The sequence below is a fragment of the Adiantum capillus-veneris genome, chromosome 26 (genome assembly GCF_014529385.1).
Source record: "Adiantum capillus-veneris isolate H3 chromosome 26, ASM1452938v2, whole genome shotgun sequence".
Classification (NCBI taxonomy): domain Eukaryota; kingdom Viridiplantae; phylum Streptophyta; class Polypodiopsida; order Polypodiales; family Pteridaceae; genus Adiantum; species Adiantum capillus-veneris.
In genome coordinates this window covers 34,872,936-34,996,855 of record NC_140956.1, presented here as the reverse complement: position 1 = coordinate 34,996,855, position 123,920 = coordinate 34,872,936, and the positions used below count along the sequence as shown (strand labels likewise).

Sequence of the window (123,920 nt, the reverse complement as noted above, 5' to 3'; positions counted from 1 at the left end):
ATTTTGATTTTATTAGCTCTAAATGACAGCAAATGTTCAATCTTATTATTATAATTGATGTGCTTCTCTACCCAAAACTTTTGTTATTGATTTTATTTGTGAGCCTTCTTTGGATCGCAAAGAGTAGATACTCCTTGATGCCTTTAATGGTGCTTTGAAATTTAGTAGTTGCAAAATCTCTTTGTTATGGAATTGATATTTTACTGCAGCTTACAAGTGGAAAAAGCTTGACCAATCTAGGCAAACAAATATATATATATTATACATTTTATTATTCAAGTGCTCTTTTATGAGCTTTGGCCATTTATGACCGGTCGGCCAGTTTGTACTCAATTTGACCATTCAAGAAATCTATAAATCAAATACGTGCAAGAGGGAAGTGGTCACTCTTGCACGGGGGGAGATTGTGCCCTGTGTTTGCGTTGTTCTTCTCTCCTCTCCTCTCTTCTCTCTCGTTGTGCCAGCGTAGCACTCTGCTCTAGGAGGTGCACCTGCACATGGTATTTCACTCTCTCACGCTCTCTATCTCTCTCTGTTTGTGTACGATTGGATGATATGCTCATAGGATTCGTCAGGTATGCATATTTGCGGTGTTTTATTGTTTCTATCAAGCTAGTTGAGGTTTTTGCAAGGATGCCATGCCAATACTCTCTCTCTACCTATCTGTCCTTCTCTCACCCCTGCTCTCTCCATCCGTGCTGTGGAAAACCGCCATTGCAAGAAGGGCTTGACGACCTCAGCAAGCCTCCCATTTTGATCCATCCCGCAGAGAAGCACGTGCAACTCTCATTGTTAGTAGAACTGATCATGAAGCAAAGTACAAGCCTGCAAATGCATGATCAACCGCGACATCTGCTTGCAGCACGCAGTTAGAAGAGAAAGCGTTGTTGTCATCTACGTCATCGTCATCACCAGCCTCATCAACAGCAGTTGTCTCAAAGATGGAGCTTTGCGCTGCTGAGAATTTGTGGGAGTGACAGTAAGGGGAATGATGATGACGATTTTAGTTCTCAGAGTTCTCGTTTTAGTTTTTTTTACTTTGCTTCATTTTATTTTGTACCCAAACATTGTATCACATCCAGCAAGATTATTTCATTTCGATCTCAGATGTAACTTTAGCCTTTTAAAGCTTTTAATATAACATTTCATTTCATTTATCCCTCTCTCTCTCTCCAGCTCACTGCTCTCGGCTTACTCTCTTCCAACCAGCCTATCGACGTACACATTGATGTTGATGCCTTGGCTACATCCATCAAAGCCTCTCTTGCAGGCGCTACATACAATAATGCGAGACATGTGTCTCTCGTTGCTACCGTGCTTGAGGCCTTGCAATGACGTCACCTGCTTCAAATTCCTAGGCTTGTTTTGATTTGCATTACATAGCCAAGAGTTGGTGAGAGAATGTGTGTGTGTGTGTGGGAGAGTATGCCCTCTCTCTCTCTCTCTCTCTCTCTCTCTCTCTCTCTCTCTCTCTCTCTCACTCATTATTTAACTATATCATTTGGACATGTGTCCTCTTTTTCCTCTTTGAGAGAAAGAACTTAATTATTTATTTTTATGCATCTAAATTCTCATTGGACCCCTTTAAAGCCTATCCAATAAGATTCAAGTACATCATGATGGCCACATGTGGAGGATTTTGACATATGTCTTTTATGCTTCTTAAGTCATTTGGTTTGAATTGAACACTTCAAGTACTTAGTCAATTAAGCATGGAAACCTTTTATGCCTCTTGAGAGTTTATCTTTGAATTGAAGACTTCAAGAACCTTAGTCATTTAAGCATGAGAATCCACCTCAAGCTTGGGCAAGGTTCCCACAAACACTTTAAGCCTTAAGTTAGCAAGCTGACAAGCACTTCATGCTTGGGTAGGATTCCCACCTCAAAGTTAACCCTAGATTTCCTACGGTCAAAGGAATTTTCAACACTAACTTTTGGAGGTCTTTGTTGAAGCTAACCCTAGGGTCTTTTAAACTCCATTGGATGCACGTTGCTCTTTATAAAACTATCTCCTTTTGGACCCTATTGAGATGTAACCATCTCTCCTCTTGGTCCCTTGCTGAGGTAAATTTAGAAGCACTTATTGCACATTGCTCTTTGGTGAATTGTCTTCTTTTGGACCCCTATTGAAATGCAACCATTTCTCCTTTTGGTCCCCTGTTGAGATAGGTCTAGAAGCACATATCTATATCCTAACTTTTGTTCCCCTTTTATCTTCCCATATTAAATAATCAGTTTAATATGAGAAAATCATTTGGTAAAGTTAAATATTATATTTTATGACATTACCTCTCTCTTGAAATCATAGTCGTCCTCGACTACGAGGTAGAGAAGATAAAGCCTAGTCATTAGTCCACGTTTCTTAGCGGGTAGAGGATCCCTTTTTATTGTGAATGGATGATTAATCCATTTGGTGCTCGGGAGACTTAGCTTCCGCAAGCATGTCTGCTCTTTAGTCCATATCATACTTCCAAAGTAGAGTGACAAGTTCTACTTGGTGTTTGGGAGACGTCGTCACCACAAACATGATCCTAAGCATGCAAACTTCTTAAATTTTGTGCACAATAAAAGAAAGAGAATGAGTCTTATAAGACAAAAACATTGTTCATTTAATATGCATTTTCATTTGCTTACTCTAGTGTAGCATTGTAAGCCTTGACGAGTGTTACCGTTCTCCGAGCGATTTTTTCCGAGCAATCCTAGTTTCCGAGCAGGTCTTTGTGGAAGAGTACTCCGTAGAAAACCACTCCTATTAGACAAGGTGGTCTTTTATGCAGCTATCCATGAAAACAATGTAACTATGCGCTTGAAAAGGACATAGAGAACTTTACCTACAAGAGGATACATGCTGCATTGATTAATACAAATGGAATGCCTAAATCAATTGTTTATTTATATACACCCTAATCTCATGTCTAGAGAGAGAGAGAGTGAGAGAGAGAATGCTAGACTACAACAATAACAATACACATTTAAATGGAAGACCGCTGGATACTAAATTTTTGTTATCAAAAAGACATAACAGATTATAGCTGAAAATAAGGATTTCATGTACGATCAATGAAACAAAATGTAACAATAATTTACAATGATTCACTCTGTCAAAACAAAAAGTAAAAACAATGATGGCAATATACTCCAAGCTTCATAGCAAAATGTATGCTCTTTGATTTTATATTGCTATAGTTTTCGATCCATTAGATAGTAGCAAAAGAGGCATCTCCGTATCGATGTAAAATATACACCAAAAAGTTTCTAGTTGTTGCTTGGTCGCGATTTGTATCTCAAAAAGACCAAAAAAATCAGTTGGCTTTAATGCTCACACACATGATTGTCAAATTGTGACATTGCAGCGTCTCCCACTAAGAGCCTGAAATAATTCGACTTTTGTGAGAGCTGCCTGGTGAATGAACTCGTGAGATGATGAATCCAATCCCTATATTTGCAAATACACGTAGTACAAGTGCTTACATGGCGTGTATGTCAAGCGCTTGCTTTCTCTTTTCAGAAATCCCTCACACGTGCAACGAGGAAACTCGCCCAGAGTCACTGAGTAGTTGACACCTAATGCTCGCGAGCCTTCAATACTTACGTAGAAAATATGAGACTCATTACATAAAACAATGGCCTCACGAACCAGTTGCGCAGACAAAGTTCTTCCTTTCTGAATGCTAACTTGGAACTCTTTGGTCAAATTTGCTCTCCACTTAACAAGCTTACCATCTCTAAATTTTGCCGAAAAGAACTAAGCGCTTGCAAAGAGCTCGATGTTGCATTTGTTGTAGTTGATTTCATTGAGCTTTTACCTGATTCAAGTGAAAATCCATTTTCCTCCAGGATTTGTTTCTCTTGTGGTTGCAACAAAGTTCCCTCATCCACTGGCCACACTCCTGGAGCAGGGCCAATCAAGCCAACAACATGGTCCTCATCAACCTCCCAAGAGTGTGTTGGGGATGAGTTACAGAACCAAATAAACCCCCCCACAAGACCTCCAGGATACTTCCTTCGACCCCAAAAGCAAGGTGCAGGTACTCCATCTTTGCTATTATCAATCCCTGCATTAATGTATGCTCCACATCTTCCACTTTGCCCTGGTAATCGTCCAAAACAAGTCATTTTCTTTCCTGGTTCGGTTCTTCTGATAGCCCACACTGTCTTTGGAATCCTCCTCTCCACATATTCTCCTTTTCTCTCACCTTCTGGTTTATTTTTGTGACTATGACCCTCAGTAACAGTTACAAATTCTGGCCTATGACTATCCTCTTCTAGGATCTCTCTTGGATCAACCTGCAGTGGTCGCTTTGCACGCACACTCCGTTTACACATTGCAGAATGTTGCATCTCCGTAGACTGAATCCCCATTTCACCATAGATGAATGAGTAAGATCTGCTAGTTTTCTATTCAATGTCCGGCTTGTATTTTGACTACTGAATCTCTCTGCCATATCTTGTATTCCAGGGCTTGTCCCAGCATGAATACCTTTCAAGAATGCATTACACTTTACACTTTGCAAAATAGCCATTGACATGTCAAATCCTGTGGCCTCATAAAGGGATATCTGGCTTTTAAAACCAACTCCAGCACGCATACTTGCATGTTTAGCCTCTGCTAGATTAGTGGTTGGCACAAAAATACCTGACTCATCTTGACTCACAAACCAAGATCCCCAATGGAATGCTCTCACATCCCACCAAGCAAGCCAAGTTTCCAATGATGGTATCTCACCATTGATTGCATGACCTGCATGCCAAAATTTTCTAATTTCATTCTTGCAGCTGTCTGCAGCCACGTCGGATGGTGCATTTCGCCACTTTCGACACAAGGATTTATGCTCCTCTTGAAATGAAGGACGGATACACTTACGTGTGTGGTGAACCATGCTCTGCTCCCAATGGAAAGTACAACTCCTCTCTTTTTCGGGTACCTTTTTTTTTGCCCCACCAAAGTAAACTGCACGCACTGCAAGCCAATTTGCATTTGCCTCATCTGCCATGAATCCACGAAACTCTGGTTTTTCAAAGCCATTTTCATGAACCACATAATTCAACTTTTTCCAAAACTCAGTCTGAGCAAAGCGATCCTCGACCTTGAACTCACATGTGGCAATAGTCAAAAGAGAATGCACATAAGGGTCATATACATGTGTAGACATTGTGGGCCAACCAGAAACTCTATGTATGTGATCAAAATGAACCCACATTTCTTGCAAGTTTCCACCAGGTCTCATTCTATTAATCAAATCAAGTCCACTACCAGGTCCCCTAATTGACATTTTAAAAACATGTGGCTGATGTCTATCACTCAACTGCCCTGGGAACAGCACACTGTGTATGAAAGGGTAGCGGCAACGATTCTTCAAGTCCAACATAGCTTCAAGGCCCGTTGCAGTGATATTCTTCTCTCTTTTGGCATACTCTAAACATCTTCCTATCCTCCTTTTATTTGAAAGAGGAGTGGCATACTCAAGAATGTGGGCAAGTTCATCCTCACCAATCTCTGAGTTCCCCTCTTGATTGTCTTTCATTAGCATGTCCATAATAAGATCTTGAGTAACGGCACCCTCGAGTTGTTTTGGAGTAGTGAAAGGATTTAGCTTTGCACGTGCTACAACCTTCTCCTCTATTTGTTTTTCGATGGCTTTGCTCACACCCTCTTCATAAGGGTGCTTATGATTACTCAGATGAATCGCACATCTTGTAGTGTTGAAATGATCTCTAGGCACACAGTAGTAAATTATTGCATGACACAAATCAACACACTCAGGCATTTGTGAGTAGTGCTTGCAAACTATATTACCATGTTGAAGCCCAACAAGACCAACAGGACAACTTTTTTTCATTCTTCCTTTCCAGTGTGTTTCATTTTGATAATGTAGTCTCGAGTAGTGAGGACAATCAATGTTGACGCACCGAAGGTGTCCAGGACAACGACTCAAGCGCACAACACCATCAAAACAATCTGAGCTGCATGTGACGTACTCCATCCAAGAGTGACTATCATACTTCTGCTCCATGCCATGCATTGTTGACTTCTCTTCACAAGGAGGGAGCTCAAATGCAATGTACCCATCGTAAACTTTGGGCAGTTCTTCAGCTTTAACAATCTCTTTAGCACTTTGCATAGCGACATGCAAGCTACTATTTAAGGGCAACTGTTTAATCATATCAATGACACTGTGAGTTTTTGGTGTTTCATTAGAAATGAACTCAACAGAAGTAGGAGTCTCATGTACAACAATATAAATAAAAATCTTATAGAATTGATGTATTTCTGCATCAAGAAGAAATCCTTCTTCACCAGTGGAGAGTAGAACAGGCTCAAACTTTAACTGTTCATGGCTGAGTGACGAAGGCTTAAGTGACAAAGGCACCCCTACTAAGTCAAAATACTCCTCAAGAAGATTTAGCTTGATTTCCACAAACCTGCTGTGAAAATTAACACTTAATTTCTGTCGTGGAGAAGGACCATATATGGTGATGAATCTACTCATGGATGATTGAAGAAAGGAGACGATTGTAGAAACAGGGCGTTAAAGCAAGGACTAATTGTAGAAACTCTGAGTTGAACCAACTGAAGGGAATTTCTATTAATTTCGGCAAAAAAAATATAGTGAAACTGTCATAAATGTACCTCTATTTCATGATCACATAATTTTAAAAATACAATGCGTTAAATTTTTGCCATCATAAAAATAACTAGATCTATCTGTCTCACACTCTCCTACTCTCTCTCTCTCTCGCTCGCTATATATATATAGTGTGCGTCTCTAGCTCTCTCTCTCTCTCTCTATCTCTCTCTCTACCCAAGTGTGGTAGATTGGTTATGCCATTTCCCTCTTGAATACCAGGTCTTGAGTTCAACTCCTCGTTGGCTAGTTTTCAGGTCTCTTGGGATAGTTTCCTATGAAGTTAAAACTCCACCGTCCGCGGATTTTGAGAGTTGTCAAGTCTCGACTCTCAAGTTGAGAGACAATCAATGTAATCTTCTTCTTCTTCTTCTCTCTCTCTCTCTCTCTCTCTCTCTCTCTCTCTCTCTCTCTCTCTCTCTCTCTCTCTCTCTCTCTCTCTCTCTCTCTCTATCTCTATCTCAAAAGTTCTCAAAATTTGGGGCTTTTCTGAGTCGAAGGTGAACAAATCGAAGGTGAATAGGCGAAAATGAACAAATCAAAGAAAAATATTCAGAGGTACATTCTCTTCTCCATGGTTGAAATAGCTGCGCTCTGCTTAAAAAAACTCATCAAACGCAGGCCGCGCCGGCGCGCCCTCCTTTTGTGGGGTTTTTTGGAAAAAAAATCCAAGCAGATTTGTGCCTGCGTTTTGTCAATATCAGCCTGCGCTTCTATTTTGATGCTCTTTTGTCAATTTCAGCCTTCTATTTTGATACGCTTTTACTGTAATGTACGTATGTTTGCTTTTGCTTCTATAAACTGATCAGGGCCAGGTTTTGTGCTGCTCTTTTGATCGTGTGCAAATCAAGGGCTTCTATTAAGATGCGGGCATGTTGGCATTACACATGGGCCAACAAAATCACTGAGATTTTCAGTCGAGGATTGTGGGGAAAAGGCATTATGCTTGGTCCATGTGTATGTCAGTGTGTATGCCATGTGAAGAGCCGTTAAAAAAATGTCAATAGTTGATGGATATGGCCAACCAGGTGTAGATGGAACTAGAGTCAGGGCAGAGTATAGGGACAATTTGGCCTTGGAGTATGCAAATCTCCCCACTGAGGGGAACTTAGTGGTGGATGTTGTTTCTGCTTTCAATGAGGGCTGGCAGAAGACCGGATATGATGTCGTGTTTCTTGGTTTGGCGTGTCCTCTGCCATCCATTTTTTGGCCCTTTTCTGGTTGTTCTCTCTGTTGTTGGATTGATGACAATGTCTCTTGCAAAAAAACACCCCAAAAGCAGGGCGCGCCGGCGGGGCCTGCTTTTGGGGTGTTTTTTTTCAAATTGTCTTCATTCTTTGTGTATGCATCTTTTGGGATAAACTGATCAGGGCCAGTACATGTGCTGCTCTTTTGATCGTATGCAAATCAAGGGCTTCTATTAAGATGCGGGCAACAAAAGGCATGTTGGCATTACACATGGGCCAGCAAAATCAATGAGATTTTCAGTCGAGGATTGTGGGGAAAAGACATCATGCTTGTTCCATGTGTATGTCAGTGTGTATGCCATGTGAAGAGCCATTAAAAAAATGTCAACAGTTGTTGGATATGCCCAACCAGGGATATGCCCAATCAGGGTAGAGTATAGGGAAGCTTTTCCATTTCAATACGGGCCTGGGGATAGTGTCTGCTTAAGGCATTGAGAGCTGAAGGTTCATTCATAGAGAGGGGCCAGGGCAGATGGCAAGGAATACACAATCTAGTGCCTGCCACTATCATTGACTCATACCCAGACATTAATGGCTTCAACATCCTGGAAAGACTAAAATCTATGAGCTTAGCATTGAAATTCTCATCTAACAGCACATTGCTGGGCTTGACATCTCTACGCAGAACAACTCCATCGCACTCCTCATGAAGATATAGCAAAGTAGAGTCTAGACCCAAACAGATATTGAAGCGCTTTGCCCAGTCGAGGGCTACACGCTCGATGATTATAGAGAAAGCTGTCCAAGCTCCCATGGGGCATATAGTCATAGACAAGAAATAGTCAGACCTTGCCCTCTCCCCATCCTCGGAGTCGGACCAAATTGCGGTGCCTCAAATTGCTGATAGAAGAAAGCTCTGCAATAAAGCCTCTGAAACCCCCTTTCGTTTGAATGGAGATGCACTTTACAGTCACTAGCTGATGCCTAAAACTAGAGGTGATGTTGGCAAAGGCATCTGATCTTATAAACCATCAATAAACCATTATCACCTGTAGGCTTAAAAAGATATCAATTTTCCTTTGCTCAAGGGTGAAACAGGTCTCTCTCTTGTCATTTTAGTCACTATATATGCTTTATTAGCATGATGATTGGCTTGACTATACTAGTTTGTCATGGCTTCAGACGGTAGGATCTGGTTTCCAACTTGATGAAATATGTAAATTGGTGTCATCTTCTGCTCTAAAACCCTCCTTCTGTTCGTGATGCCTCTAATTTTGGCCTTGCTTGGAGTAGCGACAATTGTCCAGCCCCTGAGCAAGAACCCTGTTCTCATGGCGAGCTTCTGCAGCATGATGATGATACCTTTGACGGGGATGTACGAATCTAGCACCTGCTTACAGGCATCTGAAGACGAGAGCTTGGGATCCCGCTGTCCTCTTCATCATCCGAGCTGGACGATAGCTCGTTTCATGAAGAGTGGGCTTCCCTTGCTAACGAGACAGGGTCCTCGACCTTCAACCTCAGTTGGCTCGATGGCTCCTTCCAGCAATTTGAGGAATCGAGGGACCTCTATGAACCTGTCATTCTCTTCGCTTTAGCAAGTGTGGATTCAGGACGTCTGTTTTGTCCTCCCCTCACCTCTCCTTTCCTGCTAACATTTTGAAGCAGAGTGGTGTACAAAATGACACTAGTGAAGTCTCCTAAAATGTTCAAAACATTGAAATTTGGAAGTCGGAAAAAACTGCCTTCGAAGCAGTGATGAATTTTTGTGAGCATGCAAATTTGGCAGCCTTTTGGCAGAAAGGAAAGCTATATGCATAAATATATGCAAGATTCTAGCGATTATGAAGCGTATGTAGGTGGGGGCGTTCACTCATGTTGAGTTTGATCACCTGGTTATGATTACGGCTATTTTAATGTCCATCGATCATGCAATTCTAGGCATCATTTATGCAGTTAAAAACTATGAACGCATGTTTACAAACTTGAAAGATATTTTGGCGGGGGATTATAAATTTTACAAATTTTCCTTTCATTTTGTTGGCAATCCGCGAAGTATACGGCCGGACTTCGTCCTTTTCATGTTTCTTTTGCATTGCTTTGAATCCAGCGGCAGGGATGGATTTTCAACTAAGTTGAGGAAAACTTCCCATCTCTCTGACACGAATGACCACAGCTAGCTCTTGACCATTCCTTTTAGAATCTATACACGACCTATTCTGTAAATCAATAATCCTTCCTTCTAATTTGATCTTATAGCAGAGGAATCTGATCTTAGCACAACATCATTTTTTAGTGTCTTGCAGAGTTCAATCAGAGTTTGCCCGCTCACAATCCCTTTGGCTTTTCCAATGCTATGCACAGTTCTCTCCTTCGAATCCTTCTACTGCCCGAATGTCTACAGCTTGCCAAATTTGTTGTTTTGTCTACAGCTCGCAAAATTTGCTGTTGAGTTGATTAAAGCTTTGTTGCTGCTGATAATGGTTTATTAATGAAATACTTATTAATGATGAGATGTAGCTTTGCAGGTCACGATCTTCTTTTAGCTTGCACAGTACTGTAATTAAATGCATGATCAAGTTATAATGGTAATTAGTGGTGAAAATTAGAAAAGGATTGCATTTGGACAATTTAAGTTGCGAGTATAAATGGCATGCAGATTGCAAAAAAACAACTCAAAAGTAGGCCGCGTTTTGGCGTGTTTTTTCCAATTTGTTTTTTTTTAATAAATTTGGGATGCTTTTGGGGTGTTTTTTTCAAAAAAAAAATTTTGTTAATTTGGGATACTTTTTTATTTGTTTCTCTTTGCAGTTCTTCAGATCGTAAGCGATTGAGGAAAACCAGAGGATTGTCTCAACTTAATGTAGACTCAATGCAACAAGAGAGTCAAGATGACATAAGCAGAGTGGTGGACACTTCATTGCTAGAGCAAAATGATGTTGAGGAAGAGGTTGAGAGCCAAAATCTGGATGCTTCAGGGGTTGCAAGTATGATGATTGTCCCTTATGTTGTTAGGCCAGAGGTACCATCTGTAGAGCCATCCAATGAAGAGAACAAGATTTACATGGACATGGGAGAGGACATTCTTCAGAAAACAAGGATGTTCAGCTGTCATCATTGTCCACCCATTCCTCTTTGTAGACTAATTCCTTATGCAAGGGTTAGCGATCTTCGTGATGATCTTTCGGGCTTGAAAATAGCATTTGCTAGAGAGGGTTATGTGGCAGAGAAAGGAGCATTTATTGTTTCCATTTGGACGAGGGACAAAGAAGTTTCAGTTGTGGATGAAGCAATACAGAGGGATTGGGATCCTATTTGGCATGAGGTTAACAAAGAGTTTGAAGCTGATCTCAAACTGAAACCTGAACTTCAGGAACTAATGGGTCACATGTTCTATGTTTGGGAAGGCAACCATCGTACCGTGGCATGGACATCTGCTATTAAAGAATGCTTCAAAGAAACAAAAGTGAAGCATTGTCGTGTGCTTTGTACTATGAGATTGCCCTTCTTACAAGTTTATAGAGGATGAACTAGTGAGTCTCCTTCCTTATCTTTTTGGTTATGATAGTTCTCAAGTTTTCTTATGTTTATGTGAATTTATCTTGCTTTTGAACATGTAGTTTGAATACACATGCTTTGGTGACCACAACATTGAGGGATGAATTAGTAAATTGTGCAAATATTTGTTCTGCTCATCATGGGGAGTACCTTAAAGACCTACCTGAGAGAGATAGAATGTTGATTGCACGTATCAAAAAGAAGAGTACCAAGGGTGTTGAGCCATGGTATCCTCTTACACGTAGATATCTCGGAAAGCTAGTTTTTAATGTAAGTTTTAAGTAGCATATATTTCTAGCATGAATTTAGTATTGCTATGCTTGTCACAATGGATTTGATTCCTTCCCTTGTTTTTCTAGGTGCAAATAAGTAAAGCACTAAACAAGAAGGTTGAAGAGGCAAGACTAAAAATGTCAGATGAAGAGCTTCGATTGTTTGAAGAGAAGGAGAATGAAGAGTTGGCTTCAAGATATGGTGATAGGATTGGAAAGGTGAGTCTTTCTCAATGAACAACTATGTGTTTGTATTTACTTTGCTTAGATAAATTATTGACTTCACTAAGTTAATTTTAGATCCTTAATATTGTCGATCCCAAGCATGGAGATACTTGGATGTCAAAAGTATGGTCTCTCAAGTGGGGCCCCGAAAGTTTTGCAACGCTTGAGAAATTGAATTTATTGGCTTTATGTGATGTTCAAATGGAGTCAAAAATCTTTTGGTTGACTTTGTTGGATGAAAACAAAGCAACAAAATCTATGTATGGCCTTGCACGAGGGGATCACCTTTATAGACAGTGAGTTCCTAACATTTTTGATGATTGTATACATTGCATGGTTTATAGGCTAACAAAAATACATGAATTTATGTTTTCTTCTTAAAGTTGGCTTAGAAGAGAAGCTATGCTTGAGAAGATATACCATAAAGCTAAGGAGGTGTTGGTCGATTTTATGGATGTGCTGGGAGGGGTAATTGTGCCTCTTGATGTCTCCCTATTTGACTTCTATGAAGAGGTGAAGATAGAGATGAGGACATATCTGTTTCCTCTTGAGGTTCGAGGAGAGCCAAAGGAGAAGAAGAGCAATGATAAACCTCTCAAGAAAGAGGATATGATATTGAAAGCTTCGATGAGGCTACTTTTTAGGTGAAGATGTGTGAATGAATTTACTTGATAGTTACTTTAATTTCAAAACGAAGATAAAATCATGTCTTTGATAGTTGTTTCATTGTCCATTGTAGGTACTTTGTTTGCTTGCAAGGAAAAGGTCATGTGCCAAGTATTCCAGTTAGGGCAAAGCAATGGCTTTTGACCCTGAATGAAGAGACTTGTATGTACCCACGTGCTATGCATCAATGTACACGATGGAAGCTTGACAATTGTCCATGGTGGATAGATCTTGAAGGAGGTCATGTTTTGAATAGAGAGAAGGAGCTCTATTCATAAATATCAACCATGGTTCCAAAAGAAGTGGACCAAAGAAAGAGTATGATAATTTGAAATTTTGTATAAGTGATGTTTTGAATCATGTATTATGTCTTGTAATTTGCCTTGTTTTTTTTTAATGTAAATATGATTTGTTGGTATTCAATAATGTTTTGTTCTTTATTCTAATGTTGTGTAGATAAACAAAAAGAGAAGCATGTTGAGAAACAAAGGATTGATGTTGAAAGTCAAAAGTCCTTTGATATTTCTCATCATATGGAGGACTTGGAAACAGAGGATTGCACTCAAGGTTTGAATTCCAAGATCCACATTTACTTTGATTCTTTAGTAAATATTTTAATAGTGTTTATATACACATGCACTCACACACATACATACCTACTTACTTGTGTACGTATACATACATATATAAATGTCTCTGTATCCATGTAAGTACCTATATATATATATATGTATATATATATATATATACATATCATGTTTCTACATACATTAGTCTATGTGTGTATGTCTCTCAAGTATCCACGTGATGTCTTTGCATTTATGTGTGCAAGTGTGTACACATACACAAAGACTCTCTCTCTCTCTCTCTCTATTTCTCTCTCTCTCTCTCTCTCTCTCTCTCTCTCTCTCTCTCTCTATTCTCTTATCCGTATGTGTTTTGAGAGGAAAACCTTATTGATATCATACTCTTGTGATCCTGAAGGGAATTCTCTTAAAGGTCAAAAGAGGCTTTCCAAAAGGACTACACAATTTATTTATCTTGCAGCGCATTCTTTGGGATACACGCCTCATGTTGAGAATCCCAAAAGCATTGTAGTGGTTGGTGATTACATCATCATTGGGAAGGATTTTGCGGGAGGAAGAAAAAATGATACCTTCTATAGTGTGCACGAGTTCATCAAGCAAAATAAGCCTTCAGGGGTTAATTATACAAAGAGGGGAAAAGCTGTGGATTGGGCAGCTGACTTCATTTTCCTTGACTTGCCATTTGGAGGCACTCAAGGTGGTGACGATCCTTGTCCCACCTGGGATTTTGTTTCTGAGGACCATGTGCGCTATGGGATTGCTTTGGCAGCATCTACTTTGGCAGACTTGGGATGGTTATTGGTGATGGCCTCTATGGCAGGTATTTGTTAAAGTTAATAGTTGTTAACATTTATGTTTATTTTGGCTTCTACTTATTGAAAATTTTCTAAAACGGTGCAATTATATTATAGGTGATTCCACAATTGGGTGGATTGAGCGCTATGTTCTCGTTTACGATTTGGAGATAGTGAGACGAGTGGTTGTCATTCACCATTCTACATATGGATACAAGGAGATTGGTGGTATTCGTACAAATGTGAGTATAGTGATGATTATATTACGTTCAAATGCTCAAAACTACATGTGTTTCTTAAATTAAGGTTTAATTGGATATTAACTTTTGTTGCTAGTGTTCTACGTCAATGCTTTTTATGGTTCGACGCCGAGCTACAGATCCTCCTATTTTCATTCCAGAGAGTACACCCCTCTTTGAGTCCTTCGGCATGCATCCTTTAGATACCCTCACCTATCATTATCTTTCGGATGATTTGCGTGCTTTGGACCCCGTCGGGCAGCAGTGGCGTGGGGGACTAGAGAGGAGTCATACATTTTTAGCATGCTTTGTATACCTGTACTGTCGTCGAGGTGGTGTGTGCATTGAGATGGGATGTGGTACTGCACCTATTCTTAAGACATGCATGCACACTAGTAGAGTATGTGCATCTATCGATGTGGATACATTCTTGATGACCACGTATGTAGAGCCTCTCCTTTTGGCTTACATGCAACAGAGCAACATGACGATGTTAGTAGGCCGCAGGCAGATGATGAGGTGGATCCACTTGCAGGTTTCAATCCATATGACTAGTGAGGCCCTTGTCTCTTGAGACTATTACTATTATGGACTTCTTCAAAGTGTGGTTTGTTTTTATGTGATGTTTGGTTTGTATTGCCATGTTAATTATGCTCTTGTTTTGTCGCAGAGTGACATTTATGTAAAACTCATTGGTTTTGGAACATAGTTGCTTCGGTTATGTTATGTTCTTGGATGTTATGTTGTTCATAAGTTAATCTTCTCCCTTTGTATGGATTTTTTGTTATAGAAATTTATTGCCAGCTCTAGGTAAATAGTAGTATTTCAATATATGCTTATGTGATGTTTGGCTTCTATTGCCATATTTGGATATGCTTTTGTTTTATCATGGTTGGTGACAATATATGGAATACTCACAATTTAGGAAACACATTTTACATTGGAAATGTTATGTAGTAGATGTTATATTTGAATATGTTAATTATTTTCCTTTGTATGGATTTCTTGATATGTATTAAGATCTCGTTTGTTCCTTCCATGCAAAGTCAATTGCCCGTGTATGCCGAAGCAATGGCAAAGAGCATGTGTAGAGACAAACGATTCGACATGGAACGGGAAGAGCGACGCTCCATTCGAAACCTTTACATTGATGATGAATGTGAATCATTGTAAATTACTCTTACATTTTGTTTCATTGATCGTACATGAAATCCTTATTTTCAACTATAATCTGTTATGTCTTTTTTATAACAAAAATTTAGTATCCAAAAGTCTTCCATTTAAATGTGTATTGTTATTGTTGCAATCTTGCATTCTCTCTCTCTCACTCTCTCTCTCTAGACATGAGATTAGGGTGTATATAAATAAACAATTGATTTAGGCATTCCGTTCGTATTGATCAATGCAGTATGTATCCTCTTGTAGGTAAAGTTCCTATGTCCTTTTCAAGTAACAAAATCCATTCTTGTCAATATGTATTCGAGAACGGAATAGGAGCATGTTTTGAAGTGACTCAGACCACCTTGTCTAATAGGAGTACCCTTCTAAGGAGTACCCTTCCGCCAAGACCTACTCGGAAACTAGGATCGCTCGGAAAACCTCGCTCGAAGAACGGTAACACTCGCATTGACAAGGTTCATATTATCATTAAGCTAGGTTCCTTGCATCCCTCTAGCATCTTTAAAAGGATAATCCTTAATAAGATATCGTCGGATAATCTTACCGTTTCTTAATACCTTGTCTTCGTGTGTCGAAGAATCGATTTGGGCTACAACATCTCTTCTTGATCTTTGATCTATAGTGGATCCTCGATTATTGGTTCTTTTTGTGGCTCTCCTTTGTAAGGCTTGAGTAGGCTCACATGGTTAGCATTGTGAACGAGCCAATGGTTGGGCAACTTCAACTAATAAGCCATCTCATTTATTGGCTTAAGAATTTTAAAAGAAAGGACCATACTATCTTTTTTGCTAGTTTACCATAATACTCTTGGTGGCTCATAGAATTCTTGCCCGTAGTATGCCTTAGACAAGCCTTGAGAAACTTTAGCAAGACCCAATCATTTTCCTTAAAGGCTAAGGCTCTTATGTGCTTATTAGCAGTAACCCTTTTTGCCTTTGCTTTGAGATGGATATAACCTCTTTAATCTTTGGAAAAGAATCCTTGTGAGTCTCGGCTATATTCATCAACAACGAATATCTTCCATGTACTTTAAGTAGTAAGGGACTTTTGGATCTTCCCTCTTTAACCTCAAAAGGTGCTTTCCCCATAGAAGCATGTACAGTGTCATTGTACACATACTCTATAAGAGGTAGGTACTTCTCTCATTGAGAACATTGATCTACTTCCATGACATAGGATTTTAGTAGATCCAAGGATTGTTAGATTAGTTATTTCACTTTGGTCATCCGTTTGTGGATGATAGGCCGAAAGAGAAATTTAATCTACTTCCTAGATTCTCAAAGAGACCCTTCTAGAAAATACTGGTCATTCTAGGATCTTTGTCTGACACTATGGATGTTGGCAAGCCATGAAACTTGAAATTTTGAGATCTAAAGAGGGTTGTTGTTTGATGTGCCTTAAAAGGATTTTTGACAGGCATAAAGTGTGTTTTCTTGCTAAGCCTGTTGACTGAAACAATCCAAGTTGCTTCCCTCGATCGAATTTCAATTCTTGGTATACCAAGCATTTTGAAACATACTCTTGTATGTTTACTTTTCATGGTAGACCAACAGAAGTACATTTCTACTCCTCGAAGAGTAGATTATGCCGTGCCATTCTTTAAGCAAAACTGCTCCAAGGCATTCACCACAAGCATCACATTGGACCTCAAATGACTTTGAGAGATTCGGAAGCATAAGGATTGGTTGAGAGGTAAGCTTCTCTTTGAGCTTGTCAAAAGCATTTTGTTATTTAGCAGTCCATGAGTACTTAACGTTCTTCTTTGTTAAGTCAAACAATGGTCCTGCTACTTGAGAGAATTTTGCTATGAAGCGTCTATAGTATGCACACATACCAATTAAGCTTCTTAGCTCATGTAGATTCCTTGGATTAGGCCATGCTTTTATTACCTCCAACTTTGATGGATCCATACGGATACCATCTTGAGAGATAATGTGATCTAAATATTGAATCTCTTGAAGGAAAAATTCGTTTTTCTTTTGGTTGAGAAAAAGCTTGTTCTCCCTCAATGCTTGAAAAATCACTTGGAGATGTTACTCGTGTTCCTCCAAGGACTTGGAGTAGATGAAGATATCATCAAAGAACACTCCAGTGAACTTGTGGTAGGGTCTAAATATTCTTTCCATCAAACGATTGAATGTGGATGGTGCATTGGTCAAGCCAAAAGGCATGACTAGATACTCATAAAGACCAAACGTTGTACGAAATGCGGTCTTTAGGATATCTTCATCCTCTATCCTTATTTGATGATAGACACTTTTAAGGTCAATCCTACTCAAGTAGGTAGAGCCTTAAAGCTTATCAAACAGATCTTCTACCCGAGGCACGATAAATCTGTTTTTGATAGTGATCCTATTTAGGGCTCTATAGATGACACACATGTGATATGTGCCATCTTTCTTTTGCACTAAAAGTACTGATGAACAAAATGAAGAGGATTTAGGCCTCACCATCACTTTTTCCACCAATTCATGCACTTGCCTCATGATCTCCTCTTGTTGAGCTTGTAACACTCAATAAGGAGGTTTATTAGGTGGTGAGCTTCCTAGTAGAAGCTCTATTGGATGGTCATCATCCCCTCATTTTGGAGTTAGCTCGCTAGGGATGTCATCAATGAAAACATCTTGGAATCCATTTAGGAAATTAGACAACTCTAATTCCTCTTGATTCCCTTTATTGCTACTTGTGAAAACATTAGAATTATTTACAGATTCTCTAAATAAAAATCATATACGCAAAAATAGAGCTTTTCATCGACTTATCAAAAGCAAGCGTATTTACCAAGGATATGGTGTTCCCCGACTCATTAGCATCTATGTACATGCTCTTTTCCTTGCAAGTGAAATAGATTCTCCTTTCAGGGAACTTCATGTTGGCAGCCATACCGTTGAACCATGGTGCCCCTAGGATAACATCCTCATGTTGGAGAGGAGAGATAAATAAGTCTTCTTTGTCAACGGGTAGCTTTGAACATGAAGCCTCAACTTCCCAATCAAGGGAGTAATGGAGGCTTGCTATCCCTTGAAAGCTGTGTCAGCAGTTACAGTATCTCCCATCTCAAAAGTTTGAATGCCCAACTTGGTGGCCAACTCTGTTGTTGATATAAAGTTGTGAGTAAAGCCAGGGTCAAACAAGATGAAGGCATCATGTTCCCTTACCTTTCCCCAAGCATAGGAGAGGAATGAGCCTGTGCAATGAGTATCCGGATTCTTTTGGAGCTTTAACCATGGAAACTCTAGGAGTGTCATTGCGTACATTTCTTTTGGGGCAAGAACGACAATCATATCCTTGCTCCCCATACTTAAAGCATTTATGGTCTTTACGAAAGGCCTCTAATTCTTTGGGAGAGAGCTTATTTTTACCTTTGTAAGCTCCTTTCTCCTTGGCCTTGTTGTTGTTGATGTTGGTGTTGCCATGGGAAGAGTTTTGAGCATTGCTCTTCCCTTTAGCTTCATTTTTATCCTTGTTTTCCATGGGCATGAAATTTCTTATTGCCCCTTGTTGGAAATTGATCTTTGAAGCAACCATAGTGTGGTGGATGACTTTGGTGATAGTGATAGGCCGTTGTGAGTTGACATACTCGACCATTTCTTCAGGTAATCCCGCGCAAAATTGTTGCTTTTGTTTGGTGAAGTCTATCCTTTGAAAGACTGTAGCTTTGAGATATAAATCCCAAAACTTGTCTACATATTTGTGGATAGACTCGTTAAAGAGTAGCTTCAAAATTTTCCATTCGGTGAGCACTTTGTCCTTGGCATCGCTTGCAAGGAATTGCTTCATTATGGAAGCTCATAGAGTTTTCCATGTCTTTGGAGCTTGGCCATTGCCACGAAGGCTAGCCCACCATTGACGAGCAGATTTTTGGAAGTGCATAGCTACATAGTGTAGCTTGGAGAACTCCGTGAAGTCCTCGTCTCCAGAGGCCACATCAAATTGCCGGATGAAGGTCAATACTTTGTCGATGGCACCAAAGGTGCCATCATAGGTGAGAAAAGAGATACTCTTTCCTCCCTCTTTGAACTTCTTGAGCTTTTGTGATCTTCGCCATGCAGGGTATGATTTGCGATGTCCTCCCCTCTTGTATTCTCTAGGAGAATAGCCATAGCTTTCGTGGAAGAGGAGGAAGGTGAAGAAGAAGGAGAAGAGGGTGACCTCTTTCTTGCCTTTTTCTTCCTTTGTTTCTTCTCTTCCCTTTCGGAGTGACGAGGAGAAGGACTATGGGTTGACCGTTTCCTCTTGGGAGGAGTTGGTGATAGTCTATACCGCTGTCTTCATGGAGCCACATCTTTAGAGGAACTTAGGGATTCACTTCTTTCTCGTTCTTTGGATTCATTCCTCCTCTCTTATGGGAGAGAGACTTCTTTTGGGAGTCTTATCAAGAGGTCTCCTAAACTCTCTCTCCTCTTGGAGAGGAAGGGAAATCCCATAAGCACGAAGTTGTTGAGTAACTTCGGCTTGCAAAGTAGGGTTGCCCATAGCTTGATGCAACCTAGTAACAAGATAATTGAAAATAATGGGGCCATCATCACTAGCACCTTCATGTGCAAAATCAAAGTTATCAATGTTCATTCTACTCGGTTATTATCAGCCATGATAATTATACTTATGTGTTTACTTAGTGTATTTTTTGGCAATTCAAAACCTTAGTTGCTACTCCTCTTAGCCTTTGAAAATAAGCACTTAAGTATCTACACCCACAGCTCGCATTGGTTAATTATAGAGAGTAGTGGAGTGGGTCTAACATAGCAGAATTGTCGAAGGATAGCTCCTTTCGGACTTCTTATGGCTCAATAATGGTAAAGCCGTAGGCAAGTCTAAAAAGATCCCATTATTAAGACCAAAGCTCCCGAGGTGTGCACCATATCCCACATAGTGGGCTCAACAAAACGAATAATAGATCCCAGTTCCACTTATCCTAATATAATTAAAAAAATGAACCATTAATAGGCTACTTAAGGACCTCTCTTCTTAAGCAAGAAAAGAGAAACCAAATGCTGTAATACCAATGTAATGGAAATGGCCTATGAACTTTGAGAATAGCGGAATTAAGAGAATTAGAGTGAGCATTTTTGTGAGATCCCTTTGAGAACATAGAGGGTGAACTTAATTGATAGTAGCAACATAAATATAGTACTTAATTAACTTGGCATGACCATTGCAAGAGAGAGAGTATTAGAGAACATGACAATAATTGAGGACCGGATTTACTTGGAGCCGATCCCCCTCCAAAAGGCGTTTGTATTATAGATTCTCCCATCAAGAGAGACTTGGTAAAATACAATCTTTGTGTTCCTTGTGACCTTGGTGATGCTATGAAGATGGAAAGCTTTATACATCATGAGCATAACATAAACTTTGCAAAAAGCATTAACTAAGCCTCACTCCCAAGGCCTCAAACACATTTGAAGGTGGAGAGGGCTAGTGGGGAATGAGGGTAGGGAAGAGGAAGAAGAATCATTCATAGGAGAAAGAAATAGTTCCTCACTTATCATCACTCTTCTTGCTTAGCATAGCATAATAGCATAGTAATGAAGATGACAAGCTTAAGCATTGAAGCATGGCTCTTGGTTGGATTTGCATTCCATAGCCAAGTGTGTTGGTGTAGGCTCTCCACTTATCAACAAGCTTGGAGAAGGAGATGGAGCTCTTGCACTTTGCACTTCACACAATGAGAGAATGTGTGTGTGTGTGGGAGAGTATATCCTCTCTCTCTCTCTCTCTCTCTCTCTCTCTCTCTCTCTCTCTCTCGTATTATTTAACTATATCATTTGGACATGTGTCCTCTTTTTTCTCTTTGAGAGAAAGAACTTAATTATTTATTTTTATGCATCTAAATTATCATTGGACCCCTTTAAAGCCTATCCAATAGGATTCAAGCACATCATGAGGGCCACATGTGGAGGATTTTGACATATGTCTTTTATGCTTCTTAAGTCATTTGGTTTGAATTGAACACTTCAAGCACTTAGTCAATTAAGCATGGAAATCGTTTATGCCTCTTGAGAGTTTATCTTTGAATTGAACACTTCGAGGACCTTAGTCATTTAAGCATGAGAATCACCTCAAGCTTGGGCAAGGTTCCCATAAACATTTTAAGCACTTAAGTTAGCAAGCCAACAAGCACCTCATGCTTGGGTAGGATCCCACCTCAAGGTCAGCCCTAGCTTGCCTAAGGTCAAAATGACTTTTTAACACTAACTTTTGGAGGTCTTTAATGAAGCTAATCCTAAGGTATTTTAAGCTCCACTAGATGCATGTTGCTCTTTGATAGACTATCTCCTTTTGGACCCTATTGAGATGTAACCATCTCTCCTCTTGGTCCCTTGCTGAGGTAAATCTAGAAGCACTTATTGCACATTGCTCTTTGGTAGACCGTCTCCTTTTGGACCCCTATTGAGATGCAACCATATCTCCTTTTGGTCCACTGTTGAGATAGGTCTAGAAGCACATATCTATATCCTAACTCTTGTTCCCTTTTATCTTCCCATATTAAATAATCAGTTTAATATGAGAAAATCATTTGGTAAAGTTACATATTACATTTTATGATAGATTTCTTTCAACTTAAGCTGGGCATTGCAATGTTAATTTGATTTGTGAAAATACCATTACTTGTCGAGTGTTGTGCTAGCAAACAGTCCGTACAGTACATCAATCTCACTCATGTTTCGTATTTGGTTTACCTATATTATCTTATGAAGTGTGGAATTCAACATCGCTTGTACTTACGCTAAATGGCATCCCTAATTTTTTTCAATGATCTATAAAACCATTTACATCAGCTAAGGTGCTTTGGAGTGATGACAATAATTTGTAAGTACTTTTGCACTCGAATGTACTCCAATATTGTATCAAATAGGTGGCAAATGTTTTCTTTTTATGCCTTGCTTGGTCCATTGGTCACAAGCACACAGATTCGCCGATTTAGCAGTGTATAAACATTCATCCTACATCGATTTGCCGATTTAGGCAACACACAACAGATTCAAAAGTTTACATAATATCAGTGCAGATTTGTCATTTAGGTAGCACGTCTTATTGGTGTAGATTCGCCGATTTAGGCAAGACCGATCACAAAATCATGCTGGTATTTGGATTTTTCATTTGAAATGGTTATATGTTGGCAAATATTTGGACTTGGATTTACGTGAGATATGGAATTGGATTTGAGATTGATGAGGATTGATTATGATGATGATGAGTGTGACCAATGATATTTTGATTCATCAAGAGATGACATATACTGCTTATTCTAGTGGTATGGGACACTAGAATAGGTAGTATGTGGATGATGGCAGGCATAAACAATGTTATTTAGTTTAATACTTTCTTCCTTTTATTATGACTTGTTCCTAACCAAGAATACTAATCATTGTTTTTGACAAGTATTGTTTGCAGATTCTTATCTTTGCAAACAACTGAGGACAATTGCTTTCTAACGGAGAGGTAAGTTATAGAATTGATATTTTACTGCAGCTTACAGGTGGAAAAGGCTTGACCAATCTAGGCGAACAAATATATATATATATATATATATATATATATATATATATATATATATATAAAATACATTTTATTATTCAAGTGCTCTTTTATGAGCGTTGGCCATTTATGACCGGCCGGCCATTTGTACTCAATTTGACCATTCAAGAAATCTATAAATCAAATACGTGCAAGAGGGAAATGGTCACTCTTGCACGGGGGGAGATTGCACCCAGTGTTTGCGTTCTTCTCTCCTCTCCTCTCTTCTCTCTCACCATGCCAACGTAGCACTCTACTCTAGGAGGTGCGCTTGCACGTGGTATCTCGCTCTCACGCTCTCTATCTCTCTATGTTTGTGTACGATTGGATGATATGCTTACAAGATCCATTAGGTATGCATATTTGCGGTGTTTTATTGTTTCTATCAAGCTATTTGAGGTTTTTGCAGGGACGCCACGCCTTCCGTTTGTAGCACTCTTCTTTTCTTTTCTCTCTCTCTCTCTCTCTCTCTCTCTCTCACACACACACACACACACACACACACACACACACAACCCCAAGACGAGCATTTTTGCTAGCAATAAGGGCTACCAAAATTGCCCTATGGGGCTTACTCAGTGTAAGTAATTGCAATTTAAGGTGTACAATTTTCTTTATGTACTATATTGATTTCCCTCCCAAGAGAATAAAGCCAATAGCTGATAGCATAATTATAACCACGCTTCAGACTCTCTCCATCATATGGTAAAACCCTACTCATCTTTTAAGACGATATGTAAGTCAAGTCATTGAGGTGTAGGAAGAAGGTTGTACTTGACAATGATGGAGGCATCTAGGAGAGAAAGTGAGATGGGGGATATGCTTACACATATAGGTGCTCGACCCATATCCTAAAATGTCAATTCCACCAATGCAATATAGAGAACCGCGAAATAGTGGGCAAGATGCAAATTGCCTACATGTTTTTTTGGACTCTTGTGGTGATTATCAATACAAAAAGCTTTGGGAAATGTCAATATGGGAACTTGAAGTTTCATGGGTGCTTCGAAGGAAGCCAATGTCCTTTATGACAACTTAGGTCCCCACATTGTAGTTCAGAAGCAAGGTACAGAAGGCAACAATATCAATAATCAGGGTCTTTCTTTTCTTTATTAGGCCATGAAAGCCCATGCATAGTCCAACTAGATGCCTACAATCTCTCTCTAACCACATCTATAGTAGACATGCGACGATGTATCAAACTCAAGGATAAATTATTGCATACTTCACACAATGAAACTGTTCCAAGCCCCAAAAAGAGTAAAATTAGCAATAAAGTCTTCAGTTTTCAAAATTTTGGTACCAAAAATATGAACACCCTGTTGGGATGGGTTAGTCACCTATATGATTATTCTCACATGATGAGGGCCTCTAAGCAAGATGAAGTTAAATGTGGATCAAAAATTCACCAATAGTGTTGCATTAGGGCAAAATGCAATCAAACAGCATGGTGAGTCCATGTACTTAGAGCTTGCATGGCAACTCCTTGTACATTATGTCTCATCATGATATAAGGTTAAGATTGTTTTCAATATCCAATGCTTTAATTGTAAGAACCAAGTGGAAGTTTTGTTGGTGGTTTGCACAAACATTTATGGTCTCACCTTTGCACAAACTTGATATGATTTTTTGATACTACTTTGACCCAAATTCAATACACCATTGACTATAAAACTCATTCACTCACTCTCACGCGAATAATAATAATAAAAACTGTACACCAAAAAAATCCGCTTGTCCCCCATGCGCAAGCTAAGAAAGCTATTTGAAAGTAGAAAAAATACCTTGTGCTTGTTATTGAAGTATCTGCCAAAGCACAATGTGTTGCCATGTATATGGTAGTGATGTGTGTAAACACACTTAGGACCACCGTAGCACTTTTCTCCCTCACTAGGAGGTTATTTCCCCGTGCTTTGTATATACGTCCATCACTCTAGGGCTATCTAATGTTGTATTTGCACACCAAGTAATACATTCTCCCATGTATGCCTTGAGTTTCTCCTTCATCTCCAAGCTGTGTGGATTCCTGCAGCCTTAACTCCAACAAATTGGTATTAGGGCAAGTTGTGTCCCGAGGCATAGTTGCCAGTACCCTCTACTCACTTTCTCTGATTTGGGTAAGCTTTGGCGAGTGTCAACTTGTTAGGCGAGCTCATGTAATGGAAACTGATAAATCTTTAATTATTGTCGTTGATAGGTGGAAAAAGCACAATGAATTATGGACTATGCAAAAGGATAGCAAGTTTATGGATATTTCATTATTAAGGTGCTCGTTATGAGCTATGATCACTTTAAGTCCCGGCATATAGTTTGTAATCATTCTGAGCATTCAAGAAATCTAAAGTAAATACATGCAAGAAGAAAATGCTCACTGTTGCATGGGGGGAGTTTGCCCCCAATGCCCTATGTTCTTCTTCTCAATTCTCACTCCTTCTCTTGCCTTGCCTGTGTAGGACGTGCACTTGCACGTGCTTTGGGGCTTTGTCTCCCTCTCTATCTCTCTCAGATCGTGTGTCTGTCTTGATTGTGTGTATGTATGACTTTCCACGTATGCAGATCTGTTGCTTTATTGCTTGTAGCATGTTGTTTTATGTATTTTGCAGGCATGTCGTGGTCTTGTTTGTAGCAGTGATATCAGAGCATAGATTTACATTCCTACGGATACAACTATAACTATGGAGAGCTCTCAGAGTTAGAGCTAAGTCATTGTCCTCTTTTTCCTTAATCTCTGTCCGTTTTTCTTATCTCATGACATAGAAATTCCTTGAAGGTGTACTTAGCAAAAGGTTACTAGTAACTTTTTTAATCTTTTATCTTACCACATTCCTGAGAGTGAATGATAGCTAGCAAATATTATGTAAAATTTGTTCATATTTTATAACACATGGTACTAAACTGTATCATACCATTATATTGCCTCGCAATCGTTATTGTAATGTTGAATTGGCATTTAATTTAAGCCCGCCCAAGTAGTATTTTGGTCATTGTCCTAAAATCTCCAATCTCGTAAGAGCTCTCAAGCTTAGCATGATCAACCATTGTTGAATGTAAGTTACAAGAGCTGCTCCAAAAGACCTAGTTGAGAAACTCCTTGCTATTAGTCTATGGATGTTGTAGTTATTACTAGTTTTTCTTCTTGTAAATTGTATTTGAAATTGATAAATCTAAATTTTCAACTAGCTTTAGGCTAAAAGGAGGCAAATATTCATTGTACATCGCTAATAGGTCAATTTTACATCTTTTTCCCTTTGTCTTTTACAAGTAAAAATGTGATCTGCCTTGCAGAGATAGACTTAATCAACCAAATATGTAAAATACCTAAATTTGAAGGGCAAGGGTGCCCATAAAAAATCAATCCTAGATTGATCTTTGAGGACTCTTGGAATAGTGGGTCTAGTATTTGAACTCCTTCTAATATATTACTTATAAAGCCAGGTGTTGTTGCCAAAAGTGGGTTGCAGTTTGCAACACTTAAGGTCTAGAATTAGAGGCCTACAAACCTTGAGCACCTATGTAGCAATTCTAGCAACATCTTCTCTATCCTTTTACATTGTTATTTTACTTAAGATTTGTGATTTTATTATGGCATGCTTCCTTTTTTTATGACTATGCAACTCACCATTCAAGAATCTTTTGCTCATCCTAGCAACCTTGTCAACACTATATTAAAATCTAGTTAACACTTTTAATTAGGACATGTAGAGAATGATATTTGATCATATCTCTAACTTTCCTACTATAAGCTTGTTTTCGTGACCACTTTTGCAATCCCTAATTGATGCTAAGCTACACCACATGAATTTTGACACACACCATCTTGCTCACTCATTCACACACTCCCATATTGTTGCTCACAAGCACACTCTTCTTGCACTTCCTCTTCCTCGAAAAGCCATTGCCATTGCAAGGAGGTGCAACCAACAAGCAAAGAACCAAGGTTGGTAGAGGAGGAGCATTGTGAAGGTAGAAGGGATGCCAAGGCCTTGGTCGTTGAAGGAAGCGAATAAGAAGAAGGGTAGAGGGAGAAGAAGGGAAGAGGGGAGGTGGCAGTTGTTGTAGCAACACTGCAACAACACCACCATACGTTGGTAGCTCCACCTGCCACCCGCACCTGCCACCCGTCACTGCCATGTGGGGTCCATCACGGCCACCCACTGCCCGTCACCACCACCTAGTGTTGCCTATTCCCACCTCTCCTTCTCGTTGGATTCCTACCCTATGGCCAGCTCCAAGTCCTCCCTCGTACCCATTGTAGCATGTCCCCACCTCCCTTTTGCATATCTTTAGTGAGTGGGTTGAAGATGATAGAGTCCATCTGTTGTCATGAAGGATTATTTGAATGTTTTCATATAATGAGACAATAGAAACATCAGTGTGGCATACATCCCCATAATGATATTCTTTGAGGGGGCTTTTGTCTCCATAATCTAGCTAATGTCATCCATGCCTTCTAAAAACACCTCCCATGGATGTTCTGCCATGTCGATGTCCTCTAAAGCTTCGATGCATGTGACGATCATCTTAGCAATTTTACAAGTCATTTGAGATGTAAATTCTGGTACATCTCGCATTAAAGTGATGAATACCTTGAGTGTGTGTACCATGTATGCCTCTGTAGGTTTATGGTTATGAATAGGCCTCGTGAGAATTGGATAGTTTAGCACAGATGGAATCCTACTCTTCCAGGTGTAGTAGGTCTCCCATGACCACCTTGTTGGTGTTAAGCAGTATGTTGGGTGGATTCATAAATATTGGGGAGTATTCATATATGTTCTCAAACCATTTCTTTCGCTAGAGCATTCGGTTCTCCAAGATGAGCAACACCTACTTTGCCATTACTGAACATCTTCATATTCTCCTTTTGCATTTGGTTCCAGAGCTATAGTAGCTTCTTTTTCTAGAGTACTACCTCTTGCTTCATCAATGGATAAGCCACCATTTCATGTTTAAAGTTCTCTATATGATTGTCTAGTTTGAGCATGAGAAGAGTTGCTAATTTTAACACTTTGAGCTCATACAACATGTATTCCTTGTGAGATCCTTCAAGCATGTCTTCTATCCACTTCATGAGCTCATCTTTAACATCAATTGACTCCTTGTCCTCTTCAAATTCTTGCATTCCTCCTCTTGATGATGTACTTGGTAAGTTGAATGGGGGCATATCTGTGCTTTCAAATTCTATATGATGGCTTTGTATGCGTGGTACAATTGCCTGTGGCTGGAGAGCACTCAATTCCAACACTTTTAGCTTCCATTTCTTTGCGTGTGTCTCCGCTTGGGCAATAAGGTTTGCCTTGGCCTTTTGCCAATGTTCTTGGATCTCTTTAAGTTGTTGTTCTCTTTGTGGATTTGTTGCAAGCATTCCGACCATTAGAAGTTGTCATTGCAACTTTTCTTGTTCTAATTCCATCTTCAAACCTTTGATCTCTTCAGCATTTGTAGTGGATGCTTGTGATGTAAAGAAAGGTGCATGTAGTGCTTGAATGGCCTGCAGGGTGGAGAGGGAGTACTTGACAACATTGTAGGATTCGCTCAGCTTGGCATAGTTTTTCTTCTCCCCCTCTAGATTCTCTTCCAGTCCTTGGTGGTGCACTTGGATCTCTGTATTTGCCTCAATTTGTTTTTCTAAATCTGAGTAGATGCTTGCAACATCTTTTTTTCTCTCTTTTTAGAGCGGGTTGGAGTTGCTCCTTATCCTCTTGCATGCTACTGACTTGATGCTTTGGTTGTTCTATCTCTTGATGTGCTTTTTGTGTGTCAGCTTTAGCATCCTCTGCATCTTATATCAGCAGCTGTGTAATCACCTTTTGGCATTCAAATTAGAGCCCAATCATCTCCAACAGATGTTCTTTAAGATCAAATTTTTCAAGGATTCTTTGACCCACAATCGCATCTTCTTGGGTTGGAGGTTGGATATCATTTTTTACTTGAGTCTCTCTTTTTGGAGAGGTTCTGGCAACTTGATTCATCTTTGGAGGAATTCCTTTGCTTTGCTCCTCGAGATGTCTTTGGTCTAATTGAGTGCGGTCTTGGTCTTTCTTTTCCACTTGAACTTTTGTTTCCTTTGCATCAGTAGGAGGTGGAGATGGTGGTTTCAGTGAGACTTGTTGCTCTATCTTGTCCACATATTTTGTTGTGGCTATATCTTTAGTAGATTTGAGGTAATTAGCTTGTTGTCTTCAAGGACAATCCATCAATGAATCTAGATTTGTTTTTTGTCGTATAGACTTTTCCTCCGCTCTCTCTTCATCATTTCTCTTGATGACTTCATGGATTTGTTGACGGGTGGGTCCTGCTAGAAGCTTCATCTCCGCTCGTACTTTTTGTCATCTTTCATCTTTAAGCTTGTCAAGCTTTGTGTCTAGCTCGACATCATCATCGTCATCTTGTTGAGTTTCTTCCATTTTCTTCTTCTCCTCCGCTACCTTTGCTTGGCGATCCTCTTTAAGCCACTATGCTTCCTCCATAGATCTTTGAACTTGAGATTTTGGGATCTGTTCAGGTTGTTGCGGTCTTTTTGGAATCAAAGTGATCTCCACTTCTTCTTCTTCTTCTTCTTCTGATTGATAGTGTGATGGAACATCATCCTTTGTCCGGATCTTTCCTTGGAGCTCAAAATTGGATCCAGTGGCTTCACTATCCATTGCTTGTGTTTTAGAACTCTAGCCACATGTTCTTCACTTTGTTGGTGTTGTAGATGCCCACCACCTTACGTGCATGCTTTGCTTTGTGGAGTAGGTCCAACTGAGATGGTAAATCCTCTATCATCCCTAGGGATCGGTATGCAATTGTGGTAAGCATTGGCCCTGCATTCATGTATGATTTATTCCTATCATTGCTTTTCAAGTTGGCTTCAACCATATTTTAAACCAAGATTTTTGAGATGTAGTTTCCTAGGTCGCTCTTGATCACTCTCCTTTCTGCTAGCCCAATGGCCATCACCACTGCCACATGTAGTAGGCCTTTGTAAGCATTCTTTTGTAAACGTTTTAAATCCAAAATCGGATGAATACAATACTGTGTAGACTCAATTGATAACTCACTTGAATATTTTGTATGAGTTACAATAACTAAGTGGTGACTAAATGAATGACCAGTCCATCACCTTCTACTCCTTATCAAGCGAGTATGGAAGTTGATTGTTTTTAAACATCATACTTAAACTAAGATGAAAATTTGGCAAGTTTTTTGGGAAAAGTGTGAATTTTGGTGTTCAAGATCGACATCAACAATTGATGATGAATTGACGGTTTCAATTTTTGGTAAGGCTAGTTGATTTCATTTGTGGTTGCTTATAGCCGATTACTCTTTGATTTTTCCATTTGACTTTTATCACAAGGTACTTAATAAAAAATTTCTCCTGCTAGCACAATGTGTTATGCCATGGATTTGGATATTAACATGTAGCATACATTTGATTTTGAGAACTCTGCCCCAGCTCTACCTTCTGCTACCCCATAGTTGGCCACTCTCATAGAGGGTGCCCATACGGTAACAAGGCTGGATTATAGCATCATTGCTTAGCATCCAAGAGTTTAGAGCCATACAAACATGTATGATTGTTTTAGAGTCTAATTTTGCACAATTGAATCCAAATGTCACTAAGATGTCTGACATGCTTGTACAATTCATGCAATAGTTGCCCAAGGGCCAAGATAATGAGCAGACTAGGGTTCTTGTGACATTCGTGCCTGGCACGTGCACCCTTGGTCTGCAAGAGCAAGGCTAAACAAGTCACCATTTTTTTCATGAGAGGGAAAGCAGTAAAACTGAGGTTTCCCCAAAACAATAACGTCCTTGGCGTCTATGTGTGTATTGGTTGTGTCCTATAAAGTAAATGGGATGGTATTTACGATCTTAGATGCACTCAGATACAGTCAAGGCACTTCAAACAAGGCCAACACTAGAGGGTAAGGCCTATAAATGGTGGATATTGCTCAAGGAGAAGGGCATCATACCATAAGCCTTCAAGGATGTGTTCAGACATTAATTTTTGCCCACTAATGAAGTGGACAAAAATTGGTATGCATGGGACAAGTGCTCTATGCTTCAACATAAGACACTGTTCGAGTAAACCTTGTACTATTGTGATGTGATTCTTAAGTTGGAGGGTCTAGACACCTTTCAACAAGTACGTGGGTTCATTCATGGGTTAACGCCAGAGCTTAAGAAGCATGTTAAAATTTAGAACCCCAAGACGCTTGAGGATGCTATAGTGCAAGTGCATAAACATGATGATCCTAATGAAAAAGCATTGCATAACAGTCACATGACTGACACTACACATGCAAATGCATGAACATTTCATGGAAATAATAAGAGAAAATTTATACTAGCTTGTTTGGCCGATGCAAGTGGCAATTGCCCTTCTAGTTGGCCACACCTTGTCCAAGCCCTATTTTCTATGTACTTTATCCTATTTTTTCTGAGAAGCCGTGTAATTGAGTCTATGTACTTTTGATATGAGAAGTTGTACACTTTGAGTTGTAGTATTTTATCACGAGTCCAAAGCCATGTGAGCCAGTCGTTGGCCACTTGAAAAGCCCTTGGTATAAAGGTCAAAAACCTTAGTTTGGACACACAATTGTAACGTTATCTTTTGAGTTTGAAGAGCTTTTGTTGTACGAATGTAAGCGGCTACACACCTATGACTTTTAGTCCATTTTTCTCTTGATGTGGTAATCCAAATTCAATTTCAAGAAATGCATTGTATTCCTTGTCTCTTGCTTTTTCTTTTTAGTTGCTTTTTATCATATTTTTACCTCTTATGAGGTGTAATAATGAGCCGTATGGATAGATTTTTAACAATCATGATGCTTGTAGTGAAATTATATATACATGAATGTGTGAAATACTTTTGGCTAATTTTTGGCCAAGTAATAATAATTTCCATGAATTTTAGTTAATAAGGATAAAAATTAATAAAAATAACCAAGAGAGCCGAAATCGACTTTTGAAAGCAAACGTCGGATCAACAAAGCAAGATCTTTAAGCATGTCAAATTTGAAAAGATTTGGCACAAAACAAATTTCGGGCCAACTTACAACAGATCAAATTTGCAAATCGAGGGCAATTAACAATCGAAGGCCCAAAGGATGAGCCATTTGAACTGTAGGTGATATGCCATGGGCCATCAAGGCAAGAAAGGTAAGTATGCACTTGGGGCTCTCGGTAAGTTGGGCACTTGTAGGCAAAAAATAGGGCAAATCAGGCCTCATTTGCACTTGTTGAGCTAGAGAGAGAGAGAGAGAGAGAGAGAGAGAGAGAGAGAGAGAGAGAGAGAGAGAGCTCTTGTTTTTGTGACCTAGAGCTGGATCACATTTTTGCTTGCTACGGACATTCAGAGACACCACGTGGCACAAGATTCGATAGGTATGTTAATCTAATATCCCTTGACCGATGTATGTGACCCACACAACACTAAAAACACCAGATAGCCATCATAATCAAATCAAAGATGAATTTTTGACAAATTGTCAGACGTTTGGTAATGGAGGCAAATCTACTCCAAATCAAGGTCATTGCACTGAAGCTCGCTCCAATCTTGAACAAAGTCATCACCGCCCATCAATATGGTTTCATCAAAGGACAATCTATTTATGAGAACATTTTGGCAGCTATGGTCGGCATTGAGTATGCTGATTTCACCAAGCAAGAATGTATCCTCCTTCAACTTGACTTGGATAAGGCTTACGATAGAATCTCATGTTCTTACGACTCTGAGCTTCTCTTCAACACGAGGATAGTGGGAATGTTTGAGGTCAAAGCAATTGATCAAGCAAGGCTGCCCTGTTGCCGCGCTACTCTTTGCTATTAGCTCTCACCCTCTAGTGACCTCGCTCGAGGATATTGCAGAAGCAGTGGAAATTCAAGGTCTGTCACTTCCTGGTGGCAATCAATTGTTTGCAAAGTTGGTTGCAGATGATTCTTTGCTATACCTTAAAGCCAAGTTACAAGTGCTACGAAGAGCCCTCCAGATTTCCCTTGGAACTATTTTCCACTGCTTCTGACTCAATTTGTAATATTGAGAAATCAAGATTGGTCTCTCTTTTTGAAAGCATCTCGTTTTTCTTAATTCACCATTAGCGGGGGGAAGGCAGTAGGGAGAAACTATACACATATCATGTATTTACAAGTGTAACAAAGCGACTCGTTTGACCCAGCAGATTGGTTAGACGAAGTTATTGGCAAGGGCTCTGTGTTCAGACACCTAGGCGTCCCACTTGGGGTGGTCATATTGGATAAGCAGAGATTTGACTTGTTTCTGAACAAGATAAATTGTAAAATGAGAAGATGGGAATTTGTGCTCCTTCCCTTTCATAGCAGAGTTACTGTGATCAATGATTTAATGATCCCTTACATTTCTTTCATGCCTCTGCTGCTAAAACTGAGCAAATCCAATTGAAAAGAATTTCTGAAGCCTATCAAACAATTCTTATGGAAGAGAAACATGCAAGCCACAACCCCTTGGCAATGGGGGAAATGGGAATGGATACCGAGACCAAATAAACAAGGCGGCATTGGAATCATGGATCCCACGCTGCATGTAGAAGTATTAAGTGCCAAATTAGTTATATCACTGATGGATCAAAAGCAAGAATGGCCATAATGCGTTGGGATATGATAAGCAAAGCAGAGCTTGCCTCTAAAGGGGGCACATGGAAGGAATCCACAATGCATGATAAGATTTTGGTGCCTCCCTAGACAGTCCTGAAGCTTGGCGACATCACAGGGGAACTTGCACAAAAGTGTAACAAAGCGGTTTCAATCGTGGAATGGGGGGATCGAGAAGTTCAGAAACTTCTAAGGCTCCTCTCTCCATTGGTCCCTTGGCTCTATAAACTTAGAAGGCGTGCCTTGAACTCCTTTTAGAGGGAAGTTACGTGATAGGTAAGCAACAAAGGGATCTCTAAACTATCACACCTTTGGGATGATAAAAACCTCTGCTGGAAGGATGTGGAGCTATTAGCACGTCAACATAATTTGGGTTTGTACGAAAGGCTTCTAATGAATAGACACTTGGAAGTGCTGACATCTTCATCTTCACCTGTCTTCGGGTCAAAGTTAGACTAGAAAGCCTAGCATTGGCCAAAAGATAGAGTGTTCTTGCTCCCCAAGGCCCACCATACCTATACTGAGCTGGTCGACAAAGCGAAATGGTTTTGCCCCACTCACCAAAATATGGAAGAAAAATCGGTCTGAAGAGCGTTGGCTAAGAAGTGTTAGTGCCATTTGTGAGATCAAATGACCTAAATACATGAATTTTCTAATCTGGAGGTCCTTTGGGGAGCCATGCCTAATGGGTTAAGGTTCGCACTAGATGGATTGGCTCTGACACTTGTGTTGGTTGCAGATCGAACTTTGAGGACTCCCTACATGTGTTTAGCAAGTGCCTTGCCTCGTGGGGATTAGTCGCTAAAGTCTGCAAATGGATACGGAAGACATGGAAGATTATCTTTTTAACAGATGACTTGATCTTGGAAGGGCGTAGGTTCCAAAGCCATGCCATTCTGGTGTGCACCCAAATCACCAAATTTTGTTACCTTAATCTGGTTTGGAAGTCTAGGAACCTTTGGGTCTTTGAGGTTAAACTGGTTGTGGCTCAATTTGATGATATTGTACATCTGAGCACCGAACTCATTCATGTTATAGGAGCTAAAAGAGGGACAACAACTAATGATAAATAGTGGCACCATGCACTGAGATGCCTAAACCACTCGAGAGGTTTTTAGTAGCACTCTTGTTTTGGGGTTGAATGTGGTTCTATCCATGAATCTTTTCTAGCTGAAGGCACATGTAGTGCTTGAAGGCGATTGTATTCTTAGTAAGCTAATATAAATTTTCTCCGCTCACAATTGTGAGTATGGCAAAAAAAGAAGAAGATTTGAAGCATCTCCAAGGATTCACACTAAAACTTGGAAGTTTTACTAAGACTTCTTCCAAGGCATGCTCAGAATTATGCCAAAATATTGCTAAAGTAGCTGGTTAAAACTGCCCTACATGCCCAAGTTTTTTATCCTTTGATGTTTTAATCTTAATTTTTTGAAATTTTGACTCGTATATATATTTTTTTCTTTAAAAAAGAAAAACTTTAAGCTAGGTTTGACAATGGATAAATATTAGCCTGCTTGTGTACACTTTTTTGGGGGGCCATAGATTTTTATAACTTAAAATGCATGGGTTCGAGAGTGCGCACAAACGCATGTACGCGATGTAGGTAGCGGTGGAGCCATAGATTTTTATAACATAAAATGCATGGGTTCGAGAGTGCGCACAAACGCATGCATGTACGCGATGTAGGTAGCGGTGGAGCCATAGATTTTTATAACATAAAATGCATGGGTTCGAGAGTGCGCACAAACGCATGTACGCAATGTAGGTAGTGGTAGAGCATCCAGTGCAGGGCAACCGTCCTAGGTTCAAGCATTCCATGTGGCATTTGCGTTGACCATTTTGGTCAACCGCTGACAGGCGGTTGCTTTTGACTGGCTTGGCTGCGTCGCCACGATGACAAGCAAGTCGATTTTTAACCAACGCCTGGAGGGACAGATCTTGCAAGTCGGAGGGCTGTGGAAGAAAGCGTTCGGTAGGAGCATTTGTGGCATAAACGGCGGAGGCACCAGGAGGCGAGCTGGAGGTCCAAGGGCGATGGGGTACGTAGGATGCAAACCACCAGCGACAAGGGCAGTTTGAGGTGGGTCTTGGAAGTCATGGTAGAGATATGCAACTGCGGATAAGAAGGAAATGGAAGGCCGGTTGTACCTGGCAAGCACCGCAAATTGTGGGGCAGCCAGCGAGACAACGCTGGATGGGGGCACGCAGGGCTCAGGGCGGCTCTGGACTGCCGGGCAGAGCGGGGCATCGTGGATGTGACTGCAGGCGGCGGACAGGCAAAAGGGGAGTTGGTGCAAAGCTTCACAAGGCGTGGCATCGACGGGGACAGAGGGCAGAGGAAAACCGCTGTTGGGGGCGGGGTTCTGGCACGAATGAAGTCGAAGGCCTGCAATGGGGGGGGAGAGAGAGAGAGAGAGGAGAGAGGGAGGCGACGAAAAGTAGAGGACGGACCAAAGGTATAAAGCTAGTCACTGGCATTCTCAAAGAATAAAATGAAAAGAAAGAAAGGCAAGCTATGTAATGTCAAGAATAAACTGAAAGGTAAGTCAATCTATGGAATGCTATGTGAAATGAAAGGTTCACATTGGCATTCTAAATTAAATTAACCAATAGAATATAAAAATAAGTCAACAATATGAGACCATGAAATGAAGGGATTTTCTTGAAATTAACCAATAGAATATAAAAATGAGTCAACAATATGAGACCATGAAATGAAGGGATTTTCAAGAAAACGAAAAACAACAACTGTTTCAATGCTTGACATCACAAGGTGACGAGGCACTAAGGTTTGTTAAGTTTTGGGGGGGGGGGGGGGGGGGGGGGTTTTTTTTGGAGATTTATGCTTTGATCTTTTGTTCTCTAAGGTTTTTTCAACCTTTCAAAAGAATGAATGTAGTTTTGAGAAATGTATACTATATATGTAGCAGCTTAAATTTTTCAACTTTTCAAGGAAGGAAAGGCTCTCCATGTGTCACTCAGTGTTTCACTTGAGGGAAAACCTTGCAAAACAAAAGTAAAAGGTTAAGTTTAAAATGCAAAAGTAAAAAGTAACATTGTAAGAAGTGACAGGCTTTTCACAATGTAAAGTCAATAGACTTTTTACTTTCTATTTTGCATAGAATATCTATATTATATATGAAGCGAAGCAGTTTAAAATTTTCAAGGAAGAAGAGGCCCTTCATGTGTCACTCACTCCTTCACTCGAGGGAAAATCTTGCAAAACAAAAGTGAATGATTAAGTTTAAAATGTAAAAGCAAAGGGTAACATCGTAAGAAGTGAGAAGCTTTTCACAATGTAAAGTCAATAGACTTTTTACTTTCTACTTTGTATAGAATAAATGTTTCAGCTTAAATGCACATAACAAAAATAAGATAATTTTAGTGAAGCTATACTATATATGAAGCAGCTTAAATTTTTCAAAGAAGAAGAGACGCTCCATATGTCACTCATTGCTTTACTAAAGAGAAAACCTTGCAAAACAAAAGTGAAGGGTTAAGTTTAAAATGCAAAAGTAAAGGGTAACATTGTAAGAAGTGATAGGGTAACATTGTAAGAAGTGACAGGCTTTTCACATTATAAAGTCAATAGACTTTTTATTTTCTACTTTGCATAGAATAAATGTTTCAGCTTAAATGCACATATAAGATAATTTTAGTGAAGATTTTATTATTTAAAAAAAAATTAATTTTTGAATATATATATTTAGCTTTATCTTTTCAAGAGATTTTTTTCAAGACTAATATTGATATTTTTCAGAGATTTCTAAAAATTTGTCTTTTTTGAAGAGATCGAGAAAAAAAAAACTCGCCTTACGTAGACTTGGTAATGTCTTGCTTTGAGGACATGCATGCAAGGAAAGAGGTCGATCCACATTATTGGCTATGAGAGAGAGAGAGAGAGAGAGAGAGAGAGAGAGAGAGAGAATATATTTTATCGTTGAGCTCATCTGCACTATATCTCCTCGAGGGCATCCTTCATGCCCTTCCAATTTCCAAGATATTATGATTATTTTTGCATTACAGTGTAATTTTAAAAGAGATAGCTAACGATTTTTATCAATAGAAAATGAATGAAATGCCTAAAAAAACCAATCCACATTGGCACCCCAAATGTGGAGAGAGATTACCCAGTTGACAGACCTTTTACCAGTTCTCGGATATTTTGTCCTTTTTAATTTTAAGAGTTAAATGTGGGCCATGCTTAAAAACCTATTGGCTATTAAAAATCACCCCCCCCCACATACACACACATAGAGAATAATTTTTGAGCTCCCAATGAATGATGCGTCAAGGAGAAGTAGGGAGAGAGAAAGACATAGAGCAATGTTCAAGGGTGTAGGAACAATTAAAAAAGACACTAAAAGTTGCCCAAGTCTTGAACAAAAGCGAATATCTATGGGGGAGAGAGAGAGAGAGAGAGAGAGAGAGAGAGAGAGAGAGAGAGAGAGAGAGAGAGAGAGACCAATCATAGTCCATGCAAACTACCATCCATCGAGCTTGTGTGTGTGTGTGTGTGTGTGTGTGTGAGAGAGAGAGAGAGAGAGAGAGAGAGAGAGAGAGAGAGGTTTTGCTGCGAGGGGGAGGAGGGGAGCATAGAAATATTGAATGTCATAATTACTATACTAGAACAATAGAATGAGGCCTCATGACCTATGTGGAAAATCTTTGATTCAAGCATGATATATGTATATATATTTATTTATGTATATAATATATATATTTATGTATCTATCTATCTATATATATATACACATACACACACATACACATATACATATATTTATTTATTTATTTATACACACTGATACATACATGCATATGTACACACACACACATAGACACATGCCTATGTATGTGTGTGTGTGTGTGTACACACACACACATATATATATGTATATATATATATATAGGAAAAACTACCAAAATGCCTCTCTATAAATTTGTGAAAATTTCCAAAAGATCTCTCAATTTTCAAAAAGCCTAAAAATACCCCAAATATTTTGTCATAAATTTCTAAAATTCCCTTTAAATTGTTCAAAATTCCAAAAATACCCTTGGTTGTGAGATTAAATTTCTCCAGCGATAAAAAACTTTGTAGCTTTTCATAAGAAGAATGATTATCTTTGAATACAAGAAGCTAAAACTAGAATTTGAGTTGGTTATGTAGGTTTTGGAGATAAATTACTTCATTATTTTTAAACATAATATTCATAGGTATACATACGTATGTATGTATGTATGTAGACACACACACACATACACACACACACACACACACACACACACACACATATATATATATATATATAGATAGAGAGAGAGAGAGAGAGAGAGAGAGAGAGAGAGAGAGAGAGAGAGAGATTTACTTCGTAAAAACAACCATAATTTCAATGAAATATCTATTTATAGAGTCTTGAACTCAAGCAGACATTGTGTGTGTGTGTGTGTGTGTGTGAGAGAGAGAGAGAGAGAGAGAGAGAGTAATGTGTATCATTTCTATATCAATCCAATTTTATTAGATGCTTCAAATCTTTGAAAAAATTTGAGGTTTTTTTAATGAAATTAGAATATTCTATAACTTCTTTATTGATGTCAATGGTGGTATCTTCTTTATTGGTGGCATCTTTAAAGTTTCCATAAAGAAGATACTCCCCTACTATGGATATAATGGTGGCAACTAACAAATTGAGTCAATGAAGTTTCTAGGAGAGAAAGAAATGTAGGTCGTGATACAGGCTAAAATGCAAGTAAATTTGACTTGATCAAAAGATGAACACTAAAGTAGGGTATGATATTTGTACTCTTAAATTTTCAGAGGATATAATGTGCATAAAAAAAGATGCTCTCCTACATTGCCTCAATGTTCGGTCTCACATGTAAGGGAGCATGAGCTAAGGAGCTAGGCCAAATGGTTGGTATGATATAGATTGTGCATAAGGGAATAGTCTCAAGCATTTAAATTGTTGAATACAATATGCTCTCATAAAGAGGAACATGCTTTTGTGTCCGGGAGAGAGGGAGACAAAGATCAATGGCATGCATGATTTCGATTCATCGACTTCATTTTGCACCACATGCTTCAGTTTGACATAATGACCAAAACTTTTACAAAAATAAACAATTAAGCAACCTTATTCTACTTTCAAATCTATCACATTTAAAGATGCAAATGACGTAAAAGTGTAAATGAAAAAATAGTGTGAACCTTATTGTATTAAGCTTCTTATGCATTATTGTGATTAGGCGATGATTTAAACCATTAATATGCTTGTGCAAAAAACATAGAAAGAGATGCAAGCGAGTCATCTAGAGAGAAACATAGATGGAAGGGTCAATCACATTCTTAATATTAATAGAAAGCCAAAACATCTCTTTGAAACTTGAAACTTTCTTGGTACATTGGAAACTATGAGCCCTAATCTTTTCTTACACAATGTAGTAGTCGTTGGTCCTCATCTTTAACAACTTGCTAGCTTAGCCAGTTTGTACTTCTTCATTTGGTAGCACTTTTGTCAACCCTAGGTAGACCATGGAAAAGATATCCTTCTTATTATATAGGTTGTTATGATGTGCACTACTACCATGTCTTGCTCATAAAAACGACGCAAGGATAGAAGCAAGTAAGAGAGTGGAGTAGAGGCATTGAATCCAATTGTGTTTCTATCATTGAAACCAATTTTAGAACCCACTCCGTTTTCAAAAAAAGTTTTATTCACATTGACTTCTCTTAGCATTCATCTCTTCACACCATGCTAACTTATCTAATCTCTATCATCAAGTTTGGTAGCATTGCTAGATCAAGATAGACCAAAAGGAGCTCTCTCTCTGTCTCTCTCTCTCTCTCTATCTCTCTCTCTCTATACCCACCCCAATAGAAGGAGAGCACTCTTAAGTTGTTGAACAAAGGATATCACCTCATGAAAGATAATGTTTATGAGAAACTCCCAAGCTGGTTTTAAAGTATGCTTTGCATCATCTTACATATAGACCAAAAGGAGAACTCTCTCTCTCTGTCTCTCTCTCTATCCACCTCAATAGAAGGAGAGCACTCCTAAGTTTGTTGAACAAAGGCTAGCACCTCATGAAAGATAGTGTTTGTGAGAATCTCCCAAGCTTGGTTTTAAAGAATGCTTAATTTGTAGCATCTTACATTTATTCATGTTTGTTAAAATCTATCAAGAGGTTGTGTCATGTATCATTTTTAGAAATACAATAGTCTATACATGTGAAAAAGAGTATTGATAGTGTTCTAATTGGAACATAAGATAGCCCTATGAGAATACATGCCATGTTTCCTTGACCGCAGCAACACGCGGGTCACATACTAGTAACATTTGAAAAGACATGATTTTTTCTTGGAAGACTTGTAAAGCTCTTTTGAAGGACACATGTCTAACAATTAAAATTGAACCTATGGATACTAAGACCTTTAGTAGGCCAAAAAGGTGGGCTCAATAAGTATAGGAAATAGTAAAATATCAAATGTATTTTTAAGACATGGTTGAGATTATCACAATCAGCCCTGGCGTTTCTTCTTTGTAGCCCATTCAAACCGGATAGAATATGAGTGTTGAAAAACGTAATAGATGATACTTCCAAGGCTTCCATTCGTTGTTCTCTAGACATTGTTCTCTGGATGTGCTACAAATTGAACATCTCCTCCAACTTTGTAATAAAAAATCTGTGAAACATCTAGATTTTTGAGGGGAAGGTGCCACTTGACTCAGTGGTGGGTCCGAAAAAGGAACCCTCTATATTCAACAAATGGGTGGAGGCCATGCACACAATGCATCCCTCTTATTGCCTTCGCTTTTCGCAATTTGAACCCTCTCTAACTGTCTTCTGCTCTAAGGCCTGCTTTAGAAAGAAAAGAAGAGAACATTTCAATTATCTGTAGAAGAAGGTAAGTCAATATAAGGAAACAATAAAATTACAAATGTCCATGAAAAGGTAGGTCCAATCAATGTAAAGAAAAAATTGATTGGATCATGAAAAGGTCGTCTAATAAATGTAAAGAAACAAATGAATGGATATAGTTTTAACAGAACATAAAAGTGTCCTTTGTGTCCTTTCAGGGTTTTGGAAACAAATTCAATACTTCTAGTATATGTGAAGTTTCAAGCCTACTTACATGAGCTTGATGTTAGGAACTCATTCTATATGGGAAAAATAAGAAACATGCATATTTCTTGATTCCTAGGTCATGACAAGTTTTCAAAGCCAATGTAGTGTTACATTTCACTGAAAATAGCATACTTTCACGATACTCCATGTTACACCACATAGAAAATTTTTCACTCAACCAATCTATTTTTCTCTTTAACTTCAGTGTGTTCCTAATGTAAGTATAAGGTTGCTATAGCCTTACATTTTTTACTATTATACATATAAGTAATCATAAAAAAGTTACAAAGTTTTTGCATTTTGTGGACCTATAATCGGTGTTTGCATGACTACACTCATATATACTTGTATATATGCTTTATATCGATACACCTTGGTATTTCACCTTCATATTAACACCCACAAAGCATAAAAAACATCCAAACATGTTTTATTATCACAATTCTAAACATAACTACAAAGCACAAAAAATGTACGAACAAAAAAACTGGCTTCCACATTGTGACCATCTCAATCTCTTCGAAAAGTATGTACTTATAGCCAAATTGGTATTGTATGATTATGTTTGGGCCTAAGCTACAAATTGACTATCTATCTATACTGTACATGAAGTACCTTAAAATGTTCAAGGAAGGAGAGACCCTCCATGTGTCACGTTCTACTTCATTTCAAAGAAAACCTTGCAAAACAAAAGTGAAGGGTTAAATTTAGAATCCAAAAGTAAAGGGTAACATTGTAAGAAGTGACATGCTTATAAGGATGTAAAGTCAATAGACTTTCTACTTTGCATAGAATAAATGCTTCTATACTATACATGAAGCAGTTTAAAATTTTCAAGGAAAGAGAGACCCTCCATGTGTCACGTTCTACTTCATTTCAAAAAACCTTGCAAAACAAAAGTGAAGGGTTAGATTAATACAAAAGTGAAGGGTTAGATTTAAAACTATACTGTACATGAAGCAGTTTAAAATTTTCAAGGAAACAGAGACCCTCCATGTGTCACGTTCTACTTCATTTCAAAAAACCTTGCAAAACAAAAGTGAAGGTTATTGGTAAGACTAGCAGACTGGTCATAGTAGGGATCCAAAGGAGGGGAAAATAGGGATCCAAAGGGGGACAATCTCCAGAAGAGCAATGTGCAAGCAATGGGCTTCAAAGACCTAAGGTTCAACCCATTAAGACTTCCAAAATGCTAAGGTTTCAAAATTCAAAGGTTAAGTCCAATGGTCAATGCTTACGAAAATTGGATGCTTAATAGTGTACAAAAAGTCTTTGCAAGCTCCTAAAGAGGAGGGGGAGAGCCCTTTCAGTAGGGGATGAGAGAGAAACACACACACACACATACACTACCATGCAAGCCCCTTTACACAAAGGACATAGTGGACACATGTCAGCTCCCTAGCCCAATTTCCCACAAGGTGCATTCAAATCCTATTGGATGGCCATAGAGGTGGACCAATGAGAATTAGGCTAGAGTACATTTAGTTTAATTTATTTTAAAACACTTGATAAAAGAACCAATAGAAATTAAGCTCTCTAGAAGACTATTGGACAGTCTCCCAAGGGGTCCAATGAGAATTCAGTTTTCGAATGGCTTGCCTGCTTCCTATTGGCCAGAAGACAAAGGGGTCCAATGAGAGTTTAATTGCATTATTTAATTACCTAAAGCTCTCACATAAGGGGAAAGGGGGACACATGTCACAAGGCTATCACTTATGCTTCTCAATTATGATTGGCTAAGCTTTGTAGGATCCAATGGGGAGCCAGCATGAGTAAATTGCAAGAGGGGTCGACCAAGAGAGAGAGGGAGCTGATTTTGGCAAGGCATGATCACACACACACTCACACAATCTATTGTGTGAAGCAAGAAGACTCTCTCTCTCTCTCTCTCTCTCTCTCTCTCTCTCTCTCTCTCTCTCCTTCTCAAGCTTTAATGGAAAGCTCATCATCTATCCTAATATTCTGAGAAGGGAGGCCTACACCAACAACTCTTGGCTTTGTGATGCAAATCCAACCAAGAGTCAAGCTTCAATGCATGCTCATCTCCTCTACCATGCTAATTACTAAGCTATGCTAAGCTTCAATGCATGCTCATCTCCTCTACCATGCTAATTACTAAGCTATGCTAAGCTATTATGAGTGATTATGTGAGGAGATATACTTCTTTCTCGTAAGACTACTCCTTCTTCCTCTCAATCTACTCTCATACCATGCTAGCTCTCACCATCTTCGAAGGTGTGTGAGGTCTTGGGTGTGAGACCGTGAGGGAATTGATGTTGTGTTTTATAAGTGTGTGCATGGTGCTTGAAGCTTCCATCTTCATTGCACCAGCAAGATATTGAAGGAACACAAAGTGTCGTATTGTAAAATGTCTCCCTTGAAGGAGGGAACCTATAATGCAGAGCCTTTTGGAGGGGGGACCGGCTCCATGTAAATCCGGTCCTCAAATAGCTTAATTTCTCTCTCTTTTGAAGTATTGTTCATGCCTATCTAACTAGGTGTTATGCTTTTGGTTGCTCTCTCCATCCAAGCACTCTTGCTATGCTCATTAGGAATCTATTCTAATGAAATGCTCACTATGTCTATGCTATTTTTTGCTACACACAAGTTACTAGGCCATTAAATGTTACATTGGTATCAGAGCACAAGGTTTCTCTTTTCTTGCTCAAGAAGTGAGGTCCTCAAGCTAGCTATAAATGATTGGTATTATTAATTGAAATTGAGTAAGTAGAATAAGGATTTTTCAGCCTTGCAGTGCGCCTGCCTTCGTGCAGATAATGGGGCATCACCCGTCGAGAGCTATGGTCTTAATAGTGGAGTCCTACGGGGCTTGCCTACGGCTTAATCGCTATTGAGCTATTAGAAGCTTGATGGGAGCCGGTACTATTTTGGTGTTGAAAGACCCTCTCTTCTATTTCTTGCAATTAATGATATTCGAGCCACGGGTACATGACCTTGAGTGCTTTTCTAAAGGGGTAAAGAGGAGTAGAAACTAGGGCTTGAAGTGCCAAAGTACACCTAAAAAAGTTTACACCTAAAAGTTGTTAGAATGGTTGACAATAGTAAAGAGAGTGAAGTTAATGTTGATAGCTTTGATTTTGCTAATGAGAGAGTGAAGTTGATGTTGATAGCTTTGATTTTCCTCATTAGTAGCTCGCTAATGAGCAAGCTACTAATGATGCCCCTATGCTTGTTAACTACCTTGTTTCTAGGCTTCAACAAGCCATGGTCCATACATCCCTCCAAAGTGAAGTGCAATGGTAGCTACGTGCTCATGGGATTCTCCAAAATCCCCACCATGACGAGAGAGTACCTAGAAAGCCTCCTTGCGAGACTTCCAAAAGAGGCCTCTCTCCGATTCGGGAAGAAGAAGAGGATCCGTACGAAGGGCTCAAAAATTTACTACTTGATGACGCATCTCCTTCCCAAAGGAGAACTGAAGAGCCCCCACCAAAAGAACGAGAAAGAAGTGAGTCTCCTGCCACCTCGACGGAGATGGCTCCACGAAGACGGTGAGCAAAACGCTCTCCATCACCTCCTAAACAGAGAAGACCATTGCACACTTCTCCACACCATAATTCAAAGAGGGATGATAGAAAACAAGAGAAAAAAAAAGGCGAGAAAGAGGTCACCCTCTTCTCCATCTTCTTCATCCTCTTCCTCTTATGAAGAAAGTGATGGTGCAGACAAGGAGGAACAAGGCAAGAGAAAGGCGAGAAAGAGGTCATCCTCTTCTCCATCTTCCTCAAATTCTTCATCTTTTGAAGAAAGCGATGGTGCAACTTTTGAACCACCAAAAAGAAGAGACCCTAAGAAATCCTATGCCGCGTGGAAGAGGTCGTCCAAGCTCAAGAAGTCCAAAGAGGGAGGAAAGAACATCTCTTTCCTTACCTACGATGGCACCTTTGGTGCTACGGACAAAGTCTTGGCTTTCATCCAACAATTCGATGCGGCATTTGGAGATGAGGGCTTCATGGAGTCCTCTAAGCTACACCATGTAGCTATGCACTTTCAGAAGTCCACCAGGCAATGGTGGTCTAGCCTACGGGCCAACGGTGAAGCCCCACGAACATGGAAAGCTTTAAGAGCTTCCATCATGAAGCAGTTTTTGTCCATCGATGCCAAAGACAAAGTACTCACCGAATGGTGAAGCTTGAAGCTCTCTCCCTACGAATCCATTCACAAATATGTAGACAAGTTTTGGGACTTATATCTCAAAGCCACTGTCTTCAAAAAGATGGATTTTGAAGAGCAAAAACAACAATTTTGTGCGGGCTTAACTGAAGATATGGTGGAGTATGTCAACTCCCAAAGGCCACGTACCATATCTGCGGTCATACACCATACCATGGTGGCTTCACGAATCAATTTCCAAACAGGGGCTAATAGAAATCTTAGGCCCACGGAAAACAAGGGTTCCAATACACACACGATACCCAAAGATCATTTACTATATTGAAGCACACAAACTAGACATTTCAATGGAAAGGTCCAGAATGGATGATGTCCAGGACGGATGCCACTTGTAGATATGTATGAAAAGTGGACCAAAGGGCCCAATACTGATCCAAAGTCAAAGCTTACAAGCGACGAAGATGATGACCATTCTCGAGGACGACTCGCTCTAACTCCCTCTACCTCTGTATGGTTTTCTTTGGAGTATGGGAAGGATTTGAAGATCGCTCATCTTCTTGATCTTATGCATATATTAAAAAATATAGGCCACTCTTTGTGGAAACATCTTATTGGTTTGAAGAAAGCGAAGACAACTTGAAATGACTTAAAAGAGATAAATTACAAATGCAACTTGTGGCCTTATGTTCATGAAGAGATGGGTCGAAAAGAATATGCACCTGTACCATGGGTGCTTACCTCCAAAGAGATTGATACGATTAACCAATAAATACGATCTATTTGCACAACCACGAGATATGGTGCCTCATTGAAGAATATATTCACTGTGGACGACACGAGTCTTTCAAACTTAAAGACACACGATTGGCATAATTTTATCAAGATAACTCAACATTTTTTATAGCAACTCCTTCCTCTAATCAAATGATACTAATTTGTTTGTAAATTGATACATGTAGCATGTTCTCCCCCTTGTTATTGATGGTTGCTTAACACTTCTCTTAATAGGCTCCAACTTCAACCCATAGGTGGTTGCCTCAACCATCAAGATGGCATGGCTAGTAGCCACGCCCTCAACTAGCTTCTTTATCTTGCCTTTTCCAAAGATTCTCCCCAAGAGCTAACCTATTTCAGCTAAGTTAATCTTACCGCCTTTAAAAAAACAAGCTCCTTCATCAATGCATTTTTGAAACTTTCACAATTCCTCCTTACATGGTCAGTACTATCACACCATCTGCATCTATTTACAAACTCTTCTCTGTTTTAATGTGAGGTCCCTGCCCCTTTTTGAGAGGAGCGGAGTACCTTTGATTATTTTATGGGGAAATTTTGTTTTGAAATTATGCTTTGAAGAAAAGTTGTTTTGGAATTACCCTACCATCTCATCATCATCATGCAATTGATGAGGTTTAGGTTATAGGTTAGCTTAGGATATAGGTTATATGTTAGGTTATAGGTTATAGGTTATATGTTAAGTTATAAGTTAGGCTAGGTTAGGCTATAGGTTATGTTAGATTAGGTTTAGGTTATAGGTTAGGTTAGAGCTAGCGGCAAATAGTGAAAAAAATGCAAACGAACTTCGAAAATGACTCGAGTACTTCAAAATGAACGGACTTCGGTTAAGTTAAGTTATAGGTTAGGTTTAGGTTATAAGTTAGGTTATGTTATAGGTTTGGTTAGATTAACATATAGGTTAGGTTTAGATTATAGATTAGGTTAGGTTATAGGTTGGGTTAGAGCTAGCGGCAAATAGTAGAAAAGATGCAAATGGACTTTGAAATGACTCGTGTACTTCAAAAAATGCTAACGGATTTCGATTAGGTTAGGTTTATGTTATAGGTTATAGGTTAGGTTAGGTTAGGTTTAGGTTATAGGTTGTACGTAAAAGGTTAGGTTAGGTTAGGTCAGGTTAGGTTGTACGTAAAAGATTAGGTTAGGTTAGGTTGTATGTTAGGTCAGGTTTAGGCTGTAGGTTAGGTTAGATTAGGTTGTACGTAAAAGGTTAGGTTAGATTATAGGTTAAGTTAAGTAATGTTTAAGTTATAGGTTAGGTTAGATCTAACGACAAATAGTAGAAAAAATACAAACAAACTTCAAAAATGACTCGTGTACTTCAAAAAACGCAAACGGGACTTCGGTCAAGTTATGTTATAGGTTAGATTTAGGTCATAGGTTAGGTTCAAATTATAGGTTAGGTTAAAGGTTATATATTAGGTTAGGTTATAGGTTATGTTGGGTTAGGTTTAGGTTATAGGTTAAGTTAGAGCTAGCGGCAAATTAATAGCAGAAAAAATACAAACGGACTTCGAAAATGACTCGTGTACTTCAAAAAACGCAAACGAGCTTCATATAGGTTAGGTTGTAGGTTATAGGTTACGTTTAGGTTATAGGTTATAGGTTAGGTTAGGTTAGAGGTTATGTCAGGTTAGGTTTAGGTTATAGGTTAAGCTATAAGTTAGGTTAGATTATAGGCTAGCGGCAAAAAGTAGAAAAAATGCAAATGGATTTCAAAAATGACTCGTGTACTTCAAAAATGCAAACGGATTTCGGTTAGGTTATGTTATAGGTTAGGTTAGGTTAGGTTATACGTTAGGTTTAGGTTATAAGCTTCAAAAGTGCAATTGGACTTCAAAAGTGCACACAAACTAAAAAAAAATAAAAATATAGTCATTGACCAATAAAGATGAGACTATTATTATGTGGTCCTAATCTTTCTGCACCTCTAGACCGAGGTGTGTGGGGATCGAACATGGCTAGAGAAAGTGAGGTTGTTAGAGCTAGCGGCAAACAATTGAAAAAACACAAATAGACTTCGAAAATGACTTGTGTACTTCAAAACGCAAACGACATTGATAAACGAAGTAAAATAATGCAATTGAACTTCAAAAGCGCACACAAAATTCAAAAACCCTAATATATAGTCATTGACCAATAAAGACGAGATTATTACCGTGTGGTCCTAATCTCCTTGCACCTCTAGACCGAGGTGTGTGGGGATTGGGCGTGGCTAGAGAATGTGAGGTTATGTATTTTCATGTAGTTAGTAGTGTGTAGTTATAACAAGAGTGTTTTGATTATTTGTTGCATCATTGGTAGGTAAAGTATGGACGATAGGATGGCGTGTCCTTGTGAACATTGCAGCAGCAGATCTTTTGAAAACGAAAAATCTGCGACCAACACATACGCAATCATGGTCTCTTTCTGATAGAGAAACTACAAGACCTCCGTTATCGATCTCATGGTCCAGAGACAAAATATCAAACTCCACAAGTAGACATTGCTCCAACCTCATCCCAGAGAAGACGATTTTCAAACGAACAGCCATCGACGACTGAGTCCTTCCAACCAATACCTGATGTGGTGTTTTAAGAAGTAGAGATGGAGAAGATGTTAGACGCGTTCTTTGACATGGATCCTGTAAGGTCCTCCTCTTAGCCCTTACTCTTGCTGAAATATCTAAGCTGTCGACTTTTTGAATACGATCAAGTAAAGCACCCTAGCTACCCACGAGACGCTTTCGGTTTTGACCATGGGAACATGGATATAATCAATGCGAAGCTACCCACGAGACGCTTTCGGTTTTAACCATGGGAACATGGATATAATCAATGCAAAGCTATCCATGAGACACTTTCGGTTTTCACCATGAGAACGTGGATATAACCAATGCATGGAATATTAGTTTTACCTCAAGAAAAAAAATTGCATAAGAAAACAAAGAAAGAATAAGGGTAAGGTGAAAAAGTAACTTGTTGGATGTAGCTTGTTGAAAAATAGCTTGTTGAATAAGACACTTGTTGCAAAGTAGCTTGTTGAAAAGCCACTTGTTGAATTGAAAAGAAGCCACTTGTTGAATTGAAAAGTAGCCACTTGTTGGAAAGTAGCTTCATGCATAAGCCACTTGTGGGAAAGTAGCTTCATGCATAAGCCACTTGTAGGAAATGTAGCTTCATGCATAAGCCACTTGTCGGGAAAGTAGCGTCTTGTATAAGTAGCTTGTTGGAGAAGCTTTGAGAAGAAAGAAAGCATATCAAGATATGAAAAGTAAATTATCATGATAAGTTAAGAGCCTTATCAAATTAATCTTAAAAGGAGGCATTCCCTACTCATTAAACGCTTCGCTTCGTTTCACTTCACTTCGCTACACTTTGCTACGCTTCACTTCACTTCATTTCTCTACACATTTTGAAATTGCAAGCTTGATAGTGAGCTATGAAAGCCATAGCTAATCCTCCTTCTCCATACACACCCTACACACACTTCTCTCCTCAAGAGAAGCCATAACCATAATCCAAATTACCATTACCCTCTTCACCCTCTGTCTCTTAACCTACAAGTTTTGCATAGCTTGAATTTTCTTAATCCTCTTTATATCCCCATAGCCGCAAATTGGTGGTTTTCAAGAAAAGGGAAGCGAAAAGGATCCGACCACGTCAATACACTTGCTGTTACTGTTCCAAAGCAAGGAGAAGACCCTACTATCTACACATTAAGGTTCCGAAACCTTAAGCCTCTTTAAGCCACTTCATTAATCCTCTCCATAGTAATAAAGGTACGCCTAAATCCCTTCTTAAATAAGAATTTGTTAATCATTCATACACTATTACATGCATATTTTACGATACACTAGCATGTCCACTCTTAGGAACTTTGCTATTTTTACACTACCATGCATAGAAAGGTTTTACTCTTGCATAAGGACTCAAAGGAAGTTTTGATTAGTTGCCCAGGATTGCAAGCTGGTGCATTTCGAAGTTTTGTGTGTACCACTCATAGACACAACAAGAAAAACTCATTATAGAAAGTATATGCATTGTTCATTTCAAGTTTGTTTGCTTTCAAGTTTGTTTTGCAAATTCAAAGGGGAGAGTAAGGGGATAGCTTCACGGATGTCGTGACCATGTTGCTTGAACATAAAACTCCCAATGCTTCCATAGAGATGCCCCATGGATGGCAAATGATGAAAAGGGACCAAAATGGGAGTCATCAAAGTCGGGGATAACTTGAAACTTACATAGAGACAAAACCTTAAGCTTCCATGAGATTCGTTATTTTCTTAAGGTCTTGTTTGAATAGAAAATTAAAAGGAATTAGGAATTAAGGGTTTATAACTCAAGGAGCTTAATCTAAAATTTAAACTAAGATTAAAAACTTTACCGAGAAGATTGACGTGGATAGCCCTAGCATAACATAGCGATATAATTGTGAACTTATCTTCATGTTTGGAAAAATACCGGCGCAGGTGTTTACCTGTGGGATACAACGGGGGATGGTCCTTTTCGGCTAGGACTGATAACCGTTGGTCTATGTTTGAGCTCAAGGTTCATTCATTGCCCTAAAAATGAAATTGAATGGGAGTGTGTCCCGACCGGGTGGATGTGACCCACGGATGCGTCTGAAAATCGGCCTAGTCCGGGTAGGCCTGATGTCGACGAGAAAAGGAGGAAGGAAAAAGGATCCATGGAGGGATCATGATAAGGGAGGAGGATGTGATTTAATTAATGAACTCTTCAAATTGTTTGGGAAAACGGAACCTTGGAAAGGCTAGGAACCTAAATGGGCTATTCCGCAATTGTCCTCATCAACCGGACCTTTGCTCTTCTTCTCGGGATTATTGATTTAAAAGGAACCTAAAGTAGATTATTTTTAAAGCCTTTCCCACACAAGATAAAGAAAAAATAAGAATTGGAATCTGTGTAAAGGTGCCGCCTCCACACGTGGTGGAGGAGACAGGATACCTGAGTCCTGGGACGAGGATCGGGATATGCTTGGAGAAGTATATGTGATTGCTTGAAACATAACTAGATAATTTTACTAATATTAAAGGAAAAGGAAGTAAAAATATTCTATAAAGGAAAAATGTTGGAACGACCTGATAAATGCACATTTGCAAGGGTATGCAACAGTTTGCATGCTGCTTTCAAATGCTTGAAATGTATTCTTGGTTTGACATGATTGGAATACTGTTTTCTAGTATCATAGTATTACCTTGGAAGGTGCATTTATCTAACGGTTCGGTGGGTGGGCGGATTCCGGATGGTTAATTGTTGGCCGAAAAGTTGAACCCAATTTTATGTTGTTTTAGGAATTAAGTCCAGAGCAGGGAAAAAGGGATTCCGATCTACGGAGCGGGGAAAAACTTGGGATCGAGGGATTCGTGTAGATTATAATACACTCACCTTAGGGGAATGCATTGACGGCTGTGCTGGGTCCTAACCGGGAAAAAAGCATGAATGACCTTGAACCAAGGGTGAATTAGAGAACTCCCACCAGTTGACCCTGGAAGGTTGAGTTCCAAGTTAGTATGATGACTTCGATTGGTAAGTTTGATCGGTAAGAAAGGTTCTTTGGGGCTAAGGGATCCATATGAGAGAAATTGAATGTTATCACCCTCTTGGGTTGGCATCGAAGAGCAGGAGGAGTCCTGTTTTGGTGTTGGTCTCAAGCAGGAGGGATGTCGGAGATCACGGTGTATCCATGAGGAGATGGTACAGCCGATGGTCCCCAGGCATGGCACTCACAAGTGGTATCAGAGCGCAGTTTCTGTCCTTGAATGGATAAAGGTTTTAACCGAATCTTGTAGAAAACGGTGATGTAATGGAAAATAACTTCTCAAATTGTAGATGATGTGGACCTCTCAAGAAGAGGAAGTACTCAAAATCGTCCAAAAGCAAATGGAAGAACTTGATGTCTAGAAAAAAGAAAAGCTTTGAACGAGAGAAAATAACAAAGAGTTTACCTTTTTGAAGGTTCTATCTTTAAAAGAATTTAACTAGATTTGTATGTTTGAATTAATCCTAAAGATGGGCCAATTGGAAGGAATCCTAGGGATGGATTGGCTAAGCAAAAATAAAACAAACATCCATTGCAGTGAATGAAGCATTTCTTTTTCAAACTCATAGGGTGAACAAGTCTTAGTGCAAGGCAGAACAGGGAAATCTCCCTAAAGCTAGTCGTTTGGTTAAGGGGTTAAAAAAAGGTCTGTCAATTTTTGTTATAAGGCTCAATAAACCAGAGACCAAATCAGAAGAATCAGAGCTTGAATGGCTAAATGAATATCAAGATAGTTTTCCAGAGGAATTGACAACTCTTCCACCACCTAGGGAATTAGTACACGAGATCGAGCTCATTCCTGGTGCCCAATCCATAGCAAGGACTTCCTACAAGATGTCACCTTCCAAATCCATAGAGCCGAAGAATCAGTTGACTCAGCTTTTGGAACAAGGTTTCATTAAATCGAGTGTCTCTCCCTGGGGTGCTCCTGTACTCTTCCAAAAGAAGAAAGATGGAACGTTCAGACTTTGCATAGATTTTCGAGGCCTAAATCAGTGCACTGTCAAGAACAAGTATCCCTTGCCTCGCATAGATGAGTTGCTTGACTCGGTGGTTCCAAATTTTTCACCAAGATTGATCTCAGATCAAGATATTACCAAGTTGGGATAAAAAGGGAGGATATTCCAAAAACAGCTTTTAACACAAGGTTTGGGCATTATGAGTTCACTGTCATGCCTTTTGGCCTAACTAATGCCCCTACCACATTTAGCCGTCTCATGACCGACCTCTTCAGGACAGAGTTAGATGATTTTGTTCTAGTCTTTTTTGATGACATCCTTATATATTCAAAGACTAGAGAAGATCATGAACGGCATGTACGCCATGTCTTGGAGATTCTCAGAAAAGTCCAACTCTATGCCAAGCATAGCAAATGCTCTTTCTTTGTAGAGAAGGTTGCCTATTTGGGATACATAGTTTCAAAGGATGGTCTTTCTCCCGACCCAGCTAAGGTGGAAACTGTAGTTCAGTGGCCCATTCCCAAGAGTGTTTCAGAAGTACGGGGATTTCTTGGTCTCACAGGATGGTGTATAGTATTTATTAAAAACTATGCACTCATCGCAAGTCCTCTCACTGAACTCACTAAGAAGGAGGAACCCTTTATTTGGTCAGACAAGAGGGATAAATCCTTCAACAAATTAAAGGAGATTTTGGCCAGTGAACCTGTTCTCAAACTTCCAGATATTCAAAAAACCTTTGAGGTGATAGTGGATGCTTGCATACAAGGAATAGGTGGAATCCTACAGCAAGAAGGCCATCCCATAGCTTATGAATCATGACAGCTCAGGGTTCATGAGAATAATTATCCCACCCATGACCTCGAACTACTGGCTGTGGTTCATGCCCTCAAAAAGTGGAGACACTATCTTCTAGGTCAGATGTTTGAGCTTGTTACTGACCACAAAAGTCTCAAGTGGATTTTCACCCAGCCAGATCTCAATATGCGACAAAGGCGATGGGTTGAGTTCCTACAAGAGTTCACTTTTGAGATCAAATTTAAACCAGGCAAGGAAAATCAAGCAGCCGATGCTCTAAGCTGACGAGTAGTGGCCCTTGCCATTACACTAGTCCGTTCAACTCTACCCGAAGAAGTTCAAAATGCCCTCCCAACTGATGAGCAATTTGGTTCGTTGATCCAACAAATCCAAGCTCAAGTTCAGAAGAGATATCTGGAAGGCTACTCTATTCAAGATGGACTCTTATTCTTCAGGAATCAATTGTGCATACCTACATGCTTAAGGATGCAAATTCTAAAGGAATCTCATGAAACTCCCCTTGCAGCTCACCCAGGTTATCACAAAATGTTTGCTTCTCTTAAACAGAATTTCTACTGGCCTAAGATGAAAAAGGATACCTTAGAGTATGTTAAGAAGTGTTTGGTATGCCAAAAGGTGAAGACTAAAAGAGTTAAGATTCTTGGGAAGCTACAACCATTGGATATACCTACAATGAAGTGGGAGTGCATCAGTATGGATTTTGTAACAGGGTTACCCAAGACTGCTGGAAATTTTGATTCAAATTTTGTGGTGGTGGATAAACTCACCAAAGTAGCTCACCTTGTCCCAGTCAAAACCATTGCCTCTGCAGCAGATATTGCTCAAATTTTTGTAAAAGAAATTATCAGATTACATGGAATACCTGCTAGGATAATCAGTGATCGTGATGCCAAGTTTACCTCTAAGTTTTGGAAGGCCATGTTCCAAACCTTAGGCACTCAATTAAACCTAAGTTCAACCTATCATCCAGAGATAGATGGACAAATTGAAAAAGTTAATCAAGTCATAGAAGATATGTTGAGATCATACTGCAGTCAGCAACCTCATCTTTGGATCAAGTTTTTACCCTTAGTAAAATTTTACTATAATTCTTCCTACCATAGAAGCCTAGGAATGTCAACATTCAAAGCTCTTTATAGACAAGACTGTAACATTTCGCTCAGAATGGCCGACCCAAGTCTCCCAGTACCTGCAGCAAAGAATACACTTGAAGAAATGGATCGTCAAATCAAAATAATAAGGGAGAACCTTAAGAGAGCAAGTGAGAGGCAAAAGAGTTATGCTGATTTACATAGTTCCCCCCGGATTTTTAAGGCAAGAGATAGAGTTTTCCTTAGGGTCAAGCCAAAGAGAAGTTCACTCAAATTGGGAAAATATAGGAAGTTAGCATATAGATATTGTGGAACCTTTGAGATTTTGAGAAGGATAGGGGAACAATCTTACGAACTCGCTTTACCCCCTCACTTGCATGTGCACAATGTTTTTCATGTTAGCCTGTTAAAAAGATATGTTGCAGATCGCCTTCACATCCTAAATGACGAAGATACTATTCTTATCACACAGGAAGAATTCTAGATGGAGCCAGAATAAATTCTAGACATGAAGGAGCGGAAGCTATGACATCGAACAATTCCGGAGGCTTTAGTCTAGTGGAAGGGCTACCCCATTGAAGATGCCTCTTGGGAAGATTGGGAACACCTTACTTCTCAGTTTTCTCATATTTTTGATCAGGATTCTCCTCTTTTTTGTACTCAAACTAAACCATGCTAGCCCATGTAACTACAAAATCCAAGTTCTATCTTACTGAACTTTTGTAACCTGACCCTTTGCTAAGTAATAACGAGATTAGCGTTTTCCTTTACATCTTGTGACTTGGATCTGTGTATGCGATTACAAAATCAATAAATAGATTTAGCTAAGTTTGAAATTCTCTCAAGGACTTCTATCAAATACAAGATATAAGAACTCAGAACCAATTTCATTATATCCATCAAGAAAAATCAGAGAAAGAAGGACTTGACAGGCACCAAGATCTTAGAACATGATGAACTTGTTAAGGGATATAACAAAGATACATTTTCTAGAGGTCAATAAGCCCATCCATTACATGATCACAAAAGCAACTATCACAAGTATGGCACATATTAGGCCTCTCATCAATAGGAAAGATTCGCTGTGAAATTACTGCACTAATCTCTCTAGTATGAGGTGTGAAGTTAAAGGGCCCTCTAAGTGGTAAACCAAAGTGAGGGTAAAGATATATCTTTTGATGAGGAAGGAATTGAGCAAGCAAAAAGACTCGTTTTGAAAAACCTTGATGCATTGACCTCATCACGTAGTAATACCGAGGACCCAAACCCATAGCTTCAGTAACCATAGCCAAACGGACATTAATACGAAAGTGATCCCAACCCCAAAGGGTCACCCTTGTTATACTTTGAAATGTCTGCCATTTGGTTTGAGCTACTGAAGTTCCCAAATGAGAAAATAGCAGGTGCCCATATCGCTCCACAAAATCTCTCCTCACAGATTCACTTGTTTGTTGTAGATGAGGAATGGCTAAAGATAAAACTAGCTCTTGCCACCGATCCATAACGTAAGATAATGAGTAAAGAGACAAACCTGAGGAATTTTGACATGGGATGGAAAGAAAAGTGAAAGACAAAGGGAATAATACTGGAAGAAATGAAAATATAGTACCTTATATAGGCTAGCCAGCCAAGGAAGGGTAAATTAGCGTCACCCAGAAGTTGAAAGAGTAACGTGTGAATGAAGATTTCCCATTATTTATTTCGAGCTGAGGACAGCTCTTTCTTTTTGTTGGGGAGTTTGTAAGGTCCTCCTCTTAGCCCTCACTCTTGCTGAAATATCTAAGCCGTCGACTTTCTGAATATGATCAAGTAAAGCACCCTAGCTACCCACAAGACGCTTTCAATTTTAACCATGGGAACATGGATATAATCAATGCAAAGCTACCCACGAGATGCTTTCGGTTTTAACCATGGGAACATGGATATAATCAATGCAAAGCTATCCATGAGACACTTTTGATTTTCACCATGGGAACATGGATATAACCAATGCATGGAATATTAGTTTTATCTCAAGAACAAAAATTTCATAAGAAAACAAAGAAAGAATAAGGGTAAGGTGAAAAAGTAACGTGTTGGAAGTAGCTTGTTGAAAAATAGCTTGTTGAATAAAACACTTGTTGCAAAGTAGCTTGTTGAAAAAGCCACTTGTTGAATTGAAAAGAAGCCACTTGTTGAATTGAAAAGTAGCCACTTGTTGGAAAGTAGCTTCATGCATAAGCCACTTGTAGGAAAGTAGCTTCTTGCATAAGCCACTTGTAGGAAATGTAGCTTCATGCATAAGCCACTTGTCGGGAAAGTAGCGTCTTGCATAAGTAGCTTGTTGGAAAAGCTTTGAGAAAAAAGAAAGCATATCAAGATATGAAAAGTAAATTATCATGATAAGTTAAGAGAGTTATCAAATTAAGCTTAAAAGGAGGCATTCCCTACTCATTAAACGCTTTGCTTCGTTTCACTTCACTTCGCTACACTTTGCTACGCTTCACTTCACTTCATTTCTCTACACATTTTGAAATTGCAAGCTTGATAGTGAGCTATGAAAGCCATAGCTAATCCTCCTTCTCCATACACACCCTACACACACTTCTCTCCTCAAGAGAAGCCATAACCATAATCCAAATTACCATTACCCTCTTCACCCTCTCTCTCTTAACGTACAAGTTTTCCATAGCTTGAATTTTCTTAATCTCTTTCTATCCCCATAGCCAAATTGGTGGTTTTCAAGCAAAGGAAAGCGAAAAGGATCCGGCCATGTCAATACACTTGTCGTTACTCTTCCAAAGCAAGGAGAAGACCTTACTATCTACACATTAAGGTTTCGAAACCTTAAGCCTCTTTAAGCCACGTGATTAATCCTCTCCGCGGTAGTAAAGGTACGCCTAAATCCCTTCTTAAAAAAGAACTTGTTAATTATTCATACACTATTACATGCATATTTTACGATACACTAACATGTCCACTCTTAGGAACTTTGCCATTATGCATAGAAGGGTTTTACTCTTGCATAAGCACTCAAAGGAAGTTTTGATTAGTTGCCCACATTGCAAGCTGGTGTATTTCGAAGTCTTGTGTTTACCACTCATAGACACACTAAGAAAAACTCATTATAGAAAGTATATGCATTGTTCATTTCAAGTTTGTTTTGCAAATTCGAGGGGAAGAGTAAGGGGATAGCTTCACGGATGTCGTGACCATGTTGCTTGAACATAAAACTCCCAACGCTTCCATAGAGATGCCCCATGGATGGCAAATGATGAAAAGGGACCAAAATGGGATTCATCAAAGCGGGGATAACTTGAGACTTACGTAGAGACAAAACCTTAAACTTCCATGAGATTCGTTGTTTTCTTAAGGTCTTGTTTGAATAGAAAATTGAAAAGAATTAGGAATTAAGGGTTTATAACTCAAGGAGCTTAATCTAAAATTTAAACTAGGATTAAAAACTTTACCGAGAAGATTGACATGGATAGCCCTAGCATAACATAGAGATTTAAGTGTGAACTTTTCTTCATGTTTGGAAAAAAGCCGGCGCAAGTGTTTACTTGTGGGATACAACGGGGGATGGTCCTTTTCGGCTAGGACCGATAACCGTTCGTCTATGTTTGAGCTCAGGGTTCATTCATTGCCCTAGAAATGGGATTGAATGGGAGTGTGTCCCGACCGGGTGGATGTGACCCACGGATGCGTCTGGAAATCGGCCTAGTCCGGGTAGGCCTGATGCCGACGGGAAAAGGAGGAGGGAAAAAGGATCCATGGAGGGATCATGAAAATGGAGGAGGATGTGATTTAATTAAGGAACTCTTCAAATTGTTTGGGAAAAAGAACCTTGAAAAGGCTAGGAACCTAAATGGGCTATTCCGCAATTGTCCTCATCAGCCGGACCTTTGCTCTTCTTCTTGAGATTATTGATTTAAAAGGAACCTAAAGTAGATTTTTTTTGAAGCCTTTCCCACACAAGATAAAGAAAAAATAAGAATTGAAATCTGTGTAAAGGCACCGCCTCTACATGTAGCGGAGGAGACAGGATACCTGAGTCCTGGGACGAGGATCGGAATATGCCTGGAGAAGTATATGTGATTGCTTGAAACATAACTAGATAATTTTACTAATATTAAAGGAAAAGGAAGTAAAAATATTCTATAAAGGAAAAGGGTGGGAACGACCTAATAAATGCACATTTGCAAGGGTATACAACAGTTTGCATGCTGCTTTCAAATGCTTGAAATGTATTCTTGGTTCGACATGATGGGAATAATGTTTTCTAGTATCATAGTATTACCTTGTGAAGGTGCATTTATCTAACGGTTCGGTGGGTGGGCGGATTCCGGATGGTTAATTGTTGGCCGGAAAGTTGAACCCAATTTTATGTTGTCTTAGCAAAGTCCAGAGCGGGGAAAAGGGATTCCGATCTACGGAGCGGGGAACAACTTGGGATCGAGGGATTCGTGTAGATTATAATACACTCACCTTAGGGGAACGCATTCACAACTGTGCTTGGTCCTAACCGGGAAAAAAGCGTCAATGACCTTGAACCAAGGGTGAATTAGAGAGCTCCCACCAGTTGACCTGGAAGGTTGAGTTCCAAGTTAGTATGATGACTTCGATTGGTAAGTGTGATCGGTAAGCAAGGTTCTTTGGGGCTAAGGGATCCATATGAGAGAAATTGAATGTTATCACCCCCTTGAGTTTGCATCGAAGAGCAGGAGGAGTCTTGTCTTGGTGTCGATCTCAAGCGGGAGGGATGTCGGAGATCACGATGTATCCATGAGGAGATGGTACAGCCGGTGGTCCCCGGGCATGGCCCTCACAGATCCCATCATTGGAAACATAGAAGACGACAACATTCAAGGAAATACTAGCAACCAACCTTAGCCATCCCTGTTGGCTATGCAAGCCCGAGTTCAATGGCATCTGCCTGTGGGAACACTGCTTACAACATGCAGATAAACCTTTAGTTATCTTTTAAGTGTGCAGGCAAGTTTGGCTATATATATTGTAAGGTTTACAAAGATTAAATATATACACAGTGTGTGTTGTTTTTTGTGCTCTCTGCTGTGTCGAATTCTCTCTCTCTCTCTCTCTCTCTCTCTCTCTCTCTCTCTCTCTCTCTCTCGTTCTCGTTTTGCACCATCCTTCTGGCCATGGCTTGCCCAAGGTGGCATCCCCATAGCCTCTTCCCATCAACTGGTATTAGAGCTCCCAGGCGAGTTCGGGCTAGAAGAGCTTGGTGTTGTTAAAGAGCTATAGGCGGTGGTGCTTCTCAAGAAGCTCAGCTAGCTTCTCACTACGCACACCGTTGGTGGTCCTTGCAGAGCCTTAGGGCGTCTCAAAAGGCGGGTAGAGGCTAGACACTGCAATTGCAAGCTTGACAAAGTGAGCAAGGCAGCGCTGTTGAACTAGCTACATCTCGAAACGTTGCCAAGGCATCAACACCTGGGGCGGAAGTTAAGACAAGTGGGTGGCAACTTCATCTCAAAACACCTTCACAACAAAGGCAACCGCACGGGGTAGTTTGCAGCATCTCAAAATGCTGCCTGTTTTGCAAGCATTGGCAAGATTGTGGGCAATCTTTGGAGCATATCACAAGGCTATTGTTTGCAGCGAGTTGGTGATTTTTTGAGCATCTCAAAATGTAGTGGGCAACTCTAGCAAATCAACAACTTCTCAAAATTCTCATAGTAGTCAAGCCTACAAGTTTGTCAACGAACGCATATCAAAAAGCTGCTACAAATTGGCAATTTTGCAAAAATTGTCTTGCAAACCCACAAAGGTGGTTAATAAACCTCCAGATAAGTGGTCTAGTGATGATAAGAAGAATATTGATGATCAATTTGATTAGCTAGTCAGCACCCTGCCTTGGATGGTGATGCTAAAGGAGAGCATGAGGGCGACTCCAAAAATCGAAGATTCTCGAGCAAGAAAGACAATGGTGATTTTCCAATGGTTTTGCTTCAAGCACTCAATACATCAACAAATGCCATACATGAAGAACTACTTCAAGATTGCGGTACCAGTTTCACAAACTATTTTTACCAGTTTAGTGTCATAGTTTTGTTTTGTCATATACTTTCTAGTCAAAGCCTCCTTTTGAATTTTTTGTTGTCAGTTATTGCCATGCAATCAAAATTTTGTATAGGGTTATAGACACTGCCACACATAAAAGTGGTAAGACCACCCTTTTGTTGTTTGTTCGAGTTTTGGTATGTCTCACACTGATGGTTGTTTGAGGGAAGTGCACACACACCTATGTTCTTGTCAAGGGGGGACTTCTACTCATGGTTTCAGGTGATTGGACTCTGCCATGGTTTGTCTCGATACCATTGTTAGTGGTTTGGGCTTGGGGGGGGGGGGGGGGGGGGGGGGTTTGTTGGGTATGCAAGCCCGGGTTCAGTGGCATCTGCATGTGGGTACGATATTTTACTTCATGGTTTGAAGATGTGTATTAGTCAAGGTATACAACGACTCAGGTAAAGGGGGATGCACTTCTCATTTGTGAAGCATTTGGGCATGCAAGAATGAAAGCCAAAAGACAAAATTTCATGTCATCCATAGGTTGTTTAATCAATTTGAAGAAGTGCAATTGTATCACATTCCTAGGAAACAGAATGAAGATGCTAATTTACTTGCACAACAAGCACTTACATGTGTTGAGAAAGAAGTGTAGGTCATCATGGTAGCAGAAGCTATTAAGCAGCTAAGATATCAGGGAATGGAGTCATTGGCTCCCAGTAATCAATGTGAAGAAGTGCAATTGTATCATATTCCTAGGAAACAAAATGAAGACACTGATTTACTTGCACAACAAGCAGTTACATGTGTTGAGAAAGAAGTGCAGGCCATCATGGTGACAAAAGCTATTAAGCAGCCACGATACCAGGGAATGGAGTCATTGGCAAGTTTCTGTTGGAATTAGGGTTGCAGAGAAACACACACAGCTTGGAGAAGACGAAGGAAGCTCAAGGCACACAATAGAGAGTATGTTACTTAGTGTGCAATGGAAAGATAGACAGCCCTAGAGTGATGGGCGTATATACAATGCACGGGGGAAAAAACCTCCTAAAGAGGGAAAAAATGCCCCGGCGGTTCTAGTGTGTTCAAATACATCACTACCACATGTAGTGATGTGTTCACACACATCACTACCACATGTATATGGTAACAAATCCCCCGTGGAGCGATGCGGTGAACGAGAGCTGGCACATGAGTAAAGGGAAGTTCCATGCCCTGAGGACAGGATCAATCCACAAAGGGCAGTAAGCCTAAAGCTTTGCGGAAAGCTTCAAGCTTCTCACGAGAAAATGCCTTTGTGAAAAGATCTGCAAGGTTGTCCTGTGTTGGCACATAAGCCAAACTGATCTCTCCTGCTGAGAGCCTCTCCCTGACATAGTGGTAATGCACCTCAATGTGCTTTGTGCGAGCATGAAAAACTGGGTTCCTCGCAACTGCCAATGCGCTCTGACTGTCAGTGTAGATAGTGTTGGCAGTGTCCTGTCCAACACCCAAATCAGCCATAAGGCGTCTGAGCCATACACACTCAACCGTAGCTGTGAAGACTGGCCTGTACTCAGCCTCACAACTCAAAGTGGCCACAGTAGGTTGCTTCTTGCTCAACCATGATATACATGAACTCCCAAGCATGAAACAAAAACCACTTGTGGACACTCGTGTGTCAAAACAACCAGCCCAATCTGAGTCCGAAAAAGCATGTAAGTCTGGCGGCAATGATCCCCCCTTGGGATAAAACAAGCCAAGATGTAAAGTGCCACTAAGGTAGCGGAAAATCCTCTTGACAGCCTGCCAATGCTTAGACCCTGGGCTATGCATAAATCTGCTGACCTGTGAGACTGCAAACTGAATATCCGGCCTCGTGTTGCATACATAAATGAGGCAGCCAACAGCAGTTTGGTACAGAGTGACATCAGCAGGATCACCAGCATCATGTAGACTCAACTTCAAACCTGTTTCCATGGGAGTGGCAATAGGTTTGCAATCCTCAAGTCCAAACTTACATAGCAATGTCTCTATGTAACTTTTCTGACACAAGGCAATACCACCATGACACTGCTTAAACTGTATACCCAAATAATGATGCAACAGCCCCAAATCTTTCATCTTGAAAGTAGCATTCAAATCAGCCTTAAATTCAGAAATATGTCTCTCATTTGGTCCAGTGATCAGAAAATCATCAACATAAAGAACCACAATGAGAAGTACATCACCCTCACGCTTTACATACAATGTGCTTTCTGTTGGACTGTTATGAAAGCCTTGTTTGACCAAAGGAGTGTTAGCTTTCTCATACCAAGCACGAGGAGATTGCTTCAACCCATACAAAGCCTTGTTACATTTGCACACTTTGTCCTCTTTTCCTTTTATGACAAAACTGTGAGGTTGCGTTACATAAACTTCCTCAAATATGTCACCATTCAAGAAAGCAGTATCAATGTCTGATTGATGTACATCCCAACCAAAATGAGCTTCCAATGCACATAGAAAACACACAGTAGTCATACGACAAGTGGGAGCAAAAGTCTCTTCATAATCTATGCCTTTTTGCTGTGCATAACCCTTTGCAACAAGTCGAGCCTTATGGCGATCGATCTCACCATCCGGATTGTGTTTCAACTTGTAAACCCACTTCGTACCAATGGCCTTTTTTCTAGGAGGCAAATCACATAAAGTCCATGTGTCATTTTCTATAAGTGCATCATATTCTGATTGCATGGCAGCCATCCAATTTTCTGAATTTTGTGCTTCATCAAAAGTCAGAGGCTCTTCAACATCATGTAAGCTAGACATAGCCAAAGCATAACAATCTGATGCATAAGATGCATGGCGAGAGCCTGAACACTACGACTAGACAAAGGTGCATCCAATTTACTATCACGCAAAGTGTGCACCAGCCATTTTGGCATACCTCTAGCCTGCTCATTTTCAGCCCTTTCCTCATCAAGTACATCATGTACATCTGCATCAGTAATAGGCTGATCTAGAACATTTTTAGAAACCCCCATAGGCTGTACATTTGCCTCATTGGAACTTACATTCGTATTTCCACCACTGAAAAGAGGCAACAAAGTGTCATAAATGTCCTGTGAGCAGGGATTTCAAAATGACGTGATCACACTATAATTTCAGGTTAATAACAATAGAAATGCAAAATAACAAATATTATGTTAATTGACATTCATCTTTTTTGACTTGCAAGGAGACTTGGAGACCGGCTCGAGGCCCGCCGGGTTAAGTAAATGGCCCGCCGTGCCCGCTGAGTAAATCAACTTTCCCACCGGGTAAATCAACTTTCCCACCGGGCCCGTCGTGGCTATATAAAGACGACGCTGGTGCTTGTCTTGTTCACAAGAGAGGTACATTGAAAAGTCTTCTTCACCAAACTTTCTGGCAGCTTTCCACATTCTCAAAGCAGTGTAGCAGTAATTTTTTAATCCCTTCCTTATTTTATTGTTTTTTTTTTGCGTTAAAACTTAAAGGTATAAAATTACTTTTATCAAATCATCGTACGTGGATTCACTGGCATATGGTTGCAATTGCGGCTAGGTGTGTCATTGCAAAAGCGTAGGATGATTATGTTTTATATTGCTCCCAGTCATTCATGCTTCGGCACATGGTTGCAATTGTGACTAGGTGTGTTGCTGCTAGAATGACAGGAGCATCTGTTTGAAAGAAGTCACCGTGCGTGGATGCACTGGCACATGGTTGCAATTGCGGCTAGGTGTGTCATTGCAAAAGCGTAGGGTGACTATGTTTTATGTTGCTCCCAGTCATTCATGCTTCGGCACATGGTTGCAATTGCGATTAGGTGTGTTGCTACTAGAATGACAGGAGCATCTGTTTGAAAGAAGTCACCGTGCGTGGATGCACTGGCACATGGTTGCAATTGCGGCTAGGTGTGTCATTGCAAAAACGCAAGATGACTATGTTTTATGTTGCTTCTCGTCATTCATGCTTCGGCACATGGTTGCAATTGCGACTAGGTGTGTTGCTGCTAGATTGACGGTAGCATCTAATGCATGAATGTGTGCTCAAATAATTTCATAATGTTTCATATGCTTGAATCTTGAAAGAAGACATCGTGCGTGGATGCACTTGCACATGGTTGCAATTACGACTAGGTGTGTCATTGCAAAAGCGTAGGATGACTATGTTTTATGTTGCTCCCAGTCATTCATGCTTTGGCACATGGTTGCAATTGCGACTAGGTGTGTTGCTGCTAGATTGACGATAGCATCTGTTTGAAAGAAGTCACTGTGCGTGGATGCACTGGCACATGGTTGCAATTACGGCTAGGTGTGTCATTGCAAAAGCGTAGGGTGACTATGTTTTATGTTGCTCCCAGTCATTCATGCTTCGGCACATGGTTGCAATTGTGACTAGGTGTGTTGCTGCTAGAATGACAGGAGCATCTGTTTGAAAGAAGTCACCGTGCGTGGATGCACTGGCACATGGTTGCAATTGCGGCTAGGTGTGTCATTGCAAAAGCGTAGGGTGACTATGTTTTATGTTGCTCCCAGTCATTCATGCTTTGGCACATGGTTGCAATTGCGACTATGTGTGTTGCTGCTAGAATGACAGGAGCATATGTTTGTAAGTTGTTGTACGGTGAGGCATTGGCACATGGTTGCAATTGCGATTAGGCGTGTCACTGCAAAAGCGTACGAGATCTATGGTCTATACTGCACTTTTTCTTTCACGTAGAATTTAGAAAGATCCAAATGGAGTGGCACATAGTTATATTTCACAATGTGTTGTATGCAATAATACCATTGCAGGCAAAATGGATCCTTCTGCTACTTCAATGATAGAGTTCAAAAAGAAAATTAGACAATTGTTGATTACAATTGTCAGTGCACTAGATCCCGACGATATAGCGCAGATTGTTTCAGATGAGTCTAGATTGCAATCATTATACAGTGAGATTGCCCGCAAAATTTTGTTGTTATATCCAGACAAAACAACCGAATCAATAATCTCATTACTGAGCAGTTGGGTGGGCAATTTGCCCAAGGTGGCCTCTGATTTGAAAGAGGAATGCCCTCAAGAAGTAGACAAGGGTAAACTAGAGCATTGGAACACGAGATGGAGAGCTGAGAAGGAGAGGTCAAGGCGAGCATCCCACATAGACACACAGTTTGGCCTAAGCAAGAAAATGCGAATGGCTATCACCAGAGTTATGGGGAGCAGAGTTGGAGAACCGTTTATTGAGGAGGCTGCCATTGAGGGAACATCGGGTTCTACTACTTCTGCCAGTCACCTGGAGAGCAGTATATACAATTCTGAATGTAGTATGACTTTGGGCATTCCAAATAAGTCCATTAAGAAGATCAAGAAACTTGGGTCAGGGGCTTATGGCACAGTGTGGAAAGTTCAAATCAAAGGGATCAGTTTCCTTCCTGCAACGAATACTTATTGTGCCAAGGAGTTCAAAGGACAGGCCAAGCATCAGTGGAAAAGCTTTGCATCAGAAAGTGGAGTAGATCTCAACCATAGAGGGATTGTGAGGATTATTGCCCACTCTGTAACGTTGCCATGGTTTCTGATATTCCCCTACTTCAATGGGGGAACTTTAGGTGATCTTATGGAGACAGTGCCCCTTCCACATGGCTCTTTCACGACGCTTGTAGCGCATCAAGAGGGGAAAGGAAATATCCCTGAAGACTTTAAATGGGAGCAGTCCTCTGAAGACAAGAAAACACGTATCAAGAGCCTGTGCAATCATGCTCCCTCGTTGATCCATGCCTTGGTGAAGGCATTGCGATTCGCACATGACGAGGGAGTGATCTACAATGATCTCCATCCATGAAACATCATGTTGGACTTTACCAAGGATCTCACTCCCCGTATTGGAATAATTGATTGGGGATTGGATCTGTGTGTTGGCTTAGAGACACAAAAGACCAACAATACCGATGAAAACTTGCAAAAGCTTCATCCTTGGCGAGCTCTTGAGTTACTAGATGGCAAGAATTTATGCCCATGGACCAAGGCCACAGATGTGTACGCCATAGGATGGGTGTTATGGCAATATTGTAAGTTTTGTGGAGAGTTCTCTGACTACTACAACACAGATTGGTTCAAACATAAGGTTTCAGTGGAGGTATAAGCCATATCTAGGATAATTGTGGAAGGTTGGGTGAGGAAGAAATCCACAGACAGAAAGACCTTGGCACTTTTGGATGAAGAATTAGAAAGATTTGAAGCCCAGCCAGAACGATGCTTACGCCCTCCCTCTGAAATGAGTGTAGCCTTTTTTTGATGGATATATGATGTCCTTTATGAAGCAGGGTTTTCTGAGACTTGTGACTTATAAAAGCACTTTTAAAAATTGGGTTTTATGCGCCATGGATGATGTATGAGTAATAAAAACACTTTGTTATATCTCAATAGACAACAAATTTTCTATGAGTTTTGTTTTTTCTCTTAAGTTTCAAGCAATAAGCCACGTGGAGTAACTGATTGTCATTCATTGATTTAAAAAATGGTGGTTACTCTTATATCACTTGATTGTCGTAAGATGGTGGTTATTCTAATATCAATTGATTGTCGTAAAATGGTGGTTAAACTTATAGCAATTGATTGTCGTAAAATGGTGGTTACTCTTATAGCAATTGATTATCATTAAGTTTGTATGCCGTAACTGAAGTATAGTGTTTAATCAGGATATGGATAATGATAATCAAAGGGCTAAGCGGGCTTTTGAGCGTCTCAGATCCATGTGTCAAGGCGGTGGAGTGAACGATACCGCTCGAATTGCTGCTCGTTGCTCCCAGTGGGCCAACCCAGTGGGTACACAATGGAAAGAGGTGAACACTAGGATTGACCGAGAAATGGTCAAATCCATATGGCCAGGCGTTGCAGATGACAACATCAAGAAAGGCCGACTCAAGCTATCACAATGCATTAATGCAGACATACGAGACAATGGAGAGAACATATATCTCGATGTTATGGGTCATCCTATGCATCATATGGATTGTCCATTGTGGTTTGCCAAGATGTTATACATGCATTATGTCTTGGGTGAAGCAGTGGACTTTAGCTCAAGGACACCTCACATGACGGTTGAGAACATTCATAGTACTGCAATCACCGTCACACGGCAAGAGATGTCATTGGCACTAGAAGGTGCATCAATGGAAATGCACCAAGTTAAGGAGGAGCTTCAAACTCAACTCATGCAAGCATCACAAGCTACACAAGGCTCTCATGCAGAAGAAACCCTAAATAGAGACTTGCAAAGGGAGGTGAAGGTGCTATCTCGCCACATAAAAGAGTTAGAGACGACTATAAAAAACAAAATGTTGCCACATTGATTGAGCACCCAACATCTATTGAGGCCCCTCCAGCTTCTGGTGAGCAGGGTGGTCCTTGCCCCATATGTAGATCATTCTTTCATGAGTGGTGTGGTCACTTCAGCTTGCCATGCGGACATATGTATCATATATCATGCTTGATGCAAAGCATGATGAATAACTTTCATTGTGCTATATGTGAGTTTGAGATATCCAAAAATCTATATGCAATGTTCAGAATGTCTGAAGACTATAATAAGCTTAAAGGTCAGCGTGAACAGGAGAATGAAGATATTCTCACAAATATTTCACTATCACTTGGATAGTTTTTGTAACATTTGAAAACTTTTACTCATTGTCTTGCGAGAATTTATTAGTGAATTGTGAATTTTCTTCACTTCAGCTTCAATTATGATATGTGATTTGTGGCCTTGTAAAGGTTTTTAAGGGCTTCGTTTATTATTAAGCAAATGTCTAAACCTTAAACTAAATATTAAAAAAAGCTTATAAGATAAACAATTTCTGAACTTAACCAGAAGTCACTCAATGGATTCGATAATCTATTAATTAAACCACTGTCGCTTGCTGCGACGGGTCAAAGTTGGTTCAATTTTCAAATTCTCTTTAATCTCTTCTAAAGTACATGTAGTTTCTACTTCATGAGATTCCCCTTGCAGCTCACTGTCTTCGTCCACCTCATCATTGGTTACATCATAAGTCCAGCGCGGCATCTCCTCTTTGTAGTTCTCAGCTTGCACTTTTGCCAATAGCCGATGGTTGCAATACATATACACCAATTTTTCAGCTCTTGAATTTAGAAGGCGGTTTCTGATGGTGGAAGTTACATATTTATATGTACTCCAGTTTCTCTCAGAACTTGAATTGGATGCACATTGGGCTAGGATTCTAACAGCTAGGCGTTTAAGGGTGGGTGCACTACCACCATTCATCATCCACCACTTCCACGCTGGTTGCTACGTGGCAAGTTTCTGCACAAATTCTGTACCAAACTTACCCTCTTTGAGTTTAAACTTCGTAAGATCAGTAACACCTGATGCATGCTCATCAGGATCATCATAAAACCTGCCTATCACATCATTAAAGTCTTCTAGCACCTCCTCATCAAGTTTGTCTATTTCCATTGGCCAATACTCTGGATCCAATAAGAAAGCTACGCTGTGTAGTGGACTATGTGCTCCAACCCATCGACCATGCACATACTTTCTCAAAATTTCTCTCCTCTTTTGAGTGAATGGTGTCTTCCAAGGCTTCACAATTGGCTCCTGGGGCTCCTGTGGATTTGCAAGGCTTTCTTGAACAGTCCACCAAGCCATCCACACCTTACCTATGTTAGGCAAGGCAGAATCCAGTTGGCGTAATGCGAGCATAATTGGCATCATGACATTGTGCACATCCACCACATCATCCCAGAAGTGGCAATCAGCTAGTAGATCTCTGATCACCCCTATTTTGTTTTTTATCTTCTCCCTTTGACCAGCCTCCCATTCTGAAAAAGTGGCACAAACAAATGTCTCCATCATAGCATTCTTATTTTTTATTAGTGATTTTACCGTATAGTAGTTGGTGCAAAATCTAGTTTCACACGGCAGTTTTAATATAGTAGATATCCTTTGACGGTACATGTCAAGAACCTTCTGACGCTTCAAAACAAACTTGACTATTAAGAGAGCATTGTCTACTATCCATTTGAACCACTCTGTGTCCTCCCTCTTGTACCAATCTTGCAATACCAAGTTCAAGCTGTGTGTACTGCAACCAACACTATATAGGTGAGAGAAGCGACTTTCAAGTATTCTACCTGCAGCCCTGCAATTTTTGGCATTGTCCATGATTACTTGGACGACATTTTCTTTTCCAAGTTCCTCAATTGCGTCGCCAATGATGTCAGCTATAAAACTGTCAGACTTTATTTGACCAGAGCTATCCACAGCTTTGATAAAACATTCACCACGAGGACATACAAGCATGATGTTGATCAATGGCCGCCTTTGAACGTTGGACCAACCATCACTAACTATGGTGTATCCAGATTGTTCTGTTGCATTTAATATTACCCTTTGAATATCCTGTTGTGTGCTTGTGTAACATTTATCCAACAGTTGGTTTCTCATATGGTGATATGTTGGAGGGGTAAATCCAACACCATACTCCCCAATGCATTTCTAAGCTGACTTCCATGCATCACGGGTGACAATGGCCAATGATCCCCCAGTGAAATAGACGGCTTTAGCTAGTGCAAGTTGTGCTTCTTCTAAGGCAAGTGTTTTGAAGCTCGTCTGTAAGATAACCTGTCTACTTTTTGATGATCCTACCTGAAAGTCAGGAGATCCATGGTTTGGAGGTGTACTTCCATCGATATGAGAAGTCGGTTCCCTACTTTGAGTGCTTCCATTGGTGGGCGTTACACCCAATGATCCCTCATACTGGTTTGATCTTATCGATACGGGGGTGTGATGGTCGAAAGTAGAGAGTTTTGATCTTTTGCTCGTGGAAATTAGCTTACCAATTAAAGCTTTTAAGCACATAGGTGCTTCTTCTGCACCTAAGCCCTTGCACTTTCCTCCTTGGATTCTGGTATTGCCACCTAGAAAATGATCCCTTATTCTTGGTGCTCCTCTAGATTTCTCTTCGCCACAAAAGTTACATTTCCAATCTTGATACTTATTTAAATTTGTGGCAAAATTCCACTCGGGTCCTGGACTTTTTCCACCTGCCTTTCGCTTGCCCTGCGAAGTGGAGCCCTGCGAAGCAGGACCTGGCATCGAGGTAGGAGGTCTCCTCAAGGAAGCCAGGCTTGAGACACCAACATCATTGCTCACATTCCCGGTGGAAGAAATACTTATTGGATACCTGTAATACCAATAAACATAGCTCAGTATGCTATCTCTTCTTTCAAGTATTATTCAAACCAAACATTAGTGTTATAATCAATATCACACACAAGCGTAGTAGTGAAGCCTGAAGGGAATAAACCTCAATGTACTCAAACATGAGCAAGCAAATACACCGGTGAATCAAATATGTGATCAGTCCATCCCAAAAGTAGAGATATCGACCCAAAGATTCACCTTCCTACCCCTTTCATGAATCAGTCCAGTCCAAAAAAGAACTAATGACCCATGATTGGAGCTCTAATCGAAATAGCAAGCAAATACAGCGGTGAATCAAACATGTGATCAGTCCATCCCAAAAGTAGAGATATTGACCCAAAGATTCACCTTCCTACCTCCTTTCATGAATCAGTCCAGTCCAAAAAAGAACTAATGACCCATGATTGGAGCTCTAATCGGAATAGCAAGCAAATACAACGGTGAATCAAACATGTGATCAGTCCATCCCAAAAGTAGAGATATCAACCCAAAGATTCACCTTTGTATCTCTTTTCAAGAATCAGTTCAGTCCAAAAAAGAACTAATGACCCATGATAGAAGTTCTAATCAATATAGCAATCAATTTAGCAAATATAACGGTGAACCAAACATGAGATTAGTCCATCCCAAATGTAGAGATACCGACCCAAAGATTCACCTTTCTACCTCCTTTCAAGAATCAGTTCAGTCCAAAAAAGAACTAATGATCCATGATCAGAGTTTCATGAAGTTTTAATTTTTTTAAAAGACTATTCATTTTTTTACCTTTAGTTTTTCTTCTAAATTTTAAAGGATGACCAAATTTAGAGGAAGCGGTGATGTGATGTGATGTCTACTACAGGGTTATATAGAGCCGCCAAATATGTAGGGGGAACATGACGGGGCCGGCGGGATTCTTGCTTTGCCCGCCGGGCCCGCCTAGGTTTGTAAAGTGCCCGCCAGGCCTGCCGGGGTTTATTGGTTGCCCCGCCGGTTCTACGTTTTCTACTGGTTTTTGTAAGTCATGACATTAGATATGTTATTAACATGAAAAAATAGTGATAATAACGACAATAATTAACATTTAACAAAATGCGTCATCGCGTAATTAAAATCCTTGCCTGTGAGCGTACATTACTGTCTCTAGGACATGACAACAAGGGCTAAACAGAATCTTCCACAGACACTACATCCCGTGAAACTAGAATACGTTTTGTTTGCGGATGATACAACCTGTAACCTTTGCTTTTAGCACTATAACCAACAAAAATACATTTGACATCCTTATCATCCAATTTTCTGCGCTGCACTTGTGGCACCAAAGAATATGCCAAACAGCCAAAAACAAGCATGTGCTCAATAGAAGGCTTTCTATCATGCCATGCTTCATATGGAGTAATAGACTGCAAAGCTTTCGTAGGACACCTGTTAAGTACATAAGTGGCACACATAATGGCCTCAAGCCAAAAAGAATGCGGCAAAGCTTGACTTTTGACCATACATCGTGCCATTTCCGTCAGTGACCTATTTTTCTTCTCAGCAACACCATTTTGCTGAGGTGTATAAGGCACTGTACATTGGTGTTTTATCCCACGACTAGCCAGAAATGCATTAAATTCATGAGACATATACTCCCCCCCTCGATCAGAACAGAGGGTGCCCATAGTACATTTCGAGACATTTTCAGCCATAGCCAGAAATTGTTTGAAGCACATAAAAACTTTGGACTTTGCTTTAAGCGGAAATACCCATGCATGCCTGAAGTAATCATTAATGAAAGTCACGAAGTACAGGTAATTGCCCAAGGAAGGAGTTTGCATGGGCCCACAAACATCACTATGCACAAGCTGCAACCTGCATGTGGCCCGAATTGAACCATCCTTTGGAAACTTAGAACGCTGCATCTTACCCAAAATACAGCCTTCACAAACATGTTTGACAGGTGCTTCAAGAGGTGGCAAAGAAGCAACCATATCAGATTTTTGCAAACGCAGCAAACTGACAAAATTCAGATGACCAAAACGTGCATGCCAAAGTTTTGCATCTGAAATAGCCCTTGAATCTGCAATAGCATTTGCAAAATTTTGTCCACACTTGTCATACAAAGTGAGCTTATACAACCCACGACACAAAAGCCCAGATGCAACAATTTCATCACCAAAACTGAGATCATGAACTGTACATCTGTCATCCACAAATTTGACTACAAGTCCAAGTCTAGCAAGTGCGGATACAGACAAGAGATTCTTCTTGATCCCAGGTACATAAAGTGCATCAACAAGTGTGAAGGAACTGCCATTAGCAGTAGTGAGCACAATCTTTCCAACTTCCTGAACTGGATAAGAGGCGTTGTTGGCACAAGTGACTGAATTCCCATGAGGGACAGACTCAAGAGAGGTAAACAATTCACGATGTGAGGTAATGTGCTTTGTAGCACCACTGTCGAAATACCACACATGTGAATCTGCAGCAACTGATAAGCATGCATCATGGACAGCAGGATTGTAAGTGCACTCTGTGCTAAAAGCCCATTCTGCATCAACATCAGCAACACAGTCTCCTTTCATAGAAGACTCAACAATGGCTGCATTTGTAGTGGAACCAGCATTTGTAGTGGAACCACCCTCTTTCTTCTTAGCCTCTTTGGCCTTCAACTTAGGACACGACTTGATCAAGTGATCATTGGCTTTACAATAATGGCAACGCATCATCTTTTTGCCCTTATCACCAGAATTTCCATACGAAGTACTGCCAGCAGAAGCATTAGGAACAGAATTTTTGCCACTCGCAGCAGAACCATAAGAAGTGGCTGCATTACTGTTACCACCCTTTCTTTGAGAAGCAATAAAAGCTTGTTCAACTGCATGCTGCCTAGTCCTGTTTTTTCTAGAAAGTGACTCTTGCAACAGCAATGTGCATAATGCATCAAACTTGACAACTTCAGGATTTCCTTGGGTCATCAGTCTCCAAGTACTAGCAAAAGTCTGGTAGGAATCTGGTAAGGCATCAAGAATAGTCCGCACAAGGGAACTGTCTGAAATGACTTCACCTGCAGAAATAAACTGCTCATTGATATCCTTGACACTAGCAAGGAAAGTGTCCATATCATCTTCCTCATGCATAATCTTCGACTCTAGCTCTTTACGCAACAAAGCAATTTTAGCCTCATTGCGGCTTGCATAAAGACCTGCTAAAATATCCCAAGCCTGTTTTGCAGATTTTGTTGAACGGATGTGAGGAACAATGGTGCGCTTCACAGACAACGCAATCAATGCATGAGCCTGCGCATCCTTAACATCCCAACGAGCTTGTTCTGCCGTAGGCAAAACAACTCTAACAGCTGCAATCCTTGCAGCAAGACTTGCAACATCCTCAACATCGCCTACATCATCAGAACCAGGACGTACATCAATGCCCTGCACAATGTTCCAGACACCCTTTGACTCAAGAACATGTTGCATCATATAAGCCCACATAGGGTAGTTGTCCCCATCCAACGTGTCCTCAGCAGTAAACATCTTGAACACATCTGTGTTGTTGTTGTCAGCCATGGTAAATGCTGCACCTGATGTGAAAACTGCCCGAAAATTGGAGAAACAGAGCGGGAACAACCTGTGCTATATAGCACAAACCGTAGAAGACTATAAGGCACCTGTAATGCAGGAAACAGCACTGACAGAAATTCTGCACAAAATGACGAAATAGCCTGTGCAGTACTGCCTGTAGTGGAAATGGAGGCCGAAATGAGCCCAAATCAAAATTCTGAGCAGACCAAGCTCTTCGAGCTTGCCCAAAATTTTTGTCGACCTGCGAACGCTCGCCAAAGCTCACTGAAATCAGAGAAAGTGAGCAGGCGTGTGCTGGAGTAGCTGGCGACTAAGCCCGGGAGGACGTGACCTGCTCTGATACCAATTGTTGGAATTAGGGTTGCAGAGAAACACACACAGCTTGGAGAAGATGAAGGAAGCTCAAGGCACACAATAGAGAGTGTGTTACTTAGTGTGCAATGGAAAGATAGATATCCCTAGAGTGATGGGCGTATATACAATGCACGGGGGAAAAAACCTCCTAAAGAGGGGAAAAATGCCCCGGCGGTCCTAGTGTGTTCACACACATCACTACCACATGTATATGGTAACAATTTCCACAAGGTTTCACAAAGGCTCAAAAGATGAGGCTCATAAAGAAGGTAAGTGTTTATCTCTTCCTAGAAGGTTCCCTCTATTAAAGAGGGAAGGATCAAGTTTTCATAAGAGTACCAACTATCAAGGAAATTCTAGCCATATTCTAAAAGGTTTTCATGAAGAAGCATGTGGTGGTCATTTTGCCCAAGAGTTAACTGTGAAGAAGATTTTGCTTGCGGGGTATGTTTGGACAAGCTTGGATGTGGATGTTCAGGATTGATGTAAAAGCTGTCACAACTGTCAGCAGGTAAATAGAAATAGAAGATTTGTACATGGTCCAAGGCAGATTGTGCTTGCAAATGGACCCTTTGAAAAGTGGGGCATTGATGCTATAGGTCCTTTGCCTAGAACAACAAATGTTAAACTTTACATTATAGTGGCTGTAGATTACATGACTAGGTGGGTAGAGGCTGAAAGTGTGGCAAGGGTAAATAGAAAAATAGTGAGCAGGTTTGTCTACACTAATATTTGTTGCAGATTTGGCACACCTTTGGAGATTGTTTCTGATAATGGTCCAAGGTTCAGTAAGGGTTTACTCATGGAAGTTTGTGAAGAACATCACATTCTACATCGTCATAGCACACCCTACTACCCACAATTAAATGATTTGGTGGAGAAGGCTAATAGTGTCATTGCAGACATCATTAGAAAGATGGTGAAAAACAAGACAAAGTTGTGGGGTGACTTCTTGGATGGTGCCTTGTGGACGTATTGAACCACATTTAGGGAAGCCACAAAGGTCACACCATTTTACCTGGTCTAGGGTCAAGAGGCTTTGCAGCCTATCAAGCTCAACATTCCAACAATGCGGCTCCACAGCAGAGGGGCAGGGGGATATCAAGATGCGTGGGTAGATTGCCTTCTTACATTAGTAGAGCTTGAGTGGAAGAGAGAAGCATCTTATGAGTGCTACAAGAGGAAAGCTACATAAGCAAAAGAGAAGCTCGACAAGAAATTGAAGGATAAAGGCATCAAGGAAAGAGATATTGTGCTAAGGTATGACAATCGACTTAATAATCATTTTGATACCAAGTTTGAGACTAGATGGCAGGGACTATACATTGTTAAGAAGCATGAAGGGTGAGGTGAATAAGAATGGCTTTATAATTCTAGAATTGAGTGCGTAGTTGATGAAGGGGAGAGCATGGATCTAAAGATAGAGGATCTTCCAGTGCTACATTTGTGCTCTATGATAGATGATGGAGATTCTCAGGTCATGTCCAAGCTTTCTAGTGAGGTATGTGTGTGGTGATTGAAAGGTATGGTGGTTGAAGCAATTGTTCCCTTGAGGAGGACCTCACTTCATATGGATGGAGGGGAGGGTTTGATATATATATTGATAATGAGAATGGTGGTGTGCTTGGTGATGCTAGGTTGGAAGTGGGCAATTTTTCAATGAATGCTTGCTCGAGTGGGAGAGGTCACGTGAGAATGAAAGTGGAGGTGTGGAGAGGAGAAACAAGAGGAACTTCAAGGCCAGGTTAAGTGGCCGGTCAAAGAAGCAGGTAAAGGCCGGACAAAGTGAGTAGGTGGACGATCACGGTCAAAGTGAGCTAAGGGGCAGTTTCCAAAGGTGGGAGAGTAGGAGGGAAGACAAGAAAATGAACAACAAAGAAATGAAAATGCTAGGGGCACTAACAATGTTGCTAGTTCACCTTCATCTCAAGCAAAGCAAGGAGAGAGCAAAGGAAAGAAAAGGCGGACTCCTCCCTTCAAATTGCCAAACTAAGATGCCAGATGGACCAATCACAGGCCAATTTTCAGTCATTTTTAATGCTTTTTAGCTGGGAGGCTTTTTTGGTAGGCCCTTGAGCCATTGAGTCTGATAAGAGCCAAGAGTGAGTGTGCGAGTTTTTGGGTGGGTTTCTTTGTGTAGAGAAGTGTGCCCGCAAAACTAAAAGTGTGAGTTTTTTTGCCCGGCAACCATGTGGGTGCGTCGTTTGTTGGAGTCAAGTTGTATATGGTGTTTATGAGCATGGTGAAGCTTCCATGGTATTTCTCGAGTGTCGTCTCTCTCTTGCCCCCCTTCTCTACTTGTTTTGCTTGTGTACGGTGCCGGTGTGGATGTGTGTGCCCCCATAGCCTCTTTTTGTGTGTATAATGGAAGTGAGAGAATGGTTTTGTGCACGAGAGCGGTGTGGGGCTTGAAGGGAGCTATGAAATGCGTGTGGGCAGCTGTGATGAGCACTTTTGTGCATCGATGTGTGAGCAGGCAATGGTCTTCTAGTGCAAAGTGAGTCTTTTGAAGGTTTTTTTGAGAGGATAGGGGTGATGTGGATCTAAGCTATAGAGAGGCCTGGTGTTGTGTGTTGGGTGTGTTCCCCCATTCTCCCTCTCCATTAAAAAAATCACAGATAAAGGGTTTTAGAAAGATGCCTTCAATACACGCGATATTGCAGTATTACACACCAAGATCAAGATATATATCATAGAGTTCGTGTGATAGTACATTTGATGGTAAATGTAATGTAGGAGTACAATGCATCTCTTGAAATGTAGACGTAGTTTAGAGACAATGAAATCTCAACACATTTGATTGGGGAACTGCACCAAATTTCAACACGCCATACCTCCTTGATCTGGTCTCCATTTCACGTGACGTCACTTTTTGCTAACTCCACCCCATGCATACATAATTGCAAAACCCTAAAAAACTCCCAAATGGAACACTCTCCAAAGCAATCAAAGTGGCCTAGAAGAGGCCCCTAGCAAATTTTCAAACACGTGTATCTCTGTAACCGGGACTCTGATTGTAGATCTGTAAAGACCAACATGCTCCACATCTCAAGCACTACACATCTACCCATTGAAACCAGCTCCAACCACCTGTCATCATCTACCCTAATTGTCTTAGATTTGATATTCTATGCAATCCATTTTGGATTTTTTCCGGCCTAGAAAACCTTATCAAACATACATCTCCACTTCCACATGCCTGCACAGAATCTTTGTACCCGCTTTAGTCCTTTGACATGCATCTTCTAGCCCATCCATACCTATCTGTGTCATTTTCTATGGTTGACACACTTTAATTGCACCAACGTATTGTGATTCCGTCAACTACACAAGGTTTCGGACACTAAGGAGAACTTAGTAAGCAAGTCCAAAATTTGAGATAACAACTTGCAACTAGTATGCTAGAGAAAATTGTGTTTTACCACGCGGTCGGATGGTGAGTTTGATGACCCAAATTTGTTACGTACAACCTAAGGAAGTTGTCTATTGAGTTTGGAGTCATTTGAAGTTGATTTTATAGTCGATTTGCATGTGGATGTGTGAAAGAATTAGAGGAAGGAATCCGGGAAATCCGATAGATAGAACGTGCAAAGGTCAAAATGGAGTGTACTGTGTTTAGACAAGAGATTGAAAACCTCTTGGCAGGCCTCCATGCCCTAGTTGAGTCACTTGCTCCCCAAAATTGACATTTTAGTCTTGGTTCTATCTCTTTCTGAGATGTGATAGGTGTTGTGTGATGGGTCTTGAGACATTGATGTTGTTGTCGGGAAACGAGTACCTAGACTAGTGTGAACACAAATATTGAGTCTGATGGAGTTACCTTAGGTAGATTAGTAGATAAGATAGGTTAGAAAAGGAGACCACGGTTTCCTTAGTCTTTGTTTTGTTTGATTGTGGTGAGTTTCTCACTACAAGAGAGTTAGTTAGTTAGGGTAAGTGTTTTTGATAGGTTTGGAGCTTAGTGAAAGATTCCATTGACTGATAGATTGGTAAAGCTTGCAACAAGCTAGAAAAATGCAAGAAAAGAAATAAAAAAAATAGATTTTAGTTAGGGAATTGTTTGTTGAGCATCTTGAGCCTATTCTTAGTTTACTTCTTTTGTTTTAGGAGTAGGGTAAGTAGACAAGTTCGACAAGTTCTCTCATCATTTTGGATCTGCATGTCACTGAAAATATCTTTTATCAAAAGTATTAGAATGTCAAGGGAGGATAGTGCACCTATGAAAGTTGGGGATTTAGGGCATGAAATGTATGGACAAGAGTGTGTGAATGTATAGCCACAATTAGAGTTCTAAGAGAGTTAGTCATCAGCTTCTATGAGATAAAATTGCAATTTTCTCTTACAAATTAGAATTGAAGGAAAATTTGCTTGATATTTGACAAGTGTGTTTAACTTGCTTGCTTGAGCACATGAATGAAGTTCTGATGCAAGTTGATTTACAAAAGGTGAGAAGGATTCAGTTAGGAGGGTGTCAAGAGGACTAATCACTTGTTGACTTCCACCTACAACCCTAAACAAGCTACATGATGGTAGACTAATAAAGAGTTATAAAGACTATACATCTGGAAAAAAGATCAAAAAGTGCATTTTGGGGTAACTCCTAGAGAAAATCGTATTTCCCCCCCTTTTTCTAGCTTTGGAGATTATAAGTATACAAGGTTGAGATCATGCAATCACCTTGATCTAAGAAGGCCATCCACCATCAAGTCCAAAGGGAATTTTGGCATCAAAATTGAGTGTAGAGCCAAAGATTGGCGTTTAGACCAAAGAAATTGTTTAAATTGTGTTTGTGGTCATATCAATTGTTCAATTGGGGTGAAAATTGGCAAATGTACTCTAGAGAAGGGTATAACATTTTGGAATTAACCAACATTTGAAAAAGTGATCAAAAGCAAGATTGAGAGACAAAATTGCAATATTCTTGAGCTTCTTGAAATGAATTTTTGGCTAAGTGTTGTACCAAGGGTCTATCTTAGGGTGAGAATCACATCCATTGTGCTGGAAGTGCAATTGGGCATTTTGCAGTCACATTAGGGAAAATTCACAATTTTCTCATGGATTTTAGCTATCTCAATCATTTTGAAACAACACTTACATCATAGGAAGACTACAAGGTAAGGAACACACCCATAGAGTCAATCTAATATTGGGTTTTTGTGCATGAGATTAGGCCAATCTCTACCAGGGAAGAAGATCAAAATTGGGTTAAGTGAATCTTGAGACCATCAAAAGACTCCTGAGACCTTAGAAAAGTCTAAACCTTACGATTGTTGAAAGATTGAGTTTTTAGGAGTGTGTGGTATGCCTCTAAGGGAGTTGAAGTAAAAAATATCTCAAAAGGCCTCTAGGTAGGAGAAAATCACGATTTTCTTCCACAGAATGCAAGAAGCAAAGTTTTCTTTGGCAAATTTTTGTTCCACCCACCGTCTTTAAATTGATAAAATTGTGCATGAAGTCATGTATTTTGCTAAAATTGTGTATACATCAGTTGTGCGAGCTTCAAATAACTCCATAAGTGCTCTAGTTTTTGTTGAACCTTGTACAAGCAAGAAGATTTGTCATAATAACTAATATCTAATTCTTCTAAATGATTTTCTCATGTTAAACTGTTCATTTAATATGGGGAAGTACCAGGGGAGAAAAAGCTAGAATATTGGTAAGGCTAGAAGATTGGTCACAGTAGGGATCCAAAGGAGGGAAAATAGGGATCCAAAGAGGGACCATCCGCAACAGAGCAATGTGCATCAATGGGCTTCAAAGACCCTAAGGTTCAGCCCATTAAGACTTCCAAAAAGCTTAGGTATTAAAATTCAAATGTAATGTTCAATGGTCAATCCTTAGAGAAATTCGATGCTTTGGGAAGACCGGAGAGGGCGAGCCCTAAAGGTAGGGGAAGAGAGAGAAGAAGTGAAATAACACACACACACACACACACACACACACACACACACACACACACACACACACAAAATCAAGGCCTCCTTTAACACAAAGGGAATATTAGACACATGTCAGCTTCCTAGTCCAGTTGCCCCATTCAAATCCTATTGGATGGCCATAGAGGTGGACCAATCAAAATTAGGCTAGAGTAAATTTAGCCTAATTAATTTAAAAACACTTGATAAAAGAACCAATGAAAATTAAGTCTCCTAGAAGATTATTGGACAGCCTGTTAAGGGGTCCAATGAGAATTAAGCAGCCCAATGGCTTGCTTAATTCCTATTGGCTAGAGGGCAAAAAGGTCTAATGGGGATTTAAATGCACTATTTGAATTACCTAAACTCTCACTAAAGGGGAAAGAGGGGCACTTGTCACAAGGCTCTCCATTTGACCTCTAATTTCCTATTGGCGAAGCTTGGCATGAGCCAATGAGGGGCCATGAGGAGGAAATAGCAAGAGGGGTCGACCAAGAGTGACAGGGGGCTGATTTTGCAAGGCATTATGGCACACACACTCACACAAGCACACACATTCATGCAAACTCATGTGTGAAGTAAAGAAGACTATCTCCTTCTCAAGCTTTAATGGTAAGCTCATCATCTACTCCAAGCTTGTGAGAAGGGAGGCCTACACCAACAACTCTTGGATTTTTGATGCAAATCCAACCAAGAGCAAGCTCCAAAGCATGGTCATCTCCTCTACCATGCTAATTACTAAGATATGTTAAGCTATTAAGAGTGATTATGTGAGGAGAAATACTTCTTTCTTGTAAGAATACTTCTTCTTCCTCTAGATCTACTGTCATACCCCGCTAACTCTCACCATTTTCAAAGGTGTGTGAGGTCTTGGGTCTGAGACTGTGAGGGAATTGATGTTGTGTTTTTCAAGTGTAAGCTTGGTGCTTGAAGCTTCTATCTTCATTGCACCAGCATCTTATTGAAGAAACACAAAGTATTGTATTGAAAAATGTCTCCCTTGATGGGGGAAACCTATAATACAAAGCCTTTTGGAGGGGGGACCCATGTACATCCGGTCCTCAACTATTGTCACTCAATAGCTTAATTTTCTCTCTCTTTTTGAAGTATTGTTCATGCCTAATTCTAATGAGGTGTTATGATTTTGTTTCTTTGTCTCCAACCAAGCACTCTTGCTATGCTCATTAGGAATCTATTCTTAATGAAATGCTCACTATGTCTATGTTAAGTCCCGCTACACATAATTTACTCCCCCATTAAATGTTACACTGGTATCAAAGCACAAGGTTTCTCGTTTCTTGCTCAAGAAGAGAGGTCCTCAAGCTGACTATAAATGGTTGGTATTATTAATTGCATTTGAGTAAGTAGAATAGGGATTTTTTAGCCTTGCAGTGCGCCTACTACATGTAGATAAGGGGGCAACACCGTCGAGAGCTATGGTATTAATAGTGGAGTCCTACGAGGCTTGCCTACAACTTAACCACTATTGAGCTATTAGAAGCTTGATAGGAGCCGGTGCTGTTTTGGTGGTGAAAGAACCTCTCTTCTATTCCTTGCAATTAATGATATTCAAGCCACGGGTACAGGAGCTTGAGTACTTTTCTAAAGGGTCAAGAGGAGTAGCAACTAGGGCTTGAAGTGCCAAAGTACACTTAAAAATTTTACACATAAAATTTGTTAGAATGACTGATAATAGTAAAGAGAGTGAAATTAATGTTGATAGCTTTGATTTGCTAATGAAAGAGCAACTAATGATGCCCCTATGCTTGTAAACTATCTTGTTTCTAGGCTACAACAACCCATCCCTCCAAGGTGAAGTGGCTAGAGAAATTGCACACCCATCATGGTATTCTCCAAACTCCCCACCAAGAAGAGAGAGTACCTAGGAAGCCTCCTAGTGAGACTTCCAAAAGAGGACTCTCTCCTATAAGGGAAGAAGAAGAGGATCCATACGTAGGGCTCAAAAATCTACCACTTGATGATGCATCTCCTTCCCAAAGGAGAACTCAAGTTTCAATGGTAGAGCCCCCATCGAAAGAACAAGAAAGAAGTGAGTCTCCTGCCACCTTGACGGAGATGGCTCCACAAAGATGGTAGGAAAAATGCTTTCCAACACCCCGTAAATGGAGAAGGCCATCACATACTTCTCCACACCATAATTCAAAGAGAGACGAGAGAAAACAAGAGAAGAAAAAGGCAAGAAAGAGGTCACCCTCTTCTCCATCTTCTTCATCCTCTTCCTTTTCTAAAGAAAGTGATGGTGCCGACAAAGAGGAACAAGGGAAGAAAAAGGCAAGAAGGAGGTCACCCTCTTCTCCATCCTCCTCATATTCTTCCTCTTCTAAAGAAAGTGATGGTGCAGCTCATGAACCACTTAAAAGAAGAGGCCATAGGAAATCCTATGTAATCTAGAATAGGTTGTCTAAGCTCAGAAAGCTCAAAGAGGGAGGAAAGAACATCTCTTTCCTTACCTACAATGGCACCTTTGGTGCTACGGACAAAGTCTTGGCCTTTATACAACAATCCGATGCGGCGTTTGGAGATGAGAGCTTCACGGAGTCCTCTAAGCTACGTCATGTAGCTATGCATTTTCAAAAGTCCTCCAGGCAATGGTGGTCTAGCCTACGAGCAAACGGTGAAGCTCTATGAACATGGAAAGCTTTAAGAGCTTCCATCATGAAGGAGTTTTTGGCTAATAATGCCAAAGACAAAGTATTCTCACTGAATGGCGAAGCTTGAAGCTCTTTCCCTATGAATCTATTCACAAATATGTAAAGTTTTGGGATTTACATCTCAAAGCCACTGTCTTCAAAAAGATGGATTTTAGAGAGCAAAAACAACAATTTTGTGCGGGTTTAACTGAGGATATGGTGGAGTATGTTCTCCCAAAGGCCACGCACCATATCTGCGGTCATACACCATACCATGGTGGCTTCACAAATCAACTTCCAACAAGGGGCTAAGAGAAATCTTAAGCCCATGGAAAACAAGAACCGCAACAAGCCTAAGGGGAAGGACAATGTCCAAAAGTCTCCTAAGGGCAGCTCTAATAACAAAAAAGCTAAGGAGAAGGGAGTTTACAAGGGCAAAAATAAACTCTCTCCAGAAGAGCTTGAGCGTTATTGTGAGGATAACCGTTGTTTTAAATGCGGGGAGCAAGGCCATGCCTACTGTGCATGCCCCCAAAAGAACACACGCAATGAGCCTCCTAGAGCCTCCATAGTTGAAGTTCAAGAAGAGGACGCTCATCTCGCAAAGGATCTCTACTATGTTATGTCTGGGGAAAGGTAAGAGAACACGATGCATTTATTCTCTTCGATCCTGGCTCTACTCACAACTTCATCTCCATGGAGTTGGCCACCAAGCTAGGTATCCAAGCATATGGAATGGGAGATGAAGTGAACATGGAAGGAGTCTTCAAGGGATAGGAGGCCTCGGTTACTCCCTTGATTGCGAAGCTAAGGATCCATGTCCAAAGTTATGTAGATAAAGAGGAATTTTTCTTATCTCCTCTTAAGCATGAAGATTTTATTTTAGGGGCACCATGGTTTTATCGCATGGCTATCGACATCAAGTTTCTTGAAATGTGTATTTACTTTACGTACAGGGAGAAGACTATGTATATAGATGCTAATGAGTCAGATCACACTATACCCCTTATACATAAAGAAGCTTTTGATAAGTCAATAAAGAGCTCTATTTCTGCATATATGATATTTGTAAAAGACTCTCAAAATGAACCTAATGATTTGTCAATAAAAATGAAGGGAATAAAAAAGAACTAAAGTTGTTTAACTTTCTTAGTGGATTCCAAGATGTTTTTATTGATGACATCCTAGTGAGCTACCTCCAAAACGAGGGGATGTCGACCATGCAATTGTTCTTCGAAGAAGTTCTCCACATAATAAACCTCCTTATAGAGTTTCTCAAGCTCAACATGAGGAGATTATGTGTCAAGTGATGGAGCTAGTTGAGAAAGGCATGGTTAGGCCTAGCTCATCTCCATTTCGTTCACCCGTGTTATTAGTGCAAAAGAAATATGGCACATATCGTATGTGTGTCGACTATAGAGCACTAAATAGAATCACTATCAAGAATAGGTTTCCCGTTCCACGGGTAGAAGACCTATTTGATAAGCTACAAGGGTCAACCTACTTCAGTAGGATTGACCTAAAAAGTGGCTACCATCAAATAAGGATAGTTGATCAAGACATTGTAAAGACCGCATTTTGCACTACGTTTGGTATTTACGAGTACATTTTCATGCCTTTTGGCTTGACCAATGCACCAGATACCTTCAACCAAATGATGGAGAAGCTATTCAGGCCTCACTGCAGCTTCACTGGTTGATGATATTATCATCTACCCCAACTCTTTGGACGAACACAAGCGACATCTCCAGGTCATTTTTCAAGTTCTAAGAGAGAATAGGCTTTTCATAAATCGAAAGAAAAGTGAATTTTTCTTGCAAGAAATTTAGTATTTAGGTCACATTATCTCTCAAGATGGTATCCAAATGAATCCATCAAAGTTGGAGGTAATAAAAGGATGGCCTATTCCAAGGAATTTGCATGAACTCACAAGCTTTATAGGTATGTGTGCATACTGTAGACGCTTTATAGAAAAATTTTCACTAATAGCAGGACCATTGCATGACCTAACTAAAAAGATTGTTAAGTTTACATGGTCTACAAAAGAGAACAATGCTTTTGCAAAGCTCAAGGAGAAGCTCATCTCTCAACTTGTGCTTACACTGCCGAACCTCTCAAAGCCATTTGAGGTCCAATGCGACGCTTGTGGTAATTGCCTTGGAGATGTTTTGTTCCAAGAAGGGCACGCATAGCCTATGAGAGTCGAAGGCTCGATCTTGTTGAGCAAGCTCTAGGCATATATGAAAAGGAACTCCTCACAGTTCTACATGCCTTAGACACGTGGAAGCACAATTTATTGGGGACTCCTTTCATTCTACGAATGGATCACCAAAGCCTTAAGTACTTTATGATGCAGAACAAGCTCTCCAACAAACAAATGACGTGGGCACTTTTCCTCCTACAATTTCACTTTCATATTGCTCACGTTATTGGCAAGCATAATCTTGTAGCCGATGCACTCTCAAGACGACCGAGAGTGAATGCGGTATCAATAGCTACTCATAATGATCTATATATTATGATAGATAAGTATGCTAATGATCCCGATTTCAAAGATGTGATTTTGGCCCTTGCACTAGGGAAGAAAGAGGAACCATTTACCCTACAAGATGGTTATCTTTTCTATGGCAATAGGCTATGCATTACTAGCTCACTATGTGAGAAAGTGATGTATGAATCTTATGCTCCTCCTTATGAGGGGCATAGAGGGATTCAAGCTACCCTAAGAGGGATAGAAACCTACTTCTATTGGCCTACCATGAAAGCGAACATACAAGAGTATGTCTCAAAATGCGTGGTTTGCCAAAAGATGAAGTTTGATAGGGGGAAACAACCCTAGGGGAGAGCACAGCCATGGATTTCATCTTTGGATTGCCCAAGTCTATGCATGGGAATACAAGAATATGGACGATATGTTCAACAAACAAGCTCATTTCATACCTGTCAAAAAGACTATCAAAGCCCATCAAATGACAACCCTCTTCATATCACAAATCTTCAAGTACCATGGCTTGCCAATGTCCATAGTGTTGGATAGAGATCCTAGAATGACCACTTATTTTTGGAAGGGTCTCTTTGAGAATTTAGGGACAAGGCTAAACTTCTCTTCGGCCTATCATCCACAAACTGATGGCCAAAGTGAAATAGCTAACCTAACAATTCTTGATCTACTAAAAGCCTATGTAACGGAAGTAGATCAAAGGTCCCAATGGGAGAAGTACTTACCGTTGGTGGAGTATGCCTACAATAACACTGTACATACATCCATGGGAAAATAACCTTTCAAGTTAATTGAGGAAAGATCCAAAAGTCCCCTGCTACTTAAGGTACATGGGAAGATCTTTGTTGCAGATGAGTATAGCCGAGACCTACAAGAATCTTTCCAAAATATTAAGGATGCTATCTCTATCTCACAACAAAGGCAAAAGGCTGCTGCGAATAAGAATAGAAGACCTCAAACCTTTAAAGAAAATGATTGGGTCTTGCTTAAATTTTCCAAGGCTCAATTAAGGCACACAAAGGGCAAGAATCATACGGGACACCAAAAGTACTATGCTAAGCTAGCAGAAAGGTACTATGGTCCCTTCGAGATTCTTAGGCCTATCAATGAGATGGCCATCAACTCACGTTGCCCAACCATTGGCTCATACACAATGCTTTTCATGTGAGCCTCTTGAAGTCTTACAATTTGAGCCATCCCATGAAGAAACCATTGAAGACCCACCGGAGATCGAGGACCAAGAAGAGGTGCTGCAGCCCGAGTCCATTCTCTGACATGAAGACAAGGTATTGAGAGGCGGTAAGATTATCCGATGATATCTTATTAAGTTTAAGAACTATCCTTTTGAAGATGCTAGATGGATGCAAGTCATACAGTTAAAGGAAAATCTAAACCTTGCTTCCCTAGAGTAAGCAAATGTAAAAATGTTTAAATGAACAAAGTTTTTGTCTTATAAGACTCTTTTTTTTAAAAATTGTGCACAAACGTTAAGAAGTATGCATGCTTAGGATCAAGTTTGCGGAGACGACGTCTCCCAAACACCAAGTAGAGCTTGTCACTCTACTATGGAAGATTGGTAGGACTAATTCGTAGACATGCTTGTGGTAGCTTAGGCTCTCAAGCACCAAATGGATTAGTCATCCATTCTGGAACGGTGTTGTAAGGTAAAATAGGATCCTCTACCCGCTAGAAAAAGGACTAATGACTAGGATTTATCATCTCTATCTCATAGTCAAGGACGACTATGATTTCAAGAGAGAGGTTGTCGTAATAATCAATATCTAATTCTCCTAAATGATTTTCTCATGTTAAACTGATCATTTAATATGGGGAAGTGCCAGGGGAGCAAAAGCTAGAATATTGGTTAAGCTAGCAGACCGGCCACAGTAGGGATCCAAAGGAGGGAAAATAGGGATCCAAAGGGGGGGCCATCTGCAAAAGAGCCATGTGCAACAATGGGCTTAAAAGACCCTAAGGTTCAGCCCATTAAGACTTCCAAAATGCTAAGGTTCCAAAATTCAAAGGTTGTGTCCAAAGGTCAAGCATGGGGGGAATTGGATGCTTTGGGTGTGTCCCAAAAGTCTTTATCAATCCCTACATAGGCGGGGGCGAGCCTTGGGAGTAGGGGATGAGAGAGAAACTCACACACACACACACACACACACACACACACACAAGCTCCCTTTACACAAAGGGAATGAGGGACACATGTCAGCTCCCTAGCCCAGATGCCCACAAGGTGTACCCAATTCCTATTGGATGGCCTTGGAGGTGGACCAATGAGAATTAGGCTAGAGTAAATCTAGTTTAATTAATTTAAAAACACTTAATAAAAGAACCAATGAGAATTAATCTCTCTAGAAAACTATTGGATAGTCTCCCAAGGGGTCCAATGAGCATTCAACAGCCCAATTGCTTGCTTGATTCCTATTGGCCAGGAGGCAAAGGGGTCCAATGAGAGTTTAGTTGCATTTATTAATTACATAAAGCTCTCACAAAAGGGGAAAGGGGGACACATGTCAGAAGGCTATCACTTATACTGCTTAATTATCATTGGCTAGCCCTAGGGAGGTCCAATGAGACTGTAGCATGAGCAAATAGCAAGAGGGGTCGACCAAGAGAGAGAGGGGGCTGATTTTTGCAAGGCATTATCACACACACACACTCACACAATCTCATGTGTGAAGTAAAGAAGACTCTCTCTCCTTCTCAAGCTTTAATAGAAAGCTTACCACCTACTCCAAGCTTGTGAGAAGGGAGGCCTACACCAACAACTCTTGGCTTTGTGATGCAAATCCAACCAAGAGCCAAGCTTCAATGCATGATCATCTCCTCTACCATGCTAATTACTAAGCTAAGCTATGCTAATATGAGTGATTATGTGAGGAGATGTACATCTTTCTCGTAAGAATACTCCTTCTTCCTCTCAATCTACTCTCATACCCCGCTAGCTCTCACCATCTTCAAAGGTGTGTGAGGTCTTGGGTCTAAGACCGGAGAGAATTGATGTTGTGTTTGATAAGTGTTTTGCTTAGTGCATGAAGCTTTCATCTTCATTGCACTAGCTAGTGTTGAAGGAACACAAAGAATTGTATTGTACAATGTCTCTCTTGATGGGAGAAACCATAATACAAAGCCTTTTGGAGGGGGGACCGGCTCCATGTAAATTCGTTCCTCAACTGTTGTCAATAGCTTAATTTCTCTCTCTTTTCAAAGTATTGTTCATGCTATCTAACTAGATGTTATGCTCTTTGTTGCTCTCTCCACCCAAGCACTCTTGTAAGTCTCATTAGGAATCTATTCTAATGAAATGCCCACTATGTTCATGCTAATTTTCGCTACACACAAGTTTTTAGGCCATTAAATGTTACAGAGGTAATGTCATAATAAATAATATCTAATTCTCCTAAATGATTTTCTCATGTTAAACTGTTCATTTAATATGGGGAAGTACCAGGGGAGAAAAAGCTAGAATATTGGTCATAGTAGGGATCCAAAGGAGGGACATAAGGATCCAAAGAGGGACCATCTGCAAAAGAGCAATGTGATTCAATGGGCTTCAAAGATCCTAAGGTTCAGCCCATTAATACTTCCAAAAAGCTTAGGTTCCAAAATTCAAATGAAATGTTCAATGGTCAATCCTTAGAGAAATTGGATACTTTGGGAAGACCACAAAGTCTTCCCACATCCGTAGATGGCAGGGGGCGAGCCCTAAAGGTAGGGGAAGAGAGAGAAGAGGTGAGAGAACACACACACACACACACACACACACACACACACACACACACACACACACACACACACACACACACACACACACACACACACTCAAGGATTCCCTTTACACAAGGGACATATTAGAGACATGTCAGGTTCCTAGCCCGTTCCTAGCCCAGTTGCCCCCAATTCCCATTCAAATCCTATTGGATGGCCATAAAGGTGGACCAATAAGAATTAGGCTAGAGTAAATTTAGTCTAATTAATTTAAAAACACTTGATAAAAGAACCAATGAAATTGGACATCCTGCCAAGGGGTCCAATGAGAATTAAGCAGCCCAATGGCTTGCTTAATTCCTATTGGCCAGAGGGAAAAAAGGTCTAATGGGGATTTAAATGCAATATTTGAATTATCTAAACTTTCACTAAAGGGGAAAGAGGGACACTTGTCACAAGGCTCTCCATTTGACCTTTAATTTCCTATTGGCTAAGCTTGGCATGAGCCAATGAGGGGCTAGGAGGAGGAAATAGCAAGAGGGGTCGACCACAAGAGTGAGAGGAGGCTGATTTTGCAGGGCATTATGGCACACACACTCACACAAACTCATGTGTGAAGTAAAGAAGACTCTCTCCTTCTCAAGCTTTAATGGAAATCTCATCATCTACTGGCAAGCTTGTGAGAAGGAAGGCCTACACCAACAACTCTTGGCTTTGTGATGCAAATCCAACCAAGAGCCAAGCTCCAATGCATACTCTCATCTCCTCTACCATGCTAATTACTAAGCTATTAAGAGTGATTATGTGAGGAGAAATACTTCTTTCTTCTAAGAATACTTCTCCTTCCTCTAGATCTACTCTCATACCCCGCTAGCTCTCACCATCTTCGAAGGTGTGTGAGGTCTTGGGTCTGAGACCGTGAGGGAATTGATGTTGTGTTTTTCAAGTGTAGCCTTGGTGCTTGAAGATTCTATATTCATTGCACCAGCAAGTTATTGAAGGAACACAAAGTATTATGTTGTAAAATGTCTCTCTTGATGGGGGAAACCTATAATACAATGCCTTTTGGAGGGGGGACCAGGCCGGCTCCATGTACATCCGGTCCTCAACTGTTGTCAATAGCTTAATTTATCTCTCTTTTTGAAGTATTGTTCATGCCTAATTCTAACGAGGTGTTATGCTTTTGTTGCTCTCTCTCCAACCAAGCACTCTTGCTATGCTCATTAGGAATCTATTCTTAATGAAATGCTCACTATGTCTATGTTAATTTCTGCTACCCATAAGTTACTCCGCCATTAAATGTTACAAGGTTGGTGCACGAGAAGAGTTGAAGTATGCAAAAAGTTCCAAGGGATCCAAAAAATTCCAGGTAACAAGTCAGGTTTGAAATTCCTAAAGTGTTCATGTTCTTGAGATCAGGACCTTGGTTACCGATCAGGTTTTTAATTTTCCAAGAGATCAAGTGAGTTGAGGGTCCATTGAGGAAAGTGTCAATCAAGTTAACCTAGAACACTTATCAATCGTGCAAGAAGAACTGGTCTCTAAAACTTCTTATGAACCAGCCTTCACTGTCCTTATGGCCAAGAAAGCAGTGGAAATGGGCTATCATAGTGAGGAAAATGGAGAGTCCACATCACAAAAACAGAAAATTCCACCGACCATGCAAGTGTGCTACCATTACACTAGTGATAAGGGAGGAAAAATCTATGTGGACATCCACCATACATGCCATGTTTGCAAAGACTTGGGAAACCCTGAGTTTTTGAAGCAAGTTGAGGCTGTCAATAATGGACCTCAATGTATTAAGAAGAGAGGGGTTGCCTATCTTAGGACTGATAATCATGATCTTGTAGATGCCATGAGAATGACCAAAACCAAAGACAAAGGACTTGAGAGACGTCCACTAGAGAAAAACCCAAGAGCTAGATTCATAGCTATTAAAGAGCTAAAAAGAATGTTTCTAGATGATCCTATGGTGGTATTATAAAAGAGTGCTTGTAGATGATCCTATGGCGGGATTATAAAATTTAATGACCAAAGAAGGAAAAAACTATTACAACAGGGAAGATGTGAACCCGATAGAACTTACTGAGATCAAGCAAATGTACATGTATGTCTACCAACTATTTTGGTAGATAGCAAGGGGTAGGAGTATAGGTATGCGTATATGGAAGACATGGAAAAGCTTTCCCGTTGGGGAGAACCATTTTTCTAACATCTACTTAAATCAAACAGCCCACAAAAGGCCGATTAAAAAAATAGATAAGTTTTATGGATAGAGTCACTGAAATTCCACCCCATGTAGAGAGTACCCATAGGACAGGATTGAGAATACCAAAAGTTCAAGATCCTTGGATGAGAAAGAGTCACTTGTCAGAACCATAGCCTATCAAAGGTGGCTATACGACTGTTACAAGGTCATCCATGCCACACCATACTGAGAAGGTAAGTCCTGATGTGACTATGAGAGAGGGGCCAATAGGTATACCAATAATGTTAGGATGCCCATACGAGGAAGCTTTTGTAGGAGCTCCAAGAATGGTGAGAAATTTCATTGAGCCAAGGCCCATGCACCCATCCCAAATTTCAAAATGTATGGCTTTGGAGTACAATGGATCGTGATCCCCATGCACATTCAACATCATTCAAACAGGTATTGCAAGCTGAATATGTCACAAATTTCCACATCTAGTTTGAGGGCTTTGGGTTAACCTTAGAAGGTACAACTCATACTTGGTAACAACCTTTGTAAAAGGAAGACTATGGAAATATAGAAGCATTGCTACAGGATTTTTTAGAGGAGTAATAAATGAGAGGAATCAAGCACAATATGGTGTCTCATATTCATTCCTTCAAACAGAAAGATGGTGAAATAGTTTGAGAGGTTTCCTTGCAATTCAAGCAATACATTGGGAGATGTCCTAAGAAACATCAAGAGGATTGCCAAATAGTGTTATTCATCAAGGGCTCAAGAACAAGCACCTCAAGAAGGATTTTCACTTGAAAAAGTGTATGACATTGGATGAAGTCACAAAAGAAGCCGTCTATTTAGTGGACGACTACCAAATTTATGGAGAAGTATCCCAAGATGCAAATGTGATCTAAACAAATTCTCAATATGTAGCTAGTGGGTCACAAGAGTGTACCATTGTTGACATGATGCTTAACCTATGGAGGGGACCATTTGATGCAACAATGCACTATGTTGCCATAGCCATATCCTAAGCAAAAGTGGTGTGCCATTGAGAACAAGTGGACAAACCATATCACTCAAGAATGATATACAATCAAGGACAAGCTAGGGAAAGGCCTTGTCAACCTAGCCCTCATTACCAACAGAATGTTCCAATAAATCCTCAACATCAACCAAGAAGATCACCACCACCACCACCGAGGTATGCATCAAGACCAGTAAACACACAACCAAGAGTAGAAAGGCCAATACCAGTGTTAGGTCATCAATCGCCACTACCTAGAGATGATCATGTAGTAGTAAGGTATGTGTATGCAAATCGGTACCAAGAAAAGAATGTTATAGTACCAATATAGACGTATTACAAAGAGGATAACCATAGACACTACCAACCAAGTGATTTGTATCCATCAAGGGTCATGGAATCATATCAGCAAGAGAGTGCCATTTTATCCTCTAGAGATTCACAGTCAATGATGGGCAATGTAAATTAGAGAGAACGGTTTGCGCTAAGTTAGGAAACACTAATTTTCATAGCTAATCAGGGTGAGGCTAAAGCAAAAGCATATCTCCAAAGATCATATGCTCAACAACCTAGACAACAAACAACACTGGAACCTTGTTTTAGGTGCGGTGGAGACCATTTAGCTAGAGACTTCCCTGAGGACCAACGGCATGTTGTAGTCAACACTCCTCATATGAAGAAGGGTGATGGACGATATTGTGGAGAGTGCAAAAATAAACACTTGGGCCCAAATTTCCCTCAAAACCCAGACAAGGGGGAAGAGTGACGATGAAGTTGTGGAGGTCTTATCTTCTTCAAGTGGGTCACTCTCAGAGACAAATACCATTAAAAGCGGAGTGTAGGAAAAACAAAAAGCAACAAGCGAGAAAGAGGGTAGCATCTCTCACAAATCTGCTAGTCTGAAATTTTTTAGAAAATCCACACAAGATAGAGTTGGAGCTCATTAGCATAAGAAGTTAAAGACTCTTACAATTGAGCTATCACAAGCTTGAGAGAAATTACATCAATCAACAAAACCCAAATCTGGTGTCATCCAAGGGGAAATACCTAAGATGGAACAAATAGAGTTAAAGAAGCTAGTTGAGGTTTGGTACTGTTAGACAAGGGGAACTAGAAACTAGGAGTCCACCACACAACCACCCACTATATAGCATAGCCCTTGGACCTTTGCCCTAGTTGGACTCCCTTTCCACACTGCCTAGCCTGCTGGCCCTGCCCTTGTCTAGTCTGGCCTTGCCGGTGTCCTGACATTACTCCCCCCTTAAGAAGAGTTTTCGTCCTCGAAAACAAAAGTGGGGAACTTCTTCTTAAGAACACTAATGTTTTCCCAAGTGGCACCTTCCTCCGGTCGGGTCTTTTCACTTGATTAAGGCTTGTTGACGTACATGATGACGTGTACGCAACTCATGATAATCGATAACACGTTTAGGTTCATGCGGTAAGGTAGGAGGTTCAATGAAATCTACCAAAATCTATTGGTCAATGACATTGTCGTCCCCATGTAACCGCTTACGTAAATGGCTTACATGAAACACCGGATGAATACGAGAATGTGAAGGTAGCAATAATTTGTCGGCACGATCACCTACTCGCTTGAGTATTTTGAAAGGCCCACAATATCAGGGAGATAATTTAGGTGTTGGCCCAGTTTTCAGACTTTTTGAAAGTTCTGACACATGTAAAAATACTTCCTTCCCTTCTTTGAAGGTAACTTGCCAACGTTTCTCATCAACGTACTTCTTATACCGATCCTGTGCTTGTCAAACATTTTGACGAGGAAGTTTCAGCATATCCATGTGGTCTTGGATAAAATTCTTAACCTGTTGGAGTTTTTCGGTTGCCAACCCCACCGTAACTGGTGACCTAGTTTGAAACCCATACATGAGCATGAAAGGAATAAAGCCTGTTGTAACATGCTTAGCAGTGTTGTTGGCAAACTCAAGAATAGGTAAGTATTCTTCCCAATCTGACTGTTTTTTGCTGACGTATGCTCTTAGCATATCATCTAGAACCTGGTTAACTTGTTTAATCTGACCATCTGTTTCTGGATGATCAGCTGTACTGAGGTTCAGTTGTGTACCCAATCGTTTAAACACAGCTCTCTAAAAGTGATTGTGATCCCAAGTTTAGCAAGTGACTGTGATCCCAACAATGTTACTTGGCAAACCATACAATTTGTATAGATTGTCCACAAATAACTTGCCTAGTTATGGTGTCTTAACCGTTGATTTGGTTGGAATAAACTTACATAGTTTAGTCAACCGGTATACGACCACCCATACCGAGTCATGACCTCGTACAGTGGTTGGTAAACCCACAATAAAGTCCATAGAGATGCTTTCCCATTTTTCATTGGTAATCTCCAAAGGATGTAAGAGTCCTCCTGCTTTCAGGCGCTCTGATTTGTTAACTTGACATTTTTGGCAATGCAAGACATAAGCTTGAACAAAGCCATGTATACCTGGCTAGTAAAACTATCGTCGTACAAGAGCATAAGTTTTTCTAATCCCCGGGTGCCCTGCACTTGGACTATCATGACATTCATAAAGAATTTGGCATCGAATGTCTGTGTCCGTCGGTACACAAACTCTCCCCTTATGGAGTAGGTACCCATTGTCGATGGTGAAATGCTTCCATCACTCTAGTTCATCACTCGATGAAGGAGAACTAGGTGTGGAGGTTAACTGTACACTACCGTCATTGGAGTGAGAAGGATCCCTCTTTTGAATGGCTCCATACTTTGGAATATGCTTCATCATGCTCATATTTGCCTTTGAGAGAATCTAAAAATTCACTAACGAAGTTCCGTGAACAAGAGAGAATTGATCTATGGCATTCGACTTAGAGCGTCCTCCACTACATTGTACCGGCCTTTACGATACCTTAGCTTGGCATCATATTCCTGAAGAATCTCGGCCCACCTAGCTTTTTGACCCTTCAAATCTGTTTGTTGTGTAAACCATTTGACGCTTTCATGGTCAAACACAATCTCAAACTGAGCACCATACAGATAATGCCGCCATGTTTTTAAGACAGACACTATTGCATAGAGTTCGCGTTCGTAAGCAGAGTAATTTTGCTGAGCTGCATCAAGCTTCTTGCTTTCAAATGCAATTGGCCGTCCGTCTTGTAATAGGACTGCTCCAATAGCACGGTCACTGGCATCCATTTCCAAAACGAATGGTTTCAAAGGATCTACAATAGCCAGTATAAGAGCTATAGCTAATGCATCCTTGAGCGTATCAAAACTGTGTTGTTGAGCGGATTCCCATTGAAAATCTTTGCCTTTGCCTTTTAGTTGATCCGTCATGGGAACAACAATATTAGCATAGTTTTTAACGAACCTTCGGTAAAACTTGCAAATCCCAAAAAATCTGTAATTCTTCCAGATTTTTAGGAGAAGGCCATTTTTGGATGGTATCCACTTTGGATTGATCCATATATAGCCCATTAACTGAAATAACATGCCCTAAATAGTGAACTTCGTCTTTTAGAAAATCACATTTAGATTCCTTGGCATATAATTTGTTTGTGTGTAACAACTCAAACACCTGTCTGAGATGTTGTAAGTGTTCTTCTTCAGAAGCACTGTAGACTAGGATGTCATCGAGGAAAACAATGAAAAATTTGCCCAAATATGGATTCAAGACACTATCCATAAGTGTCATGAATGTTGCGGGCGCATTGGTTAACCCAAAGGACGTCACCAAGAACTTGTAGTGTCCAAACGGTGTTCGGAATGCAGTTTTGGGTATATCGACAAGTCAAATACGGCCTTGGTGATATATTGATAGCAAGTCTATTTTTGTAAAAATGTGAGCATGAGTGAGTTTGTCAAACAACTCATCTACTATGGGCAATGAGTATTTGTTCTTAACCGTAACCGCATTTAAGCCACGGTAGTCTATGCACATGCGCATACTGCCGTCTTTTTTCTTCACTAATAGGATAGGCGAAGGCCATGGTGAAGAACTGGGTTGTATAAACCCTCTGCTAAGGTAGTCAGCAAGCTGACGTTTCACCTCAGTAGCTTCCGAATAACTCATACAGTAGGGTGTTTACTAGCAGGTTTACAACCTGTATCCACGTCAATGCTATGTTGCACTGATCGTGTCAACGGTAATCCTGATGGAAAATCATTAGAAAAAACATCTTGAAATTCCTGTAATAATTTCTGTAATTGACTAGCAACGTTTGCTTGTTTAGAATTAGCCATTGGTGGAACAGATGAGAGAGAAGCATGTAGCGTTGAGGAATGCTCAACAGATTCAAAGTTAGAAAGAAAATGAGACAGTAAGTAACACAAGAAAACCTGATCTATTTCATTATCAGAAACAAGATGCATAAGCTCAGCGGTACAAATCAGTGGTGATGAAGGTATATCTTTTTCTCCTAACAACAACACATGTGCGCCATGGGATTCAAACATCAAGCTGTTGTGCTCATAGCTACGCTTCAGTGATGGTCCTAGGCTATGCAACCACTCCCTACCCAGAACCACATTTTCCCTTTCCATGTCCATAACCTGAAAATCCAAGGATGTGGAGTACCCTTGTACTTCCAACGGAACAGCTCGGCATTGAGTATCCCAAATTTTGGTATCATGTCCATTCATCATTGCTACCTTGTAGCAGTGGTACTCGGATTTTGAGGCAATTTGAGTTTTTTCACCAATCCATAATTGATGAAATTGTGAGTAGCACCGTCATCTACCAAGATGCGCACCTTGTGTCCTTGCAGATATCCGTGCATACGTACTAACTCATGTGGCCCAAAGGTTGGTTGCCACATGGAAGCTGTGAGACAAAATTCATGCACCACCTCGGTGTGTGTTACTTCCATTGTAGAGAATCGTGAGGAAGAATCAAGAGGCAGCAGTTGCACCGTGTGCACTGCTTTCTCCTTGCCCTGAGCAGCAGATTTACCCTTGGGACAATCCTTTATGCCATGACCTCTTCCCTTACAATGAAAATATAATTTTTCTTTCTTGGCTTTATCAAAGTCCTCAGGAGAGAGAGGACCCCTGGATCCCTTGGGTTTTTTAGATGCATCCGAATTGGCAACTATTATTATGCCCATACTGAGTGCATGTATTACCATGTGTATTAGCAGGCACAGGACTATTATGTGTTTTCTTTTCATCTGGATCATCATGAATATGTGCTTTCACTATGGCTTCCTCAAGTGTTTTAGGGTCTTGGGTCTTGACATACTTCTCAAGCTCGGGTGTCAGACCTCGTATGAACCCCTGTACTTGTTGAAAGGTATCTAAGCCTTCCAACTTCAGGATAACATCCCGATAGTGAGAGATATATTCAAGCAGTGATGGGTATTGGCGCATGGAACATGTGTCCCAAGCCATCCAATTCCGATCTGCCTCATTTGTAGGCAAAAATTCTTTGCTAAACATAGCTTCAAAAGCTACCCAACTCTGTGGTATGATGTTCTTCTCTTTGAGAGACATCCACCATTTGTAGGCCTTGCCTTCCAGAGTTAAGCTCGTTTTGCAGAGCTCTGACTGCGTTTAGAGTACACCGTAAGGCATGAATTCCATCCCACTTGGCTGAGAAAGATATTCATTGCATCCTTAGTGTGGTCTCGATCTTCTCCCTTACAAATCGATGGTTTGGTGTTTCTCAACAATTCATCGACCTCTTTTGTAGTGAGAATATGCAACGTATCAGCATTTGGGCCTTGCCCTAGATTAGAAGGGCCTTGCCCTTGTGTAGCAACGTGCTCATGCATGTGTGTGTCAGCAGGACTCTTGGACTGCTGTTGCATTAATTGAATTACTAATGTGGATAGTTTAGTAACATTTTCATTTAAAGATTTAAAATTTTCATCCATGACTGTCATGCGTGTCTAAAGTGCACGAAATTCTTGAATATCGAGCAATTCGTAAGTATCATCACCTGCCGTAGCATCGCGGGTACTCTCCTTGAGAGGATCCGGCCGCGGGCTATCATTGGCAGGATCAGGCTTACTTTGCTCAAAATCGAATGTCATATTGATATCCGAATCCATGGCGACACAGTGCGGTGCAAGGAGTAGTCAGAAAAAATACCTAAGATTGAGAGCACCCGCAAAGTGTAATTAGCCTTGCTAATTCCATCAAAATTGATAGTATCCCGGTGGAAATTGATTCGAATTTCTTGCCATGTATGGAATTCTGTTAAGGCGGTTACGCCGCTAGCGGAAGCTAAATAGCGAGAACTCAACCAACAACAGAATTTGTCAGACGAGGACGGAGCTTGACCCGCAGGCGTATGGAAACAACTAGGTGGGTGTCAAATCACCTACTCGACCTTCTAATGACAATCACTACTAAGGAAATCAAATCTAAGTTCTAAAATACGCAAGTGACTGAAATCCGTACTACGAACGAATGCTATACGAAACAAGATCTAGAATTATTGAATCGATCTCTAACTCAAGGGGAAGTCTATACACTAGGTAAGAACAACACCCTAAAGACTTGAACCGCAAACTCAACCTATAACCACTCCGTGCGGTAAACGCGTATGAAGACAGGCCGAAATATAAAGGTGACCGAAACTTGACCCCGATGGTACTAATGTGTAGCTCTACTCGTTGTGGTTCTATAGATATGCTGCACGCTCAATTCCGACACACGAGTTGGAAGAAAACTCACACCGAAGCTCGTAGGAACTTACCACACATACAAGCCGATAGCGCGCACTCTTGGTATCTGTGCGTAGCTCTCGCCGTTGCTAACACAATGGCGGTGTCGCTTCTCCAATGGCGGCTCCGTAGGTCGCGTAGCAAGTAGATAAGACTCTCTCTCTCTCTCTCTCTCTCTCAGACACAGTCACAACGCTCAAAAACTCACTTTGATTAATAAAATCTCCCATAGGTTACAAAAACTTTGGCTTATATACCTCAGCCTTGGAGGTGAGAACATCTCTAACTAATTACATCAGTAAGTGAAATTACTTCAGGATTACAAGCTGGAAACTCAATTGAGTTCCGTTACTTAATGAATGGCTCAAATCAAAATTAATGTTGGAAAGACATTTATTACAATCAATGGTTACAAAATGATGAGTGTGAGCAAAAATGTGGGTGTGATCCTTTGCTGGCTCAACACTCCCCCCCCCCGCGTTCATGTCATCCCTGACATGACTTTTATGCTTGGTCAATAAAGTCCTGTCGTCTTGAGCATCTGCAAATGTGATTCGTATCGTAGGTTGCCGATGGTCAAGATTGGGCCGAATATTTTGCTTTCGTGGGTGAAAAAGCCGGTGTAGAAAGCTTCTTCGAATGTTTGCATGTGGAAGCTAGGCAAAAACATAATCCTTTGGTATAGGAGGTGTAACACTTTTGGAGAAGGCTGCAATGAAAGATCGTACATCATATCAGACACCGTGTCGGCCGTCGATAGTAGACTCGAGGTCGTGGCTTTATCTGGCGCGAACACTTCAATGCAAGCTAAGAGAGTCCTGCAGATTTTCTTGAGCATCTGACATGAAAGGTCAGGAGAGCCAGTAAAGAGCTTGATGGTGCCCATTAGGGTTTTCACCATGTAGGCTTTACCTATTCTCTCTCCTGCCTTTGGTCCTGGCATCCTGGGATAATTAAGCCAATTTGGCTTCTTTTCTGCAATCCTGCCATGCTCTTTCCAGTTTCTGACTCTTGGCACCGGGCAGAAGGTTGCATCCTCCCGGATCTCCTTTGGTGCCTCCACCAAGTAGATGAGGTAGGCTGGGTATTTGTTCAGCCAACCTTTCCTCCATCTAGGTTGTGAATCTACTATCTTCTTTGATTGTTCCTCCTTTGTGATGTCGCCTTCGTAAAGAGCGACATACTGCTCTCCTTCTAGTATCTTTTTCGTCTTTAGCACTTCAAATTTCATCAAAGGGAAAGGCAGGCTAGGTTGCATCCACTGTTCATGGAGCACTTTTGTGTCTAGTCCCTGAAGTCTAATGGAGATTAGGAGTCTCCTCTCCCATTCCATTTCCGCCTTGGCACTCTCCTCTGCTTACTTTTCTATTTGGTCATGGAGCCTTTGTTCTTCTTCTTCAGAGATTCTTGAAGTCGAGGCCACCTCTTGAGCTGGGGCTGGATCTTCAATTGTGGTTGCCTCTCCAGTTTCTGGTAGCTCTATGGCTGCTCCACCTGATTCTTCGTGTGGTGTCTCTGTCTCTCTTCTTTGTTGCTCTTGTAGATCTTGGAGCTGTTTGCGGAGGGCCTCATTCTCTGTCCATAGTGTTTGATTTTCTAATGTGAGCCTCTCCTCTGTGGCCAATGATCCCTCCGCAATGTGCAACCTTTGCACTTGCTCTAATCTTAGCTCTCTTTATAAGCTTTGGACCTGGTCTTCCAAAACTGGTACGATAGCTCCCTCTTGTTCGGTTCTCGCTCTGCTAGCTCTAGGGGTAGACCTGAGTCTAGTGATTGTTATTTCTTGGAGCTCGACTCTTTCCCTTAGCTCAATGAGCTCATCCTTAACCGCCTCCAACTCATCCTCTATCCGCTCCCTTGCTTTCTGTGCACTTGTTACTTCTCTTGAAGCCTCGGCTAGTTGGAGTATCAAGCCGTCTCTCTCGTTTTCCGCGTCATAGAGTGATGCTTTATGACTTTCAGATTCAGTCATAGCATTCTCTAAATTTCTCTGCAACTCCGCTTCCCTTTGTTTGGCTGTCTCAATCTCTACTTCCTTTGCCTTGGACCTTTCTTTTATCTTGCTGAGCAGTTCATGCACCATGTGCATGTCTTTTTCATCATCATCTGTCAACTCTAAAGCTCTTTCCGCCGCCACCTCCACTGGCTTTGGCTCTTCTAGTATTTTCGGTTCGTCCAGTTTCTCTTCACTTTCCTTTTTACTCTTTGTCTTTTTCTCCGTCCCTCTCCGTTCATCTTGTTTTTGTAGGGTGATCCCATAAACTGCCTCAAGGGCATCTTCTTCGGTGTATCCTATCTCTACCAGATCCTCATAATCATTTCTCTTTTGCTGAACTGGATCTATCTTCTTTTCTTTGGTCTCGGCTTCTGGTTTTTCCAAAACATCTGTGTCCACCTCTACTGTGGTCTCTTCCACAAATTTTTTCGTCTTCTTCGGGCTTGGTACATCAGTCATAGAGGGATGTTTGTCCTCAGCTTCCTTGGCTTTCCCTTTGTCGGCTTGCCCATCTTTCTCTTGAGGCTTAGTAGACCCATCTACTTTCCTTTTCCCCTTGTCGTCCTTTTTCAGCTCAGCTTTTAATTGCTGTACCTCCTCTTCAGTGTATGGCTCGACAGGTTGCTGCTCCAAAATAGCCTCTGACTCCTCATAAGCTTTAATATATTGATCGTATTGATCAATGTGTGGCCTGGCCGAGCTAGTTCCGACTTTAGTGGGGTCTGGCACCCACTTTTCTTCAAAGTCACCCTTTAGAGCTCTTTCCGCTCTAAACTGCTCCACTAATCTTTCCATTCTTGCCGCTTTCTGACTTTTGGTTTGCTTGGGAGCAACCTTCTTCTTTACTTTCTTCTTAAGTGGCTCGTCCACATCCTCTTCAGGTTCTGAAACTACTTCTAGTTTCCGGCGTGCTCTTGTGGATGCCCTCTTCGATACTTCGGGCTGTTCTTCCTCCTCGTCGGCTTCTCTAAGCCACTCATTCTGGGAGGGAGCCTTTGGCCACTGATCTCTAGCTCCAATAGCTTCATAAGCTATTCTTGTCAGAATTTCCGCTCCTCCTATGTATTTTGGCTTCTCGTTGTGCATGGAAATTACTTGCTCGTGGATGTGTTGAGCGTAATTCACCTCTTTTGGCATATTGCTCTTTAATGCCCATGTGATGGTGGTCGCAATGGCATGGGGTGGTGTCGTATACTTTCGCGGTCTTTTACTGCAAACATGAAGAAATTGGTTGTACAGTCGGCAAAGGGTTGCCGCTCTTGGGTCCTTCAGATCTCCATAGGTCGCATTCTGTTTCTTGGGCCCATAGACCTCTATGGCCTCCCTTCTTTCCCTGACCGAGCTCCCTTTGTTGTGCAGCTTCAGTGCGTCTGCAATTAGCTGTGGAGTGATCTGTACTTCTACCTTGTCTCCATCCATGGCTGTCAATGTGGCTTTTCCATCCTTCGGAATGGATGTTGCCAACTCGTACACTCTTCTTGTATCCACACCTGATGGTCTCGAGGTGAAGAAACTGTGCAAGTCTGCCCTTTCCAGGTACTTGCTGATGTCTTCTGACTTGCTATAATCTACCAATTCCTGTGGGATCATTGGTACATCCACCGCTTGCCCTTGAGGATCTCTGAAAGTCCCCTGGTAGATCTTTATTCCCTCTTTCTCCAATACTGCTTCCTCCACCCAAGTTTTGGTTGGCTTGAGGGTTTCTGCTGGAATGTCAAATGGTTCCGCTTCTGCAATAGCATCTTTGATTGTCGGTCTTTTTCTCTTCGTTGCCGATGACTTGGTGGAATCCATGGATCCTGTAACTCCAATTTCAGAAGTTAGCGTTTTTTTAGTACTGAAAGCCGAAATGAAGCTTTTAACTATCCAAATGACTTGAAAATTGAAACATGAGCTATTCAGGGCCTAAGGATGCAAGGTAGGTGAAAAAATATGCAAAATGGGCTCAAAATCATGCTAGAGACATCATACGCGTATGATGTCTTTTGTGTCAAAATGACTTCATATTGGTTGTGCTTGTAGCTGATAGTGTATACATGATTATCATATGCTTGGATTTGAGTTTGGATCCCATTTGGTCAAGTTTTGGCCAATTTAGTCCAGTTCTGGCTCTTGGCAAAATTTTGAAAGGGAATTGGATTTTATGATCCAAATTGGATAAAACTTGGTGGTTCACTTTCAAATGGCATGTAAATCACTTGTGTTTGGTGGTTGAAGCCCTAAGGTGCCAAAATCACATAGTGAGACGTCATACGCGTATGATGTCTTTTAGTGTATTTTTGGACCAAATTTCTCTATAAGCTTGGATTTGGCTTTAGATAGGCTTATTCAGTGGATTTATGAAGTTTGGATAGATTTTGGGCTCAAAATGGCTCTGGAGACATCATACGCGTATGATGTCTTTTTCATCAATTTTGCATGGGATTGGTTCTGTGGACTCCCCATGTACTAGTGAAGGAGTGTTCCTACTCAAATCTTGGTTTGGACTTGTGTATGTTGGATTTGGGCCAAAAATAGGCTTTAGGTGAAGGATTTTCCCTCAATTGGGCTAATGGGGTGATCCTCTTGACCAAATGGTTCCAAATTTCATATGTAGCATGTATTAGATATATATAATGGATGTATGATGACAAATGAGCAGTTTTGGCTCTGTAAGTGCAAATAGACATCATACGCGTATGATGTCTTTTGTGTCAAAATGGCGCTTTTTGGTTCCAGATAGCTTGTAGATGTGTTTAACAACAATCCTACAAAGTTTCAATGAGTTTGGAGTTATTTTGACAAAATTAGGACCAAAAATCAATTTTATGGCCTACTTTGCGTCTTTTTGGTTTTTCTTGGGTTTTCTAACTCCAATTCTCATGATACTTGGTTCATAGGATGTGATTAACATGTGGAATGAGGCTATGCACTCAAATGTTGAAATGGATGTGAAATTCATGCTGTGAGACATCATACGCGTATGATGTCTTTTCTTGAAATGTTGGTCTTTTTGTGCAAAGAATGCTTTGTGCTAGTGCCCTAAGCCCTGCTAACTAGTTTTCAACTTAAAAAGTCATCAGTTTAGCTAAAAAGCCCCCTTATAGGCATTTCAGTCTCCGAAGTCGTCTTTTTGCCTTGGAGTTGAATTTCTTCAACTTTTCTTCTCGAGAGTTGCATTTCCAGCTCATTGGATATGTTGTGAAGCCATCTATTTGGTTGAACTTGACTTTGGCTGCCCGTTCTCCATCTTTCTCCCTTTGGTTGCCCGAAAGCGTCTTTTTCACCATCGGTAAGTGAATCAGCTTTCTTTTGGGTTTTGCTTGCAAACATAAGTCATCGATAGTTACTTGAAGCTGCTTGTGAAGTTTCATTTCATTCGGTCGTCAATTTCAGCCGTTATGCCAAAATGACGCTTTGTGTGTCCGCAGCCAAATCGGTTGTTCCGACCTACTTTTTGTGATTCAAACTTGGAGATATTCTATGGTTGCATTGTCCTTGATGTGGTTGAACTTCCTGTGAAGTTTCGTGTTGTTTCGACAACTTTTTCCTGTTTGCCTCTTGCAGGCTCTGTTGACCTAGGGTTTTTCCAGTCATTCTTTCTTGAGCTTTGAGTGTTAGAAACCCATCTTCTATACTAGGGTAACCCACCTATAAGTTCTTGCAAGGTTTGGTTATGCGGTTGTGCCACTACCTAGCATTCTACCCCATTCCCCGTCTGCTCTTGTTTCTTGGTTTTGGTCAGTTTTCGCGACAAAAGTTAATGATAAGCATCAAAAGCTTATGGCAACAAGTCTACCTCTCATGTCTGGTGTCCTTTGAGCTCTCGTGGAAGTCGTAGAAGGTCGTAGAAGATCTGTGCTCCTATGGCTCTCTGCTCTTCTCCAAGAAGGTAATAGTGTGAATGAGCTTGAAAGTGATGTGAAAAATACTTGACTTCGGAATTCCCGGTTCACTTGCCACCAAATTTGTCATGTGCTCCTATCTCGTTGTGAGATGCGCTTTAGGATCTGAAATTTCCCAAGTCGGACTCCGTTTGACCTGTTTTCTTAGAATTCCGTCCACTTGCCAAAATTCTGCCGTTTCGGACTTTCCGCAACTTTTTCAGAATCGTACCCAATTTTTACCATGGGTTGCCCTTGTCATTAGGACCATCACCGTCTATTCTTTTCTTTTTTTTCGATCTCATTTCACCTGCTTTTTTCTTATTTTTCTTTTACTTTTATTAAGAAAATCATAAAAAATAAAGGAAAATAGCAAATTGAAGCCAAAAAATTCCAAACATACACAATAAATAGCTGGTAACCCTGTGTATATGAATATACACTTATTTGTGATTTCTGGACTTGGATTACCACTTTTTTCCACTTTTTAGCTCCAAAAACACTCTTCTTTAGTGATATTTACACGTCTAGAGACCCAAATTCATCATTTGATCTCTTCTTGTTACAAAACAAGGTATATAAGGGCATAAATATTATCAATATCCTCAATCAAACATAAAAATTGCAAAATCATGTAAGACACTGCCCTTGTAATATAATTTTTGTTTTTCTTTGTTTTTTGTCTCTTGTAGCTGCTTTGTAGCTCCTGTATACCTGTATACCTCCCCCCCTCCTAGTCTGAGTCCTCCCGGACGACTATGAAGTGTCTGTGGGCGAAGCATTGTAGTTGTTTGGGTCATAAGTTCCTAATGAAATTGTAGAGCGATGATACAATAGTCTTTCCAATAAAGCTGCTCTTTGTTTGATTGAAGGATTGGTGGTCGGGTTTTGGGTTGGTTTTGGCACTTCGGTAGTAGAATCAATAGATGGATTCTTCTTTACCTTGTTGTTCTTTTTCACAATCCAAATCTGCTTCCGCTTCGCTTGTGCTTGCCACAAACTCTTTGCGACCCAAACCTGCTTTGTTCTTTGTGTTGATTTCCTCGCCTTGAAATACCTAGGAGTTTCCGTGGATTGTACTGAAGGGAGTTCCTGTTTACAAATCCTTGGGATCCAAATTTTCTTGCTATAGCTTTGTGCCGTCATGAACTTCTTTGGAATCCAGATCTGTTTCACCGTCCTTGATTGTCTGGAATCACTCTGTTGTCTGGTATTGAAGACTCTGTTTTCCACCTTTGTGTTCTCTGGCACAACCTTTTTTGGTCTCCATACCAACTTTGACTCCGTTTTTTCCCAAGGTTGAGCTATTATATTATTGCTTGTCTTCCTTATCCAATGTTGAGAGTTCCTCGTCGAAGAGCAATCCAGTTGTATAGAAACTTTTGGTTGCCATTGCTTCTTCTTTTTCTTTGGTTGTTGTTTATCTTTGTTCTTGGATTCTTCCTTTGGAGTTGGCACTGCTCCTTTGGTGAACTTAACTGATTGACTTTCACCTTCGTATTTGATAAACACTGATTTAGAACTCCAGTCAATCATTGCATTGTATTGCTTCTGCCATGGTTGTCCTAACAATAATGGATGTTGTGTAGCTTGGTCTTCAACCACGTAAAACATATGAGGATACACATACTGGTTAATCTGTATATGTAAAACTGTGCATCCGACAGTTTTGATTGAATTCTCAGAGTAACTCTTTAACTCTTTCTTGGCAGTTTGTAATTTAGTGGCATTTGTAAATTGTCTATACAAACTGAGTGAAAGTAGGTTAGTTTGAGCTCCTGAATCCAATAGTGCTCTGGCTTTGATTTGGTTGGTTCCTACTTTGCATTCAATGATGGGTTCTTCTTTGTCATTATCCATTTCTGTTATACTGACTGCGTTTATTCGTATTGCTCCTTCATTGCGCTGTTTCTGACGCAGTAGTCTTCTTTTCTCCATTCTTTCCTTTGCCTCGGCTTGCGCTTCTTCCACAATCTTTTTCTTTTTCTGGACACGCAGCTTTTCTTGATGTATTTTGAGAAGCATGTCTTGGGTTAGCGGCAAAAGACACTTTTTCACTCTGCATCCACTAATCCAATTGGGCATTTCTTCTCCGTCTAATGTAGCAAGCTTGACAGCTCCACTTGGTGATAGATCTTTAATCACCAGAGGTCCCATCCCTCGCTTTTTAAGCTTCTTAGCATGCTGTTTCAGAGTGTAAACTAGGACATAGTCCCCAACCTTAAACTCTTTAGTCCGCACATGCTTATCAAAAAATTCCTTTTGTCGCCTTTTTTGAGCGTAGATAGAAGCTACTGCTTTTAGGCGAAGCTCGTCTAGATTTTCCAGGTCATCTATTCTATCAGAAAGCTCGTGCCCTGTCCACTCTAGATCCTTAGCCACCCTTAAGGTTGAAATCAAGAATTCTATTGGTAGGATAGCATTTAGCCCAAAAACCATGTTATATGGGGTCGTTCCTATTGATGTTTTATATGCTACCCTATATGCCCATAATGTTGAATGCAACTTCTGGTCCTAGTCAGTTCTCGACTCAGATACAATCTTCGTAAGGACCGTGCATATGTTTTTGTTTGTTGCTTCAGCTTGTCCTTTTGCTTGTGGATGATACGGGGCTGATTTCCTATGGATTACCATGAATTCATCTAGAAGGATCTCTATCACTTCATTTATAAAATGTGTGCCTCGATCACTCACAATTTCTATTGGAAATCCATATCGTACAAAGACGTATTCATATAGAAATTGTGCCGTGGTCCTGGCATCTGCTTTTTGAGTTGCCTTTGCTTCGACCCACTTTGTTAGATAGTCCGTTGCAAAAGCTGTTTTATGTTGATCTTCCGGTGCTATGGCTAGCTGGTTATATCCTGAAAAACCATCAAGAAAGGAGTATGCTGTTTTCCCTGATACACGCTCTAGAACATGATCAGTTATCGACAGGGGATAATTGTCCCTGTTTGTTGCAGCATTCACTTTCTTTAAGTTGACACACACTCGGAGTTTTCCATTCTTCTTGGGTACCACCACAATCGGAGATACCCAATCGGTGTGTTCAATCTCGTATATGAATTCAGCTTCCATTAGCTTAAACATCTCTTCTTTGATTCGCTTAGCAAACGTATCATTATATGTGTATGGTCTCTGTTTGCTAGGCTTTGCGTCTTGTTTTAGTGGGATTGTGTGTTGGCATATTGATGGGTCAACTCCCTTTAAGTCCTTATAAGACCATGCAAACACATCCCTGTACTCTCTGAGAAGACTCAAAGGTCTCTCTTTCTCGCCTGGAGACAAATCTGTGGCTATGTACACCGGTCTAGGTGTCTCACCTGGAGCTGCTAAATCAACTTTTTTTGCATCTTCCGGTCCGTCATAAGATTCATTCTCCCCTCTCTCTCGAATAGGTTGGGTTAATACCACCTTCCTATCCTCTATTGTGAATTTCCTGTAGTGAGAGGGAAACTCCATGTTTTCCTTGATTTTGGCGTTTTCGTCCTCTCCACTCTCAATTTCTATCGTCCAAACTTCTTTCAGAGTTTTCTTGAGCTCTCTGTACTTGTTTCTACGTTCTAACTTGGACTCCGTGTGTTCTCTGTTGCGCTTGTTCTTTTCTGATTTTTCTGTTTCAGTTTTCGTTTCATTCCTTTGAACTTGATTTCTTGAGCTTCTTTTGTCTTTTCGTAAGCTCTTTTGCTCAGTGCCTCTCATTCTTCCAGAAATCTTGTCCTTAACACAATCTTCCGCCTTTACTAGCATTAGGAATTGATTTTTTCCTCTTATTCTAGGCATCGGATTGGTTCTAACCCCCCTTGTTTTTCTCTTTACTCTATAGCGTTTCTGGCGTTGTTTAGTTTGGTTCAGAAAATCATAAAATTGGACATCCGTTATAGTTTCTTCGTTTCCGCTTGAATTGTCCGTTGACTTGTTGTCTGCTTCATTTCCCCACTCTGGATGATCGGGAATGTCGTGAAACACCTCTTCTTCATCTTCCTTTTCCAGTGTATCGTTATTTTCAGTTTCTTGTTCGAGTGTAGTTCTCAGCATGAAGTACGGAACCACGTCGTACCCGTCCTTGTCGCAAAATTTCGTTGTGGGACCATCCGGAATTGCACAAACATCTAGGGTTGCTAGAATGTGTGTCCATTCTAATGGTTCAAGCGTGTCCTCTGGAAAGGGTTCTCCTATATAAGTTTCGTCTTCGATAGCCCTTTCTAAAACATATTCTTCTTGCCTCAGACTTCCACATTTCGAGGCTCCACACATCCATAACTCCTTGGGCTTACCTAACCAAGCTAGAAATTCAGATCCCGCCAAAGTAGCTGAATCAAACTCCTCTACCAGTGTTCGGTTCACATCTTTGTAGCTATGGTCTCTCAGGTTCACACGTGTAGTGGTTTCCATATTTCTCAGGTATATGTGATCGTAGCCCCAATCCTGGACCATTTTCAACTGTCTCATGAATGGTCTTCCCAGTATGATATCATAGTTATTCTCCTTGCCAAAATCGACAATAGCAAAAGTATGTTCGTATTCAATGCCGCAAGAAGTTACTACGACTTTCTCTAATAACCCCATAGGTTTCTTCATGTGTCCATCCGCTAATTGGAGTTTCAACCTAGTATTTCTTATTGCCGGTTTCCCCCATTTTTTCCAGATTTCTTTTGTAGCAATGGCTACCCCAGCTCCGCTGTCTAGTATTGCCATCGTGTTCACTCCTTGGAATTCAACTGGTAAGGTTGTATTCCCCTCTTCACCTTCGCAATACTCTCCGACCTTGTTTAAGGGTACAGGCTTAGCGTTCTTTTGTGGTTTGCTCAGCTCTTTTATACCCTCTTGCAGTCTCGATGTTGGGTCTTTTATCCCAAATTTCTCCAAGCATTTTCCTACAGTGGTCCACATATGTGGTCTTAGCCTCAAAAGCTCAGCTAGAGTGATAGTGCATGCCACTGGTGTTGACAAGATCTCTATCAATCCTTGCGAGTCCATGAATTTTTCTGATGAGATTCTTCGTGAGGGAAGTGCTCTAATCTCGGATTTTGCTTCATACTCTCCTAAGTATGAAGGTAAGGTATTCAGTGAATGAGGTTTGCTCTCCATTGTTCTAACATAGCCCCCATCTCCCCAGTAAGATTGCAGATCCAAGTCCACTTGAGATCCTGCCTCAAATTCCACTATGGGAGGATTCCTGATGTCCTTTTCCCTATTTGTCTGATTAGCTTGGCAACATAGCTCGTTTGCAAAGTTTGCCTCTCTCACTTGTTTCCAAAATTCATTGTAATCCTCATCTCTTCCGTAAATCCTCTGTATGACTGGATGAAAACTCTCTATCTCCTGATCGGTTGTGTTCAATACTATGCGGTCATCCTTGTGTGTATTTTCACGCTTTTGTGCACTGGGAGTCTTTTCAGCTACCCGTGAAATGATAGTCTCTTGCTGAATTGGGTTTTCCGTTCCACAATTCATTGTTTCTCTTGGTGGTTCTAATAAGGCTTGTGCAGTCTCGATCATTCTCTGGCACATTTCAAGTCTCTGCTTTTCCAATTCCGCATTTGGGTATGCCATCCACCTCTGTTCTTGTGTTTGGTTGTTCTTTAACCTACCTTCGTAAGCTCTCATCAGTGCGTCCAATGGTTCGTGTACTTTGTCGACTAGCACTGATCCCCCTGAGCTTAAGCTCGTTGTTTCTTTGATACTCTTTTGTTTCGTTCTTTCCGGGCTCATCTCTCGTTTCCCGTTTTGACTCTCAAGTTTTTCTAATCTATCTTTAGTTCACTTTAGTTCCTCAGCTAGAATAGCGTCTTCACGTTCTTTTCTCAACTTCATGCGTGCTTTTCTAGCTTTCCATGTGTTTCTCTGACTCCGCGGTCGTTGACTAACCACTTCAGTCGCTAACTTTCCATTCTCAGGTTCTCTAGTGGTTTTCTTAGCTTGAGCTCTAGTAACAACTTGGGTTGGTATCAGAGTTTCATTTTCGGACCCACTACTGGTAGGAATAGTTTCTAGCATATTCAATGTCGTCTTTTGCACTTTGTTTGGATTCTTTGAACAATCTTCAATGAAGTGAGTAACCCCGCACTCAGTGCAATAAGCGTTAATTCTAATGATTTCCGTATGTGGACAAACATTCATCAGATGGTCACCTCCACACTTGTAACAGGGTCCTAGTGCTGGTCTTGGTCCCACTTGATTCGTACTTTGTGGATAGGATGGTCTTTGTCCTGTTAACCCTCCATGAGCTATGAACATCAATGTTCTTGCGTCCAAATTGTATCTCTCTTCATCAGAAGCACTTGTAACTGTTGGTGTTCCAACATTCCCAATCATGCCCCATGGTTCTGGTTGTTTGGGTTCTTCTGGTGGGTAATACACAGTTGGAGACATGTGTGCACCAGATTCTTCATAATAGGCTTGAACAGGCACTAAGGCTTGTTCTTCCTGATTCTCTAAGGTTGGTGCATATCTAATGCCCACTGGTCTTGCTCCTGGTAAAGGTGGTTGTTGTCCCAATACCGGTTGCGGTCTTTCTATCCCCATAGGTCCTGGTACATTTCCCGTTGGGTATCGAGGTACTGGATGTACCTGAGGTGGTGCTAATTGAGTAGGAGGTGCATACTGATGCTCCCTTACATACCCTTTGTTGTAATAGCACTCCTCTGTTGGGTGGTTTGTCCATTTTTGTTCAATAGCACACCATTTCAGTGGTTTTGGCAATGGTTTTTGGTATGGTGCCATCCTTTTTAGAGCATCTTCTATCATTTGCTCTACATTTGGCATGGTTGTTGTTTGAACATTCTTTTTAGTGGTAGTCTCGCTCGCTACGGAGGAAGAGCTACTGGATGCAAAATCTGTATCCGCTGACACCTCTCCATAAACCGTACATTTATCCACTAAGTACAATGCTTCTCTCGTTACTTGCTCAAAACTTGTACAAGCTTTCAAGTGCAAGTCCTTCTTGAGAGTGTCGTTTTTCAATCCTTCAATAAAGAGAACAGATAGTCTGTCATCTTGTGGTCGTTCACGTACTGGACATCTCTCAATGTATTGTTTGAAGCGAAGTGAAGCTTCCTTCACTTTTTCGTGTTCTCTCTGTTTAAAAGCATATATTTGTGAGACCGTATTGTGCTTAATCCCTCGTTTTGAGAATTCCTCAGCAAACTCTCTTAGTAAATGGTCCATGTCATGGAATCCCCCTCTGTTCAGTGGTTGAAACCATGTCAATGCCGTACCTTCTAGAGTAAGACCAAATCCTTCGTATTGTGTATGGAAATCTGTTATCTGCTCAGCTCTTAAGACTTGCTTAAAGAGTGACATATGTGCATACACTTGGCTACTTGAGATGGTCTCATACGTCTATGGTCTGCTACCAATCTCATTGCTCCTGTGTCCCGGCTAAAGCTTTCTCTAGCATCATGGACTTCATGGGTTACCCTTGTCGGTTCCCCTGCCCTGAGTCTACTACTAGGAGGTAAATGTGATGGTTCCGCTTCGAACCTTGGACCTGGAGTGGTATATGTGGGGATTGGAACTGCACTACCTCGATTTGTATCCATTGACTCTCTGGAATGTAATGATCCCATTGGTCCGGGCTTCGAGTACTGAGGTTGACTGAAAGAGTCAGCAGCCTGAATTCTTTGTCCTCTTGTTGTCATTGGGTTTTGCACTCCATTTGTTGGTGCTGGTCTTTGTGAGCTAGAAGTAACATAATACTGATGTAGTGGTCCCCCAAAGTATGTATATCCTTCTAATTCTTTCTTGCCCATTGTTGAGTATTGCCTCCCATACTTGTCGTAAGCTGCAATTTTCACTTCCGATCCCTCTGTGTAGGTAAAGACATAAAGTCTTTTTTGGTCTGTCAACTCTCCAGTTTAGGGTTCTTCACATCTATAATAGAGATCTTGCTCCCCATTATTATATTTGTATAGTCCCACATAGATGTTATCAGTGTTGATCCTTGTAGTTTCATTCTCTCTTCTTAACCTCGCATCAAGGAAGTTCATTATTGGTGCTTTCTCCTCAAGTTCTTCATCTACTTTGGCTTTGGTGCCCATCAATCCCCACTTGTCCACAATGTTAGGGTTTAGGACTACCAAATACATGGTACCCTCGTCATCTAGATATCTATCTCCGCTATAGCTAACAGGCACTAAGTCCTTGAACTCACTAGGTCTATCTTCTATCTTTACACAATAGCGGTCCATTCCATCTTTGTAGATCTTGGCACCTTGCTCATTGTCGTACTGGTATTTTATGAACAATAGCTTCATTGTGGCGGAAGGGTTTGATGGTCCTGCTGCCATATTTTCTCTGTTGTTCAGGTTCAAGTGTTCCAAGTGTTCGGTGAAAATCTCGTAAGATCTCTCCGAAGAAGTATCAGAAACACTTCCTTCAAAGATCGGCTCTAATGGTTGCACTCAACTTTGGTTTACACTTCCCTCGGTTGATATGACACTTGCTTGTTCCCCTTGTTTTGGTTGGTTATTCTGGAGATTCCTGCCCGATCTCAAATTCATCAATTCCCCTAAAGGACTTTAACTTTTCCATCTTGGCAATTTGTTTTCCCAAGTTTTTGTGGTCAGAATTGATCCAAACTGATTGATACTTGGTCAATTGTTTAATCTTGTCAGTTGGACAACTTCTGTTTCATCAAGTGAGAATTTTGTTGTAGTTATGCTGAAAAAGACATTATATGCGTATGATGTCTTTTTTCACAGATTTGGACTATTTTGGTTATGCTCACTCTCAGTAGCCCCCTTATGCTTTGTCCACTCACAAAATTCAGTTTGAACTCTGTTTGAGCAAGTTATGGCTAATTTAGGCTTTTCTTGGCAATTTTCCGCTTTTGACTTGTTTTGGGTCAATTGTGATCCAAATGGGATGAAACTTGAAATATAACCTCTAGACATCTATTACAATGGATCTCTGTTGGCAAAGTATCAAAATATGTCCAAAATTAGGTCAAAGACATCATACGCGTATGATGTCTTTTTCATCAATTTGGGTCAAGACTTGATATTTATGCTTTCTACAGTGTTTGTGACAATCTTGTCAGGTCAGATATAAAAAATAAGCAGTGGATGTGCTAAAAGACATTATACGTGTATGATGTCTTTTGTCCCATATTTTGACTATTCTTGGTTTTAAGCGTTCTCCAATGTTTATAATTGAGTTTCAAGTGTTTTTGTCAGGTTTGAATGTAAAAACAAGATCTGAATCCAAAATTTCCTATTCTTTGCATTTCTTGGACTCCGACTTGTCTTTTTGGGTTTCTTTGAGTGTTAATGCTCTTGTTTTAAGTTGAAATTAGGGTATAACCCCCCTTTTGAACACTTTGGTAAAGTCAAAATTTCTGTTTTGGTCTCTGTTTGGTCAGTTAGACACTAATCATACGCGTATGATGTCTAAAGTTGCAGATTTCCAGCTTTTTGGCACAGAATCCTTCCTAAAGCTTTCTCAAGTGCTCAGCAACTCCCAGATACACAGAAAATTTCTCTGACTTTTGTTTATTGCAAGTTTCACTACTAACTCGACGGTTTAGTGATCTAACATGCAATCAACCATATCAAGCAAATACTCCAATGATTACTAGCTCTAGATCAGGATCAAATGAAGTCCTACCTAAGCTATTCCTAATCATAAAATGGGTTTGGTAATTGTGATTTTAAAGAGATCCACTGCCACTCACGGACTAGCAAATTCTTCTTCTGTCAACAACTACTCAACACCAACAAAACAACAAACAAATCTAAGCTAAACTAAAAATACGGTCAACACGGAAGACCCAGGAATACCCCACTTCCTAGTATCTCTCGAGATCTTTGGAGTCCACCACTCCTAGATCTTTTCTAACTAAAGTATACAAAGTAGTTTATACGACTCACCTCGTAGGATTAGTCTAAGGTCACCTACTTAGGGCTCTCGTCCCCGACAACGGCGCCAAATGTTAAGGCGGTTACGCCACTAGCGGAAGCTAAATAGTGAGAACTCAACCAACAACAGAATTTGTCAGACGAGGACGCAACTTGACCCGCAGGCGCATGGAAACAACTAGGTGGGTGTCAAATCACCTACTCGACCTTCTAATGACAATCACTACTAAGGAAATCAAATCTAAGTTCTAAAATACGCAAGTGACTGAAATCCGTACTACGAACGAATGCTATACGAAACAAGATCTAGAATCATTGAATCGATCTCAAACTCAAGGGGAAGTCTTTACACTAAGTAAGAACAACACCCTAAAGACTTGAACTGCAAACTCAACCTATAACCACTCCGTGCGGTAAACGTGTATGAAGACAGGCCGAAATATACAGGTGACCGAAAGTTGACCCCAATGGTACTAATGTGTAGCTCTACTCGTTGTGGTTCTATAGATATGCTGCACGCTCAATTCCGACACACGAGTTGGAAGAAAACTCACACCGAAGCTCGTAGGAACTTACCACACATACAAGCCGATAGCGCGCACTCTTGGTATCTGTGCATAGCTCTCGCCGTTGCTAACACAATGGCGGTGTCGCTTCTCCAATGGCGGCTCCGTAGGTCGCGTAGCAAGTAGATAAGACTCTCTCTCTCTCTCTCTCTCTCAGACACAGTCACGGCGCTCAAAAACTCACTTTGATTAATAAAATCCCCCATAGGTTACAAAAACTTTGGCTTATATACCTCAGCCTTGGAGGTGAGAATATCTCTAACTAATTACATCAGCAAGTGAAATTACTTCGGGATTACAAGCTGGAAACTCAATTGAGTCCCGTTACTTAATGAATGGCTCAAATCAAAATTAATGTTGGAAAGACATTTATTACAATCAATGGTTACAAAATGATGAGTGTGAGCAAAAATGTGGGTGTGATCCTCTGCTGGCTCAACAAATTCCACAAGTTCTTGATAGCCGAATCAATTAGACTTGAAAGTGTTAATTGATTTTACCAAATAATTGTACTTGAACTCTCGACGGAATGGTGTTCTTTAAATCTCTAAGTTTATGTGTAATGCGCAGAGAATTTGGCTTGAAGTTTGTGCTGGCCTCGTCGATGCTATGCCGCACCTCTCTGGGGTGGGGTACCCCACTGTGGGTACCGCCCCTTATGCTTAAAATTTGGGTGTGGCCACTAACCCTCAAGGGGATTGGGCGCCCGTAAGTGGGAAAAAAAACATCACACAATCGGCTATGGCCGCTCAGAGCAGAGTGCGGGTAAGCAAAAACGCCATGGCCACCTCTGTGTTGAGGTAGGGGCTTCGGCCCAGTGACGTAAAACCCTCCCCTGCCCGATGCGCAACTCTAGATCCCGCGAGTGGCAATTTTGATGCAGGTCCACCTCGGCGGCTCCTCCTTGCAAGGGGGGTTGCCCACGGCCTGCTTGCCTTTTCGTCCTCTTCACAGGAGAGGTGTTCCACGCCCCCTTGACCTTGACATGCAAAAAAGCATGCACAATTGTGTGGTTCCCCTCCTCCACGGTTGTGCCTTTCCCAAACAAGGAACCTTGCTCTTGATACTAATGTTAGACAAGGGGAACTAGAGCCCAGGAGTCCACCACCCAACCACCCACTATATAGCGTAGCCCATGGCCCTTTGCCCTAGTTGGACTCCCTTTCCACACTGCCTAGCCCGGACCTGCCCTTGTCTAGTCCGACCTTGCCGGTGTCTTGACAGGTACTAGTTGACAAGAAATTTGAGCCATTGGAAGCAATTCCAAAGGCATATGAAGCTAGACTAGACAACAAATAGACAATGGAGCATAGATGGATGACATATCCTAATGCAAAATGGAAAACACTTCGGTTGCAAATGTGCAAAATGCTGATTGAGATTGCTCCACGTGGACTATGCCACGTGAACTATGGGTGGCCGGTAGTCCACATGGCTACATGTCACTTGGACTACGGGTGGACAAGCACTACTACATAACTAGGGTCTTTGAGCAATTGATTTGCTAATGCAACTTAGAAAGTGATGCCTTATGTACTACAAGGGGAATAAAATGTAATGCTTTCTATGAATAATGAATGTTTATCTTTTTGATGTTTCAATCAAAGATATAAGCAATGGATCATTTTGAAAGAAATTATGTATGTCTCACACGATATATGATCTCTCTCTCTCTCTCTCTCTCTCTCTCTCAATGGGGATGGAAAGAGAGGGAGGTAGAGTGAGAAAAATAGACTCGATATATCTTTGAGGTATGCAAATATCTCTCTCTCTCCTCCTCCTCTCTCTCTCTAGAATCTTTATTGGAACCTTCTCGTTAGATTCCAAAAAGTAATCATAAGGAAATGCTTGCAAAAAAAACCCATCGGTGTGCAAGCCAAAATCTACCAAAAATATGTGCACTATTGGCTTCTCATCACATGAGGGCCTTACAAATTGTGCAATATACATGATAGTGGGTAAAATTGAAAGGTAGGCATTGCAAATAGTCTAACAAATGGATTGTAATTCGTCGTCAAAGTGAGTCAAGTCCCTATGATGTCAATTGATGAAAAAGTACATTGAACGCTTTCAAATATTCAAAAACTGGGTCACCTTCTTTCATGAAAAGCTAAAAAATCTTCATCATCAAGTAAACCTTGTTACTTGTGCTTTTGCTCTCATATGTATTTCATAGCATGTCCCATAAGGCTTCACCCATTATGGCAAAAAAACACAAACTCTGCGAGGTGTAAGCAAACGTGGATTCAACTTTGGCATCAACATCTTCCACTATGCATCTATATATCTAGTGCCTTCTTGGCGCTCAATGATTGGCTCCAATTGGCCCTTTTGTAGTAATACATCCTGGATTTTCTCCCTTCACATAGAGAAATCCATGATATTGAACTTTCTAACATTGAAGATGATGCTAATTCTACAAGAGTTGAGCACTATGGAAAGAATGCTAAAAAACTATGGCAAGAAAACCTAGCATAATATAAAAAACCTCCTTAGTAACAAGAGCAAAATCTTAAGCCAAATGGTGCCCAAACTATCATAAAATGCATAGATAGAGTCGTAAGAAAAATCTGACAGAGACTTCTCTATATGGGGAGCTAAAATTCAACCCAAATTACGCATGAAAATCAACTCAATAGAGTAAATTAGGCATAAATTGTCAATTGTTACTGGCAACAAACGCACTGTCATACATGGAATGAAGCAAAATGTTCCATAAGATACGTGATCTATGGCAAGGATATCGTCATGGGAACTCCACCAGCCTATATCACCAAAGGTATCTCAAAATTTGAGAATACCCAGCTCACAAAAAACCTTACACAAGGCCCTTTGAAAGATAATCAATAGATACAAGACACTAGTGTGTTCCTAGTTACTTGAAAGAAGGGCTACCTCTTTCTTCTTACTATATTTCTTGAGTAACCTTGGGGACCATGACTACTAGGGTAGACTCAAACTTTGGGCTTTTTTGCCTTAGTTCCTAAAAAGGAAGCTTCCCAATTACCTCTTACCAACTCTTTTGAGTACTCTCAAGGTCCTTATATTGAACTCTTGATTCATTTTTATGGTTGTAAGTCTGGATATATTTCCCTAATCCCTTTTCAATCTCATTTTCTCTCCTTAATCCCAACTCCAGCTTTCTCTCCTTAACTCTCTCTTCCCGCTCCTTCTTTTTCTTAACCTCTCTCTCCCCCTCTCTCTCTCTCCCCCCCCCCCGCCCTCACTTTCTCTCTCTTTCTACCTTTTCTTTTTCAATGGTTCCTTTTTTTCTTCTTGTTGGCTTTCTAAAAAAGAAGCCTTAGAGAGAAGAGAGTTAGCACTAGATTGGTAATAGGACACTTTTATGTCCTTGGATACTTTTATGTCTTCTTAACCATAGAATTATTGCAGGGGATGCTAGTGAGGTCTTAGAGTGTTTCATATCCAAAAAGATGACTTATAAGCTGAGAAAACTTGGAATTTTAATTGGCTATGGATTTCAACTCAAAAATTGTCTTTCATAAGCACTTTCCAACCTAAACTGTGCCAAAAAAAAAAGTTGATGTTTTTGCCCATTTTTCATAAAATTGGCCATAGACCACCCTAAAATTTCTCTTAGTGACTTTTAGGGTGCTACATAAGTAGCCTTCATCATTATAATGGTTTTCTAATTCTTCTAATGCACGGATACTCTATGTGTTTGATTTAAGTTATGAACTATTTATAAAAATCGTACCATGCAGATTTATGGACGAATTTTACACTTTGATCTTTTTTTGGGGTAATGTATATACAACTAATACATGACCCATCTGTTGCTGTGGAAAGAAAGACATGGCCTTTATTCTTATGAAACTAACTTCTGATTCACAACACAAAAAGATCAATATTGGATTTATGTTCCTCTCATGTAATATCAATTATACAATGGATGCTACATCAATGTATAAGTTTTTTTATCATGTACAGTAATACATTTATTAATATTTTGAATGACAATAACACCAACACAACAAAGGAATTAGGGTGGACTTATGCACCATTGCATGCAGTCAATCATGCTATAGGGTCACCTTTAATGATGATCATAGAAGACCCTCTCTCTCTCTCTCTCTCTCTCCCCCCCCCCCCCCCTCTCATGCCCTTGAGTTGAAGACTCCTCACATCAATCTTGAGGTCTCTTAAAAGTGTTCATATAAATTTAGAATTTCTCTTCTCTCTCTCTCTCTCTCTCTCACACACACACACACACATACACACACACACACACACACACACACACACACTGTGGTAATACTATGGAGTTAATTTTTTCCTCCTCCTATAAGGTTTTTTCCATAAAAAACCACCCTCCTCCCCCTATTGGCAAAATAGGGTCCTCATTATTTCACTATGCCACCGACTCTTTTTGATATGGGACAAAATATATAAGGACTCTTTTGTAAAAGAGCAAGAGGAAATCCTCAGCTATCATCACAAAGGGAAGGTGGCTCCTTCCACCCTCGGACCATGTACTGGCGCTCTCTCCCCAGGAAATAATATCTTCTGACGCCTGAGGGGCTCTCACAGCAAGGGGCAGCTCTGCTCTTTCACTTCGGGCGCTCAGGAGGTGTGCAAACCAACCTATAAATACTAAGGTGAGGGCACTCCTTAGCCCTCACTTAGCTTGAGATTTAGTTTCTGGTTGTGGTTATCCCGCTCTGTGTTGTTACTACTTGAACTTCCTAAAGCTATGGAGTTTGCAGCTCAAACTCCTCAGGTACTGTGGTCTACCTAAACTCTCGTTTGCTTCATCTATGATTTACTCTCAGAGACCAACTGCCTTTACATAATGGGATTGATTGGCTCCTCTTGAGCCAGACAATGAAAAGGAATAGAGGTAATACCATGGCATATATTGGTGATTAATGGTTGTTCTGATACTTTGTGTGGAAAGTAACTAGGAATTGTCGAACTCATAACTGCATATGATCATAGGAAAGGATGTTTCGTTAATCCATGTGCAAGAGAATATCATATATAGGTTTTTTCCGCACTGTTTTTTCTGCATAATAGCCGGGTCTTGCCACAGGCTTTTTTGAAAATGGCTCTATAAAAAGCAGCCGAAGTACTTCACCTATGCGTAAATGAATAGGTGTTTATATGAGGCAGGATGTATGTGTGTATAGGGGTATGTGGATGGAAGCATGATGGGTGGTTTGGCTTATTGGCTGTTCTTAAACATCAACTACATCAAGATATTTGCATAGGAGTTGGTTGCTAAAAGTAAGTTGATATCCACTGTTGGATTACAGTCAAGGGGTTTCTGCCTACTGGTTTTCTGGAAAGAGACTGCATGCAACACATACATTTCTCTACTATGTATTTTTTTGGTAAAGCAGTGATGCTGATTAATTTGGTAAACTGTCGGGGCCTATCGGCTCTTCATAGTATGCATAGTTGGCACCTCTTAGGCCAATAAAAGAGGAATTGGCTGGAATGATTTGGCATACATTGGTAGATAGGCTTTTTCAGCTATTCTTTTGGAAAGGCACTATGTGCAGCAGGGCTGAAAAACTGCGATATGATATTATAGATGGGTTTCCTTTTAAACCATTGCAGGGCATCACCATCTACATGCTGTACCTAATTTTGGCATGACTAGTTTCTTTTCTCAGAAAAATGGGGTTCTAATAACTAAGGCACTGTTTAAATTTTCTTTATTGTGGGTTCTCATATTCCGTAGTATCGACATAACTGGCTTTTAAAAAAAAATGAGGTGACTCCTAGATTTTATAGCAAAACTGAGGCACTAAGTACTCTTTGTCACGGTGCTTGCTCACATTCTGAGGAAAGGATCATCATCTATATTTGAAAATAAAGTTGGATATAACCCAACGTTTTGGGTTTGCTTATGGTTTATGAAATGGTTCTCTGTTCAAACGGTTGGTGAAGGTAAGTATATGGCAGTTTTTTGGCTTCAACAGAAGCCCGAAAAAGAGTATACCTAGGAGTCTTGCTAACCGGTTATGCTAGCATCTTATTGGTGGTTTGTTAAAAAAAAGTGAGGTAGGTATCACCTTCATTTGGTACCATTGGTAGACAAAAAGTAAGTCGGATTTCACATCTCCTTAGCTGTTGAAAGGACGCCCTTTCAACAACGTTTCCATAAAGATTCCATTAAGATTCCTCAAAGATTCTGTAAAGATTCCACATGAAGATGGTGATGACGTAATGAAGATGAAGATGGATGCTGCAACATGAAGATACGAGTTCATGGACGTCATCGAATATCCCCTTATTATTATTTTGAGCCATTACGACCACTTTTGTAATGTTTACGAGAACCTCATATTGTAAATCGGCACTTGTACTTTGGCCGCAGATGCTTGTATAATGAGTAAAGCCAACTCAGTTTCTTGTAATTAAGCTCTGTAGAAGACTAGGGACAATTTAGGTCATTTGGCCGGACATTAGGTTTGGAGGCTTTGTATATAAGCTGAAACCTAAGGCTTTGTAAAAAACACATTACGTTATCTCAATTAATATACAGTCGTGGGTTCTGCAGCACACGGTAGTGAGCTTCACGCACACACACCGTCGCGCACACTAATCACATTGCAGATATGAGAGTAGGAGCGTGTTAGCATCGAGGAGCTCTCCGCGTCGACGCAAGCAATGCAAGCCGAGGACCACATCGCGAGCCCGCCTGCTACGAGCTATATTTGGTCGTAAGTACCTCAAACGACATCCGATCTGAATGATCAAGTAGTCGTTAGAATCAGGGCGAGAAGCTCTTCGTGTTGATGACTTTGTAGATCAGTTCCGGACACTTTGGAAATTACTGTTTTGAGTCTCGCGATAGCGATTAGAGGTCTTACAGTTATGGTTTTCAGGGTTTAGGTGTTTGGCCATATAGGATATGTCCTTGTGAGTCTTACCCTCCGATTTCGAGTCATTCCGATATGATTGGAGATTGTTTCGAGCTTGTAGTGTTTTGTAGGATGCGTTGTCTGTTTCTTTGCTTTATGGTAGTGTTGTGGTAGGGTTAGTGTCTAGCTCAGGGTTGACAACCCAGAGATTGCCTCCATGCCCTAGTCGGGTCAGCTACGTCCTCGGATTGACAATTTGTTGGTCTGTGTTCTCGCTGTGCTCCATCGTCCGTTGCGGCGTACCCGCTAACATTGGCGCCATTGCCGGGGAATGAGAATCTCCAAAAGGACCTATACGTGAAAAGATACCAAACCTTGGAAGAGGTGACCAAAGCGGCAGTTAACCTAGTTGACAATTGCAAAGTCTATGAAGATGGTCAAAAGAAGATGAATGATGCGAGTGAGGAAAAGAAAACCGCTGATCTTGAGGATCAAATAGGGAATCTAGGACAAAACCAAGTAAATGTTGAGGAGCAAATCATAGAGAATGTGATGCAATGCATCAACCACTCTGACAGAGTACCAGCCTATAGAGTTCCTCAACGACGCAGGTGCATGACATGTGGAGGGGACCATCCGACGCAACATTGTCCTGACTATAGACCTAAGACTCCATCAGGGTTTGAGCATGTTATGTCTCAACCTCCTAGATATCATCCTGTAGCGGAATAAGTGTTCTTAAGTGAAAGACCCATAGCTGCTAGAAATGTATATGTGAGTCATGAGCTTCAAATAGAAAGAAATGTGGCAGATCAGAGGCCACTTCAAGGTAAATATCAAGTATTGCCACAACAACCAATACGTCCATGTGACAGATGTGGTAGTAGTGATCACTTGATTAAGGATTGTCCACACCATGATATCATGATAAATGTATATTGTAATGAGTGTGCAATTACATATATGATTTTAAATTGTCCTAAGAATCCAAGAAAGAAAGGTAAAATGCAACCACATGTTACCTTTCCTTCTACCATCAAATCAGAGAAAGAACGAGCCGCAACAAAAGGAGAGACGACAACAACAATAGAGCAAGAAACAATTGCAAAAGAACAGGTGCTTAAACAACAAGAAGAT

General features: G+C 40.5%; 1 protein-coding gene across 1 annotated transcript; it reads left to right on the top strand.

Moving 5' to 3' along the window:
- The first annotated feature begins 9,144 nt into the window (after positions 1–9,144).
- LOC147423241 (uncharacterized) lies at positions 9,145–116,616 on the top strand. The gene is made up of 18 exons (XM_086501464.1): positions 9,145–9,392; positions 10,625–10,800; positions 11,747–11,862; positions 11,944–12,164; positions 12,252–12,303; positions 12,469–12,512; positions 12,608–12,633; positions 13,003–13,101; positions 13,519–13,941; positions 14,033–14,048; positions 14,094–14,157; positions 14,252–14,346; positions 15,175–15,313; positions 35,326–35,507; positions 35,606–35,845; positions 76,403–76,526; positions 76,663–76,794; positions 116,521–116,616. The coding sequence occupies exons 1-18, from the start codon at positions 9,145–9,147 to the stop codon at positions 116,614–116,616; spliced, it is 2,493 nt and encodes an 830-aa protein (XP_086357590.1).
- Positions 116,617–123,920: the final 7,304 nt, after the last annotated feature.

Excerpts from the sequence above, each read along its gene's own strand:
- LOC147423241 (XM_086501464.1), top strand. The coding sequence starts at position 9,145 with ATGGCGAGCTTCTGCAGCATGATGATGATACCTTTGACGGGGATGTAC. Across the intron at positions 14,347-15,174 it reads CTCTTTGAGTCCTTCGGCAT|ATCTCGTTTGTTCCTTCCAT; the intron begins GCATCCTTTAGA and ends ATATGTATTAAG. Across the intron at positions 76,527-76,662 it reads TGTCCAAGCTTTCTAGTGAG|GTTGGAAGTGGGCAATTTTT; the intron begins GTATGTGTGTGG and ends TGGTGATGCTAG.